This window comes from Hydractinia symbiolongicarpus, chromosome 14 (genome assembly GCF_029227915.1).
Source record: "Hydractinia symbiolongicarpus strain clone_291-10 chromosome 14, HSymV2.1, whole genome shotgun sequence".
NCBI lineage: Eukaryota > Metazoa > Cnidaria > Hydrozoa > Anthoathecata > Hydractiniidae > Hydractinia > Hydractinia symbiolongicarpus.
The window spans coordinates 5,410,528-5,553,970 of NC_079888.1; the positions used below are offsets into that span (position 1 = coordinate 5,410,528).

The window sequence follows — 143,443 nt, forward strand, 5'->3', positions numbered from 1 at the left end:
GATTGTTAATGTTGTTTAATTTTAATTGCTCTCGTTGGTTAATATCTTTCATTAATTGGAAGTTTTTAAATGTTTCTAAACGACGCTTCGTGTTATGTAATCCATAATATTCACATTGTAACGTCAGATAAAAAATATTGAATCATGAGAAACTACACCAGTTGAAGAACTTTTCTAATAACATAAAACAAGAAATATTTTTGGCTACTTCCAGAAGGTAGTGTTCGTGGAATCTCAGAGAGGTATTGTGTCGCAAAATATGGTACATTACTTTATTACTGATAGTATTGATAGTTAAGAAATCTTGTATGTAAAATAAAATAAAGTTGAAAATAAATAGAAAAAAACAAACAAACAAGCGAGCGAGCCAGCCACTCTAAAAATAATGCTTAAAACCTAAGATCTTCCCATTTGCTAATTATAACAAATAATAATAATAATTTTAATAAAAGACTTTAAATATAAAATTAGGTGTTAATATATTCGTGAAGAAATTTTCTGTTTTATTATAAACTGTACAGCAGGTGAAAACAAAGATATATTCTACGATATTCTTTATGAACTTCTTTTCTATCGTCTTGATGTTTATAACAGAAATATAAAGTTGATGAAAGGCGAACAAAATGCTTTCATATGAAAGACTGAGAATGTCAGAATCGATTGTGGTTGTTAAATATGTATGACCTATTGAAACACACTTCGACTCTACTTATTACATACATGTCATATAGATTTTATTTGATAAAAAAATTGTGATAAGTTATATATGCAAAACATACAACACCAAAAGCTGTAAAGATCAGCTTTTTCATAAGTTGTACATATATTTGTATGGAATCACGAAATGTTTGTGAAAGACCACTGTAAACAAATAAAAGTTATAATTTTATTATTATTATTATTGCACAGGATAGATAGCACACATGTAAAAACAAATAAAAAAATGTCTGGGATGCTTCTACTGTACATGTTATGCATTCTACTAAGTATTGACATCACGACAGCTGACGAAGGAGAACATAGAGTGAAAAGTGTTGATCGTTTTATTAGTAACTCTGAGACAGACATAGTTAATTTTGAGGGAAATTGTGCAGGAAGATTATGTGAAAACATTGGTGGGTTTATGTTGCAAGGGAAATGTCAATGTCGATGCAGTAGTGGTAAAGTGTTCATAATATCACGGAAAGTATGTGAAACAGAAAAGAACATTAGTAAGTTAATATAATTCTTTAACTTTTTTTCTGATTGTTGTCTGCGTGAGCAAGGTTTTTGTTAATTATCTGCATAATTGTATTTATTTATTTATTATTGTTTGTTTGTTTTGCTTGTCTTTATTTGTTTTGATATACTTTTGCTATGCCCTCTGAATTAAATTTTCTACCATGTATGTTGAAAGAAAAAGAAGCGCTAAAAGAGACAAGAATTAGAAAACTCTCCTATTTTTTAAATTACAACTTAAACAATATTCTTGTACTTTCCTTTGTGGTTTATGTACATCGCTTCTGTTACTCTACTGGGTCAGAGATGTTTAAAATTTGCTGATAAAATGGAGGCCCACTCCTTTTATATTTTTTTTATTAAAAAAATGTCTAGGATTTTTACAAACAAACAAAAGCAATCTTTTTATATAGTTTATCTTTTCAAGATTATATTCCTTCTTTTTCTTATTTATAATCATAACAAAAATATGTTTTCTTCCATTTCCTAGAATATTAAATTATTTATATTCTAAAAATTACAAAATTTCCTCAATACATGCGGTTTGTTTGGATCTATAATATGTCACGAGATTTTGTATCAGTTTTTGCTACTTTTTCATTAACAAAAACTGAAGGATGAGTCGCAATGAATTATCCAACTCTCTGCAGCTCAACACATGATTGTTAGAACATAAATTTAATGCAAACCTACTATCAACTTTTTTATTTCGACCAAATTTTGGACTAAATTAAACTTTTTTCTTTAAACGTTTTTGCGTATTTTAACTCGAAACGATCGCTTTTATCGTCACCACAGCACAAATGTACGTTTTAGCTATGAGGATAGAAATAGAAAAAGAAATATTTTTAATCTTCTAAGTGTTAAGTAAAAAAAATCATACGCAAATTTCAGACGCACAAACGTTCAAAAGCAAAGTCTGCTTTCAGAAATGTTCCAAATATTATTTTACGTATAGTTCCAAATAAATTTATTTATTTATTTATTTATTTATTTATTTAAATCCCTTTCTATATCAAATTAAAATTGTCAAAACCCTCTCCTCTTTTAGATGAAAACTATATAATTTCTAAAAACACAGACGCGGATGAATATCAAAAAATATCGAAAGCTAGCTCTTATCAACTTCAAAACGGACTGTATATAAAACATTGTACTGATAATAAATGTCAGCTCGTTTCGTCGTGTGAAATTGATCTGGAAAAATCAGTTTTCGATGGCAAAACCTGGCAAAGGTTATGGTTGCAGCAGAAAGATGTTACGTTAAAAGTTTATACCGTCAACAGTCACATTAAAATTAAGGTAATCATAAAGGACTTTTGGCTATTGTTGTTTTTGTTATTTTGTTTAATGTGTGTGAAAAAAAATGTCTTTAATGCAGCAAGATATCTGCGAAACCAAAAGTAAACCAACACATTACCTTTAGCTGTAATGTATGAATATTTATCAGATCGACATATAAAATCTAGACATTTTAAATTGGTTTTGTGCACAACCGCAACAATTTTTCTACATTAAACTGACTACTTCGCCAAAAAATCCATTTCCTGAGAATCATCAGAATGTTTATAAAGTCGTAACATGAAATTAATAAAATTTCGGGCAATACTGAGTCTACGTTTTCCACTTCAAAAATTTTTCATTTGAATTGAATTAATTTTGATCCATAACTATTTTTATTCTCGTATTAGTTCGTGAAAAACATTAAAAACACAAATATGTACAATGGTTTGCTACTAAAGATTGGATTAACATGTACAGTGATGGATGGAGAAAAAGTAGAGTCGTTTGTTGTCTTTGAAGTAACTGGAAGTTTTCTAGGTAAGATGTTTGCACAGTAGTTTGCAGTGAACACAGGAAATAAATTTCAATGAGGTGAGGTTGAATGTTACTGCTGGTTAAATAATGCAACTGTTTATCTGCATAAAAACAAAATCGAGTAGAATTCAGTATATCAATTTCAAAGTTGTTGTTGTTGTTGTTGTTCTTGTTGTTGAGGGCTGACATTTCAAATGAAATTAGCAACACGTTAATTCCAACGTCCTAAATATTTGTAAATTTAGAGTTTTATTTCATCTTCCAAGGAAACGCTTTTCATTAAGGCATTCTTGTATTGGATTCTTTTTTTGCCACATTGCCTGTATTTTGACAGCTTCGGAAGTTGAGACAAGACAACTTCAAAACACTTGTAACGAATAAAAATTTGGAAAACGCCACCATTTTTAGTGCAGTGGAGATGGAGCATGTTAAGTGTCGATCTCCAATGCTGAAAGCGCGGCCACAGGCAGTTTAGTGGAAATTACTTAAGTGTACTGATTTGCAGTAACGTTATCAAATATTCGTTGTAGAAGAGTTGCGGCGTAACATAATGTTTTTATTTTGCAACGAGAAAAATGGACATGCGCACGCATATGTAAAGGCAAAAATTATAACAGCAGACTGCGAAGTCTGCTCTTACACAGATAATAGTTAAGAAAAAAAAATCCAATGCATTTTCAAACTTTTATTCCTAAAAATCTATAAATTGGAGTAAAAAGTCAATTTGGCCTTTTTTGGTCCTTCTTTTCTTGCCTCTCAGGATGTGCGCGCATTATATGGAACTTTACAAACAATCGCCTATACATCAGGATTCCTGTGTATTTTTAGCGATTTAAACTTCCTAAATGTGAATTAGGTATAGTTAAAAATTGAGTTTTAAAATAGAAAAATATTCATATCGCCCAAGCATCTCTTCAGGAGGGCGTTACATCAGTGATGATTTGTAAATGTAAAAATTGATATTTCTGCCTTAACAGCTGCGACGAGAATAATGACCATTAGCTTCAAAACCATAACTTTCTTTTTGATTTAAAAAAATATTTTAGGTATTAAAAAAAATCTCAAGTTACAATTTCTCTTTTTCTTTCGTATTACATTACGTAACTGTATCTTTACTCAAAAATTCGAAGTATTAAAGGAAGAGGGTAAGGGAATATCTTTAGCTGAGTAGACGCGACAAGAATTATGTACATGGCCTGCCAATTCAGTGCTTCATACACGTGAAGAAAGATGGCTCTTTAAAACTTCTCATAGAGTTAGAAATTCTTCTATAGATTACCAGTTTCTTTTGTTTTGTCTTAAGTGTCTATCATCGGGAAAAATCCGACAGTCGTAGCTCCAACAAGAACAACTTTGACGTCGAAGCTGAAAACTGTACATGTTTTTACTTTGTCAGGTGTATTTCCAACGACATCACACGGAAACGTAACTACAGATCAACAGGTAATGTTTGTTTGTTTGTTTGTTTGCTTGTTTTTGTTATTTCTCATTTGCTTTTTTTGTTTATGTATGTTTTTGTTTGTTTGTTTGTTCGTTTTTTTTTTGTTTCTCGTTACTTTATTATCTTCTTATCTTTTTGTTTTTGTTTTTGTTGTTGTTGTTATTTTTTGTTTTGCATTGTTTGATAGTTTGATTGTTTTTCTTACGTGCTCACAAAAATTGACTCGGCACATTACCGTGCCAATGTGACAAATTTTTTGCTAATTAAAAGTTGTTCAATGATGCAATTTAACAACAAAACCACACAAATAAAAAAAATCGCTGAGATGGCACGCTTGTTTGAAAAGAAAATTGTCTTCTCTCTGCCGACCTGGCGTTTACTACTTCGAATACTATCACAAAATCGAAATGAGACATAAAATGATCGCTTGGATCAAATCATGATAACCAACCAAAAGTGCTTTATTTATTCTCGCGAAAAAAAATTTTCGTAGCTACAACCCCTATCTTAAACATCTTCAAACTTTTGGGATAAAGTTTTGTTGTCACTTATCGCATTGCCAATAATCCTTTTTTCCATCTTCCCTTCCTATCCAAACAAACATTGTGGACACACCTCTAAATAATTTGTTTAAGGTAAACGTAAACTTCATGTCTGAAATGAAAAAAAAATATGCATGTATTAGAAACCAAACCAACACTCATTAAATTGTCAACCAATCAATCTTTAAGTCGAGACAATAGTAGCTAGTTATAAAAAACCATTAAAAAAGAAATTGACACTAATGAGTTTTCACATCGCTAAGACTATTTCAAACAGAAAAAAAAACTTCTAAAGTGGTAACAAAAACATTGCAAAAAAAGTACGTGAAATGCCAGGTATGTCCTGTAATATGTCCTGTAAACTGTTCTGTAAATTGTCCTGCACTTTGCCCTATACCAAATTTACCTAATACGTGTGTTCTATTCTATTTTTTCTGATTCATTGCATTAAAAATACAACATTTTCAGCAAGTATTTCTCCAAATATTATAGAGCTGTTTAAATAAACCATTTTGACCTGTTTTTACCTGGAGGAATTCCTCCAATGTTATTAAAAGATACATTTTGTTTGAAAAAGATTACTTCGATGAGCAATTTCTCTTGTTTTCCTTTCTTTTAATGTTATTTTCGCTTGATGATTCTTAAAAAGTATGATATCAACAGAACAGTAAAAACTGGCCGAACAGATATATATTTCATCAATTAACAAAGTTGTTTCTTCAGTTTACATACAGTCCAACTCATAAATACATTTTAATCTAATTTTTGTCTTTAGGCGGATTCTAAGAAGAAAAGCATGGAGGTGTTAATCGTTGCCGTCGTTTTAGCCATATTTCTAATAATATCTTGCGTTTTGTTGGTCTGCATGTTTCGAAGATGGCGCGAGGCTAAACAGCAAACTAATAGACATAACTCAGAACCACAATTTTCATTTGAACCCACCACGCCAGTATTTTTAGTTCCAAATGATGGTAGTAAGAAACTACCCGCTGGAGAGGAGGACAAATTGAGAGAGCCAGCGATAAATGTCAGATCTCCACCGGAGGAGAAAAAAAAGGACAGTTCAATACGACAGTTATATGCAAGCATTGGTAAGTGCATGCTGAATTTGATGTTATATACTACTTGGATAAACAGGGTTGGAATAATGTAACATTAAAAGGTAGCCAATATCTCTAAGGAAGCAAGCAGTTGAATTATGAAATCATGTGCCGACAGCTTACGGTTTTTTTCTAACAAAACATGTAGGTTAGTTAACAGGTTAAAATATTAAACTTTTGCAAATTTTAAATGTCGTTGGTCTATGTGTTTTGCGTTTACATCTCTACGGCTTTCGCACGATGAGGCATGTTATCCGTGTGCTACAGGCTTTGCTCTTAAAATATGAGTTTGCGCTAGTTTTCTGACAACACGTGTACGCACTTCACACATCTTCTATAATCTTTGACAGTTTAACAAGAAAACCTTGACTGCCTGTGTAGTAATACTTTATAATATCAACATCAAAAATTAAATTACACCTTAACGAGGTAGAATGATATCCGTTGAAATGACACTTATGTATTAGTGGCAAACCAGAGGCCTCACATGTAGTGCATATAACTTTACGCCCACACATCGCCCACACACTTCCACGCTTGTTCCAGGCTGTAATTTTAGTCGTTCACACACCATGCTAAATTTACATCTGACAAATTAAACGTATTCTCACAGGAGCGCCCTTCTGTTTGTTGTCTTACATTGTTAAAGGCTTATTATTATTTCGACCTTGCTTATATAAACTATTTGTCACTAAAAAACCGGTGTCATTCTCGAACTATTGACGTTCAAGCATGACACACCTATCAACAAGCATGGTAGCTTAGGTTATAACGGATGTACTTAGAAAATTTATTGCGATGCAATCTAGGAGGTTGGGTTTTCTCCCGCACCAGATCTTTTTTGTTACAATCAACTAATCAGATGCTTTGATGAAGATGTAAAACCATGTTCTTTTCTTTTAGATAAATTCTTTAAACTTTCAAAGAAGCGGAAGTCAAACGGAAGTTTAGACGAAGGTTACACAACAGATGATAACTACGACTACCGACGATTTGCGGCGTTTCCAAAGGAATTGTACGACGAACCAGGTAGCGTTATATCAAGCAGTGATGAACCCGATTACAAGATTCCCGAGGATTTCGTTGCAAATGATACGGTCATCGTGAACGTTAACAACGAATACTTAGTTCCTAAAATCCCCGACAATGCGAACCAAGTGGTGTATTTAACACCAGAACCACATTACGACCAAGTTGGTCAGAGAATACCGAAAAACGAAAGTCCATATTATAATGTTACTAAAAACGAAAACAATTACTCGCAAGTAGTCGTACGCGACGAGTCAGTAAAAAAATTGGAATGCCCATTCGCAGCTCCCGGGGGTCAATTATTAACAAGGAATACAAAACTCCCTGACTATAGAAAGGACGAAGAGAATACAGTTCATCCTTATGATAAAGTTGGTAGAGTAATGTCAACCAGGAGTAAAGCGGAGAATGGTGCCGAAAATGATCCGAAAGTAAATCCGTATGACGAAATTGGGAGAGTGATGTCCACAAAAGCCAAACTAAATGATAACTTGGAGGTTCGCTCAGACGATGTTAAAACAGTGAATCCTTACGATCAAGTTGGACGTGTCATGTCTACTAAACCTAAACTATCTAAAAAAGAAAACTTAAAAACTGTATCCGAGGAGGAGACCGTTCATCCCTACGATGAAGTTGGTACTTTATTATGCGATAAAATAAAACTCCACCGTAAAAACGAAGTTGATGATAAGTACTTAACTATGACAGGAGATGTAAACCCCTACGATGAAGTGGGTGATGTAATTTCGGATAAAGACTGTGCCGAAAATGATCCCGAGTATGACGAACCAGCTGAAACTGAAAATCCGATAGAATACGATCAGCCTGAGAACATTATAGATCGAAAAAGTATAAAAGAAGAAAAATCGATTAAAAAACCGACTCGAAAACCACCAAAGCCACCAAGACCTGCTAGTTTTGAGGTCGTTGTAAACAGACATGTTGGTGATGACGAAGTAGACGTCTGACGCACGTACCTTGATATAATTACATCGGATCAAGCGTAATTAGATGTGGTATATGTGACCATAGCAAGATGGTAGATTACTTGTTGTTTACCATTTTTATCGACGATGCAAGATACACAGTTACTTGGGCTTGAAATGGAGAACAGATACCATATAAACTTGATTACCTCGAATTGTAGCTAGTTAAACAAACGTCATTCATAGCGCATCAAATTCTGTTCGTATATTTTTATGAAGAAACAATCAATTTCTTTTTCAGAAGAAAAAAGACTGAACCAAAATTGAACGACTAAAAAGTAAAAAAGTATATTTTTGCTTTGCTTCTTTGAAAATGATTCATCATTTTGAAGATGGTGGTGTTTGTTTTTTCATCAACTTATTTTTATAGACCTTTCAGAAATTATTTTCTCCTTCCGTAAAAAGAATTTTGTATTTCAATTTTTGTAATATTTTACAATTTATTCATCAGTCTGTATTTATTCAGAGGTCTGAAAAAGAGAGTATCTATAGTTTGTATTTATACGTTGAAAATAATTTTAAATCGGTCAATTCTTGATGTTCCTTTATGTTAATAAATGTTTATTGACAGTCCATACGCTGATAATTTCATTTCAGGAAACAAACAATGACGATTTTAATTAATCATTTATGTGTTTTTGCATCTCCTAAGGATTTCCATCCTTCGGAGCATTTTAACTATGTAGCTATATCCTTTCCACATTAAAAACCACACTTTAAGCTTTGAATTGTGGACACTGCAGTCATGGTCAAAATATAATGAAACGACGGCTAGTTTAAAATTTAGCCGCCATCACGTGATCACAATGGTTGTGTCTATATTAGAGTCGCGCATTTTGAACCTGTCACTGTTTTCATCAATGTTTTCTAGGTTACTTGGTAAAACCTATACTGATAATAGATGCTAGTTGTTGCTCACGCGACCATTTCTGAATTACGCGACATTCATGGGTCCCGACGTAGGTTTCGTTCTGCCGGCGCGCTATAGAATGCCTATAGCGGAATTTACACGCTCGCTACCTGGCCTACGTGTGCGCAAAAGTAACAATTTTTGCAACCTCGTGGCCTCAAAGTAGTGACCATTCCACCCTTTTTGTCCGTGTTTAAAAATAACGAAAAAGCTGCTTTTATTTCGTTCGATTTTGTCCTTGATTATGGTACAAAATACTTCCGTGAATCATAATAAGACGTATCACATACGACAACTATCTCGCTCAGTTAGAAATCTCTCCGCTGTTTTATTTATTAAATCAATTCATTTTCGCCAATCTTGTTCTTGTCTTATCCAACTATAAAATGGCTAAAAGAATGGTATGTAATTGGAACCAATATAGTTAATGAGAAACAAATTAGACATTTGTCAACTGGAAGAGTGGTCGTTGAACGCGGTAACAAGGGAGAAGAAGAAGAAGAAGAAAGAGGGTTAAGTTTTAGTGAAACTACCACAAGCGGCTCCATTTTTGAAATGCTGCTGTCCTGTATTCTATGAAGACATTCTACTGTTCTGTGATTCATTCATCTCTCATAGCTGCGTACCTTTTTTTCCATTTTTTTAAGGTACAGTACAAGGTAATATTATTAATTAGTCACTATTAACGCCAAAAGCCCCGCCTAAACAATGCTCCTAGCCAAGATTATACTAAAGGTGAAATAAGTTCAAGGAAAATCCGAACTTACTTATCCCTTCTAGCTCACCCCACTTACCAAAAACATACTCTATTGAAAAAAGAAGTTAATTTATTGCGGGTTTATATTAAATTCTTTTTACATCAAACTCCGTATTACTCGAATAGCCACGGAAATCAAAAATCATTCGAGTTAAGGACAGTCCAGGCAATAGAGAGTTTGGAAATTCAGCATGATTTTTCTCTTTTATGTAGGATGGCAACAAAGTCTTTCTTCGATAAAATCCCTACCTTACAGTTTAATAAAGGACTGAAGAACAAAATATTTTAGCATAACAATTTTTTTTAAAAAAAAGAAATCAGAAATCGCAGTTTGCTTTCTTCTACAAAGGAATTCTTTTTAAATATTGTGATTTAAGACCTTTAGTGACTTCATTATTTCTTCCCATAAATTTGAGAAAATGCTGAGATCTACAAGGACGCTACGAGTATTTGCTTTCAGCACTTCTTCAGTCGTTGGTTTGGTGATTACATCCTCGTCTGCTATGGCGTCACCTTTTTTGTCCTCCTCGTCATTTTTTTGGATTCCAATTACTTCAGCAATTTTACAGCGGTTGTTAGTTTACCATGCGACGTGGTTACTTCGATGTCAAAATCCACATAATCGTCACTTGAGATGTGGGTGTCGATTTGGTTAACAAACCTTTCTTTAAGAACTGAGATATCAGCATTCAGAGTTTGAATCGCGTCTTTTTCTACATATTTTTTATCCAGCCATTTGCAACGTCCTTCTGTGCGATTCCCGATTTTCTGAAGCAGTTGATGAAATTTTAGTTCGAAAAATCCTTTCAGGTTTTCTTGTACATTGCTGATAAAATAGAAAATTTCGGCATCGGCTCTCTTTATCTCTAAATTTGTAATCAGCTTACACACGGCCAGTGAACGATATTTTTGCTTTCAAGGTTCGGATGATACCTTGATCCATTGGTCGTGTGTGGGATGTTATGTTTGAAGGTAGGAAGTAAAGTTAGAAGACATTCTTTCTTGTGACGAAATTCCAATAGCTAGACTTATTTCGTATAAAACCAATGCTGTTGTCATGGGTTATCACGTTTATAAAAACACTTGGCCTTCTTCAGTCGAATGAATTTCAAGGTTTCATTGAGTCAATTCTTTTTTTAGATTTTTCCGATAGTGCCGATCCTTTCTCTTGATTATTTTCTTGAAGAAAAACTGTATTTTTTATAATAATTGCAAAATTGGATTAAAACCACTATGATTAAAACAACCACGAGGTACGGAATTTTCCTTCTCGTTTTGTATCATGTGAGCGAAATGAAGCAACAACTTCCTCATTCCATGATAATAAATGATGATGGGAGGAGAAGGAAGCATAAGGAACATAAATTTTATGTTTCAAATCTTCTTTCCCCTATGATTGGAAGCGTCTAATGGAAAATTTTAATGGCGATCGTTTTAATACTGCAACGAACACTTTCCTAGAATTTATATCGGAGGTGTGCTGCGGGTTTAAGTAAATAAAAAGTTCGTGAAATCACTTCCGACATCACTTCAACATCTAGATGTTACATGCATAATAATTTTATATTTGTATGCATTTATCGAGACTCCCCCCCCCCCTCTGCCCCAGGGACACGAAAAAAGGAGCGCGGACTACGTGCACGAGGGGCATGACTTGTGTTAGAAAATTATCTACTTTGTTTTATTTTTTGTTTTGGTCACGTGGATTATCCAAAAAAAAACAATCATTTATCAAGCGATTTCAGTACAAAAGTCAAGCAAGGTATATTTTATTTGTTGTTATTTCTTAGTTCGATTACTTTTGTTATAGAGCTAACTTTAGCATTCTTCAAATTTTTTTAGCTACAACTTGTATAGCTAGCTAGCTATAATTTCGTCTGCTAGTCTTCTCCTCAATCGTATTTTGGCAGTTTGTGCTAAAGCACTGTTAGCTAAAGAGCACAGAGAGAGATGTGCATATTTTACATGGTTAGTCTCACAAATATCCAGGGATATAGCTACCCTGTCTATTATCAATTACATTGAACAATGATTGTCTTTCTTTTGCAGTTGTTTTTTGTTCCTGTTCTCATTTGTTATTGAAGCAGAACATGATATGAAACTAGATAGATAGCTATGGGAACATCGATATTGAAGAAAAGTGTGAAAACTTAAACAAAATAGTTCTCTACAATATATATAATTAGCTGTATAATGTGGCTAAAGATACTGTAGATACCATATATTTATACTGTATTGGCTAACTATCCTGTTACAGACAAAACGGATATATAATATTACTGAGGGGCATTCAAAACGTTGAATGTTCATTCAACTATTCACCATTTTAACCCCCTTCCCCTATTGTTTTCTCAAGTTCCCTTTTGCCTTGATTAATTTCATCTTTATGGTCATACCACCTAAACTAAATCACAAAATCTTATTGCGTAAACCAAACCCTTGTATATACATACTTTGCTCTGCACTGAACTTGTTGAAATTAACCAAATCAAATAAAACAGAAGAAAAATAATTCATTTCAGAAAGCCAATTGTCATTGTTGTTATAGTAATGCTGAACTGATTCACGAATATTACACAATAAAAAATAAATTTAGACTTATGGCTGCCTGGAAAAAAAAATTAATTTCATATTATCTTATAGACAATTTATTTTGCTTTTATATCCAATAAATAATTCGGTAAAAAAACAACACTTTTACAGTATCCTTGTGTTTATTATCAGACAAACTTTATAAGGAGAAAAATTGACATAAAAACCTTGCCTAGCTATAGTCATTGACAAGAGAAAACCACATGTAAAACTAGAAGTGAGCAGTGAAGAAGAGCATATATAACTATCTAGCATGTAGAATATAAGTCCCACCCCAAAAACTACCACAATTGTGGTACTATAATTGGATATGAGAAAGGAATTAACTCTCTGAACTTTTTCCAAGCAGAACCAAGATTGCAAATATATAATACTTCTTACAACACACCTTTGCTATCCAACATATCATATGAGTAACAAATACTTCCTTGTTCAAAAATTCACTTTTGCAAAACTTATACACAATGTCAGACCTTAATCTTCCTTTAATACCACTACAAGTCTTTTTTCCTCAATGCAATGCTTACAAATGTTACAATAAATCTGAGTTACTACCAACCCCTTCCCGGGACAAGACCTCTTTTCCACTTCAAACAATTATAGATTAGATAATCGTGGCTTTAAACTGCATTCACTCTAAACCCCTTCTTTTTATGTCCTTTCTTCCACTTGTCAAACTTTTTAACTAATTTCTCTAATCGACTGAACTATGAGAACCAAATCATACGCATAAAATAATTGTCATGGACACACCTTTCTAAATTCCATCGACAGATCCATTTTACTCACAAGATTTTTCTGCAAGCAACGAAATTGTAGGGCTGGTTAATGAGATATTAGGAGGCCTCAAATCATGTCGTAAAATGGTGTGCGAAGTGTGGAGAAACAAAGCTATATAATTATCAACATAGAAATAGTACATACTGTCATAGTCACCAGTAATTTTTTTATTTTCTTCATCTGAGGATTATGTATAAAGGCTCAGCATTACTCTTACAGCCTTTGTAATTCGCATCTCCAATCAGAGTTTGCTGACGTTGTTGCTGACGTAATTTTTAAGGTTCGTTAGCTTAAGTCGGCATATATTTATCATTGCAAAACATTGTGTTCCTCTATGAAGTGTCATTTTTTTATTATGATCACATGTAAAGTTTCTTCAATTCAAAAAATTTTTACTCTTTGACTGTAATTAATCTTCAGCACAATTTTTTTATTTCGTTTGATTTCTTCACACATTTTTTTCCCAGTTCATTTATTCTCACATTTTTCTCTCTTCCTTGTGTTTGATTCAAAGAAATGGCGTAAACATATTCTCTTATATTCCTATCGCAAAGATAAAAATACAGTGACCCTTAGTATTTTTGCATTTCTTTCGTCGAGTTTGTCTTGAGAATAAATTAACTCTCTTTGAATTTTTTCCATCCTATTTTGAAGCGCTATTTAAAATACTTGATATTTTAACATCTTTGTATATAATAAACAATTTTAACGATCTTTGTATAAACAAGTTAAAAGAATTTTTCGAGTTGTTGTGTATACTTGAAGTCCCCAGGTGAGTTTTACCACATTGAGTATAATTAAAATAAATTTTGGCACAGTTATTTCCCTTCCCCATCAACCATTAGCATCCTTGTTGATTATCTGTCCAAGCATTTCGGTCCCTCAGGTTTACCTGTATTATCCGTCTATGTGATGGGGATATCACAGTTGCAACACTGCTCATCTGCTGGATTTGGAACAATGTAATTCAACAAATGAATTTAATTATGACTTGTTAGATTTTATAAACTCAATGTGCAATACCATACCTGTTGACAACTCTTTATATCATTGCTCTGCGTATACACGTGGTGCAAAGTAACCACAGCAACTACATTTTATAACATGTTATAACATCTCACATATGGTGGTCAACAAAGAGTGCAATGAGAAGATATGTATGGTTTAACAACACACCATATTCATAGTGGAAAGCTATAAACGGTAAACATATTGCTATAACCTCATCAGAATTTTGCCCACCTGAGTTATGAATCTACCGAAGTGTAATGTTAATTTCGAAGTCGGCAAATATTTGTGGACAATCAGAATGCTGAATTGCAAAGGCTGCCTTATCGCTGGACAGTTGAAATTTTGTTGCAGTCAAAACAAGTAGTCAACACTACTCACGAGAACCGCTGTCTAAAAATTATTCTACAATTTTAAACATGAATAAAGTTACGCTTAGGCAGCAGTAACTTTGTTATCATCATCATCATCATCATCATCATCATCATCATCATCATCATTCTCGGCTTAACGTCTGTTTTCCATGCTAGCATGGGTTGGCAGGGTCTATTAATGACCCTCTTCCAATCTGATCTAGACTGTGTTAGATCTAAACTCAACTTCCTCTGTATCAAGTCTGTCCTTATAACCTCCTGCCAAGTCTTTCTCGGTCTGCCTCTGGGCTTTGCCCCAGGAACTATCAAGTCTCTACACTTTCTTACCCAATTATCCTCCTCTATTCTTTCCAAGTGCCCCAGCCAATTCAATCTTCTTATCTGGATAACATCTTTAATTCTACGGAGACTTAGCCTGCTTCTTAGCTCATCTGAACTCTTTCTGTCTCTCAGACTGGCGTTACACATCCACCTAACCATTCTCATATCATTTCTTTCTAAACGGTCAAGATCTTCCTGCTTCACTGCTTATGTCTCACAACCGTACAACATAACACTTCTTACATAGGCCTCATACAACCTACCTTTTACCTCAATTGACAGGACTCTGCTAGTCAACAAAGGAAGTAACTCTCTGGATTGCTATATTGCGTGTAGTTGTATATGACTGTATTTTGACAGGTATACAACTTTTTTGACACTTTGTTGAAAACCTCAATGCAACATCAATATATAAACATATGGTTGTTAGGACTGCTACACTTCTTTGCAACATTGGCTGCCATTATCAGCATGCATTTTTTGGAGTGCCCTAGTTTATATTACCACCCAATTTTTTTCTTTTAATTTTTGCATGCAAAAATGTTAAATATTTTATACTGAGCCTGATCAATAATTTAAAAATACACTTAGGAATTGGATAATCAAGTAAGGACAAATTTCTAAAAAGGTTACAATTTAGATTAAAAAAATGTATTTTTTAATTTAATTTTATTTCATACACACATTAACAACATTGTTATTATCATGGTTGGATGATTCCATTGTTGTAAAATGTACGATCTTTCTTTTAAGTACTATACGCTTAAATTCCAGTTTAAATTCATCATGGTAATAGCAGTATAAAACAGGTGCACCTATTGCGTCAAAGAAGTTAATATACTTCATCAGAAATGATAAGCGTCTCTCTGTTTTTGAACCATAGTAACCTTCATGAAACATTCCAGGAAATATATGTTGACAAAGATAGTATATGATAGATGGTGCCCAGGTAATGCCATATGATAATATTATCAGAAATGTCAGTTTTGTTATTTTAGTATTATAAGAGGTTTTGCGTTGTTCTCTTTCTCTCTTTCTTTTTACACTTGGTATTTCATCCCCACCGTCTGTTATTGTAGTTTTAACAAAATATTCATGTAAGCTGGACAATTTGTTTTCAACTTGTTTGTAACATATTATAACAATAACATATGGAATTAAGGAATTCACTAGCAACATAAATATTGTCCATTCACCTGGATGGTTGTATGAGCATTTTGATTTTGCTAAGGCTGTTGATCTTTTGAATGGTATAAATGGTAGTATGCAAAGAAGAATTATGTAAATCCATGCAACAACAGTTACAACGGCTGCACGTTTTCGAGTAACAGTTTTATCATACCTATTTAATAACTTCACGGCAAGTAAACGGTCCACACTCAGTAACAAAACGCTTATGGTTGCAAGGTAGAATGTTAACATATATGTGAAACGAAAGCTGTCACATAGAAACTTCTCCACGCTCAGTCCTGCGTCAATATTTGCTTTTCTCAGGGCATATGTTGGAATCACAAATACGCCCTGTATCATGTGTGTGCCAATCAGATTTGTGATCAAAATAGTTGGTGGCTTCTTCAGTAACTTGTTTGAGTGGAAAATAACATATATGCATAACATGTTGATCAATGTTACGAGAACACTTGATATAGATAATAATACCACTATTGCAATTGTTTCATTATCCATCTAAAATAAAAAATTATATCAGTCGTTTAGGTTAGAAATTTGTTAAGATAACACGTTCTGAGTAATCTATCACATCTAAGTTATTTAGAGGCTACTTTTTTTGCACACAAGATTCGGTTCTGTGTTATTTCTTTTATCACTGGAGCATTTTGAATCTCAGGTATGAAAGAAATAACCCCTTACTATTGTGTTGACAGAAAAAGTTTTGTTTTATATTCTCTCACAATTGTTTTCAAGTTTTTCTTGTATTCTCAGCATCAGTAAGTTAAATTAGTTTCATTTTAAGCTTTAATAAATACACAAAGATAGATGTTTAGTTTTTCTAGCTCTGGTAATTTCTGTTACCCTGTGCATGTATCTTACTCAGCCTGTACATTCTAGATACTACAGCTAATCAAGCTGGTAAAGACACATTAGACAGTAAGGTTATTTCAGCTTTACACAGATAAATAGACTTCAGACATGTTTTTAGAACATCTTTATAAATAAAATATCACATGTCATGAAATATGAAGCAATTTCTAATGTATTAATTTACAATGACATCAATGTTACCATAGTAATGCTGTAAACAGTATGCTGATGCCTATATCCTGTCTGTTTTTATTCAAAATACCTGAAGGTATGATGCTTAAGTTTTTCGTGTAAGTTTAATTTCACCTAGGTTTACATATGCAAGAATCTTTATCTTTTAAAGTAAAGTCAACTTATAGTTAATTCAAGTATCAAAAATTAGGCTGTGGTAATAATTAGGGTTTTTTTACAGCCAAATGTTGTATTTTCACCTGATGGACAAAGAATCAAGCATTTGTGTGAAGGACTTTCTCAACATCATATACAGAAATTAGTTAAACAAGGAATGCATAAAAATTGAATGTATTTTAAATCTAAAGAAAAAGAAATTGTGTAGTTATTCTGCTTATTAACAGTAAATACTTCAACAATAATAAACATTTTGTTGGATTAAATATAATATATATATAACCTAAATGCTTTAGTTATAGCTTAACATGATTTCCTAGCAAGTAAACATAAACCTAAATATTTTCTACCTTGATTAAGATCAGTGGTGTAAAAACGTTTGTTATTCCTATAATTACTTGTCTAACTTTAAACCATTATGTATGTATTTTTTTATCTTCTCTTGTTGTAACTGACGCATCTCTGTTTCTATTTGTTACTAGGTAATATCATCAAGTTAAATTTATTTCATTTAACTTTTTTTTCAAGCAGCTTTTGAATCTTATCAGTTATGACACAAGAACTGTCTTGTTGTACTGTTAATATGCCCACTTCACCTTGTGTATGGGTGATGTTGCATTTTTTTAACCTTTGACTATACTTTCCTTACTTATGTTAATTATTTAACTGAAGGAAGGTTGCTCGTCATATTGATTTTTTCAATTGTTTTTTATTACTTCCTCTTTTTATGTCAAGTTTGTTTGTACTCAGTATTTCTTTCCATGTTTATGTTCTCTTTTAATTATTACTATATAATTTTATATAATTTATAGTTTAGAAATCCTTAAAATGAAACTTTCTATGGAGGTTTCTCTACCTTTTCCATTGTATATATTTATTTAAAAAATCAGAATAATAAAAAATAAAAAAGTGATTTTTTAATATAAATTTAACACTGGTTATATTTTAACAGATTTAAACCAATAAAATTGATTTGCTTATTCAAGTTGTCTTTTTTTAGTTGTTGATTTGAAGTTCTCTTATTCTCTCATTAGCATGATGTCCACAACGTTTTTGTCATTATTTTACATTTTAATCTTGTGTACATCTTCTTCATCTTATCTTTTCATCTTATACATCTTATTCATCTTTGTCATTGTTTCAGCATTCTCTTCTTCAACTGTTACTACTGGTTATTATATATTTGGAATTAAAAAAGCTGTTAATAAAATTTACATCATAAAAGTTTATCAAATGATATATTTTCAAATTGAAACATACTTGCCTTCCTACTCTTCAAAATTTTTAACATACAATGGCTGTGACAGTAGGATGTAACTTTCCGTCTCTGTTTCTGTTTGTTTTTTAAGTATCGTTACATTGTACACAAAGGTATAACAAGATTCACTTGAAACTTACTCTTCATAGTGTCATGTCTAATAATGTCCAATTACATTCTTTTTTGTTAGACTGGAAAAGCAATTAATTTTTCTCATGTTTTGCAGAGTTTACACACATGTTTTTAGCCTGACTACTACAAGCACCAGTTAAATGTAACCTTACATGTAGACAATTCACCATTGCACATGTCCAAACTTATTTTTTACCTATTGATAAATAAAAGTTTGTTTAGTTAGCTAAAATTCACTTGGTAAGAGAATTATAGCATGAACATTGGTGTACATCAGGGTTCTGTACTTAGCCCTTTTGTTTTGTTTTTTAATTTTCAAAAGCGCTGCTGGTAGAATTCAGAACAGGACGTTTTATATATAATATGTAATGATTTAGTTCTTAAAGCAGAATCAGTGAAAAAAAGACCAGAAGAAAAAGGGTTACGAGTGAATGCAGCAACATCTAAAGTCATGATTAATAGCATTGAAGCCAAGTGTCACTTGTGGTGGAAAAGTGGCTTTGTGGAGTTTGTGAACATTTAGTACATCAGTAGGGTGTTAGCTAGAAATTTACAAATAGGGCTGTTAGTAAGTCATTAGAAAATATAAATGCTTTTATGGGAAAATCTAGCTATAGCCTGATAAGAAGTGCAGTGGTGTTGACGCAAGGTTGGGCTGACATTCCTATGTATGCATCCCAGAGGTGATGTTATAGTCAGTGAAGTATTTTTAGTTTTAATAAAAATCTTGTGTATTGAGGTAAAAGGTTGGTTGTATGAGGACTGTGTTACAAGTGGTACTTTTGGCCAAGTGTTAAAATTGATATAAGATCAATGATGTCAAATTGCTCCAAAATAAAAGGGCTGTTAGAAAAAGCAGAGGGTGCAAGAGGGGCATTATCTGAACCCATTCCTCTAACTTTGGGAGCCTAAAAATAGTTTTGAAAGAAAGGCTATATGTAATAGCTTCATTAATTTTAGTATAAACATTGATCTAATGTGTCTTAAAGGTAAAATAATTGACCAGCCATAATGTATTAAAAAAAGCCATTGCCTGTCTGTCTCTCTGTTTGTTTGTCTACCATAACCTGGTTATGCTAAACAAGAAAAAAAATCTTTAAACTAAATATAGCAAACACAATAAATTTGTATTCTTGAGACAAACGCTTAAGATTGTCCGTGAGCTAGCAAAGTTAGAAAGTTAAAAATATTGTGTGAACCTATGTTAAAAACAAGGCTATTCGACCCTGTGAGAGATGTTTTTAATAAGCTTCAAGTACAATATATTAATAAACTGGCATTTTTGTTCTAACAAAATGCATAGAGAAGTATATGAACATGTGATATGTCACGTTTTTTTAAAATGTAAAAAGGTATTTTAGACATTTTAACTGTTTACTTTATAAAGAGTTTTGTGTGACTTGAACACAGTTTAAAAAATTATCAGGAGTGCAATATATATGTAAGAAAGTACAAAATATATGTTATAAAGTGTATACTAAAAAACTCACACCCTTAAACTCATCCTATGAAACTCAATACGAGATCTTGTGAAAAATATATTTACCAGATGTCACGTACTGTACTATTGTTAAAAAGTTTTTTTATGTGTTTGTTTTTACAAGATTATTTAAAAATAATGTGTATTAAGCTTTTGTAAGCTGTTGTTTACATAAGTGATAAGTGTTTGTTTGTTTTTGTTGTTTTAGTACATTTGCATCTGCTGCTTATGTGTTCAAAGTGTGGGTTTAACGCAAACGACAAGGTACGTTTGTCCATACAGAATTTTTTCTTTTTACTTTTTAGTTTAGAAGTAATAAACTAAAGTAATAAATTTTCAATTATAGGCTTATGTGAAAATTTTGTAGCCATTTTTTGTCATTTTTGAAAAATATTATATTATTAAGTGTTTATAATGTCTGTTCTTTCTTGTTAATTTATTTATTATTTTTCACTATTTATATTCATCCATTATCAACACTTTTATGTGCATTATGAACAAAATTTTTATTTAAAAAAGTGTTTGCAGAAAAATTTCAAACAGAATTCTGAATTTCAACGAATAAAATCTCGGACAGGATTTATGACGGGCATTTTCAACAATCTTCCAACTATAATTAAGGGCTGACATATATGCTAATAATTTTTGAAGATGAAGAAATGGGGAGAATATTGTAATTGACTGTTCTTGTGATGATACCTTTTTAATTGATTAACTGTTATTTTATTTAGTCATAAAGTTTGTAGTTGACTTAGGATGAGATAGGAAGCAAAAGAATTTATAAAAGTGATCAAAATTGGGCTGTGAGTTTGCCTTTAACAGTTCTTGGAATATTTTATGTTGATTGTTTATCTCTAAACTTACATACTTTATATTTAAGATTTCGGATAACATCCAAGATCTTATTAAAACTGGCAGTCTTTTTCTTTTCCTCCTTCTTCTTCTTCTTCGACCAATTTTTTAACCAATTGCCGTAATGTCACAACATTTAAAGTCCTACCTGACCCCGTGACCCAGCCCTACTCCGGCTGTGTGCGTATCTTAATATTCCGTAAATTGGGAAAAGAATGAAAACTGCGTTACGAATTTGATCACAAATGTTGTTATAGACTGTTATTTTAATATTATTTAGGAGCTATAGGATATTAGGAGCTATGCTGGATACTTGTTCAAATTTTCGTTTCCAGTTATGTTTTTAACGAGGCGGATTTACTTCAATTAAACCGAGCTCTAGGAGTTAAGTTACGAGTCGTTTCTTTGGAGGGACCGAGTTTGCTTGGCTTTTTCACCAAGCTGCGAATCAAAAATTTTTTGAAGAAAAGAAAGAGGAATATTTGGTTGGGTGGATATAATCATTTATCTGTCTAAATTTCAGTTCTATCAACGTTTAAGATATTCTCTTCATTGTGTCTATGTTTTCACATATTAAGATGAAAATATCATCACCTTTTCTAGCCATGTGTAAATCTGAAACAAACCAATTTCCAGATTTTAACTTAGATTTTAAGGCAGCATCCCGCTAAAGCCAGCTATCTGTAGCTAGCCTTATTTATTATTTATTTTTATGTAGGGTTGTAGCTCTCTTCTAGCTAGCTCTAGCTACTTCTGGCTGAAGAGTAAAAGTAGCCAAATGCAGTTTTTGGCTAGCTACAACAAAATTCTTAACCAATATTTCTTATGCAGTTAGTAGGTAGCGACACCTTTTGTTAGTGTCATGAAAACTTCTCCGCAAAATAGAATTGCTGAGTGATTTTTTTAGCTGGACAGGGTAACGACAGTCTGTTTTCCAGTGTTCTTAATTTAAACCGAAGTTGCAATAAAGTTTTCTTGAAAAGGGTATTACGCGAAAAGGCATTGATGACACAGTTTACCTGTACTAAGGCTTAGTCCAATGTTAACAATGCCTGTTTCCTGAGTTTCTGTTTAGCCGAAGTAAGCATAAAGTTTTTTTTCAAAAAAGGGTATATTATGTTTATATGGATATGTGACATTGTTTGCCTGTACTAATCCTCAGTCCAGAGTAATATTTATTTTTGAACTTTTAGCGGTAACGTTCTCTGAAAAATAAAAAAAGGTTGGCCAACGGTTTTTTCTATAACAGGGTATCAACGAGTTGTAAACTGTGTCTTTATTTCAGCTAAAGTTGTGAAAAGTTATGTTTTGAAAAATATATTACACTGGAAAAACCATAATGTTGTGCGCCTATGTTTTCAAAATACATTACACCGGAAACATCATAATGTTTTGCGCCTCACTCAATTTATGACATACTATACTAAAGCGCTTCACCTGAATGTGTGGCACAGTATACTGTTCTTATCAATCGCTCTTCCAGCCGTTCAACGGCAGGTAACACAGTTACTTGTTGTTTAAGCCGGCATTTCTCCGGGTCCCCTGGCTAGTCCAAATATTAATACCACGGAATCGCATTTTGGATTTAGTCTCTATTGTTAATTTTATGCCAATGAACGTAGTCCTAACCTTTGACTTGTAGGATCCAACTTTTTGGTCAAATCTTAGATATCTTTACCCTATTCGGTCCGGGGGGGGGGGGGGGGGGGGGGCGGATTCCGCCCCCCTGACGGTTTTTTTTTAATAACTCCTGATTGCTTTGTTATATGGCTATGATACTTACTGAGTTTCAACATTTATCTATTAGACACCTGCATGCTAATTTTTTAGGTCCCATACCTTTCAGAGGCTTTGATATTGGCCATTACTCGAAACTACCCCTAAAAATCTCTATGAAATCCTTATAATGGGAAAAATATAATAACTACTGTTAGGATTATCCTTAGAACTTGAAACTTGCAACACAACTTTGTTTCATCCAGAAGAATCATTTTGAATAATTTGAACACGTGACTAATCCGATTTCCCGATTTTGTCGGATTTTTTCCGAAAATCGGAAAAAAACAGATTTTCGGGCAATTTTTGGCAATTCTTTATCCGATCCATGTAAAAACCGGAAGATATGTTAAATAACTTTTATTTAGCTTTCACAAACTTCAAACAGAATGTAAAAATTCGCTCTAGAACAAAAGTAATTATATTTTAAGCAGATAGTGGCATTTTTAACAATTTTCAAGCTTCTGTTGACGTCACAGAAAATGTGCTGACGCAAGCAAATTTTTTTGGCGCCATTTTGTTCCTTTTATGACGTACTATAAGTGTGCCAAGTTATGAAAAGTTATTGAGGGGGGCGGAATCCGCCCCCCGGTCATAGTATGTTCGAAAAACCCCGGACCGAATAGGGTTAAACTTGATAAAGATTTTAGTCATGTTTAAATGTATTTCTTTCTTTCTTATGAATGTAAAGTGTAGTGCAGTATTGTTAAAGTATTAATTTTCACAAATTACTTTTTGTATGTACTACATAAAACATGTTGCAAGTTCAAGATAATACCATGGGATAATACCTATTTATTTCAAATAACAGAAAAACATTGTAGAAGGTCTGTACAAAACAGGCTACTGGCGACCTAGGTATAGGGAAAAAATTACACGCAAACAAGAATCCGAAATCTTTTAGCCTGCAAGGGTTATTCATTTATAGTTGTTATTTGGCTGACTGTGGTGTGCAATAAAAATGAAATTAATTGGAATATGTGCTTTAAGAAAAAGAAATATTTCATTAGTGATCATACTTCACTCTTTGCATAGTAAAAAGCAACTGTTACACTTGTGTTTCCAAATTTTAGTTGACTATCAATCTTCTTATAATAACCTGAAAACTAGTAGTCTATGTATAATTAATTCCCAGTACTAACAAACAGAAACAGATTTTAAATTTTAAACTGTTGTAAACTGTTGTAAACTGTTGTTTCTGTTTTCAAAAATATATATATTTTTATTATATTTAGGGAATAAAAATATTTGCAGTTAAATTTATTTAGAAGAATATTATTTCCCTAGAACAGTTTTATGCTTAGGCAACATTCAAATTTCGTTTATGTTCTTGTGATATTGCTCACAAGATATTGCATCACAAATTAAAGAAAGCTAGTTTACTGTTCTCTTTCTCCTTCTGCATTTATGTAGTAATTCATCTATCATAATCTAGTGTTGCGGTTTCTTGTAGTACGGTAAGATTTAGTAGTTTTCCTCTGCCTTTTACTAAAACTTAAATTTGTATGTACATGTCATTTAAGTTCCATCTTATTGGAAATCAACACATTTTCAGTAACGTAACATTTCTACCTTATAATATAGGAGTTTTCAACCCATTCAATAAATTCTTTGAGCCAAAAAGAATATATTTCTCTCTTTGATGTACAGAACTACTTTAAGTTGAAAAATAGATAAACCACCAATAGACTTTTCTTTTGTTCTTTTTATTTTATATTTCTCTGTATGAATTTTTTTATATCTATGCAGTGCTTTTTCATAAGACTTGTATCAACAGAGTTGACTTGCAGATCCATGAAAAAAACCTTAAAAACAAAAGCGTCTGAAATTTTATTCATTTCAGCAGAAACAAAACAGACAACAATAAAAATAACAATATTATTTTCTTTCATTTGTCCACGGATTTTTACATTTTTTGTAGTAAAAGGCCTGTGTCAATAAGTTTAAGGGATTATTGCTTACAATGATTTCCCTAAAGTATTTACTTTGAGTGAGTAGATAAAGCGATAAAAATTAAATCAAGCAGTCCGATTGTTAAAAGGGAATAAAAAAGAGAGTAACACTTGCTTGGTGTCGCCAGGTGTAATGATAATAGTAATAACATACAAATACGGTAAATCTTAAGACAATAAAATGCTTCATTTTTGTTGTATGACAAGTTTACGTTTCCATTTTCTTATTCTTATTTTCTTTAAGAATGTTTTTGCAGCTTTTCTAAAGTCATCATGATAATAACAGTAGAGCATCGGTGCTGCAATTGCGTCAAAAAATGTTATATATTTGATAAAAAATGTCAGAACTTCTTCCAGTACTGAGTCATAGTATTCTGCATTGAATATGTCAGCTTTTATTGTCACTAAAAGATAATAGGTTATTGATGGTGTCCAAGTTACACCGTAAATAAACATGATTTTAAATGTCAGCATTGTAACTTTTTCATTATATGCTTTGCGTGTATTTGACATATGATGTTTCATAACATTAGCTATACTACCCTTGCGAATACTTTCATTACTATGTTCTGTTTCTTTCTCAGTGTCATTCAAACTCTTTCGCATCACTTTAATGATGTAAAGATACATTGCTAGTATTAATGTATACGGTACCACTGTGTTCACTACTAGCATATATATAGTCCATTCTTTGGGCTGATTGTAATGACATTGTGAACTTTGCAAGGCCTTTGATCGTTCAAATGGAAAAAACGGTAAGCAGCATAGCATTAACTGATACATCCATGCTATTCCTATTGCTAGAAAGAAGTGTTTATGTCTAAACCGACTTCAATATGAAAAGATATAAACGGTTGCTAAAAGGCGATCGCTGCTGACCAACAACACATTGATGCATGTTCCATAGAATGTCATCATGTATGTGAATCGAAATATATCACAGATGTATGGGTACCAATATAATGGATAATTTTTCGATTTTATAATTGCGTACATAGGCATTACAATTACTCCCTGTATCAAATGTGTCATGATAAGGTTTATTATAAATAAAGCAGGTGGTTTGTTTCGTATTTTCTTGCAAGAGAAAATTATAATTAAACTCAGAACGTTTACAACAACTACAACTGGTGCCAGTGCAGCATACCACAAAACTTTCATCGAATCTGAAACAGTCATAGCTTGCAGCAGATCTCTTCAACTTTGCACTTTTTTAAAAAACAAACAACTGGCATGTTTTGCTGATTATTGTTGGAACACATTTAATTTAATAATAAATTTGGTTAAGATTATCCGGTTAACTGTCTCTGAACCTGTATATTCTCGGTTGTAACAATTTGTCTATCAAAACTGTTTTAACCCAATTTGAAATAAAAACAAAAAGAAAGTTATAAAAAGTTTTTAGAATATCAAAATAAATTTCATTTTTCTCTTTGTTTGTGTTCTTGTGTGCAAGAAAAACATCTGCTTATTATTGAATTAATTACTTTATTGTTTTTGTTTTTATTTATTGTATGTTCACCTTTCTTAAGACATAGGATTTATATGTAAAGTATAATTTATAAAGGGTTTCTGTTATTCAAAAGATTGTTAAAAATTCTAAGGATTCTTGCATGTTTTTTTTTTATTTTCATTAATTTGATTTGTAAAAATGAATTAATTTTTTAATAATTGTTCAGAATTTCTTTTATTATTTTGTTAGCTTTTTCTCCTAAACAATATTTAATGTTGAAATTGGCGATTATGCAATTTCCTCCCCCAGGAAAAATTTTCTAATGCTATTGCCGTGACTAATTCCTTCAACTTCAATATTTTTATCTATACATTGAATCCCTAAATTTAATATAATTTAATAAACTGTTTTCAATATGTTGTTACTTAGTTGAGTGTCCAGCAACTTCAAGAATCTTTGAGCAATACTTAGACTTTCTAGCGTGAGAATGTATTTACAACCTGTTCTTTTGGAATTGCAATTCATTACGTTGTTAGTTTGTTAAACTTTTATAATCTAACTTGGTGAATAGCTATCCAAAAGCGTTTTTTATTGTGACATTGGAAGTGTGTACGGCACACAAACCATGAAATAGGTCGGTATTAAATTTGGAAAAAAAATTGAATCAAACTCAGATTTTGTCTATTTTGTCTATTTTAGATTTTTTACTTTAGTCTGGTGAGTATTTTTTGTGTTCAAGTTTACTGTATTTCACAAACCATGAGAATGAGAAAATTAGAAACGAGTCATTCTATCTGTTTTTTGAAAATTTGATGCATTTTTTTAATGTTTATTAAAATTATACCTTGTGTTAAATTCAGTTACTTCTAATGCTTCCTCATTGTGAAAACTGCTTTGTGGTTACCTTGGCTTTTCTAAGCGCTGTTTAGACTTTTTTCGCGTAGTGATCTGTTATGTCTGAGTGTGTGGAAGACCAAACTTTTAAAAGAATTAACATCTGAAATGAATTATAAACCAACGTTGAGTGAATCATGATCACTGGTTACTTAGAGAATAATAGAATAATCATCATCTCAATCTCTTAGTCTATGAAGTTTTTTTAAAAAACTTAGTATTTGTTATTACGTATAAGGTTATGTACAGACAGTTGGAACCTATATCATGAAAATAAAGCTACTTGGGATTTAGTATCTACAGAAATGCAAATTAAATCTTCTCATTTCTCCTTCTAATAATGTAGAAAAATTTAAAACAATATTTTGGTATCAAACCTTCTACAAAAATGAACTCTCCTGCAGTTTTAATTGAAAAAAGAGTGGGAACCCATAAAAAATTATGTGAGAATTTTTCTTCATAAGATGTAAAAGGTTACTTTTTTCTTGTCATTTCGGGTTTTCCTTGGGCAAGTCAGTTCTAGATTTAAAGATGAGAATTGCATAAGAATGATAAATAAATAAATTACATTTTTTATAACTTTTTTATATATTTGTATTTATAGTTATGTAGCCATGTTGCTACTTCACGATTCAACTGTTGGTTCATTTACCTCAATGGATCTATGACTCTGGTTTATATCTGTTTTGCTAGACTCATGTCTTGTTGCCGACAGGTATCGGAATTCCTTTCGAAATCCGTCATGAAAATAGCAATATAGTATAGGAGTGGTCACCCCCTCTAAAAATTTAATGTATTTTGTAAAAAAAGAAATATAACTTGCAAGTGTTGATTTATAATAGTCGTCTGTGAACAACGATGTTGTTTGTTCCAGGATGTAATAAGTTGTAGATGGTGCCCATGCAATACCATACGTCATGACAATATAAAGTGTGAAACGCGTTAGTCTTTTATTCAACAGGGTGCTCTGTCTTTCTTTATTTCTATGTTTAGTTTTTGTTGACATTTTATTACGAAGATGTTCTGTGTGTTTTACTTTGAACAAAATAATGACATAGATCAAAACCACCAGCATGTAAGGAATGGCACAATTTGTGAACAACATAAACAGGGTCCAAGTTTTACGTGGATTGTAGGAACAATCCGAATTGTTGGTGGAAAACGGAATCATGCAAATGCTTATTATGTACAACCACGACAATGTGATAACGGTTATAGCTCGTTTTGTTGTAACCTTCACCTTGTATGACATCATCAAAATGGTAGCAAGTAGACGATCAATACTTATCAATAATACATTGAGACACGCACCATAAAATGTAATCATGTATGTCAGGCGAAATAAATCACAGAAAGCTTTTTTATCATAACTTTTTTTTAATGCATAAAAAGGCATGACGCATGCGCCTTGAATGAGATGCAGTGTCAGCAAACTAAGTATGAGTATGGAGGAAGGTTTTCGAGCCAGTTTTTTTGATTGAAGAATAATGTAAACACAAAATGAGTTTAACAGCACCACAAACACACTTGTTGTTGATAGTATTACTATGGCAACGGTGTTGTCCATGTTTGTCCTAAAACAGGAGAGTAAAGCATGTATACTAATATAAAACTTGTCAAAAAACATGTATCTTGTTATTTTAAAGAAGAAAAATTTTACAAGGAGGAACTTGCAGAAGCGTAATGCCCTGGAATTTATTTTTGTGCTTTTGGACCCTAATTGTAAAATGAAGTGGATTGGTCACAAATTTATCCACAATTTTTTTAACAATTTAAGAGTCACAAATTTATTTAAAATTCTTGAAGATGATAAAATGGTGAAGTGTAAAAAATGTATTTGATCTTAGATATTACGTTTGCTGTGACCTACTTCAAGTTGTGGAAATAACCACTTTTTATTTATCATTTTCCTCACATTAAGAAGCATTTTTATTTCAAGCATTAGTCTTCTTCATATAGTCTTCCAAATATAACATTTAGCCTTACAAATTCTTTTTTTCTGTATTACAAACACAAAAGTAAGTTTCTTTTTAAAGGTCTCCAAATAATGTCCACACAGTTCCATTAAATCCATATTATAATACCCGTATACCTCTGTCCGTCCGTCCGTCTGTTCGTGTGTCTGTCACGCAAAATGGTAGCTTAGCTGCACAGGTAGCGAGACACACGCAATGCGGTATAAAAACGACGGGCGAACCCGTGGATTTTTCCACGGGCTAACGACTAGTCCTTTCAAATTACACACAGTTTCATAAAATCGTTTCAAATTACTCACAGTTTTGTCTAAACTAAAGGTTATAATAAAACTAGTACATAACAAAATTTTTATTCATAATTTTTTGTGAAATTTAAATACCTTTTTTCTTTCTGTTTTCGCTTTCCTACTTGGTTTGTTTTGCTGATTCGAACACTTCTTCCTGATTGCAAATTAGATTTTAATCTTTCACTTATATGTTTCAGCTGTTTACCTTCTTAATATATCATGCAGATTTGAATTGTCAAAAATTCGGTCTTAACGCCTACAAACATCTTTGTACTTCTTCGACCAGCTTTTGATATTTAGATATTATGCTTATATAAAAATATCATTAAATAATAAATGATTTTTTTATCTTATTTTTGATTTATCATTTAACATAAAACTTTATAAATATAGCTTTGTTATATTTCTAAATTTTAATTAAAATAGATTTTTACAAAACTAAATCTTTTTGTTCTTCTTGATAGCACATTTTTACAGAAGCCTTGTTCTTTATGCTTGCCATCATATTTTGAAAAGTTCTGCTTTTGAGGTTGAACCTAAACTATCAAATTTGATATCTTTAAAAGATAATATTCGTTCGTCAGAATTCTACTTTCCATTATAAAAGCTGATATTACTCAAAAGGCAATCAATATAAACAAAAAATAGAAATTTCATTGTTAATTCCAGCCTTTTAAATTATATATGTTCCACTTTTTATGATAAAAATCAAAAGATTTTAACAAAAGTAAAATTTTAAATAAATAATCTTTTGTGTTTTATTTTAATGAAATCTTCGAAGTTCTTGTGACATTGCAACATCTTCTTCAACTTATTTTGATGTACAAATGATGTTTCCTGAAATTATTACAGACGACCAACATAACTTATAATAGGTTGTAAATTTAAATACAATGAAAAGTAGCGCTAATTATTACCTAAATAAAAACGTTATTATGAAAAAATCTAATGATTTGATTGGTACAGGACTTTGTATGGAGGGATTATTAAAATGGTACCATAAAATGTAAACAAGTAAACAGACTTCAACAGCATACACGAAAAGGTCGTTCACATTAACCAGATTTTCTGTGCAATTCACATCATAATTGATTTGAATTTGTTTTGGAATTGTTAAAATATTAATATTTTTTCTTTTTAGTCACTTGAAAAGGTTTCCAAATTCTAGTTTGCATAGGCAAATTTATTTTTCGGGGGAGGTACAGTGAGATGGTGAAGTTGATACTTAGCACAAGCTCGATCTGTGCTTTTGACCTTAGGCCTTGTATTTAACAGCACAAATTTCTAAACTGTTCAAAACTGATTTTCAATCCAAGAGATCTGACACAACAATGCCACAACTATTTTAAAATTGTAGTTTTTCAGACTTTTAGTTATGAAAAGAAAAGAATAGGAATTTATAAAAGGAATACGCTCTTTTTAATGACGTTTCTTCAAAATAGTTTTGGGATTTACAATTCTTTTTACCATTTTGTTCTTTTTATTCTTTGATGTCATTTTACACGTTTGACTGTATGAAAAAAAATTACATATCTCATTTTAACACCAAAAATGCATAAGATATTTTTTTCCACCAGTAAGCTTCAATAAGTGCATAACTAATCTAAAATATTATATAAATATGATATTTACACATCTGTGTGTTGTTATCCCATAAATTTTACAGAGAATGTTTTCGAAAAGCTATATCTGACTTTTCTTATGTGTTGATTATGTAGAGAATTATTAATTAATTCGTTTCATTGATCAGCGTGTAATACATTGTTTGTGTTGACACACCGACAATCTTATTGTAGCCACAGTTATTCTGTGTTTGGAGCACTTACGTTTGAACTCTTTTCGAAATCCTGCATGAAAATAGCAATACAATATTGGAGTGGTCACACCCTCTAAACATTTTATGTACTTCATGAAAAACGATATAAAATTTTCAGCTGTTGAACTGACATAGTCTTTTGGAAACGCGCTTGGTGCTAAATGCAGAAGGACATAGTAAAATATTGATGGTGTCCAAGCGATACCATATGTTAGCCCAACGTACAAAGTAAACTTTGTCAATTTGTTATTCAATGTATTGAATCTGTTACTAATGTTGTTGTGAAGTCGTCCTGGACCAAGTATTTGTAAGGAGCTCTTTATTCTACATACGATACAAATGTATATAAGAACAACAAAAAAATAAGGGAGAGCACAGTTTACAAACAACATGCATAGCACCCATTCTTTCTGTGGATTGTATAAACACTGTTGATTTTGGTTTAGAAACGGTATCAAAGATAATATAATTATGTAGATCATTGAGAAAAGGATGGTGACAGAAACTCGCTTGTTTGTCACTCTGATTCGATATGCTGTCATTAGTTTAGTAGCAAGAAGTCGATCGATACTTATGATGAGCACCAACATACAAGTTCCATAAAACGTTATCATATATGTAAATCGAAAGATGACGCAATAGAGTTTACTTTCGTATTTGCGTTTTAGTGCGTAAAATGGCATGACGAACACACCTTGAAGTAAATGCATTGAAAGCAAGCCACTTGTTATTATACTGATGGTTTTTGTACGAAGGTATTTTGAACAACCTATGACAAGTAGACACAAAGCATTGAGTGGTACAACAATGATTGATGTAATGGACAAAATGATGACAGCAGTTGATTCTTCCATGTTAGCCTAAAGAAATGAGATGAAACATCAGTTGGAGATGTTAGTTTGTTGTAACTTACAAAAAAAATTAATAGCTCATGAAAAATGAGGATTTATTTCTATTCTAAACTAATCTTGTTATTTAGTTTTCTATGTAACATTAATATAAAACTAGAAACAACACTAAAAAACACACAACTAGATGCATTTTTACCATTATTTTACTTAAAAGTTGTTGCACATTCGATTAATGAAAGTGACATTCTCAAAAAGAATATAAGCCATTACAACTTCTATTAAGAACCTGATGATTATGGTGTGATAAGATTTTAGTTTCAACTTATATTTTCGTACTATTCACAGCTACATGCAAAGCATTGAATTATTCAGCTCTTGAAGTCCTTTTGAAGCCACTATTACGTGGAGAGTTCCGTGCATATTAACTATTCCGTCTGTAATATTAACTTCCTGGTAATTTTCTTCACATGCTAAGTGACAACAAAACTATTAATTGGTGTGAGGTCTTTTCAAATACAAATAATGAGAAATGAACTTAAATAACAACAAAATAATAAAAACAAATATGTAAAAGGTCACGTACTTAAATGAGTCAAAACTCATTAAGTTATAAGGTAAAGATCTAAAATTTAGGTTGGAGGTCTGGATCCTAAATTATGCTGGCGTAAGATTCTACAAAGATGTGTCACCCTCAAGTTGCAAGTGCTTTATTTTCGTCTGAAAACATTTCGTTAGTTTCTTTTTTTTTTTATTTCCTCTAACCTAGCTATTCTTAGTTTTTATTTAATAAATAAAACTTCTCTCAAATTTGTTACCTACCTAAGTAGTTTGATAAATCTCGTAACGAACGCCCTCTTTAAAACAGTGTACTACTCCAACACTCTTCTGTCTAACAGACGCCCCAAAAAACGCACCGACTTATGTTCTATCAACTTCGCTTGAGCAACTGTTTTTCGCGTGCGCGAAATCTGCGAAACCACAGAACTAATTTTATTTTTTAATTTTTTTTTAAAAAAATGATATGAACAAAGAAGACCAGTTTTATATTAACTGTCTATAATTCTGTTTGAAATTTTATTGACATAAATATTGTTGCTTAGAGATGAAAAGCCAACTTTTTTTGTTGTGTATCTTTTAACACTTGCATGTTAAAAAAAAGAAAATGTAATACCTAAATAATGCTTTCTCTCGCAGCTGGGAGCTTGTGTCAGAAATCATCCATTCTTAAAGGTGTTAAAAGTTGTTTTTAAAAGCTATATGCTCTGCGAAAACTCAACTGAAAACTGATATTGTCGAGGGAAAATCTGTTTTAGCATTGTTTTTTTTTTGACACATTAAAATATGATTCCAATGCCTCATAACTCCTCAAATCTTCTCAATTTCAAAAGGTCTTCTCAATTCTCCTCAAATGTCCTCAAATTTAGGTTTTCTTCTCAAATCACCTCAAAAAAATTTCACATTTGGTTATTTTTCATATATGCTATATTTTAATTATTTTTTTTGATTTTTTGTTGTTGTTGTTGTTGTTGTTGTTTTGTGTGTATTTGAAGCAAAGTTTCTTAGTTATCTTTCGTATATATAATATTGATATAATATTGAGATGCCAGTCTGTGCGTTCCTTCATTTTTACAAGTGCAACTTTTTCTTCTCAAATCTCTTCAATTTTGTTAACAAAAGCTCCTCAAAAATCACAAAACCTTCTCAATTTTTTTTTAAAAAAAAGCAGTGGGAACCCTGTAATCAAACACTGAAAATAATAGTCCTAGTTACTGTTAACTTCGAAATCTTTTGTTTAGATTAGAACATAGACACAATGAATAATTCCTTTCTTGACTTTTCTCCTATTCCACAATATATCATAAAGAAACCACGATATGGTGTGTTGACAGATGCACAGGTACTTGATTTTCCACGTGTAATTTTACTGATTTGTTGCGATTATTTGCTATAAGTATGTATCTGTGCTGTCTGTCTGCCTGTTTGTCTACCTCTTTGTCTGTCTGTCTGTCTGTCTGTCTGTCTGTCTGTCTGTCTGTCTGTCTGTCTGTCTGTCTGTCTGTCTGTCTGTCTGTCTGTCTGTCTGTCTGTCTGTCTGTCTGTCTGTCTGTCTGTCTGTCTGTCTGTCTGTCTGTCTGTCTGTCTGTCTGTCTGTCTGTCTGTCTGTCTGTCTGTCTGTCTGTCTGTCTGTCTGTCTGTCTGTCTGTCTGTCTGTCTGTCTGTCTGTCTGTCTGTCTGTCTGTCTGTCTGTCTGTCTGTCTGTCTGTCTGTCTGTCTGTCTGTCTGTCTGTCTGTCTGTCTGTCTGTCTGCCTGCCTGCCTGCCTGCCTGCCTGCCTGCCTGCCTGCCTGCCTGCCTGCCTGCCTGCCTGCCTGCCTGCCTGCCTGCCTGCCTGCCTGTCTGTACCTTCCTTGTTCATTTTTAGCTTTGGACTATCAGTTTTATATTTCTTGTCACATCTTTGTTAAGGTATGTTACAATTGATAAAACATCTGCATTAATAAAACAGCCCTGCTCAAATATTCGAATTTTGAACTTGTCTATATTTGTGAGTTGGACTTCAGAACCACCAGTTCACTTTTTTTCTCTTTTGTAGTTTGTTTGGTACAGGATCCATAATTTACGTCGCCATCAAAAAGAAAAAAGTTTGTTCTAGCGGAGTAAGTTCCATTTTAATATTTCATATATTGCAGTGTTGAATGTCCTATCTGAGCGGATTAAATTTCCACATCTTATGAGAAGTAGTTGCATAAAAAGGTTACCACATAATTCAATGAAAGAACACTGTTTCCAATTCAAAGTTTTGTCATCTAATACTTTAACACATTCGTCGTTGTCTACTAAATTCATGCAACTACCCTGTTATGTGTACCTGCTTATTTTTCAGGTGCTACCGTTATTTCACTTGTGTCTAGCTGATTTTTTGGGTGGCTTTATCCTCATAATTGGAACTTCTGAACATTTCACTAATTCAGTAAGAAATCGAACATTCTGCTTAGTGCTCACCATGTTAGCCACGGTATGTTGATTTTGGTAATGTTAGATCTATGATAAACCTGGAAATATAATTTCGCATATCTAACGTTAGCAAATGAGATATTTCGAGGAAATATATTTTTTTAGTCGTTTTATATGACGACGTTCGTATTGACAGTCAACTACGCATGGAAAGTGTATCGACAAGTAAAAATTCGAGCAGATCCAATACCGTTGTTGGAAACATCTTCATCTATTGTAAGTAGATCCCAACGCGATACTGCGTGATTACTCTTTTAAAAGTAATAAATGAAGCGACCTACAAAGACTTAAAACTTTTTGTGCGAACAAAGATCGTACCATAAAGGATAAACTTTGTTAGACTAAAAATTAATCTACAGAAAATGCACTTAACTAAACGGCGCAAGCAATAGGTATTATGACACAGCGTTCCATTTCGGAGAATATTGTGTCAAGAAATTAGTTTTTCCAAGATTTTTTGTGTTCATTAAAAAAATTTTTTTAACAACGTGACAATTTTGTGCACAAGCTTAGAAATTTTTGAACCAAGCGCCACAGAAATCACTGTTTTTGTTGTCGTTGTTGTTGTTGTTGATAATAATGTTGTTGTTGTTGTTGTTGTTGTTGTTGTTGTTATAGGCGAATGTATCTCATCCTTGGTATCGTATCTCAACACCAGCTTTGGTGTATTTCTTGTGTTGGTAAGGACTATGTTTTTGTTTTCTACACACGGCAGGACTGTATCTATTTCAGGAACTTTCTTTTTTTTGTTTTTCGTGAACCAAACTTCATGTTTTACATCGAGCTAAATAAACTGAAAAAAAACCAGCCATTGATTTAGTAAAGTTGCAATCTGTTGTAGGTTTGTACCATTTGCATTCTCCATGTTTGTCATGTTTTCTGACAGCGAGTATGATGAGAACAAGGAGTTCATTCTCAATGATGATATCTGTTCATGGTATGTGCAATGTCTTTCTTGTATGTTGGCTCGGAAAATTACTCTGTTTTGGGTGTGCAGATTCTAAAATGATTGAATCAGCTTGCGAGGATGTAATTTTTTTTTACTTATAAATAAAATAAACTTATTTGTCCCACTGATGATCCAAGCATTTTCTAATGCTTGCATGCATTAAAGAGGGTAGACTATCAGGCTTTACGCAAATACTTTTGTGTGCAGTTCTTATTCTTATGTAAATTGGCTCTAGCGAATATTATAGGCGTGGTCATTCTAATTTACTTTATCTGAATGAATTTTTATTCGAGTTTCGTACTTAATTTTTAAGCCTTGTCCCATTAAAGATACAAGCGACTAGCTGAATTCCCTTCGACGTTGTGGTGGTTACTCACTTACCTCATTCACACATTTTCTTTTTAATATGCTGCTCTATATAGTAAAATACTCTCTTCCATTCTGTTCTTTTTTCAGACATTTATACCACAAAAAATTTCCTTCTTCTAATATTTTTTGTTGAAGATCTTTTTTTCATATTTAAAGTTGATAAAAATGTTTTTTAATAAATATTTTATCTTCCAAACAAATGAACCTTTTATTAATGAAAGTTTTCCAGATACTTGCAATATTAAAAATACAGATAAAGAGTGTTTTATCTTTTGTAACAGCCGCAAACCACACACGTTGGTGTCTGCATAGTATCGTACAAACGTTAGTTTTAAAGTTTGAAATACTCTGTAGCATTTGAAAGAAAGAGAAACTCTAATCATTCAAAGTTTCCTTGTTGATTTTCTGATATATTGTTGTTTTTAGTTGTTTTCCACTGTTCGTTTACGAAAGCTCGAGTTGTCAGGTAGGTTTGTTGTCTTTTTGCGTTTGTTTGTTTGTTTGTTTGTTTATTTAATTGTTTTTTGTATGTTTGTGTGTGTGTTTTGTTACTTGTTTGTTTTATTATATAGAGATCCGAAAATTTTGACCATCATTTCAATTGGTATTCCCATTACAAATTCGTGTTTCTTTTTCTTCTTCTTATATCGTCAATACTTATCACAGTATGTATGATTTTTTTATTTTTTGCTGTATGCGATATAATAAAACTGTTATCTGTCATCTTATTTTATTGTTCACAATATGCTTTGTACGTCTACTTAAAACTTAAAAGTTTTATAACAATAAATATATATAAATGAATATCATCAAAATAAATACCTTAGAAGAATTAGTTTTTGGCAAGAATTTTCGCGATGTTTCGTTTAGGTTCGTGAAAATTTCTTTTCGCGTAATATACTAAAGTCGATTAAATTCGCAAAAATTATTTTTCGCGAAAAAAAAATGAAATTGATGATTCGCGAAAATGTAATTATGATTGAAGAGTGTATTCTCTTTAATTATCATCAATTATAATCACACTGTATTATTAGTTATTTTTCTTTCTTTAATTTTCGCAAAAAAATTCTACTTCACGAAAATAAAAAAATAAAGAAAAAAAAATTGTGGAAATTACTTCCCTGAAGGTATGGTGGTACGCTTAAAGTAATATTTGCCCCTCCTTATCAAATTATTTAAATTTGTTTCAGATTTTATACGGTTTAATCTTTGCGATGTTCAAAGGTCTGTTATTAACTGGAGGTTGGTGTATATTTTGTTGTTATTGTTTTTGTTGTTGTTGTTTTTATTGTTGTTGTTGTTGTTATTGTGAATCGGTTGGTTTGTTGTGTTTTTCCCATACAAATTCTGTATTAAAAATCAAGTAAGACCAACTCCTTAATTAAAATTTTTGCTTGCTATATCATGACTCAGTTAAATTGAATGTAACAAAAAAGTAAGCAATAAGATATGTTTGCAAATACTAGAAAGTACTAATCTGACGTTGCAGTTGATGATTTTTTATTTCGTGGATTTTTAGGATTTACAAGCTCCTACAGATGTCATTTATTTTTAGGTGTTATTGGTCCATCACAATATAAACTTTTGTATAGCGCACGAAGAAGAGCTGGTCTCTTCGCTGCTGTGTTTCATTTTTCATGGCTCTCAAGTATGTCTACTACCACTTCACTGCTGTTTTCACTGTCCAGAAATATGCTATTGTCAGGGAGTTTTTAGGTGTGCCTATACATGATGGTTCAGAACGCTAATGTTGTTTACTTCAGAAAAAACTTCTTGTAATCTAAAACAAGACGTATGATATACGCAAACAACCTCGCGAATAAAATGTACAAAAAGCTGTCTATCAAATTGGGATCTTTGTTACGAAGTTAGACACGACATATTTTACTATTCAGATACGCAATAATATTTGTTACACACTTATTTTTCAAAATTGATTTGTGAGACCTTCCTGAACGGAAAATTCCTCGAACTTTTAATTTTCGATGGGTTCGTCTTGGGTGAACCGACTGACAGGAAGAAGAAAGACCACAAACCCACAAATCCCAAAATTTGCAAAATTCATTAATTCAGTTAATTCTGCCTACATTCACTTTTAAAAAGTTTGGTGGAAACACCTTTATTTACTAGTTAATTAAACAAGTGTTTTGAACACTTGTCTTATCTTTTTAAAAAAGAAAAAAGAAAAAAAAAGTAAAAATAGTTACCAAGATGAGATTCGAACACACGACTCCCGTGTCGGTGCTCAGAGAGGCAAAAATTTCCATTCTTGTAGGACACATTTGCGTTTTAATACAAGCTCACGAGCTTGTAAAAAGGTCATAAAATGCCTAAAAAAGATATCTACTTTACGATATTTTTAATGTAATTGTTTTCATCTAGTCATGTAAATACATAACGTAGCCTACTTATGTAAATTTACATCTGGTTACACATTATTTTACTGTTAAATGCTGCGTCTAAGACAATATCCTCCCTACCCATAATTTTATGATATTGCAGGTTGTTGTCTAAAATTACGTAAAATATTTTGGAATTTCGTCGAATGTCTTTAACAAAATCGTATGACAGCGGAAAATTTCACACAGAAAAAAATCGAAAAGCACATAATATGGATTAGGGTTAAAATCAAGGAACCTGGAGAGAGAGAAAATACGTTATTTTAAGATACTCTGATCTTTACTTTTGACCTCGGGCTGTGTATTTGATAGTGCAAATATAACACCGGTCATTGTCTGTTAAGTGCAATGTTGTCAGTTCCAACTTCACTTTCAGTGTAATACTACTTTTTATAAACAGCGCTGATACTTGGCTCAATCTCCTTTAAAGCAAAGTTCAGCATGACGGAATACTATCCGCTCTTTGTAATACAGGTGAGTGCAACCACATATGTTTTGTGCAACCTTTAAATATTTGCAAGGGTAAACATTCTGTCTTTGAGTGAGTCCTGTTTTCTGTGACATTGATAGTGGTGTTACATAGTGCTTTTAAAACGAAAGTCAAGGTATATAAGAGGAAAGTTGTGCAAACGCTTGATGTTCTTGTAGTAAAAGTGTCACAAAAAGTTTTAGAAATTAAATCTTTTGTATACCTAATACGTCGAGCCCCATCCTATTTACGAAACACTTCTGTGGAAGTGACATTTCTCACAGCGAAACTTTTTCTTTTTTTTCGCTCACTTTTGCGAATTTTTTTTTTTTTTTTTTTAGGCTTGCACGTCGCCTTTGCAAGGTTTCCTAAACTCGATGATATACGGATGGCAACGAAAAACATTTCGAGTTGCGTTGAACGAAGAAACTCCTTTACTCGATCCGGCGAGTGTTGCACCGGACTTCACCAGTGACGCCAATGTGAATTAATTAAACATGTTTACCTTTTTACTGCGTAGTCACTCATACTACGAATAAAATTATTAAAAGGGGAGAAATCATTTGCGAAAGAAAAGATTGCGGAATTGAAATTTGCGAATAAGACCTGCAGAATTGTTGAAAAGTTCTCGGGTACAAGGTGAATTCGCAAACATTAATTTCGGATTCTTTTCATTCCACTTTAGGCAATATACATTCTGGTGTGAAGATAAATAATTATGAATTTTCAAAAAACAGACCTTCCGAGTGTATTCTCTCCGAGGGAGGGTCTTGTAATAGAGGTATCAGGCTTTTATTAGGAGAGCTAACCGGGCAGGGGCGAGTGTTGGGGTAATGTTCAATTTATTGATTATTTATTTTGAATATTTGTGGGTCCTGTGTTTTGAATGTATACATTAGGTAAACACTTAGGTAAACATGTTAGGGATAACATGGAATGGGTTGACCCATAGCTGTGGATCTTGTGATTACAAAGCGAACTCCATAACCACAAGGCCACGCGCCATTAAGTCGTTACAAAGTAATTAATTGTTGTAACGCTTTTGTTAGTATTACATATTCTTAACATTTGTATCATTTTTCGATTGGATATCCTAAACTGAAATGTAAAAGCAAATATTGCATGTATTTTTTAATTGTAAAATGTAAAAATTGGCAGAAATTTGTTTTTCTTTCAAAGTTTGATGATTCCTAAAAATCAATTAAACTCTTCAAATGCAAGGTAAAAATAACTGTTGAATTGAAAAATATCTGTTCTCAATAAACCTTAAGCATTAAACATAGAGGTTTACAGACTCCGTACTAAATTATCAGTTTTCTGCCTTCAGTTTCTATCTTTTTCACAATTCATCTTTATATCATTGGCATGCACCTGAAAAGTTAATAACAAAATGCCTTTCACTGGCCTAATACTACTGATAGAATATATCTAAAATCTCCTTTATTGCCCTAAAAATTGCTTGCCTAAAATCGCTTAAATAACCTAAATTTGTGCCCAAAATATTGATCCCTCCTAGATTTATTTTTTGTGACATCATTTTTTTAGATATGTTTATCTTGCACAAGTACTGAACATATTGTCATAGGTACTGCAAAGCTTCTCTGGTATTCAAAAAAAGAGAGGAACACTGACAAAAGATGCATTGCTTGCAGTAAACTCTCCATTTTAAAGTCCTCAAAAGAACTGAGAATGAAAATATAACTCCAAATGTTTATTATTATTCTTTCTTTTTCTGATATAATTTATTAACACAAAATCCATGCTTCTCCACTTCACAAGAACGTGACAAAAGAGACTCAATTCCAACTTTGAAATGAATGTTATTAAAACAACAAATCTCCTCACACGACTTACGGAACTTCACAAATATGGAAAAAAAATGCAACTTAGTTCCCAACTTTCTAACAACACTGACATTACATGCAATAACTGGCCAGCCAGTTACATAATAATAGAGCCTGGATTCCACTAAGCATCCATAGAACACAAAAATATATTCTTAATTTTTAGGCAGTTTTTTTAAATGCAAAGAAGTAAAATTTAAGGTCTTGACCCACGCTGAAAAATAGAATTCCTAGCTACGCGTTTATAATAAGAAGTAAGTACAAAGTTGTGTGAATAAAGCAAAACGATCGAGATGATCTAAATTCGCTTCTATGCAAAGACGTGTGAACAGAGCTTTATATTTTTGCAGCATTTAACATTTAAATACGTAAATATATACAGATTATCCTCGACTAAAAATATAATTTTACATCACCAAAGAAAAATAAAATATACAAATCACCAAAGAAAGTAGATTATATTACTCCTTGTTCACACTTTCTTATATTTAGGCCAAATATAAATATCCAAATTTTCGAAACACAACGTAACCACATAAAAATAATAAATAACACCCCGGATACATTTACGCATCACCAAATTCGTTCGCGCTTTTTAATAAATGACGTATCGCCAAGTCTTCTGGCAAGAAGAAAGTCAAAGATGATAGCTTTTCGAGTAACGTTAAAACATCATCAAAGCCTAAAAAGAAAACACTATGGCAATAAAGCACTTGGAAGTAAGGATTTCTCTACGAACTTGGCCATTTTTTTAAAAAAAATTTATACGTAAAAAAACTGGACACAGGGCTGTTTGAAGTTTAATTAACTTCCCCAATTTTTTATCTTTATCAAAACAAGGTTTTAAGAGTTGATCAGGAAAATACCAAACTCACCTGTGCGAACTACGTATGACCATCTTTCATAATGATGCTCCATCAACTCTGGACAGCGGATCACCAAGCGGATCCACTGAGCTAGACGTCCACGGTTTAAGCCAGCAGACACGAGAGCTTTAAACATGGCGTCGAAGCTGCGTTTACGAGATTCATGCGTCTCTTTAATACGATGAAGAACCGTGAGCAAGGACTAAAACACATCAGGAAAATAATTAAATAATATATATTAGAATAATGTATATCAGAATAATATAAAATAATATACATCAGACGTACCTGTTTTGGCGTTTGTTGTGTGCAGCCAACATCCATCGCAAAAGCTTCAGACAACATCATACTTGGTTGATGATTGAACTGATCTCCATGCTAATTAAACATGAAAAGCATAGAAAAATCAAAGAAAATCGAAGTGGAAAGACGTTAACACCCTGATTCGTTTAAACATAACTGAATGTTCTGAATGTAAGCTTGCATTTTTTATTCAAACCTTTACAATTCTAATTTTGGTAAAGTAACTCTGCACAGTATGTTCCCAAGGGCTGCAAAGATGATGGATCGAGTGGGACTTAAACACGCGACCTCTCGCTTGCCAGGCGATTGCTCTACCGACTGCGGTTTCGATCCGATGCTATATCCCTAGCACATGCAGTAGACGTATGTCCTTTTTGCAACATACCTGTCTACTAACAAGTACCAACCGGAGCTCAAGTACAAATCAAATTTGTCGCCTAATCAAATTTGTCGCACTTGTTTACCAATATATCTGACATATGCACCGTTGTTGATAAAATATAGGCTGATGATGGACTTAGTTTCGAAACCAGGCTCCGTTGGGCAAGTGCCTCTCCAGGGTTTAAAAAGCTCAACAATAATGTGTAGGATTACTTTTACCACATATGCATTGTTGTTTCTATAATTCTAATAATACTTCTATTCTTTCCTATGTACAACAAATTCAGATCAAATTACATACAGAGGTCAAACGTATCTAAACATATATATGGTCAAACTTACTTAAATAGATACATGGTCAAACTTACTGCAGCAGATAGACGGTCAAACATACTCAAATAGATAGATGGCCAACTTACTTAAGCAGATGTTAAAACTTACACAGAAATGGATGGGTAAACGTACTGTCAACAGTGTGACCAAACGTACCTTCATGTTATAAAATTTACTGAAATAATCCCATATATGCATGCTGTATCCTTTGACAGAGTGAGAGCTCATACACCCCACCAATGCTTTCGTTGATAAACCTTCTGATTGAAAAGACTAAAAATAATTGCAATTTAGAATTTTTCTGAGACATGACTGACTCTCATTCATGCTGTCAGACTTGTTGCTCTCAAGGCTGGGTAGATTTCAAAAGATCTCTAACGAAAAATTCATTAATACTGATGGTTCTCTGCACTTCTTTTATAAAATTGATTAACTCTAATGCCTATATTATCAAGTCATTTTAGTTAACTCGCGGTAATAAAGTTGTTCTTTAAGTAGGATAAGTTACTAATATTAATACAAACTCAAAAAAGCAGAACTAACAGTGCAGAGTCCATGTTGTAACAGTTCTTTCAAAGCCACAACAAAATCTCCACGTACAACACGAATCAAATCTTCTTGAATAGCCACATCAATAGACTAAATGGAAAAAAAATAGGATTGCATACAACAACAGAATAAAGTATTGTGAACCACGATGTTGTAACACAATCCATTTTACCTTTCCAGCAATGGTCGCAACAGATGTGACAGAAGAAATAGAAGAATCACGACTACGTTCCCTTGACAATGTTTTTGATTTTCTCCAAGATGCTCTCCTATCAGCGGATGATATCGGCAGGTTCAATTCGTCCTCTGAGTCAGGATGTAAACCTCCAACATCCACTAACTTGGTATGTAAGACCATGATGTGATCAATGGACGAACGCAACTTTGCTAGAGGCTCGCTGGTAATGTAAAGAATAGATAATTCAGTCAGCATGACAGTATACGAATTTGTTTTTATGATGGACGGGTCAATAAAAAATAAGTAGGATAGTAGTGTGTGGTAAAAATCGCAGAATTTATTTTCGGCATAGTATGGAAGAGAACAGAAAGCTTTACAAAGTAGAACTATTTTACTTTCAATGCACTTATTTTTTTTATTGACTTTCCTGTTACACATTTCAAATCTAGAAAAATAAACTGAGATATTTGTGAAACAAGCATTGTGTTAATTTTAGCGCATTTTGGGCAACTTTTGCTAGCTATAGCGTAGATTTTTGGGCAAAGCCTAAATACCAGTGTACCAGTTAAGCATGCATTTTAAACTGGAGTCACTTCTAATGTTTCAAATAAACTCATGTTATGTCGAATTTGTTTAATAGATGGTTATCATGACAACATTTGGTTAGACAAAATTTTGATATTATAGCGTCTTAGCTGTGTTGTGGTATGATTACGTGCATCACTTACACGAAACCGGAAGAAGAAGCTGTCGCTGACTCTGATTTTCTCATCATGTGATCTTGAAAACGTCTAGCGCTACATCCGAATTGACTAATCACAAAGATAAAATAAGATGGTAAATAGATAAACAGGATAAAAAAATATTTGGATGGAATAATTCATGCAATAAGCTGTTAAAGTGTATCTAGTGAACCTTGGAGGAAAGAGTGAACGAAGTTTAGGTAAAAAAAACTTTATGTATCGATAGAAATAAATACAGGAGGATTGAAAACAATGTTCACTTTTATATGTACGTAATAAATATAGTATACCTTATGGCAAAGATTTGTAACACAGCTAGACTCTTTTTGATGACAGCAACACTTGCTTCGTGTAATCGCTAAAAAGAAAATAGGAAGAAATAAGACCAGCAATCAGATTGAATACTGTGCCGTACAGTATATCTCCGTTCTCTACGCTTTCTATCTTTTCACAACTAACAAAAATTAGCACACACATCAAAAGAAATCATACAAAAATCAACAAACAGTAACTTTTCTTTGACATAAAGCTAAACTGGAATTAAAGAATATCAAAGCAATCAAAATACATTTTTTGGAGAAACTTACCAATACACTGTGTACATAACTCAAATGTTATAAAGTAAAAAAATAGAATGGTTATGGAATTTTAGATTTTATCTTCAGTTCGAAACTTTTGAACACAATTACATAACTTTATGAATGTAACATCATGAGTCATGTAGAGATTTTTCATGGGATTTTTTTGTCTCGTGAACTGAGTCTCACAAAAAGATGTCGAGTGCCAAATATACATTTAACTTTCGTAGTGAACAAAGTAAAAAGAACATTTTATTTTGTAAGAATATATAGTTTAGAATAAAGGCTCAAAATTATCAAATTAAGTTATTCTTGCGTAGACATTTAAATATTTTTAGTTCATTTTGATTGTAAATCTTCAGATTTTGAACAAGTCTCTCACAAAGAAAGAACCTAACAATGCTAACATATTCTACCTTTCTCTTGTCTTCGCTTAGTTTCAACATGTTGGTGTGAGGTGCTGGGAGTCTCGTCTTCTCTTGTTTATTCATGTTTGTATTAATCGGAGCAGTGTTCTAAAATTGAAAAACAAATAGCTGTGCGTAAAAACAGTCAGTCGTTTGATGACTTTGGTTGAAAGTTTTAAATAAGGAACATTATAATATATGCTTCGACAAAATCCTGATGTGTTTTGATGGAAAAAAGAGCAATGTATCTTTTATGATAAAATCGTAGCTTCAAATTACAGATAATTTTACCATGTCACATAATAAGTTTCATTTGACAGAGTAATTTTCCATCTATTGGAATTTACAACGCAAATGTACTAAAAATGGTAAGAAAAAACACCTTTGGTTTTGCTTTGGCGTTGACAGGCTCAATGTCGGTTTCAGCTTCTGTTGTTGATTCATAACCTGATGAAGCAAAAAAGATATTTAATCCAAAAATCACCTTAGCTTCAGCAGAAAAACCTTTTTTGCAGTCAAAGGCGGGGGGTTCAAAGGTATTCTTTTCAAATTCACCAGTGGATTAAAAACTGAAGATCGGTTATACTAAAGGATTAACAGAAAAATAAGCATTATAATTCCAACCATAATTCTAATCATTATGGTTGGAAAAGCACTTACTTACCTTGTAAGAAAGTGACAAATTTTTCCATGTCAGTAATTTGTTTGGATACTTGCGTTATTATATTTTCTTTTGCTTTCTTCGGATTGATCAGCCTGGACATGGTCTTGTCTATGTATTTCTTGATATCTTCTATAAATAAGATAATTGAATCAATCATATTCAAGACACTCACCTATTGCCAATGTAGCTAGTGTTAGATAATGACATTCCGAGGATCTTTCGGCAAATTTTCCTAAAATTTCCCACACAAATTTTCAAGTTTTTAGATTTATCAGAAAACATTCAAAGATAGTTTAGCATCCAATCAAATCTAGAAAAACTGTGAAGTCAAGAATAGCGCGTCTCTTTCTTCATCCATTAAATGCTTTTATTTATTTTCGAAAAACAAGGGTATAATTTTAACTCACCATCAGAGCTCTATTCTGAATGTTTATCGCTGTCAAGATTAGCTTATAGCGATGATCAAAATTGAAATTTACCTTTTGGTATGCCATCAACTTCATCATCACTTATCTCCAATTTTTCTGCATCATCAAACGTATACTTTGAAGCATTCTTACTAGCTGCAATATATCCTCCTTTCTTTCTTGGTTTCTTCGTCACTTTATGATCAAGCTAATGCAAAACAAAAATATTGTTCAGTTGTTGAAACAAAATTTTCATACACCACAACCATATGTGTGGTGTATGAAAACAGATGAATTGTGTACCATGGTTATGTGTCATTTACATTAAGACTTGCGTTTACCAAATAAGGATAAGCCTGTTTTTTAAAGCAAAATTTCAGAAAAGTTTACTATAACTTCGGCTATATCGCTATACTTTTGGCACTGTCACTATTTGTGCCCACTGAAATTGATCAGACGTCATATAAAAATAAAGTACATTCTTAAATGCTTTTTAGCCGGTATTTATATAGGTTACTTTGATCATTGCGATATGGTATATTTTTAAAGCGATTAAAATTGAATTTTCTCATTTCTATCACTTAAAAATAGACCTACAATTTAAAAAAAAATGGAATTAAAAAAGCACTTAGCGATAAGCAATAATTTGTATTCATTAAAACGGGCTGTAAAATTACAGCGATAGAACGAAGCGACAAGCTCTTGCGATTCAATGGGAACAAGCATTCATTTCTTTAACATTAAAAAAAACCGGCATTTACTAACCTGCTTTTGACAATGTTCTAAGTCCGATATCATCTTTTTTAAATGTACAGCAAGTCGTTCCTCTCTTTCTTTTTCATCCATAATCCGTTGCTCGTAATGTTCAATGGCCTATGTGCAATAAGATAAAAAAGATGAAAAAATGCCATGCGTTATTTTAAAATAATAATAATCTAAATAATAAGGGATAAAATAAAACGAACAAAAGAAAAAAATGTGGCAATTCATTTCTGCATTCTTATTATATGACCATATCTCTAAAGCATAGCAGATGTGTAAGGACGACAAAACGTACACAGGCTCCCTTTTATGATTACAAACTTTAAATGCTCATCTTAGTCTTACCGTATGAGAGACACAGGAAGAGCATGCCACTCTCTTTTCGTTTGGTCCAACAACATTTGGGCATCCAGCAAATGCAAAATCCTCTAGTTCGTTTAACAGCTCCTATAACAAATATACAAACTATACACAAGCCTGCAAAGTTTGATTCTTCCAAAGTTTCTCTGATGTTTGGCTGAATTGAAATGGATTTACATCGTTTAGTCCTGTTTGTGCCTCCTGCTATACACCTGACTTAAATAAAACATCTCAACCAAATCTTTTCTTTGATAAGCAGATGGAATGGCAATCAAACAGAATGATCAATCGAACTATTTACAGAAGATTTTTTAATGGATTATTTGTTTAGATTTTTACATTTTTGTTTACTTTAACAAGAAGGCCTGGACTACCTTGATGCCTTTTACAGTCAAGATGGCTTCTCCAGCTTTGCAATTATTAAAAGGTTTTTTTATCTTTTAAGTACCAGTAGCAATAATAGCATGTAGAGTGAACTTTGCAAATAATTTTTGATGAACAGTTCAGAAAAGTGAAAATTATTTTTCAAAGCTGCACTGATTTTATTTTCAGGTGTGTATTTTTTTTCTTAGGTAAAAAATTACAACAAGAACAAGCAATTAAGATTTAGAGAATGCACTATGGCAACGCCAACTTTACATAATGAAGTGAAAAATTAATTCAACATCTTCTAACAGAGGTGATTTTTGCTTTCATGGTTATCTTCTTCTTATCCAAATCTTATTTGTGTTTTTGCGATCCACTCGCTTTGCAATTTTTTAACAACTCACAATTCATTATAATAGTAACTACAGTTAAAAAAATAAATAAATATTTATTCACCAGGGTCAACAATAATACAAAAGGGAGCAATAGGCATACCTCTTGATTTTCTTTTGGAGCATGAATAATTTGTTTCAGGCGAAATTGAACCTAGAAATGCAAAACATATAAGTTCATTATAAATATTACGTCATATGTCTTTGCTTGGGTACTTTGAAGTTTCAAAGAGTCAATTAAACACTTTTGAACAAAGTTAGGATTTAAAAACTATTCATCTTCTTGAAGTTGTAAGTATGATTTGGCTAATAGAAGTATAGGAGTTCTTTATACAAAGGACAACCGTACTAATGGAGCTCCAACAGTGATGCTGTTTGTGCCCAATATTCAACTGCACATTTACGTTATTAAGAGTTATGTGGAAATTGGATAAGAAATTAAAAGTGCTTAAAGTGAGTTGGTTGGAAGTAAATTCAAACAACAATCATGTTCCAGATGTCAAATACTTTGAGTTTTTTATATTCTTTGCTAACCCTTGCACATCCTTTTTTTAAAAAAAGATCCTTTGTTTTGGCCAAATGATCTTTCCAAAATTCTTTCTGATAATATTATTTATTAGAAAAAGACATTAGTTGACAGGCCCTGATTAGAAATTACTTTTAATAGCACAGGATAGTTTGGATTCTAGAAATTGCTCACTAAGGTCTTTTTTAAATTGTTAGGATACTCTTAAAACAAAATGAAAAAAACTAAAAAAAATTTACATCTTTATCAATAACCATTTTTCTTTTTTAATTTTTTAATAATTTATCCTATGTTATTAAATGTAATATTTGTCTTAATGCTTCTTTTTTCAGGTATTAATCCATACAGATAGCTAAGTCTTTTATACTGTTGTGCATATTAATTAATGTGGATTAGGTCTAATTTTTGTTAATAGGCAATTAAGGTTAAAGTTTTCATAAATGTAGTAAACCTACATTTGAGACACAATTTACAAATTGTGTCTCAAATGTTAGCATGATTTTATTTTTCCTCTTGAAAATGTATTAGAAAATAAAAAGGACAGCGCACATCGGAAAATTATCAAAACAACCATACAAACAAACTTAGAAACTATGCTGACACTAGAAATTTTCATTGGCTTTATTTACAGTTAATACTTTAATTTTAAGAGATATAAGCATCTTTAGTTTTTTCATTAGTTATGTCATTATGTTATTAGTTATAAATACATAAAATAAAATATAAGCCGTATAACACAAAAATTTGTAAAATGAAAAATTCTCATTAAAGTTTTGGTGGGATTGCGGAAAACAATAGTTAATATTAAGGGTGGTTAAAAGGGTGGTGTATATATACGTCTATCTACAAAGAGGTTTTAATTTACGACTAAAGGTAAATTCAAAATTCATAACAAAAGAAATTTAACATATCTTTATTAAAACAGTTTACAAGGACCTGATTTTGAAACCATGACAGCTGCTACTGGTAATAATGTTGTTGTACATAACCTAAAATATAACAAATCATACCTGTGCAAAATGTGATGTCAGAGCAAAGAGTGATGTGTTTAGTTGTTCGTGTTGTTCTTGAAGTTGCAAATATGATTGAATATCAAGACTACAAAAATAGAAGTTCTCTATACAAAGTGCTTCATTAGCACAATAATGTGACATGTACTATACCATGGACACAAAAAAATCATTTTCTTTTTGTTTAAATACTAATTTGTCTCTTAGATTTTAAAATCTTACCCTTCTTTAGTTGGTAAATCATCTTCGTTACTGCAAGCTCCAAGTGGGGGCAATCTCTGATCTTCTATTTCAGTATGGTATTTCTCATTTGTTTTTGTACTGTGTGTATGATCATCTTGAAACTCAAAGGCCTCGTCAAACATGAATTGTTGGTACGCCATGGTTGTGGTGAAATAGTGAAAATATATTAACTAGTTTTAAAAGGATTTGTACATTTTTCTAAGGTAAACAAACATAACTCATTATAATACTAATAACACAAACCAGTATCAAATATAAAAGAATTATCAACCTTTAAAAGACAAAAAAAGTGAGAGAAATACCTTTTTTTTTTTTGGGTGGGGGGGGGGGGGGGGTGAGGGGTGAGGAGGTGTTTGCTTGATACTTATCCACCCTACTATAATTATATTTTTAAGCAGTAGTACAGGCAGTAAATTTCATTAGTATCAGTATAAAATCAAACATAATCAACAGTCAGGGAAATCCTCTTAATTAAGCTGTATATATAGCTTAATTTGAAGATCTCCTAACAAGCTGTATCATACAGCTTAATACAGTGACATATATACATCTAAATTAAGAGGTAGAAAAAGTGTTTCCCCGATTTTTTAAAATTGTAAATTTTAGCAGAATCACGGCTACAGCTTTTTTATTGTCAGCTGGACCACTACATTATAAAAAAAGAATGGTATTTCCAGCACCCGGGTTAAAAGGATATGGAATGTTGAACGTATAGCAATAGTCTATTTAAGCTGTACTGCACCTAGGGCCACCCTCAAAATTTTAATTGGTTAGTGTCACCCGAGGGATTCACTTTGAAAGGCGAAAGTCGAGTCGGGGAGTCAGTAAATTTGCAAAAAATACAACAAAGTCCACCATTTACCTTTTCAGCGGTCCTCCGAATTATCGTTGTTAGGTCTGAATGTTATTTCGTTAGGGGACTGCGCTGCACTACTCAGTGCTTATTTTCCTGCTTCACATTTATACAACAATACAAACGAAAACCATGGAAACGACGTTGATTGACAAAAATGGAACTTGAAACGGAGGTTAAAAATATAGCTGGCGTACATTTAAAACGAATAACAAAATATTGCTGCGAAAAATAGTATTTTTTTAATATTTCAGGAAAAATTTTTATCCAACCGACCAACAGACTCACTTTTGTAATTAGAAATGAAGCTAACCAAACATATTTTTGATGGTGGCCTAGATAGGATGTCACGTCATGATACCGCCTATTTAAGCAGCCATTTTTAAAACTGTAAATTAAGCGGATCTCCGGGGGTGCTACGAAAAAACTAATGTATTAAAGATGTTTATATGCAAGTAAATATTGGATTCATTCAGTTAAATAGATGCTAAAATTTAGTTAAATGTGTGTTTTCAACGATCAAAATCTTGTACATCTTAGGTAAGCTGTAAAACACCTAATTAGAATGTATCATACATCCTAATTAAGCAGACATCCAAATTAGGCTGTATAGCTTAATTAAGAGGATTTTACTTTTGATTACTTCTTCTGAGAAATTTTCTTCTTTTAAACAATACACCTTTACAATAATTTGGGAAAACTAACACTCCATCGCAGGTTATTTAGGGATTGGAGGAGGTAAACATCACACTTATATAAGAGTTTATTAATGAGAAAACAAGTTTTTTTGTGATAACTTTTCTTGCCGCGTTTTGTGTTTAATGAAAAGTGCACATAAGTTGTATCTATTATTATTAACGTTTCTGAAAATTTGAAAGAAATTGATACAACGGAAGTTAAAAAACTGGGGAAAACACGCTTTCTCTCTAACAAACTCTCATAAAAACACGATTTTTACCTTCTTTTTTCGAATGTTGTAAAACGATGGAGAGCCGTAGGAACGCATGTACAATTAAATTATCGTAAAGGTGTATTGTCACTCTGAACAGACAATAAATCTTCACTCAGAGAGGAAAGATCAGATTCAACTAAATAGCCCTTATATTACTACTACATCCAGATTGTGCAGCTTCTCAAGGGTAGTTGTTTTTGTCTCTTGCCACAATTTTTCACCATTTTGTCTTTAACATTTAGTCAAAAGTGGAAATATGTGTCAAATCCAGAACATACAAGTCCCATGAATGCATAATATCAAGTCAGATCTTAAGGGGCTAACCAAATAACCTAAGATCCTATTACCTCCTCCCTAGCTAAAAGTTTAGTCCACTCAAGTGCACTTTTTGACAAGCTCCAAATGTGTGCATCTATAAGTGGTGAACTTCTGAAATTAGCTGCCTCATACTTTGACCAATATTGTAGCTAATAGCTAGCTGGCGCTAGCTAACTGCCTAGATAGCTAGCTAGCTTTATAAATTTACAGTCTAATCTAAAGAAGTGTTAGGCGTATAACTAGCTAGCTAGTATAGCTAGCTATAAGCTACACTAACTAGCGGATAAAAAGTTTACTAGCTATATATAGCTATACTATAAAAATTATAAAGTTTCAAGAAAAATAATTGCAATTGAAGTATATACTTGATATCAATCTTTCACAAGCAGGTGCCTGTATTCTGAAAGTTTTTGGGCTTTCTTTCATTTGATCAGGATTTGCCAGGATCAAATACTTCCGCCATTAAACCGATAAACCTTTAACTCGATTGTGTACCATTTTATAAATAAATTTCCTAAAAAAAACTGGGATCAGAGAGACGATCAAAACAAAAACATCCTGATGTGTTGACTTATTGATCGGACGACAATGTAAGTTGTGCAAATTGAAAGACTGCGCCCCTCTGTGGTGGTACAGTGACACGTTCAATATTTAAGATAGATGCAATATCTTTTACCATTTTGCAGAGTGAAGTGACAATATTAGGGCTGTATTATAGACTGAAATTGCACTCAGGGCCGTGTTTATGTGAAATCCTTCAAGCAAAACATCTTTTTGTCATTTTTGTCCCCCTTAAGACACCTCGTCCCCAGGGTTTTTCAACGCGTATCATATATTCTGACGGGACAGTTTACGAGGTTGTGCAACCTGATGCCTTGTAGATATTTAAAATATAACTTTCTTGTATATATTTAATCTTTCAAGTTCGGGTATTCTAAACTTGACATTTTAAGATTATCTAGTATCGGGTAAAAGGCGCGAAAGGAAAATACTAATATTCATACACTATTATTTATTTTCTGTCTAAATTTAATTTAGGGATTTTTGTCAGCAACCGTGTCAAAGTTTTCTTACTTCTTGTGTGGTGAAACAAAACTAATGTATTGGAATGGAAAGAGGATTATTAAATTGACTAATATTTGATTAAACTTTTGATGATATATTCAATCTTGGGAAGTTTGATTAGGTTTCAGCTTGTTCTTATAGGGCTTTCGTAAATCAAAAAAATTTTTTAGTTAACAAATGCCTTTGCGCAGTACTTATTTTTTTAAAAAAAAAGAGATTTAATTGTTCTACGGATTTAACCGGTAGAACATGGGCACCTTTTTTCGTCGTTGTTTTTACTACCGAGACTAGTGAAGCACGGTAGGATACCAGTCTAGTGTAGCAGTAGGGAAAATATTAGTTTTTGAGTGTTATAACAGACTACTCTCTTGCACAAGGTACAAACACTTATTATTTTTATAAATAAATAATTTTGCATTATTATATCATGTTCAGTTGGTTTCGCTACCAAGCTACAACGTTTATCTTTTAAGTGATCTGAAATTTTGCGAAGCTAGATTTCTATTTTTTACAACGAGTTTCACCAGGCTATAATTCGTTTTAAAAAACGAAATAAATCACAAATAGTTGGTTTTATTGATTTTACGTTTTATTAAGTTTTCATAAAAGTTTACAAACTGGAACTCATTTTTTTACTTTCATATTTTTCATTTACTTTATCTGTATTTAGCAGACCATTTTTTTTTCGTTTTTTTTTTAGAATGTACGACAACAATGGCAGTAGAGTAATATAAAACCACTTTTCCCCAATGTTAATAACTTTATTAGAAATTAGTTTGGAGTGTAATTTATTTCAGAAAGTAACTATAGATGATATTCTCATATGAGAATGTCTTATATACAATTAGGTGGCAAAGTACTTGTTCTTAATGTGGAGCTAAGACTTGTGTCAACCCATTAACATGAAATGGTAATGAATGAAATATATTAAAAATAGCTTGATAAAAATATGTATGGATAATACACAAACAGTATTGCAAATTAAAAGAACTTCACTCCCAGGGCATTCTGCCTTATTGATGAAGTTGATAGCGACTTCGTAATAACGGCTCCGGGGCCATAAGACCCTGGGGACGATGTTGGAATTAAAAAAAATCAGAAAATGTTTGCACGCTTACTTTATCAGCAAGATGGATACCTCCGGTTATAGTAACCGGTGGCGATATCATGTTTTGACGCAAATAATATTTTTGTTTGTATAGGCTTCCATAATTTGTCTGATTTAAACAGAATTTACATACATATTACCGGAGAAAACTAAAATGGTCCAATGTAATAATGACCGCGTATTAAGGCACTACCACAAAATTAAGTAGTAGCAGTAAAGCAGGTGTTACCTTTTGAATAACGGGTTATTATAATATGTTATAGACAGTTTAATTAGCTTCTATCCTAAACCTATGCAGTTCGGGGTGTTTTAAACATAATATGACCGCAGCTCCATAACTTAATAGGCTTTTCTAAATTATTTATTTATTTATTATTTCATTTATTTAAAGTTGGTTTTACATAGTAAATGGTAAATACTAATTTACACCAACTAAAGTAAAAAATAAATAAACAAAAAAACACAAAGATGTACCAAACATTAAAAATAAGAGACGAGAATAGCCGACTTATGTAGCCTACATGTGCAGAGATCTGAAAGATTAAGTGAGATAAGTTCCTTTTTAAAACTCTTGATGGAGAGAGAACTCTTCACTTTGTCAGGCAAAGAGTTCCATAACAAACAACTTCGAAACAAAAAAGATCTAGTACCAAAGCGTGTTGAACTTGTGGATGGTAAAAGTAGACTATTTTTTCTGCGCAAATTGTAACTTATACGTCTTATAGCGTAAAAAGACTGCATAAATGACGGATTTTCGTCTGTTAATGTTTTATAAATCTCTATGCAGATTATACGTAAATGCAGTTCGTGAATTTGCACACAGTTACAATTTACCAACAAGTCTTGATAACTGGAATGATAGTCTTTTGTTACAGCTCTCAATGCACGTTTGTGTGTTGAAATGATTAATTTATACTGCACAGCACTGCAATACATCCATATAATGGGACAATAGGTAAATATTGATAAAATATTAGAATTAAGCAATAACTTTGATTGTTCAAAACTAATAAATCGTCTTATTCTGTAAACACATCTGACATTGCTATTTCCTTTTTTACATAGATTAGAGATGTGCTCATTAAAAGTGAGACATCTATCAATAGTAATGCCTAATAATTTTACAGATTCCGATGAGACTAGGAAGTTATTGTTTATTCTTAGCGATAAAGTATTACTGTGTGGACAAGCTAAAAACATCATCTGAAACTTTGCTGGATTAGCAACCAATTGGTTGTTTTCAAACCAGGCTAATACGTTATTTAAGTCATGCTGAAGGTCAGCAATGACTTCATTTACTTGAGATCCACAAGTGTAGATTGTATTATCGTCAGCAAAGTTGCAAATATCAGTTTTTTCAATAAATAATAATAAGTCATTTATAAATATATTAAACAGAAGTGGACCGAGAATAGAACCTTGTGGAACGCCGAAAACAATTGAGAGCCACTCACTAAAAGAACTGCAGATTTTGGTTCTTTGAAAACGTCCAGAGAGATAACTTTTCATAAGGTAAAGACTTTTTCTATCAAAACCATAAGCAGCCAATTTTGAGATTAAAAGGCCATGATCTATGGAATCAAATGCTTTTGACAAGTCCATTAAGACAGTTCCCACCACCCCAGACTTATCTAAGCACTGATGCCATTTACCAATTAAGCGAAATAGAGCATTTTGGGTGTTATATTTACTTCTAAAACCACATAATAAAGATGAAAATATTGGTTGAAAATAGCTAGAAATCTGATTAAATAGAAGCCGTTCCAAAATTTTAGAAAAACTATTTAAAATACTAATTGGTCGGTAATTTTCTTTCCGAGAATTGTCACCCTTTTTGAAAACGGGAATAACTTCAGATAGTTTCAGTACTGATGGAAATATACCGTCAGTGAAGCAAGAATTTATGCAGTTTGTAAGTGGCAAGCAAATTTTGTCTGCAACTATCTGAATTATTCTCGTTGGAATTGGGCCACTGACTGCCTTTTTTGCATTTAGGATCAGCATAATGGAGAAGGATAGAATCAAGTTCATTTAGAGATACTGAAGAGGCCACTTTGGATTTCCAGGGTTTTAAATCAAGTTTCCTTATTAAATCTATGAAATATTTATTAAACATTGTCGCTACTTCACCTTCATCAGAGATGAATTCATTTTTAACATCATCTAACAAAGAAATCTTTTCACTATCGCGAGATTTGTTCGAAAAAAAAGGTTTACAAGAGCTCCAAAAGTCTTTGGAATTGGTCTCGTGGGAATGAAAATATGATCTCTTTGCTGCTCTGTTCATATTTACAATAATGTTTCTTTGTTTTTTATAAAGTTTTATATATTTAGAGTCACCTGATTTGTTAGCTTTATTTTTGTAGTAAGAGCGTTTCATAATGGCCTTCCTTATATTTCTAGTAATGTGAGGCTTTTGATTACCTCTTACTACTCGAATTGTTGCCGATGCATGTCTATTTAGAACGTCTGTGAAGACGTTGTGAAAAGCATTAAAATTAGATTGATCAATAGCTAATAACTCAGATGAAAGGTCATACTCAAAATTTGTGCGATGAAAATTTCTGAAAGTTCTATATCTTATATATTTAGGTGAACATTTTATAAGAGACGATTTAAAAAATGTGAAAATCAGATGATGATGATCACTGACTCCAGTTTCAAAAGAGCCGCTCTTTTGAAAGCATCTATTTTTATTTGTGAGAATGAGATCAATGCATCTTCCATCATCCGATTTAAAACACGTAGGTGTTTTTATTAAACTAGATAAATTTAAATGTTCCATAAATTTCGACATATCATTGTGTGTAAAGACTTCATTAAAATCTCCTAGAATTACAAAACTTTCGTAAAATGTTGAAAAATAATCCACTACGTTAATCTAAATCCAATTAAACTTGCCACACTTTTAGTACGTCATGACAGAAACAAAATGGTAGCAATATATTTGTTTTATGTCAGCCCTTTCTCTGTGACGTCATCAGAAACATATGGAATTTAGAACGATTTCTGAAAATCAAATATAGAGGATTTAACACATTTTACATCACCAAATACCAGAAATCGCCCTAAAAACTCATTTTCCCCCGTAGAAACAGGAAATAGGGTTAATCACGTGTTCAAATTTTACTACATGTTTCCCTCCATGAAATAAATTTGTAAGTTTTAAGAATAAGAATAATCCTAACCAAATTTATCATTTTCCCCGATTACAAGGATTGTATAGAAAATTAAGGGGTGATTTCCAATAATGGCCAATATCTAAATCTCTCAGAGGCACATAACCTAAGAAATTTGGTGTGTAGGTATCTAATAGATATATAAAAACTTATTAAGTATCATAGCGATGCAGCGAAGCAAGAAAAAGAGGTATTAAAAAAACCAACAGTGGGGCGGAATCCGATCTCTTCAGAACTGAATTAACGAACAGGAATAGCAGTATTAACAGCAAAAACTTTCACTGTAGTAATTATACTAGTTGTGTACTTTTCACTTTAACATCACTTTACACACTCGTGAATATACGTTGTTTTTAGAAAATGTTCTTTTCTTACATAGCTCATCCTTATGATTATTGAAATTTTTTACCCAGGATAGCTTCTTCAGTTTCTATTAAAAAGGGTTTCAGTGCAAGTAAAGCTCCCATTTGAACTACAAAAGTAGTGCAAGCACAGCAATCGCTCAGCTAGCCAATCGCCTGAGATATCAATCCTATTCCCATGCTTAGCGCTGAGTAGAAAAAACAGATTCACACTTTTATAGTGTCTGTTATGACTCAGCCGAGATTTGAACCCAAAACTTCCCGCGCTGGTAGCGAACGCTCTACCACAAGGCTACGTGTGCCATACAAGACACACTTTCTTCATACTATTTAACCGATACTGGTTTATCTAACAGTTTTCCCAGACTGGTTAAAGTTGCTGTGTTACATAGGTACGGTGAAGGAAAAAGCAGTGATTAAAGTTAAAATGTTACTGTATTTCATCTATTTAACATTACCGTAATGACTAATCAAATAAAATAAACCTTTACGCAATGAAGGTAACGTCGATCACGTTATGTTTATCTCTTGTCGGATGTCATGATACTACCTGCTTTCATCTTCCATGTAGTTCCATAGTTGCTTTCGAAGGCTTTTGAATTAGTAGTCAAAAGTCTTTTAGTAACTTTGCCAGTCGTTTTTATTTTTAGTAATGGATCTAAGTTACCTCCGATTGAACGATTTATGATGTCTTTGCCAGGACGTAAATTAGCCGTAGCGCTATTCATAAAACGCAATACATCTTTGATTTTTCCAGCCAAAACAGTATCAGACGATCCTATATTCGCCTGTACTTCATCTAAACTGTCTTTAACCTTATTTTCGTTGTCGTCGTTGGCGTCCTCAAATTTCTTAAATGCTGCCTTGTTTGCTTTCATCTTTGAGTACAAAAACCATTCTCTGTCAATTGTATGCAAATCCCGGTTAAGAGTGTCCATTTTGCGTCTCCATTTATTCACTTTTACTGGGCAAAGAGCAACAGTGGGAAAATCGTCACAAACCATCCTTTTAATCGTCTGAAAGGAGAGCGTGTGACATCGATCGTACCCCGCCTTACCTATTGGTAGCCCCAACGCTACACCAACTGCTGATATAGCTTGATTACTTGCTGTTGTAAATTTTGGCCTTTTGCCGCATGCTTTGTCTATCTCTGCCCTTAAGGCTACATGTGTTGTAGAAGCAAATGTACAGATAAGTACAACACAGAATGATATAACGAATTTCATGTTGGCCTGTAATGAAATCAATTTATTTATTAGTTTACACCGATCGTAAAAAACAGCATATAGTTAATTTTCTTATCGAGACTTTGACATTGATTGCAAAAATAGTTGCTAGCTATACTAGCTACAATAATACTGATACGTAATTGGAGAAATATAATAATAAAATAGGATTCTAAGATTGAAATCGTACCTTTTAATAACAATCTTCTTTGTCAGTTGCGTAGTTGGTCACCTAAGCTGGAATGAAGTCTATCTCAAACTAAATCTAGTCCTCATCTAAACTTTTTTTAATACTTGGAATTCCCAACATAAAAGAACATCTTAACAAACGGTGAATGTTTATTGCGTGCTCAATTACTATATCTTTGTTTACTCGTAAAGTCAAAACAACCATTTTAAAAACCATATTTTATGCGCAAAAAAGATTTTTAACCGATCAAGTCATCAATTTTGGTAGTTTTTTAACATGTATAGAAGCGACGTTTCTAGAATGTAAACTAAAGTTATCTTATGGCAGAAAAATTAATTTTAAGTTACGTGAGAAATAATATAAGTCGGAAAAGGTGGAGGAGAAAGTCGTCTTTTGCTGAAACTTGTGACTTCTTTCTAACTAAACTTGGTCAAAAGGATATTTATTAGAAAATGGATTATGGCTTTTCTCTATCTTAGGCTTAATAAAAAAAATTTATCTAGAATTTAATTTCTTCCGTAACACTCAAAAGTATCTTTAGCAGAGTCGCAATAAATTTGCCAATTGTTTTTAATAAAAACTAGGCATTATTTTAATTGTACTGTTTTGATATTTTTTCTAACGTCGCACGAATATGTTACATAAAGCTTGTGATATATATAATTACGAGGAATAGGATACGCTGACATCTGCATTTGTATATGCCACGAGCTTTACGCAAATTACTTGGAATAAAGAAGCTTTGAAGCATGCCAAAACATCAGTTAAAGAAATATGTAGTTGTGAATTCTTTCACAAATTAGATTTTTACTTTTAATTAGCAAAGAGAAAAAGGCATAATTGACACTAACAAAAAAAAACAGAAGTTTGTCACTGTTGCAATTAGTCAATAAAGGTAGTCACATTTTCCTGATTGTTTACGAAAACAGTAATGCGTTAATAAGGCAACCTATCTGATAAAAACAGACATTTGAAGTGATCACAACAACCAGTATCATAAGAAGAACAGCTAACAATCTGGACAAATTTTTCTGATAATCACAAATGCTGAAAATTAGAGCTAGTAGGAATCTTCCTAGGTTAGAGAATAACTGTTAAACACATTGCTATATTACTTCTTTCTAACTACTGGTAAAGTATAACAAAAACAATGAGGTTGTGAACATCAGAATTAGTATCGTTTTTTTTACATTGTTTAGCGTGTCCTAAGTAGATCGGCCTAAACTTTAATAACCATAAACCTACTTTTTATCCTTTTATTTTCCTCTCGGAGTATTAGACCTGGTTGCAGTTGATATTCCGGGTTTAAATCTGCCTGAGGAGAATCAAGGACTGGATGTAATCGATTCAAAATCATTTGGTTAAATGTTTTTAAGACGATAGATTATAAATGAATCCCTCAATAGTTTTTTATCGTAGTTGAGCAACCAGATTTGTGGTTTTTATTTCTGCTATCAGGTATGGAAGTCTACCTGTTGTAAGTAGTTTCCTTGCAAATGTAAGAATGGTATCATCAGGGAGGTATAACCCACGGTATCATTATTATTTAATCTTTTGAGTATATCAATTCCACAGGCTGCTTTACTTTTTTTAAGCTGTACTGTGTTGTACTTCATTGAGTTTTATAGCATTGTCATTAAATGTATTTTCGCGTGTTCATTCAATGTCATTTCACACAATCGAGTTTATATATCTATAACTAATAACACTAATGCAAATTAATCTTAAATATATAAATTCTATTACAGAAAACAGGAGTTGTTATAAGAGTTAGCAGAATTAAAACTAGCTACTTAAATTTTAAAGCCAGTGTACTTTTCTCTAAACATTGGCAGGAGTTTTATATTTTGGTAAAACTTTTATCTAACTCATGTCTGCATAATTCTTGATCACTGTTGCATAGAAATTATGAACAAGATGAACCTCAACGTATACAAAAATGAAAAGGGTAAACAACTAGTCTACGATACTCAACATAAGCTAAGAAAACTGAAGAAAAATAAAGTTGAACTTAATCGATATACTTGCAAAATTATGTAATTTCTGTGTTTGTCCAACTAGGGTTTTGATACCTTTAGCAAGAAGCCAAGGATTCTTCAATGAAAAGTAGAATTTCTACAATTTAATTTAAAAACACGTTATAGGATTTTGTCTCTGTTATTAATACTTGTATTCTATTCAATATGGCTACAAAACAGCTACTTGGTGCTGTAATACACGAAATAGGGTGGACGATTTCACGGGCTGGCGATTGGTATAAATTGTTGATACATAGAATAGCCCACTTAATTGATACATAGAATGGCCCACTAAATTAAATTTGGATTCGATATAAACTTTTTTTTGTTGAACGGTATTTTCAAACTGATCACGGGTATACGAATGTGATACGAATTGTGAAGGTCACTTGCCGGGAAAACTTCGTTTAACAATATCTATGACATTTAGAGCTTTGACAAAAAATTTATCAGTAAAAAAATTTTCAAAACTTTAAAATAGACTGACATTTTTGAGGAGCTTAATCAGGTTCGTTCAATATACAAGAGCCTTTCTTTGCGTTAAAACCTGTAACTTACTGAGAATGTGCAATCAGGGTAAACAAAGTTTAACGCTTAGGATGACCTTCCATTTTAGGACGTTATTAAAAGCAGAAAAAAAAATTATTGTTTAGTTTACTGCATCAACATTTCACATTTTATCAAAAAACGCGGTAAAAATTTCGGCCGTACTTGTTTCTTTTCACTTTAACCCTATTCGGTCCGGGGGTTTTCGAACAAATTATGACTGGGAGGGGGGTGGACCTTTTTAACATTCTGTTTGAATTTTATAAAAGCCAAATAAAAGTTCTTAAACATATTTTCCGACTTTTACATAGTTCGCATAAAAAGTTGCAAAACGTTTCTCGAAAATCGGGAAATCGGATTAATCACGTGTGGAAAACATACAGAAGGATTTTAGTTAACAAAACAAAGTTGTGTTGTAAGTTTCAAGTCCTAACACAAGTTATCATATTTCCCGATTATAAGAATTTCATAGAGATTTTTAAAGGGAAGTTTGACCCAATATCAAAACCTCTGAGAAGATGGGACCTAAAAATTTGGCATGCAGGTGTCTTGTAGATAAATATTGAAACTTGGCTAGGATTCTATTTTGTCTGATTTTTTTTTGTGCTGTGAGCTTTTTCAGCAAGAAATATTATAGCGAAACGTTTATTGTGGCCCCTTTGTTTCTCCATCCCTGAGGAAAAAATACAGAACAGAAATTTATAACAAGTGACCACTAGCGACAACAAGCGACAACGAGTGACAAACAAGTGACAACAAGTGACAACAATTGACAACAAGTTGCAACAAGCGAAAACAAGCGACAACAAGCGACAACAAGCGACAATCAGTGACAACAAGCGATAACAAGTGACCACAAATGACAACATGTGACAACCAGTGAAGATGCAAAGTATTTGTGTTCATTTTCCTCTGATATAGTCGAAAAAACTTACGTTTTATATGTGGAAGTCAATAACAATAATCTAACGTCAACATGCTAATTTAATTAATGAAATTACAATGTAGTTAAAACTCTGAGGCCAAATAACTTGGTAACGAGGTGGTGACTGACGGTCAATTTTTACTGTGGAGATAACTAGGGACAACCTGGGACCAAATTGGATACGTTTGCAAAACCTGGGTCCCCAAATCTTTTTCGAAATGAACCGGTTAATGACGTCATAAAAAACCTTTAAACCATAATACAACAACCGTTCGTTAATAGCACATGATCCTTTACATTTCCTTGATCAGCGTTTCAAGCTCTGCTCCAAAGCAAAAGGGTTTGAGAAATTTTTGAAAAAAAAATTTTGTTTATTGCTGACTTAACCCTTATTTATTAACGCTTATTCTCCTTAAACCATTTGTTGAAAGTAGATGATCTTATACATTATTTTGGTTAGCATTTCAGGTTTTATACATTACAAGCAACAAGCAGCAGTAACAGGCAAAGTAGAGGTGTTCATTTTCCTTTTATTATATGTGTCAAATGTTAAATTTTCTGACAATACCACGCGACGCCAACACGTTTAGATTGACATCAATTCATTAAAAAACATTGGTAAAGCCATTGCATTGCACTTTCACGTTTGAGGCAAAATAAATTGAAAACGGGTGGAAATAACTGACTTGATATTCTGCGTGGGTAACCAGGGATCACCTGGGACCAAAATGGGACTAATATTCTAAAGCTGGGTTAACCCACCTGTTTCGGAATAGACGGGTTAAATGAGGTCATCAATTTACTAAAACGTCCAATTGTTTAGTATTGAAAAGGGAAGTTTTCTAACAATAAAAAATAGTAAAATGAAAGCTCTTTGGGAGCCTTAAAATTCTTTACCTTGAGTTGCCTAGTGGTGGCCTTGTGGTAGAGTGTTCGCCTCCAGTGCTAAAGGTCTTGGGTTCAAACCTTGGCCGCTTCATGCCAGAGATTATAAAAGTGTGAATCGGTCCTTTCTGCTTAACGTTTAACATGAGAATAGGATTGATATCTTAGGCGAATGTCTAGTTGTGCGGTTGTTGTGCTCGCACACCTTTCGTACTTAAATGGAAGCTTTAAATTCACTAGAACCCCTTTTGCAAGGCCCCCATCGATAACTGTTTTATTAGGCACTAAAGAGGCTAACGTGGGCAAATAATAATAATTAAATCCACCATATTAAAAATATGCAAGTTTATGTATTTTATCTATTAGACATCCACACGAATAAAATAAAATTAACATTCATACAATGTTAGTCACATTGTGTTCACATATTGTCGGATGTCATGATGCTACCTGCTTTTACCTTCCATGTAGTTGGGTAGTTTCGTTCAAAAGCTATTGAATTGCTAGTCAAAATCAACTTCGCCTTCGTTGAAGGAATTTTGCTAGTTTTGACTTTTAATAACGGATCTAAGTGACCCCCAATTGCCCGATTTACACTAGCATGGCCAGGGCGCAAATTAGCCGTGGCACTATTCATATAAACCATCACCGCTTTGATTTTGCTCGCCAAAACCCCATCAGACGATCCTTGATGTTTAATTACATCATCTAAACTTGCAGTGACTTTATCTTTATTTTTTTTGTTCGTATTTTCAAATTCCCCATAAGCTATCCCATTTTTTTTTAAGTCTTTGTAATGAATCCATTCGGTGTCAATTGTATGCAAGGCGTCATTTAGTGTGTCCATTTTAACCCTCCAATTGTTCACTTTCGTCGCACACACCGGTGTTCCATCTGCGGGAAAAAGGTCACAAACCTCCTTTCTAATTATTTGAAAGGAGAGCGTGTGACACCGATCAAATCCTGAATTAATACGCAGATTCAACGCGTTACCAACTTTTGTTATAGCCTCATTTGTGTCCTTCGTAAAAGGAGGCCTCTGACCGCATTCCTTCGTTATCTTCGCCCTCAAGTTTCCATATACTGGAGAAGCAAATGTGCACATTAATACAGCAAAGAATGATACAACAAACCGCATGTTGACCTGTAATGAAATTAATTTATCCATATTATAATACCCGTATACGTCCGTCCGTCTGTCTGTCACGCAAAATAGTAGCTTAGCTGCGCAAGTAGCGAGACGTACGCAAATGCGGTATAAAAAGGACGGGCGAACCCGTGGATTATTCCATGGGCTAACGACTAGTTTGATAATATTTATCGAACGTGTAAATAGAACTTAGGTTAATTTTCCTATCGCGACTTCGGGGTTGATTGTGAGACAATAGGAGACCTTTCTATCAAGAAGAGCACTAGGTGTTAAATTTTTTCACTTTGACAGGGAAAACTGTTTCTAACTTTTGCCAGCCTAAATAATGATACAATTTATTTTTGGTTAATGTAAAAATGCTGATATAAATATAAGTTCTACCTTTTAGCAATAACTTGTCTTGTTAGTTCCGTAGTTGTTCGCTGAGTTAGAATAAAATTTATTCTCAAACCAAATATATAGACTATATGTTAAACTTGAGTATTTGGAAGTACCAGCAAATAAAAACGCTTCGGTGAACGTTTACAGAGTGCCTACTTACAAAAGCGTTGTTTATTTTAAACATCAGCCCAAAGAAATAACTATATTTTATGCACAAAAATCAAATCTTATTAACTTTTGGTAGTTAACATGTGAAGCAATATCTAAACAAAAGTTACTACACCGAAGAGAAACTAGTGTTTGAGTTACTTAGGGAAAACTGATAGTTACCCCGAGTGGATTAAGTCACCAGTTGTTCAAATTCGTCACTTTTTCCTAACTAAATTTGTACTTAGAGTGCTGTAATATTCAACATTGTTGGAAATAAACTCGAACTTTTTTGTACTGTACGCTTAATTAAGGAAGAATTATTTTTTTCAGAATGTGCAAATTTGTTGTCACCCCTCACTTGTTCCGTGAACACTCAAGTGCCATATTCAACCCAACCAGGTGATGAGAGATTAGGGGAAAGGATAAAGGCTTTAAAGAAGAGAACAGTTTTCTTTTTTTACCACTCTTTTAATCGTAAAAGAAAAATACTACACTTTGGCGTAAATAAATATCACACAGAAGACAACTAGAAATGTCAAAGCAAATAATATATTTAAAAGGTTTAATATACTACAGTAGAAAATTTAATTGAATAAAAATTGATTTGTTTTCTAACCTCTGTTATTCAGATATATAAAATTATTGTTAACAATTATTTGTGCAGACGAAAATAAATCGCACCCAACTCCCCTACAATGTGACAGACTTGATTACAGTATTGCTTTCTAAGGAAGCAAAGGAAGTTTAAAACGAGTTTGCATGTTGCCGAGAAAACATCAACTGACAATGAAATTTTGGAAAATTTGTCAGTTGTCAGTCCTAAGGCAAACTAATAGTCGAAGAACCAGCGTCTAAACTGAGAGAATATCAACACCCATCTAACATGAATACTCATCTATGCATACTACTTGATCACAGTTGTAAGCTAAACACATTATGCGCAAGATCAACTTTAAAATAAACAAGATGTGCGGAAAGTAAACAACTAGTTATTTCATCATGCTCAACATAAGCTAGAAATTCCCAAAAATAAAAGAATTGAGATTATTCGATATACATCGAATATGGCTATTTAATAGCTATTTAGTGCTGGGAATGGACGAAATATCGATGCGAGAACCATGTACAGTCCTGGCAGCTTTTTCTACGTACTAACGTTTAGTCTTCCTAAAAATAAAATATGTATTTTTTTATTCTCAATGTAAGAAAGTAAAATTTTCAAATAAGCGCCTGTTTGTCAAGGTAGTTTTTGATTAAGCACCTCCTTTACTTTTCAGAAAAAAAAAACAAAATTGAAAATTACCGTTGTCTTTTATTTGTACAAAATTAGGATGAATTTTTTAAGCGCCCCCCTCGATTAAGCGCCCATGCAGAAAATCCAAAAAGTTATAAGCGCCCAGGGCGCTTGTTCGGATCATTACGATATTTAGTTTTACCTCCTTCAAATTGACGCCTTATTTAAGTATTTAAGCACCAGTTTAATGATTGTGCTGAAATGGCATTCTTTTGTTTCTTTTTGAGAGTTTTTTCTTTCCAGATCAGCTGTGATCAGATTAGCTGTGCAAGAGAGTTAGTCGAAAACCGTACATGCTGAAACATTCAAAGGTATTATTTATTATTGAGGAACTAACGACATGTTGAACTACCTTTTCATTTATTTTGATTGCTGTTCAACATTAACATATTCTTACTTCTTATTAAACTTGTTTGGAAGTCATTTTTTGTGCAATTAATCAAATTCGCATAAAAGGTCTTGCATTAAGAATTTACAAAATTTTGTAGATTGTTTTTTTAAACCGTTTTTTCAGTTTGTTTTTTACAAAACTATATAAATATAAATGTAATTGTTACTTTACACTGTATGTAATTTAGCTATGGTTCAAAAATACATGTTCTATTACAGTACTAATTGTGAATTTAGTTTTAAATTTTCTTGATTTTTAAATTCCTCATGTTCTTTGATTTCAAGGTCTTCATCAAATAGTATACTGTATTTTTTTTTATATAGCTGTCTGTTTTGATTTTTTTTTTCCAATTGTTGTATAATTGGTGAGCATTAGCAGTTTGATCAATTTGACTGTGAGCTTTAGTTTATCCGTGACTACTTCTAAGATTTCTAGTTGTTAATTTCATCCCCAAAGTTTTAAAAAAGCATAAGCAGAAAAAGGTTGCTTGCTTATTAATATAAATCTCGATTTTAAAAAGTAGTATTTCGTTTTTATTGCTGGATTTTGAAGGTTTTAATCTAATTTGACGAAAACATCTACTGTTTTACAGAATTGTGGTAACTGATTTACTTAGAAAAACAGACCTATAAAGGTCCTCGCTAAGAAATTTTCAGTGCAAAAATAAGTAAATTGGCAATTGCGCCCCCTACATCCCCAGCTGTACGCGCATGTTTCGCTTCGCAAAACATGCTAGTATGTTTTGCTCCGCTTAACATTTCGCCTTAGGAGAAACAAATCCTGTATCCGCTCCTAATTAAACCCTTAACCCCACGGATTGTCAACTTCAAGAGTTCACATCAGTTAAATTAACGCGGTCGTTAATAAAAGTATGGAAACATAATAACAAAAGCACATCACAATAACATTCTTAATCTAAGTTCTTATGCGGATTTGCGAACCTGGTCGATGCAACAAAAAAAATTGAGAACAAAGTTTTTCGTAGAGTATAGTGTACACTGAATTACCGTCTAATTTATATAACACTTCAGCTTGCTATATTTAAAACTTGATTTGGTAAAATGTTTATTGCCTTTACAAGATAAACCGAAAAAACGCTAACATGGTAACAAGTTCAAGATACAATTGAGAACGCCTGCTCTAAATGATTTAAAAATCACTATTCCGAATATTTTTCCTTTTTGTTCTCAGCTATCTCACCAGCTATTCCCTATACTTATTCGAAATAAGAGACTGATAATACTGGTATAATACGGACAGGTCTGGCAAGAGAATAATAACTTGAAATAATAAGAAATTGTATTATTTTTTACGTTTTGCTTTGGATCAAACTTGCTTCCTCTGGAAAGCTAAAAAACATAAAAAAAATTGATTTTTGTAAACTTTAGGGTTGCTAAGTAACTAAGTACTATTCTGGTATGAACAAAGAAAAAAAGGACTACGGCCCTCTTTTAAAATGGACATTATATCTTTTATTTGAAGTAAAAAAGGTTTTAAAGAAATTTCTGGAGTTTGTGCCAGCCTTGTTCCCTGCACATGTTGTCTCTTTTTTATATCTGGACAGGCAGATAAACATTTTCGTATCGCCGTCCCGATGTCAGAAGAGACGCAAAATTCCCTGGGGACGACTAGCCCGTGGACAAAGGATCCACCGGTCCTCAGATTTTCGCCCGCCGTACATATTTTGCCAGGATGTCGTGTCCTCCTTTTAGCACAGTTAAATGCAACCATTTTGAAAAGACAGAATACGCTGATTACTTATATAAAAACTATATATCGCATTTTATGTATCCGTATTGCGATATTTTTCCTCGCACACAAACAGACAAAATACGGCTATTATTAACATAAAGACTAGTCGCTAGCCCGTTTAAAATCCACGGGAATTCGCCCGTCGCAGCAAAATTAATAAAACTATATTGTATTTTTTTCGGGGCATACACATGAGCTAGCGTCTTTTATCTCTGTTCTAATAGTCTCAATAAGCTATAGGAGCGAGTGTAAAAGACGTTTTCGCGAACCAGGTGTTTACAAAGATTTGCAAATTCACCAAATTTTTTTCCCGCCGAAATTACTCACATTTACGTATCTTTTGTGTTTTTGTCTGCATTGAGTTGTTTTATTTGTAGATAATGTATCTTTATTGCAAAGAGAGTCATATCTCTTATTATTCACTCACTCACTTAATATTGCTTCATAGTTTCCTGGTTTTTTACGTTATTTTGAATAAACATGGCCACACACAAAATTTAAATGTGCTGTTCTATCATTAGTAGCAAAACAACAATAAGACCAATGGACAAACTTTTCTTCTTCTAATATTTTCCATAGTTTACAAATAAATAAACATGCATACAAGAATAGATGGTTATTGTCTGTCAGATGTTTTAATTCCCCACTCATCCCTTTTCCAATTGGAGCCGTATTCATCACCCAAATGTTTCGAATGTGCGGTCAAATCCCCCTCACTTACTATTTGGCCGGAAATTTTTTTCTTGTTTAATAATGGATCTAAGTGACCCCCGATTGAACGATTAATGGAAGCGGCGCCAGGACGCAAATTAGCCGTGGCGCTATTCATATACTCTAATACTTTTCCAATTTTTCCAGCCAAAATTTCATCAGGCTGGCCTTGATTTTTGATGACTTCGTCTAAACTTTTTTGCACCTCGTTCTTGTTTAAATTGTTGGCATCCACAAACTTCTGATAAGCCGCCGTGTGTCCTGTTAATGCGCCATAAAGAAACCATTCATTGTCAATTGTATGCAAATCGTCGCTTAGTTTGTCAATGGATTTTCTCCAGGCACCTACCGAGGAGGATGTGCCGGTGGGATAATCGTCACACACGTGCTCTCGAATAACCTCGAAGGAAAGTGTGTGACAGCGATCATATAAACCCGTTTTTTGATTTTTTCTTTTTTTAACTACGGGCAGTCCAAGAGCGTCACCAACTGCTGTAATTGCGTCATTTGTATCTGGTGTAAAACTTCGCCTTCCACATGCGGTGTCTATCTCAGATCTCAAATCTCCATATATTGAAGAAGCAAATGTACAGATAAGTACAACAACGAATGATACAACGAATTGCATGTTGGCCTGTAATAAAAAAAATAATTTTTTTGTTAATCGCGTTAATAAAACATAGATAGATTTCTGATTTAGCATTGACTTTGCGAAATTAACAAGTTCTCGTATTGAATATGAGATATTCTCATCAACAACGCGAAACAATAGATTATAAGATTTGTTTGGACTACTGTAAAAATTCGAAATTTTTGAAACAATTTTACCAGTAATATCTGGAACAAAGCCATACACTTTATTTTTTGCAGATAGTGAATATATTTAGCAAATTGCGAACGTCAACAAAAATGTGAAGAGATACAATGAGAAAATATAATTGTAAAATAATATGTATATCAGCTCTACCTTTTAGCAAGGATCTTCCTTCCTAGTTGCGTAGACTAAAGTTTAATCTACAATAAAAATCTATGCTCTATTTCAACCTTAACTACTTGGAATTCCAAAATGTATATTCATGTAATCGCACGCCTCGGTAAATGTTTACGGCGTGCTCGATCACGAAAGCAATGTTTAGTTATAACAAAAGCGAAATAAATGCCTAAAAACCGTACTTCATGCTGAAAATACTATTTTTCGATTAAGTGATATCAATTCTTGGCAGTCTTTCATCATATAAGGTAATGTTTCAATACCGTAATGATAAAATCTGAATCTCACAGAAGAAAACAAAGAGGTACTGGCATCCTCGTCCCCAGGGTTTGTTGCTTATGCCTGGCCTCCATATCAAAAAGGCAAAAACCCTGGGGACGAGGTTGAGGTACTGGAATAAATTTATTTAAAATTCGCCTGAAATCGCTAATTTTTTAATCTAACAACGCTGAATTAGTAGGTATCACTTTGAATTTTTTAACAAGTGCACTTTTTTGGTAACGTGCACGTTGTGTATTTTTTTCAACTTTCAGAATACCAACCTTATCTAACATACTCATGTATGTATATTGCCAGTTGGTAAACAAGCTGTTGAAAACAAACAATGCGCAAAATAAACCATAAACAAAGGTTAATAGAAAAAAACAATTTACTAGTACACGATGCTCAAAGTGTTCACGGGGTCTTTACTCTTACGGATATTTTGCTTTTGTATAAATGACAGTTTAAGAGCTCAGTCCAGTTGGTTAACCATCACTTAAACAACTTTTGCCTCTAATTTTCTAAGCTACACTAGTTATTATCATAGTCAATAATTTTGGTTAGTCAAGCAAAAGGTCTAGTTACCAAGCTATCAAGAAATACAACAGTTCTCACCAGATTGGGTAAAAACTAGGCTATCGTCCACAAAATGGAATCGAGTTCTGTTAATTGGACACGAGTTCTTTTAAAGTGACAAAGTTTTGATCAAGAGATGGTGTGGCTACTGAAAAATACTTTATTCGTAGCAGGTTTCTATTTCTATTAGTTGGAAGTAAAAATAAGGCATTTTTATTGGTTTCCTTGAAACCATAATTTTTCAAGGCTCATGGTGAACGCCTTAGTCTAGATAACGCATCCAGGCTCTTGGCTGTCTCCTCTTCATCTTTCCATAACGCCGGCGCGTAAACCTTGTCTAAATATCTAACTAAAGTTAATTTAAAGATTCCGCATCACATAGTTAAAATCGGAAGCAGACTGCCTCGAAAAAAGAAAGCTTTTTGTGAGTTGCGTTTAAAGAAAAACAAGAAATACACCAAACCGACAACATGCTTATTTGAGACAGTAATTGCTAAAATAAATTTAAATTTTTATTTATTTTCGTTATATTGGTAAAAATATACTAAGTTTTTTTTGCCTTGCTCACTAGCTCAACGATTTAGTTTTCCAAATTCTTTGCTTAAAAGTATTTTAAAAATGAGCTTGGCACTTTTTGGTCATTAGGTTAACTCTTCTAATGTTATTAACAAAGGTATGCCTGGTTAGTATTTTCGATTCCCCCCCCCCCCCCCCATTTGGTTGGAGAAGTATGACTGAACGTCTGTCGGACTTTTAATATCGATAAAGTATGAAGGGTGCTAGTTATGTTGTACGTCGTGTGTCGGGACCACTTAGCCCGGTGCTAAATGAAGTCATTGCCCCTCCCTCTCCCTCCAATGATAGCGCAACGCGACCGAAAAAGCCCTTTACTATTCCGATTTACCGAACGCCGTTTCGGGTACCGATTTACATGGACACAAAATATGGGTAAGCAGCAGTGGGCAATGAGCTTGCAAATCCTTGCGAATAAAGAGTCTTGAATTTGACCATAATGTCACTAAAATATCTATAAATATGGCATTTGCATTGCTTGCACCCAGACCAAACTCCCATCCGTTTCAAGAAAGGCAACTTTCTTTAAAAGAACCCATAAAAATTGGTAGAGCAGTAGCCAAGGCTAAATCATCACAAACCAATGGAATATTCGATTGCAAGGTTCTGTCACGTAATCATGCTGTTATGTGGTATGAAAAAGGAAAGGTTGGATACTTACTCTTTGTTTTTGCTGTATTTTTTTGCTATATAGCTACTTACCTAACTGGCTAGCTAGCCAGTTGTAAGTGCTAGGCTGCTCTAGCATATCGACCTTTTTGAATGTTTACATTTTCTGTGGTAAGCTCTTCTAGCTCTAACAACTGCATGTCAGGCAGAAAGATGTGGATGCTCGCTGAAGAAAGGTCTTTTTCACCCAATTTCTTTCTACGGAAACATTTTTTAGGCTTTGAACTATTATTAAGTGTAGATGAATAACTTCTGATTGAGATAATATTAATATAAAATCTTAATGATACCTTTGTGCGAAAAAACATGCTAAAAAGGTCCTCATTTCACCTAGCACCTGCATGTTATTGCCTGCCACGCCAATTGCTAAGTCGAAAGTGCTTACCACGGAAAATGTAAACAATCAAAAGGTCTATATATATACTGTCTTCTGGTTTATTATGATTATCCAGTCATGTACAGCCTTTATTTCAGTATACAGTAATTATGGGAATCGAGATCCAATTTCCTTGATTATGGTATTGTCTTAGCATGCTTAGTTGTTCAAAACTATGAGATTAACAACTTGATTTCAACTTAAAACATTTCAAATTTTTCTGTAATGTAACCTGGAAAACCTGTAGTAGACAGCCAATACTAGATATGGATGCTATACAACAGCCATCTGCCTAAAAATTATTCTTTAAGGTAATTTTATTGTGCAAAAAAATCTCTTATAATAATACGGAGACTGTGTCAGTTTGTAACAGGTAAAGTGGATATCGTCATTTTCCTTTGATGTCACTGAAAAACTTATGTCTAATATGTTAAATTTTCTGACGTTACGGCGCGACGTCAATAACACTACTTTAACGTCTATATCCTATATTAAATTAATGAAGCCATTACAGTGCACCTAAAACTTAGAGGCCAAATAACTTGGAAATGAGGTGGTGATGTCAATGATTTTTCACTGCATAGGTAACTAGGGGAGCACCTAGGACCAATTTGGGTAATCTTCCAAAACCTGCTTCCCCAATCTGTTTTGGAACGGACAGGTTGATGACGTCATCAAAAAACCTTTAAACCCCAATATCTCTGTAACCGTTTGTCAAAAGTACATGATCCTATACATTTTCTTGATCATCGTTTCAAGGTCTATACGAAAATTTTTTCGTGTTTTAACGGGCCATTGCTGACGTCAGCAAAATTTTTAAACCCTTATATGTCCTTAGTCGTTCGTAGAAAAGATATGATCCTATACATTATTTTGATCAGTGTTTCAACTTCTACACGTTACAGGCAACGAATAAACTATTTTGTTTTGGATTTGCAATGTTGACGTCAGCAAAACGTCTTAAACAGCCAACTTTTTCAATGTCCTATTGCCTGAGTGGATTTTTCCACGGGTTTTTATCGACTAGTATTGAAATAAAAAAAATTTCTTAAACAGAAATACTGAGAATCCTTTACTGCTTTCATCCCAGTAACTTGTAAACACAAATGAAAGAACAAAATGTATATAAAAAATAATCAAATAATAGCAATAGATGACAAAAAATTTCTACAGCAATTTTATTTATTCAAATGTGTACATTCTATAAATAAATAACATAAGATTTTAATTTTTCAGAATGCCATTGTCTAAGTCCCACCTAAATAAATGATGCCACCTTAAATAAATGATCCCACCTATATTGTCAATGCCTTGACAAAACAGAATGCTTCAAAGATTTCTTAATGAATGTTACAGTTTAGCAGGGTTCGTATGGATTACAAAATGGTTTTAGGATTTTTAAAACTAAAAAAAACGTCTATCTCTTTTAAAACCAGTAATGTTTATATGGAAAGAAATTGTATTTTAAGATGTTAAATTCAAATCTTAATTTGTTGAATTTTTTAAAAAATTTATCTATATATTACATTTTTTCCATTGTGCACAATTTTTTAGTTGCAATTCAGATCAAAGACTCTTAAAATGAATAACATTAATTTTTTCTACTTTTAAACAGGCGTCCTTAGCTTAAAACATGTTTTGATCCTTAAAGCATTTAACGACTTAAGAAAACACAGTTTTTATGTGAACTAATTTGGTCACATGAAATAAATTTTCTGGTTTTAAGGTGACTAAAACATCTTAGTACCATTTAGACATTTTTTAGTGTGAACCAAGCTTTAAATGTTGATGATACATTTTTTCTTTTCTTTTTGCTCACTCAAAATATAAAAGACATATGACATCCTTCCCCTTGCCAGGCTTCGTCATTTAAGGTGTGCGATCACACACGCACACCTCCGCACACGCCTGGTTTACTTTAGACGTGCGGAATATCACACTTCTAAAGTGTTTATTTTTATCGTAGACGAGCGAAAGAAAGCAAGCCTGAGTTAATTATTTTATTTTCTCTTGAAATGTTCTGAGTTAAATATTATTTTTTTAAATTTTCTTTTTCGTAAATGATTAAAATTTTCTGTTCGTGAAGAAAGTGTATGATCAGTAACAAAACTGCGATTGTTTGAGGTTGCTTAGTAAAAAAATCAAGCATGGTGGAGCACAAAAATAGAGCTTATAGTTATTAGATTATTTGCGTTTAGAATTATGGTAGACCGACAGCAAATACATATTGCGAAAAATTTATATTTAAAAAATTGTTATAATAAAGTTGTGCAGCATGTGCTCTTACTTTCGGGATAACAAAAAGTAATAAAATGGATACATGCATCAACCTGTTAAACTAATAAATTTATTATAAGAGAAAAAACAGCTGTCGATTTCTTTCTTCTTTTGATAGATTCTGATGTTTAATGTTTTTTTGTAATTATCTTTTTATTACAAGTGTTAAATAAAAAAACTTTTGTTATGAAAAAAATAACTTTTAAAAAAAATTCTTGATTTTTTTGTTTGGTATTTCCCATTAATTTTGAAGAGGGCAAGGGAATTTCCCATTTTAATTTAATGCATTACCCTTTCTTTTGGGAAATAACAGAACGCATATTGGGAAATTACGGGACATGTCCCGTTTTTACCCCGAGCGTATTCCAAGTGCAACAAGGGTAATAACGGGACATATGTGTTTAACGTACAACGGATGTTGCCGATTGATTTCTTTTTACTTATTTACTTCTTGAATGTAACCTCATCCCCCGGGCTCGTCCTGGCACATATCATGTGCAACAAAAATATCTAAAGAAAGGGGGGGAGGGATAACAAAGCGTATTATAATGGATGATATCCTTTTTTTGTTTTTCGATAATATATATCTACACTGGAAGTCACAACTCATACAAGTGTCTGTAGGCCTTTTCCCTTTCCAGTTTAGACACAACGGCAGCAGTTTGAACAAACTTGGGGTAGTCCGGGATGTTTATTTTCACCAACGTCATTTTACGGATGTTGCTTGTCTGGTCGTCACGACGGCTGGCTTGTAGGGGACCACAGACTACGTCCCAAGCCGGAATCAAATCCAACACCAAATGTGTAGGAGTTTCTTCCAAAATTGTTGGAGTTCCAGCCGTGTATCGTAGGCATTGGAATTCCAAATTTTCCAGACAACCATCCTTGTCCGATCGGAAAGTGTTTATTACTTTTCCAACGAAAAGACGAAATTTTTTTCGTGCAGTGTCAGCGTAATATATTATACCGAAGTAGGAATTTACTACTTCGGCCCTGGTAACGGGAGGATTGAATTGGTCCCATACGGACCTAAGGTATATATAACCTTCATCTCCGCGAACGGTAGGAGGAAACACAACATCGCGCGTACCACGATTATCCCCATGTTCGCTCTCAGAAGAAGAGTACTCTTCTTCTGACGAGTCTTCTTCCAACACTCCGTCACTGTCGCTTGCCTCTGTGCTTTTCTTCGCCGTTGGTGGGGCCAAGAGTTTTGGCTTTTTCGATTTTGCTTCTTTTTCTAGCGCTTTTGCTTTAATTGACGTAAACACTTCGTCAGATGTAACAATTTCACCGTGAGGATTAGCTCTCTTCTGCGTTTCAGTGCTGACACCAGTTTTAGATGATGGAGGTGTCAGGGAGTCCAATTTCTTTAAAAACGCTGACTGGAATCAAGCGTTGATTGTTGTTGGCTTGTTTGGACATGAATCTGACAAAGCGGGCGTGGTTGGCATACGAATTAGATTGTCTGGTTCATCGTCTGGAATAAAATAGGAGACAATTCACCCTTTGCGACCATTATACATGAATGTGTTGCCATCACTGTTCTCAGTATTGGATGGTGTGACTGATTCCAGTGAAGGCGTATTGGTCGACTCGGCTGAAGCTTCTGTGTCGATAGCGTCGAGTTCCGCGGCGGAAAGTTCCGGCTTTCCATTTGCTATCCACACATCATATCTGAAAAAATCGTTTTTACATTTTAGGATTAATCCACTTACGTATAAATGGTCAACACTGAAAATAAGTAAGTAAATAAACACTATCGATGCTTACCTTTTTTTCAGGTTGGTGTCGAACCTGTATTCGGGATACATTGTTTTATCAAGCGGATGGATACCACATTTCCTGAACCCATGACGAATATTGTCTTTTGTTAATGCCTTTTCCCATACCTTGAATAAAAGAAGAAACGACATAATTGTAAAGATATAAAAAAGACAAAGTCGTTTTTAATTATTTATCGGCCGTTAGCTTTCGGGCGTTTCTGCGGCCATCATCTGTAATAAAACTTTTTTTTTAGAATGCGAGTTTATATAAACCAAATTAAAAATACCTCTTCACTGGCCAACAGAGCCGCAAATTCTCCCTTCGTTAATTTTGAACGTGTTAGGTGCAATCTCTGGAACAGAGCATCTTCCCAATGGTCCTTTACGACTTAAACACAGAAACATCCAAAGGTTGCAACAAATCCGTAGCATGTGGGGGCAATTTGATAATCGTAACTTTCATTTCTCGCGCAAGCTCTATCGTTTCGTACCAAACGTGGGACAAGTGTCCGTCATAAATTAGAATTCGCGGCTCTAGTACGCCTTCCGTTGTCTCAGTTGGTTCCTTAAAAAATAGTTATTTAGCGATAAGTACGAGCGATAAGTAAATATACAAACATATAAAAGGGAAGTTTTTATTACCTCTTTAAACACTCGTGTTTCCTTCTCCCACTTTTCAAACCATTTGTAGAATGTGTCGGAATCCATCCATCCTGACGGGTTGGCGTATATCCAGGGTTAATTCTTTGAACCGGAAGGAATGTTGGGCCTCCATGTTGTTTGTACGAATTTGCCCTGGAATACAAGCATGGGTGGTAAGGCTCTCCCATCGGCTGAGCATGCTGCCATGACTGTGGTATTTTCACGATCATTTCCTGGTGTAATCTGAAAAAAAATCAATGCAATATGGATAACGCAGGCCTTGTCGTAAAAGCGCACGATCGCATGCGCGTGCCTGTTGCTTTAATGCTTAATTAACCCTGATAATAAAAACGATAATTACCTGAGCAGTTTTTTGTCCTTTTTCCGAAACAATTTTGCATCGCTTGGGGTTGTGTGGCAAACTGGACTCGTCACAATTCCATATGAGGTGTGGTTTGTCCTCCAGTTCGAAGTCTTTCAATGCTTTCTCCAACAGATCGTAATAATGATATATTACGAACGGATTCTTCGTGGCGTTATACCTGTTTAATTGAAGGAGAGTTACTTTGTGAATTGCTAACATACTGCCTGGCAGTGAGCGAGATTCGATCCGCGGTCCACAGAACTGGGAGCAGCAGGCAAGCTCACTACATATGTTAACAACGCACGCATGGTGTATAATTTATTAATGTTTTTATTATAGTATTATATATGTTATACCTGTTCCTTGCAAGTTTTGTTGCTTCCTTTAAGGAAAGATTGTTGCGCTCCATGAATGACTTGAGCCAATCTGGACCAGGATATCCAATACGCCCTTTATAATGAAAAACCTTTTTTAGCGCGCTCGTGGTCGTATTGCGTAACGTAGGATTCGACCAGCTCTCCGACGTCTTTTAATCTTAGGCCAAACCCCATATCTGCCAAACTGGTGATGCAAGATTTGAGTTGATCTGTCTCCACAGTTGTGAATACAGATTTTCTTCCTTTTCTGCGTAGTGTGGTACCTTTCCGCATGCATTGGATGTGCCGCTCCAAACTAGACTTGGGGATGTTAAATTTTTTAGCCAAGGCGCGAATGGAAGTCCCACATTGGGTCCTTTCAGCCAAAGCATTTTCTAATGCCTTCTTCGTCCACATGACTCTTAACCTTGGTTTATAGTTGCGTGGCATTATGTACTAATATTTTTTTTATCATAGAAAAGAAACGTGTTATTAGTCTTACAAAATAATACCTAAAACATGTCAATCAACACAACACAGAATTATTTGTCATTTCCAATCTTTTTACAACACCTAAACAGAACTGCATATCTTCACAAGTCAGCTGTTTTGACATCGCGAAGTTTGGCGGGAAATAGAGGCAATTGTAACCTTCCCCTTAGGTGGTAAATCGTTAGTAAATATGTCCCATCATTACCCCGTTTAACATGCAACCCAACAGGGTAATTACGGGACACCATTTAATAGCGAAACGAAGGAGTTCATGAAAAATCGTTGCTGGCGACCGAAATAATAGCTTGTTTACGGTTTCGATGACCCAGACAACTTTTAATAGCTGTTCAACAAGGTGTAAATTTTAACGAGGCAAAACTTGGTTTTAGTCGGCCATTTTGCACGCGTTTGATGCGCCTTGTTTGTGGATACCTACTGATGACACTTATTAACATGTGGAAGTAATTTTTTGATATTATTATAAGGAAAGATGTATCTTCGTGTAGCTGTAAAGTATTTTACTCAAATCTTTGTTCTTCACAGTGTTTTTAAGTGTCCCTTATTTGCCCAACATTTCATGGTGTCCCTCAATTCCCCCATTTGACTACTGTTTGCGATTGTATGTAACCAAAAGGGGACTTGAAATTATTATATATTAATTTGTGATAAAATCTTTTGAAACATGATGTAAATACAATGCTCATATATATAGTTTTGTATTTACACCATTGGGAAAAGAAAATATTGGAAAAAGAAAATATAGATTTACGGATACACATTTATTCTGGCAATACATTTATATTTTGTGAATGGGTCCGTTGTCAGGTCAGGAAAAAAAATTCCTACATTTCTGCTTTGCAATAAACAAACAGAGGTTTTTAGTGTAAAACAATGTTTTATAGAGTTTTTTTTTTTTTTTAGTTTATGCTTCAAGATACTAAAAGCAGTAATGGAACATATGTAAACAGTGTTCGCTTGAGCAGAGGTTCTGAGGAAAGTGAACCATGTGAGATTAAATCTGGTGATATTCTACAGTTTGGAGTTGAAGTAGTTGAGAATTCCAAAAACGGTTAGTGTAAATTTATATTGAAATCGTTACATGACTATAGAAAATTTTGCGAATCTATTTCATAAATTTTGAACACTCACTCTCTAGTCTTCTTCTTCTTCTGAAAAAATTATATACATTTATTTCCCTCTAGCATGATACAGGATTTGTCATATTCAGTTTGTTTCACTGCAATGCCTATGTATTATTCTAACCAAGGCTTCTTCTATTCTTCTCAGAAAGAGCATGTGAACTATTTAGACAATTAAGGATTCAATTTTTACAGCTCTAATAGGAATGTTTTACGAAAGGTACAATTGCTGATTTTTTTTCTTCAAAGTGAGCTTTGTATGCCATTTGCACTCGTTCTTACTAAGTCTTTCAAGGCTCGCGTGAGAGTAATTGTTTTAACCCTTAACCAGCCAGTTTGGGATCAGTCTCCCATTAAAAAAACAGCCCTGTCCGGTCCGGGAATCCGTACAACACTACTTTGGATTTGATAACTCCAAAACGGGCTGTTCATTTAATAAAACTTTGACACCTTAAAGACCAATAGTTGGGTCACTTAAAACTTATTCCATAATGGAGGAAGAAAGCAACATGTTTTTCGCTAACGAAAAAAACAAAAATTTGAAATTTAAAGTAATTGTTTTAAGTTTTGAAAAAAAAAAATGTCAATCACTTCAAACAAAACATTGCATTTGAAGCAATGCTTCGCCTCACTGTTGCCTTACTTTTTGATTGCGTTTCTTTGTTCAAACAGTTTAGTTGTTTTCTTATAGAGAAATAAATTTATGTGCATTTTAGAATACTATGTTTTTGGATTTTTCTTTTTTGTATTTTGAATTTATTCATCTCTGTAGTTCTCCAACTGTCTTTAAGCATCACTTTGTGCACTCTCCCCCATTGATAGTTTAGTTGAAAATTATACAATAACTCTGGCTTTTATTTTTGATAAAAAGAGAAGGGTGTGTGGTAGTCATTAATAATCATAATTACTGGCGTCAAGGAAAGAGAATATACCTAAGTTTTTTGTTGTTTTGTTTTGCTCTAATTTATTGATTTCCATAAAAACATAAAAAAAGTCCCACCCATTGTTCTTAAAAGGCAAGGCTGTGTGTTTATTTACGACTAAATACGATGATATTGTGACAGCCTTCTTCTTAGCTTGAAATGAGCGATCAAGGAAATCGTTAAATGTGGCATCTGGAAAAAACAAAAAAAAACTTAATAAATTAAAATTGCTAAATTACTCTTGCTAATCTTGAGTTAAAAAAACAAGTTTACATCAAGTTTTTAACTTCAAGCGAATGATTTAATAGGCAGTAATAAAATCCTAAAGATGATAATTTTCTTTAATATTTAGTCACACATGGTTGCATAGTTGGACTTGTAACTCTTTTTCATGAAGATGGAAGTGAGGCTACTGGGTAAGATTCTTTTTTTGTCAGTGTTTAATGGGGGAATGTTTTCAATAAATTAAATTCTCAGTAATAACTTTAATTTAGTTCACATGATGAAAGTCAACAAGGTTTGCTGTCTCTACTCACAGTAAGTTAAAAATCTGACACATACCTTAAGAACCCGTTAAGCGCTCAGCATTTTTTAATTTCCCCCATCGAAAAAGTGCCCAGGTAAATTCCTCAAAGTTGGATAAATTTAAAAAGGGAACTCTTAATCAAAAAATACCATGAGAAGTTTCTTATTTGTGCTTATTTAAAGATTTTACTGGGTGCTTATTTAAAGATTTTACTTTCTTATATTGAGAACCCTAAAAAGACTAAAATTCATGTTGTTATACATCTTTTGTTCAGTTTTATTTTTCAGGAAGAAAAACAAAATTGAAAATTACCGTTGTCTTTAATTTGTACAAAATTAGGAGAAATTTATAAGCGCCCAGCATTTTTTAAGCGCCCCCTTGTTTAAGCGATCAAGCCCATACAAAAAAAAATCCAGAATTTTAATAAGCGCCTGGAGCACTTGTTCGGATTATAACAGTACACGGTTGGAGTATGTAATGTTTTGACAAAGTTATAGTATTGTGCTTAGGAACATAGAGAGTTTTTTTTGACTATTTTTTTCTGCTATGGGACATTCTATATACTTAATACACAGAAATCTTTAATTTAAAAAATATTATTAACCAAAATGTTTTTAAAATATTTTAAAGAACATGTGGCAGCTTGGGATAACCCAACAACTAATTGCTGCCATTTTGCAAGGCAATGGAAATAAACTTCTGAAACTTAAATGTTACTAAAACAGAAATAGTGATCACATGTTATTTATGAAATTGGAATTGCTACTTTTAATAAAATATACGGAACTTGTATTTTGAAAAATAGGAAATTAGAATGTCGTATTTTCAAAAATATGCTAATTTTAAAACACGTATATTTTAAAAATATGCGTTTTTTGAAAAATAAAATAATCTTCTTTCGTATTTAAAAAAAAAAAAAATTTTAGTGTTTCAAAAAATACAAATAATGAAGGGGAGGTTTTCCTCAAGAGCATCACAAATGAGTACTGCGATACAAAAAATTTTTCTGAGTTTTATTTAAACTGCAAGACACATTCAGAAATATACATACGGTGTAGTATTAATATACCACAGCCATTTTCAGGCATGGCAAATATTTTTGGACTTTCTTGGAAAACTACACTGACCTTTTGCCTAGATAACCATCAACATAAGTATGGTTTATTGTTATGTTGATGGTCAGTTTATTTCAAAGTAATGTTTAAAAATATTGTTGATTATATTTTAAAATGCTGCATAGTATGTGAGACTGTTGCTTGAAATCACGGTATAAAGATCATCCTCTTTTTAATAATGTTTTGTTGTATTTTTAGGCTGATAAAAACATCCAACCACATGAGCTGTGGCAACTTTCACAATTTTTACAGGTACGTTTTGTAGTCAGTGCAGCTGGCAAATACAAAACTGACACCTTTTTTTTTTGTCCATAAATACGATCAACTTTCTGGTTTTGTTAAATAAAATACATTAACCTAATGCTATTAGCATATATTTTATTACATATTAAACATTTGTTGAACACCCTACAGGATGCTTTGCACAGAGAGCAAATGCTAGAAAACAAGTTAGCTACTTTACAAAGAATGATATCAAATTCACATGCAGCATCTGAGGACACATTTCAGGTAATTTTTTTTTGGATCACTTATTTTGTTCCTGGAGTTCCCTTAAAGTAGTTTTTAAGTGAGTTCAATGCCTTCAGAAAAGACCATTTAAAATGTAATACTTTTTTATTTTTTAACTTATTTTGTGGGCCCTTGTTAATACATTGCCAGATTTAATATGTAAATTTTTTTTTAATAAGAAACCCACTACTAAAAAGCTCCTAATTTACTACCGTAGCTCATTTACTCCTAAAAGTTAGAAACTTTTTTGGAACTTAAAACTTTGCACCAGCTTAAATGCACACTAACTCAATGTTTTATTTTTTATAAACAACCACTTCATTCGATTAAGAAAACCACATCTGAAGCATTTGGTACTAAAATCATAATACAGTTAAGAAGCCAAAGTACTTACATGCGCTACAAAAAAAGGTTTTAGGTTTCTGTGCTTAAATACCTCTTTTTAACCATAGGGGTTTATTCAGGAAGATAAACTACTATCACGGCTTGAAACTCTGGAAAACCAGTTGGAACTTTTTTCCAAGGTGAGAATTATGCATGATTCATTCCTGTAATAAGTGTCTTGTTGTGGTTGTCCGTATAAAGTTTGAAAAATATGAATATAAATACAATATAAATCAGACTCCTAACATAAAAATGATCATACTAAACTCCTTCATTTGATGCACCTTGTTAAGTATTTTATTGTTAATATATTTTTTTTGTTCCTGGCATCATATAAATTTTCTTTTTAACCCACACATCAATCAATTTGTAGTTCAGTTATTTTCAACTTAGGTTATTTTTCAGCGTACAGTGTTTATTGATGTGTTTTTGTAAAGTGGTTTTTAAATGCGAAAAATTTTTTCACTTACTGTTACATCGCTCTCATAATTTTATATATTGCAACAGCTTCATTCAGCAATAAATTTCCATTGTGTAAGGCTGATTGTGATTAATTGTGTACACTTATTTAATCCGCAAATACCTGTTCCTTCCAGGAAATAACAGAAGAGGACTTGCAAGCTGAGCTAGTTTCTTATCAAGATGAACGACTGCATTATGAATCTGCAGCTAAGGTATGGTTTGCTTTCTTTTGTTACGATTTACAAGTCAGTTAGATTGCTGTATACTTGAATTCCAGCAAAAATATTTTTCTCTTTTTTTCAAGGAAACATTGCAGAATATATTAAAAGAAAAAGTTGAAGCACTTCAAAAATGCAGTGAGTTAGAAGTAAGTAAAGTGTGTCCAGTTTTTACTAAGGTCCTCAATCCTGTTTACAGTTACACCATGATTTTACGCAAGTTGTTCAGACTCTGCTGACTCCCCAAAATTAATTGGTCTAAAATACTTGTTTGTAATCAGCTGACGTCAGATTCCAAGCCCTGAGAGAACCTTAAGCTTTTAGTACCTAAAAAGTATTATGTAAAGCGTAGCAGTAAAATAATAAAAAAATTTTTTATAACAATATGTTTCCATTCGTCTTTATGCCCTCATACTTTTTTTGTCAAGGGGATTTTGAGTACAGTATAAAAAATTCAACTTTTAAAAAAGGTATTTCCAGTTGAAAGGATTTCAATTATATTCACACAACTTCTTTAAACCTCACAATTTTTTCGAACAGAACTTGCCAAAAATAATGTAGTTTTCACTATTTGAATAATTTTCATGTTGGTAAAGCTTTGAGGAAATGGTTCATATTTACCCGGACAGGAGTTAGTGCCAGTTATTTTCACCCTGAACCAAGTTGTTAGGCCTTGAACAGGACTTGCCAAAAGCTTTCGCTTTCCACTTTATTTTTTTACCAGTTGAATGGCCAGTGCAAAAAATCCACTTAATCAGGTAATAATAATTACAGAAATAAAATGACATTAGCAAGTTCTTGTACAACAGGATTTTTTTTTTTTTTTTGGGGGGGGGGGGATTATTAGCACATTGCCACCATTGTGTCAGCTTTAAATCAGCTTTTGATAAGCAGTGAAGGCAGATGAACATTCAAGTAGATATTTGATTTAAAATGTTTGATGGATGGGTTGACCCAGCTTTGATGCAAAGTTTTGCGAGTACAAAACAGTATGAGAGGTGATGTTTTCCAAACTTTGTTTAAAGAAAATTGTAAAAAACATAATCCACTTGGAAAATGCCACACACGGACAGGCAGAAAATATAAGTATAATAAGATTATAGAAAAGAAAAATGTACCTACACTTGATACGTGTTAGTAGTTTATTTTTGCATGGCTGAGCACATTTCCATTAAAAACATTCTTTTAATTTAAGCGTCTACTAAGCAACACAGAAGATGAATGCTCACACTTGCGTTCTGTGTATGAAAAATCTCAAGAAGAACTACACGACTTAATGGAAAATCACAGATTGGTAAGATTAATTTTGATGCAAGCTAGTGATGTATGTTTTTGTGCATATTGAAAGGGAAAAAATGTATAGACATTAGAATTTCACAGTTCGCAATTTGTGAGGAAATATTGTCTTAGAAAGAGTATTAGTATTCTTATGTTAAGTATTGGGTGTTGAGTTTACAAATACAATTTTTTTTTATTTTTATCTTGCTTTCAATGTTTCAATATGGGTGTGTAAATACACCCAATTGCAAATTTTTGTCCCTAATTAGAATCCTTTACCAATATTGGAGAGGGCAGAGAACAGTTATTGCAATGGTGCAATTTCTTTTATACATCATTTGATATATAATTAAACAATTTACTTTAGAGAATGGATGAAATGCAAAAATTAAAAGACGAAATGGAAGCGACAAATCACCGCCATGAGGCTGTTTGTGAAAAGGTAGTAGTATATACTTTTTTTCTTACCAGAGTTATGTACATAGTGACATCAACAATTTTTCCCAATTTCCTTCCAGCAGTTGTTTTTGCTGGTACTGGTCATAGCGGTTCTATCTATTTATTGCTCCTTCCAGGGTGTAATCCAGAAATGGAAAAAAAGGTCGCTAAATCCTAAATGGGAATTTTAGCAAGGTGGTGTTATTGAAATCTTATTTCTTCACAACTTTCATAAAATGACCTATAAGTCCTACTGTTGTAGTGAATATAATTAGCTCCTCTAATAATAAGGGAAATTTGTGGGAAATAACAGTATAACGACTACTGAGAATGCAGGAATTACACCATGTCCTCTGTAAATGGTGCAATTAATTTCGCGAAGACTAAAAGTACATTTTTTTGCAATCCCCCACTATCTGTGATTAAACATATATTTTCCATACGGGACTGTAGATATGATTTTCATTTGGAAGTGAGAGTAAGGTACAGGTGTGCTTACTGGTAGCATAATGTTTTGTGGGGTTTATCAAAATAAGAAAAAAGTTCAAACGGGATGTGACTATGGTGGCCATTGTACCAGCATACATGAACATATCTCCCTTTTTTAGAATAAAAGTGATTACGATGCAATAAAATCACAATTGGAAGATGCAGAGCAGCGAGGAAGTGCTATGGCTGTTGAGGTAAACAACTTTTATTGATAGTGCAATAGAATATCAGGAACCTTTATTCAAGCTTGTAGTTCGTAAGTTTTAATGCAGGAATTTGACTTGATGCTTGCTGCTTGTAAATAAAGTGTAAATCAATTTCAGTTAATTAAAATTACACTTCTTTGTTAAGATTTAATGTTAAATTAAGAAGAACACACCAATCATTTTTCACAAATTCTTGATAGCATGCAGTTTTGTTTTCTAGGTGGAATCCTTGCAAGCTGAATGTGACTTTACTAAGAAACAAATTGAAGCCATGAAAGGTATATTGTCCTGTAATACGCTAAACAATGTTTAGTTTTGCACATTTACACATTGTTATGTTTAGTTTTACAACATTGATATAATTATTTTATACAATTCCTATTTGTTTACCTACTTTTTCTAGAGCGACTTCAACAGCAACAGAAAGCTGTAGATGATGATAGTTTAGAGACAGAAGAAACAGAAGGTTTGTATTTTGCTTTTTCAATTTAAGTAATTCAAATAAAAGGGGTAAAAGAGTTGTAGCTGTTGCAGGGGCCCTTTTTTGTTAATACAACAATTGTGACCAGAAAGCATTTTAAACAAAATAAAACATTACATTATTATGCTTTTGAAGCCGGCACACAAAAGAGAGGATCGACTTTAATTGGGCAAGAATTGCATATTTTTTCAGGAAATGCTAATTTTTACAATAAGTTGGCCATTGCAGCATGCCCAAAACACTTATTACTAAAAACAGCTTGCTTTATAATTTTTATAGCATGCGAAAAGGTAAAAATTTGATTAGAAATTGCAGCATAACTTCCTTTAAAAAATCAACTTTATTTGTCATTATAATAAGCTTATCTCACCTACTTTAGATTCTGAACCATCAACACCTGATCTACCATTTGCTTCAGGTATTCTTGTTTTGTTGTGATAATTTTTTATTTGTTAAAATATTAATCCCAATCATAAATTAAATGCATCACACACTTCATACTTTTTTCCTGTTTTTTTTATTGTTTATTGTAGAGCATGCAACCCTGGAAAAGGATGTTAAAAACAAAACAGAATATATAAAAACTTTAAAACGTTAGTATGCTCTAAATATTTTAGGATATACACAATGCTTTCTCTTAATGCTCTTTTTACATGTTTATCGGAAAAATGTTCACGTTAAACTACATTTTGTCTTTTCCTATTTGCAACCAATTTTTAATCTTTGTTTTTGTTTTTTTGTTTTTATCAGCATTCCTGATCTGTTAAGATCTTTTGTGTTGTAGTACAACTTGCAGAAGTTCAATCGGAGTTACAAAGAGAAAGAAGAGAAACAAGAGCTTTAAAAGGTAGTAGTTTTAATCATTATCGTAATTTTATAATATAAAAGAATAATACAGCAATTCTTTTTCGGTGCAAATTATTCCCACAAAATTGATCATTTATAAGTTTTTTAAATTAACTTTCGGGTCGAATAGAGATATTTTTGCTCAGTAAGACTGCATGTTGTGTTCTATTTGGGATCTGGAATAAAGTATGTATCTCAACATCCTCCCTCTATTCTGTGTGATAACAGTGACACTAGGACAAGAACTCTCTAAGAAAAAACAGGTTCCTTTTAACCCTCAGTCCCAGCTATTTGTTGACTAGTGTCCTAGTGAAAAAAATTATGGTTTTCCTGAACATGTTTAATTGCAGATATCTTGGTAATGAAACTATCGACCCTTTTTAATTTATAATTCAAAGAGCAATTTAACACCAACAGAAAAGTTCTATGACATCTTCATCTTGTCATGTGATCAAAAAACTGCAAAAAAAAGTAAAAAGTAAGCCTTTTTGAAATCAAAAATGCACAAAGTTTCTAGTTGAAGAAATAACTGCAACATATGTTAAATAGGAATATATATATAAGACTAACCTGTAGGTTATCTTCGCAATAGTTCTTTCTGTGTATAACGCAACGCTAAATTAGTGTGATTGATTCAACTCAACACTATTGAACACCACTCTGACTAAACACAACGAATTACCAATGATACTGGTTCAACACAATTAAAACCCCACCACCAAGTGATTCTTATTAGTAATCGCCTAGATAGAAGATCAACATTATATTCTACATCATCAAGTTTACGATGAAATGATTATACAGGATTTTATTTCACGTTGACAGTCGGCTTAGGTTCATGTCTGCAATTAACTGCTGACGTAACAAGAAAATAATGTACGTATGCAAACACGATACACTTTTCCAATTGCCCCTCCTTATTTCATAGTATTTTTCAAAAAGATTATAATCATTATATTTTATTGTAAAATATTTTTACCACTTAGACAAAATGGAGTCTGTAGCATCACAAACGGAGTCCAAACCCATTGTGTCAGTGCATGGTGAGTAAAATGTTTGTTTGTGTTGGAGCTAGTGGAAAACTACATTTTTTATTTGTTTCTCCAGAGAAGTCGTATCAAAGTTACTCCGACTTTTTTTTTTTTTTTTTTATTACAGATTCTTCTAAAAAACTTAAAGACTTATCAAAAGAAATTGAAATTGCACAGGAGTTTCAGGGTAAGTTGTGAACTGGATATACTTTAGATAAATGAAGTAAAAGTTTGACTTACCACTTGAAAAATGTGTTCAAAATTCAAAACATGTAGGAGCAGTTCTACATTGTTGTTTTAGCCCTTTTATTGGAGACTAAAGAATATATTTTCAAAATTTGTAAGCCAGGTATGTAAACCTTTCATAGTTTTTTTTAGTTTCTTTTTTCAGATGAAGAATAAACTCTTCTCTACATATACATGCTATCCAGATCAGCTAACTGTGTGTGCTGCTAAGACATTGTCACATATAGTGGGTCCGTCTGCGGCTCTTATTTCTGGGGACCACAGGTCAATGCTCCCTTGCTGCCAGGCAGTATGTTAGTGATGCACAAAGTAGCTTCAATTTTTTTTCTTATTTTTCCTTTTGATTATTTTATATTCTATAGACAAGCAACAAAACCTTTTATCAACGTCATGGACGAAGCATACAGATTTCGATGCTATTCTTACGTCACCTGATAATGTTGGTAAGACAGATATGCTAGTATGGAAAGTTGACACAATAAAAAATCACCACGTTACGGTGGGGTTCAATTATTTAACAATGAAGACCTACTGTTTTCATTGTTAAATTGTCTGTTTACTAGTGTTAAATAAGTCTGTTTCTTTCATTTTTTCCAGTAATGACTTGTATTTTTGTTATATTTTTTGCCATGTTTTGCAACATTCCATGTTATGAATTAAGAGAGTGCTGTTTTTAAGTTTTAATTATTATTACCTAATTACAGGTAAAGTTAAACATGATATATCTTCTCTTAAATTGTTATCTTAAAAAGTCAAATGCAATTATTTTCCAGTAGATCGCCACCACAACCACAAAAACCTTTATCAGGGTTATGTTGTAGAGTCTGATTAGATTGCAAAAAATTGACCTTTTTTTCTATTGCGTGTTTATTTGATTTAGACCAGTACAACTCGTGTTTGGAATCGCTATATGCAAACAAAAACTTGTTAGAATTAATTAATGGTGAGTTATTTTGAAATTGTTTATCTACAACCCCAGACTTTGAGAATTTTCAAGAAAGTTTAAGTGAAATATTTTTTAAAAATTTGATTTTCAGGTGATCTTCAGGACATTTTGAATTATACAAGTAAGTTGTTTTTTCTTTTAATTAGTGTCGTCATAATTTTCTTCTTTGTCATAACAATGTGAGAGCTATCCTAATCGTCACAGACTTTACAGAAATTTACTCTCATACAATATGTTATGAATGTTGTGGCAAAGTTCGTAATTAAATGAAAGAAAATATACCAATTTTTCTCCTTTAGAAGAAGATGAAAATGAAAAGTTTAAACAAAGAACCCAAGAAGTAGAAGAAAGGAATATTACAGGTAAAATTTTGATGGTTTTCCATAATTATGTAACTAACATTTGCCTTAAATTTCTAAATTTTTTTTTCGAGAAGTTAATTTTAATCTACTCAGGCGTCATGTAAAAAAAGAGATTCAAAGATTACTTAATTTTGGAAACTTTGACCAGGGAACAATTCATAAATTCTTTGCAATTAATGATACTGTTAGGGAAAAAATCGTTTTTTATTAAATTTAAGGGTGAAATTTTTATTCTAAAATTTTATCTGAAAGTATGCTTTATGCTTATTTATAAATAATATTTACGTATTAACAACTTTGTGATCAAAACGTGATCTCTTCATTACACAAACTTTTTCCCATGTCCAGCCATTAGGTTGAAACCAGTGTTTATCAAGTTCATATCATTCTCAAAATAAGACCGTACACTTAAGTGATCATTGCTACGGTGATTATAGCAAAGTCATGCCACAAGTTGTTTAACTTTGAAAATTTGTAAAGATCTTTTTCTCTGTGTTTTATTTTTTCATGAAGTAATGCTTACATCTGAAGTTTCTTTTACATAACCAGGTTATGGATGTGAGAGTTGCTTAAAACACAAGCTGAATAATATATCCAGAGGGGTTTTTTGATTTTTTTTGTTTGTTTTAATAGCTCTGACAAAACTTACAGTGTAAGTTGTGGGAGATATAAGATTGAGAAAGTTCAATTTCAAAAAGAGGCGAATTTAAACAGCACTACTTAGAAAAAATTGAAAAATAATTTTAGATACATCCCTCCTGGATAGGATAACTGAAAAATTTAAGAAAAAAATTCAGTGGTTTTGTAAAACAAACCTCAAACGTGGAGAAGGGGCTCAAATTTTCTCAACCTTATAAATCCTATTATTTATTTCTATACAAAAAACTTATACCAACCTGTAGAAAAGGTTGAGATCTTTCAAATATTCATACATTTGAATATATAAAATTATTTTAAAGAAGATATCGTGATTTAAAAAATCATGCTCATGCCCCTTTAGCATCCTTAACCAATGACAAATATATAAAAAAATTTACCACTGACTATAAAGGTAAAACAATTTGTAAACTGCATGAGTATAAGTAAATAAACAAATAAATATAACTATAATAGAAAATTTAAAAATTTCATATGTGAGTGGAATTTAGTTTTAAAACATAGTGTATAATGATTTAATAAGTTTTGTGTTTACATTAGATGAACTGGCTGGTGCTTATTCTGAACTTGAAGAGGTAAAAAACCAAATCATGATCCTTGGTGAAAGACTAATGGAGGAACAAGAAACAAATAAACGAACAAAAGAACTAGCAGCTTCTTTAGAGTGTAAGTGCTCGAACCCAACCTTTATTTGTCTGCAAACAAATTTAAAACCTCCTGTTCTTTTAATACATAATTTAAAACATACGTATTTTTAGTACAGTTTTGACTGTACTAAAAAATGATTGAGATACGTAGTAATTGTTTAAAAAATCGTCAATAGTATAAATTATAATTACTGAATAGTAGTTTGTTTATCAAAAAAAAATTAACTAAAGGAAATACTTGTCCCTTTTAGATTACATTTAGTATAACCATTCGTGCTTTAATTATACATTTAAATCACTTTTTAATTTTATCACATCCAAAAAAATAAAGTCCAGTTGTTATTAGTCAGGAAGTTTCTAGGAGCTAGTTTAGTCTATTAAGTTACTGTTTCAGTAAAGTTATTACAACAAGATTGGAAGAACAGACTATTGATACAAAGTACTGAAGAGATGAAAGGTATTATCATTTTGCCTGCTGTATCAAATTTAACCACCTTTAAAAAACGAAATGCAGGAATTATTGCATAAAACTTAGTTTTTAATGCTCTTTCATTCCAATGTTTAGTGTTTTTGTCTTTTATTTAAATTTTCTGTTATATGGTCTTTTACTGTAAAATTGAATTTTAATATCTGAAAATTCCTTTTTGAGTTTTTGTTGTAAACACTGTGCTTCCTGATCGAAATTCTTTGCAACAAATTACCTTTTTTACTAAAAAATTCGGTGAAAATGGTAACAATGCAGCTAGGCTCTGTGTTTTTCTTCTTAGATCAACTGTACGAAGCTCACAAACACATGAATATCGAGAAGTTAGACAAATCAATGAGTTACGAGTCCCTTGAGTCTGCTAGGAAATTAGCAAATGAAATGCAGAAGCAAGCATCAGATTATGCCAAAGTGGCTGGACAGGAGAAAGGTTTGATATGATGTCAATTTACATTTAAATGGAGTTAAATAATTAAGTGTTTAAATTCTTTGCATTTTTAATTCTTTGTTTAACATGTATTAACATATTATTTTTTTTAGTCGAGATTGAAAATCTTGCAGAAGAAAATGAAACGCTCAAAATGAAAGTTTCACGTTTGGAAAGTGAATGTAAAAAGTAAGATAAAAAAGATTTTTTTCACAAGATGTTTTTTTGAAAGTTAAAGAAATCAGTTAAATTGCCTGAAAGTTTTTTTATCATGTGTTTTCTATAAACAATTTTAGTTTTTAATGTTACGTGCAATTTATTAGAAAAAAAGTTTTTAACGCATCTGATAACTCGAAAACCAATTTTTCTCCAAACGCCACCATAGAAAATTTACTTCTTGAAATTCCCAAACTTGTTAATTACATGCTTATGTTTTTGCTCAGGGGTGTGATAGCAGAAAGCTTGTGTTTCACCAGTTCGAATTTTTAGACAATACAAATTTTGTTTGATTTAAGATTTAAAATAAGCATAGTATTGCCAATTTGACCTAGTTCGATATTTTGCAATATATTAGATATCCATCTAGAATTTAACATTACCAAAACAGAAACTATTAAAGTGTTCAATTTTTTTTAACGTTCTAGACTCCAACAAGAAAATGCTTTGATAAATCATATGGAATCGACAGTTTCAAGACTGGTAGAAACATTTTTATATATTTCTATATGCAAAATTTTGAAATGTTTAGCAAAGCATAAGAAAAATGTTGTTAAGTAAACTGTGTGTTCCATTCTGTCTAAGCATATACAACCTTTGTTAAATTGTAAATGTGTGATATTGTTTTTCTATAATTTGCAATTTTTAAATTTCTTCAACAATTTTTTTTTGTTAAACTCTGCAATGCTTCGAATGACAAACTTTTATGATTTTCCAATTTTATTTTTCTAATGGAATTATGTTTTTTTACATAATATATACATGAATATCTTCCTTATCAATTATATTAATAGCTGGTGTAGCTTGGATCGTATTCGATGTTTGGAATTTTCTCTCAAAGGGTTCTCCTATAAAAGGGGCAATTATTCAAAAGTACTGTTGTGTGGTATGATCAAAAAAATCTAATGAAATCCTTTTTTATTATTTTTAGAGAAAGATTTCTCCCAAGAAACCTATTCGTGCTGTAAGTATATATATTTTTTAATTACTATTGCTTTTTTGAAAAAATTTTATTTAAACCTATTTTTCAGGCACAACAGAATTTACACAAAGAATTTGACGAAGTTTCAGATCAATACATGGTATGTCACTGTAATTGATATGCTGATAAGTTGACCTTTAAAAGTTTGGTATAGTTTGAATTACCACAGTTGTCATGTAGCGTTTGGTTAAACGAAAATTAACCAACCTGAAGCATCTTCTGTTACTACGCATTATGATCCCCATGAAAAAGCAATGATATTATTTAATTATCAACTTGTCCAGTGTTCATCACATTAAAATGTGCTGAACCTCCATTTTGGCAAGGTTTAATTGTGGTTTCTTTATCTACAAACGCAGTTGACAAGACCCTGTATTAATTGCTCATTAAAGTTAAAGTTTAAACCAGTTTTAAAAAGTAAAAATATTAAATTTTTATTTGCACCTGCACTTGTAGAGGAAGTCACTAATAGTGCAGTAACAACCACAATTAAACCTTATGCACCATAATGTGTAAAATAAATTAACATGTTTTTAATAGCAACATTGCTTATTTCTTAAGTCGTGCTTGTTGTGGATAAAATAATAACATTGTTAAACATATAAATAAGTAGTTACAGTTTGTAGTAAACTAATACTTTTAAAAGCCAATGTAATTCAATTGACAGAATATCAAGAAAACAAACACAGGTAAGCAATTAATGCAGGGTTGAATTCACTGCTTTGTATTTGTTTTGATAGCACACCCAAAACTTTCATTTACTTTTTTGTAGAGTTGTTGAACTTTCTGTGTAAATAGGTCTGATGTTTGTATAAAAGTTGCCATTATAGTACACATTTGCATAACTTGCCTACAGTCTTATTTTTATATTTTTCATATTCCACCTATTCCAAGAAATTATTAAGAAAGAGCCATCATTCTTCCCCAATTAAAGAAAAAATCCACAATTCTTCAATGCAAAACACACTAAAGATTTACTGCTATATTAGAATCAATAACTTCATGGTATGTTTGACCAATACACTTGTTTGTTTAGATTAACCATCATTGCAAAGTACTGCACAGATTGTATGACGTAGAATAACAGACCAAATAAAAAACTAGATGAGGAATGTTCACTGTCATAAGTTAGAAAATGTTCCATGAACAGTTCATATCTCAAAGTGGTTTCACTCAAATGTGTTATAATTAAATGTAATATTTTGCAGTCGCGTTGTCAATTTGTAATTTTTTTTAGTTTATCAAACCAATCAAGTTTTATAGAATCATTAATTTATGTATGTTTAATAAATTATTTTTTATACTTCAGGATGCATTATCTGTTTTTATATACATTTTGTATTTATATTTTGGTATTGTTCTTTTTCTTTGTCTGTTTTTAGTATCTCAATTTATTATATTGATAGTTCTCATATATTAGTATTTGCTACCTTATGCCTATATACAAGAATTAAGTTTATTGACAAAACTCGTTTCCTAATGTGACATTGATTCATGTGACTGTAAATAAGACCGTTTTCATATTTTGATCACACGTAAGTTTTTCGTGATCCTGTTCCTACTGATTACTCATTTAAAGCTTCACATTTTCCAAAGATTTTTTTATTCTGACTACTGTTACTCACATCTTTTATTTTCTGACAAAGCCTAATGAATGTCGACTGACCTTGACTCACTACCGCAATAATGATTAAAATAAATAAATATAATTATTGTCACTTGAATATAGGAATACGAAAATAAATGCATGTTTGTCTCTGTTTTTAACACATCTACAATAATATATTTGGTAAGATGAGTTAGCAAACTGATAGTCATAATTTTCTTAACTCCTGTATCAGGCAAATGTATATTTTTTTGTTTTTAATATTTTATGACCATTTTAGTTTCCTAAAAAAAAGCTTTTACATAACACAAAAATGAGATTTTTTATAAGTACCCTCTTTCGATTTCTGCCCCCTTCGAATTGGTGCCCAACTTGAAAGTAAAAAGTTTATATAAGCGCCTGGGGCGCTTAATTAAGCATTCACTTTCACTGCATAGAGATGTGAATTGATATAGCTAAAATTCGTTTTGTTTGTGTCTTTAAAAGTTTTACAATGATTTATTTTTTAATTTAGTTGACAAAAGTATTATGTTCGTATTGATAGAAATATACATCTGTAAGGGAAATAGTTGTCTTTGTTTTAGTAACTTTTTTAAAAAGAAAATAAGGGAAGAAATTTTTACTGGAAGAGAATTTTGCGAGTTTTTTTTTGATTGTCTGTGATACTGGAAAAAAATTATAGTCTACCCCCTTCTCTTTACTGTTATTCACATTCCTAAATTGCTTTACAAATTTTTTTACTTTTAAGATCCCGAAGATAAATTCCACAAAAAAAATTGGCTGTTAGCAATTTGCAAAATTAAATTCTTGCAAATTTTACCAAAATAGATTCTTAAAAAAAACTTGTTTTTATTTGCAAATTTAAATTTAAGCGAAAATTTCTTCTCTTAAAGTAAATGCAGGTTTTACTATATTTGGTTCTTAAGGGAGAACTAACGTAGATGACTACATATTTGTTTTATGGAATAAAAACACTCTTACGTATTGGGAAAACAATATTTCCTCTTTTTTATGTCCAAATTGTGGTTACAAAATGCGATAATTTCAACTGACGCCGCCATTATTTCGTAAATCGGTTTATAAATATTTTTTGATTTGTGACGTCACACGTGGCAAATTCTGGCAAATGAAATGAAAACATTTATTGTCCTAAAAGATGTTATTATACATAAAAATATAGAAAAAGTTTCACACACGTGACACTTGTAATTTTCATTCAGTTGATTAATTTGACACTGTATTTATTACAGCAAAACTAAACTAAACTAACCATAACATAAGTATATTAATTCCAAATTAGAGCACAGACTTTTAACATTGTACCAATGCTTCTCTAATATAAAAAAAAAATTACACAGTTCTTATTCACACCATGATGAATAAATCACGCCCAACTTGTTATCAATCGTAGTTCTGCTTTAAGAATGATCTTAGTGTAAGTATGTTAGTTATAAACTAGTTAAGGGGTCACTGGCATGATTTGCAGTTGAAATGTAAAGCCCACTATTTTAGCTGTGCCTTGCCAAACCAAACTCATAAACTTGTATTGAGTCAGCTTGGCACAACTTTTAAAACGATTCTGGTATCCTAAAAAAACTTACAATACGCCACTGGAAAAATTTAAGTTTTCAACAAGATATATGTTTATAAACTCAAAGACAGTGTTTCATATACAGCAAGTACTAATTGCTTTCTTCCATACTTTCCTTGACCACAAACATTTTTGTTTACTGTATAGCCTGCTATGTTATGAAACTTTTGCAAAACATTTCTCACATATTATTTTATTTCTCTAATTTTTTGGAATTCTGACTCTTTTTTTAGTTTGTTGATAGTTAACCTTTTTCTCATCCTCTGTTCATCTTTTTTTAATTTCACATTTTATTTAGTAATCTTTACCACTTTGAGATATGGGCACATAATTAAAAAAATTGCACACAGTCGTTTATGAATGTTTCACACTGCCTGGTACACAAATAAGATTTTCCTTGTGCTTATGTCAAAGATAAAACAACACTGATAATTTTAATCCAATTCAGATCATGAATCTCTATTCCCTTTCTGAAACAATCTGGAAGCAATCTTGTTAGCAGTGTGACCAGGTTTTATAGCACATATAGAAGAGAAAAAGCTTTTGTGTTTAGGATGACAATCTACAGGACCAATTAGATTCAGCCAATCAATCTATTGAAGAGTTGTTATATCAAAATCAAGAAGAGCAATATAAACATGTTCAGCAACAAGGAAAACTGGTTTGTTTGTTTGTTTGTTTGTTTGTTTGTGTGTTTGTTTGTTTGTTTGTTTGTTTGTGTGTTTGTTTGTTTGTTTGTTTGTTTGTTTGTTTGTTTGTTTGTTTGTTTGTTCTTCTTTCCATTCGTTCGTTCGCCAAAAAGTGAGAACACGCTAGTCTGATTAGTCTGGTTTGATTCAACAAATTTTAGGTTGTTTTCCTTAAATCCTGAAACAAACGCTTCTTTTAACACTTAATAAATTTATAAAAGGTCAATTTTTTTATAGACAAACTTTGTTAAAATCAGTAACACTATCTGTTAATGTGTTGTTGTAATAAAATATCTACTTGTTAAGTTCAAACAATTGAATTTAATTTTTGCTGTCGTTTTAGGTGAATGTTGTTTTAACATTGTTTATTTTGTTTGTTGCATTTGGTGCATTGGTGATGTTGGATATTATTAAAGTAACTCCAGGAAGCTTACCAGTACTAGATGAACACACTTGGACTGATATTTGGGAGTTTTTGTTTTGACAGCTCCCTTCTTCTCACAAGCTGCATGCTAATAGTACCTTATAAAACCTGTTGTTCAAGATTTGCAGATATCTTCATCTCCTTCAGATACTATTGTACCCATGAAAATCAATTTATAGACTATGAATATATAATATTGTTCTATGTGCCTTCCCTATTGATATTGTTGAATGTTATGAGTAATATATTATTGCCAATGTAAACATTATCATTGTGTCACCATCTCCTCATTGTGACAACTCGCTTTCACAGTCTAAAAAAAGTAAAAACTAATTTTTCCAGCAGCCAATTTTTTCTGATTACTCTCAAAAAATCTGACAAGCTTTATCTTGTTTTCTTTTTTTTTGGATTTACATCTTTTTTCCAGTTTTTGTTATCATTATAAAAACAGTTTGTACAATTAATAAAGTTATTCAAATATAATATTTCTTGTAAATGATTTTTATAGTAAAGTAAATTCGGAGAAGTTGTAAGTTATGTTGTAAGATGCTTTTTAAGAGTATTTATTTCTAGATTGAAGTCATTCACTTTTTAGTATTTCTTTCCCTTCCTCTTGATAATGCTGTTTTCTCTCCCAGCTATTTTGTTGAGAGATAAACCTCTCTAATTCATGTCAACACTTACCACTGGCAATATAATAAATACAATTCTTTATTTACATAGGTAAAGATTTGATTTGGATTTGCACGTAAATTGAACCTAGAGAAGTTTTCATCTTATTTTTTGGCTAAATTTAAACTGTAACGTGTGAAATAATATGAAATAAGAGCTAGTCAAAGTGGAAAAGTTGACATCTCTTGTTGCCGATATTCTCCCAATGTCAGATAAATTGAATCAGTAAGGTTGAGTAGACCTGTTTTGATTATTGTATTGAATACCTTACATCCATATAAATAGACAAATCTTGTATATGTCCATGGTATGGCATTGGAAATTTGTTTTGAACAGACAGACTTTTTACCACCATCAAAGGTGTATCTTCATCTATAATTCTAAAGATAATAGTATTAAATTATTATAGTTGTTTTTCAAACTTGGTATGACTTTTTAGTTATTTTTAGCACAAAAGGTTGACTGAACAATTATGTGGAATATATTTATAAAAAAATAAAAGAAAAAGAAAACAACATTTGAGGATCATGCCACAATCACGATCCTACAATGAAGAATTGGAGTTCATTGAAAAAATCAATGCAAACACGTATAAAATCAAAAAGGGATTTGTTCCCAATATGAATGTAAGAATATGTTGTTGTCACTCATTTATTTATTTCATTTGTGCAGTGACGTATTTTAGTATGATTGTTATAATCATGAAATTCTCTAAGAAGTCTATTTTTAATGAAAGTATAAAAATACCATTTTGGAAGTCAAATGTACTTTGTCATCCTATAAAAACATTTTTAGTGATTTTTTTTCATTTTAACACAAAGAAAAAAATCTAAATAATAAAGCAAGTTCAGTGACAAAAGTAATGGAAACTAAATTATGTCATCTTTTCCAGCAGAGCCTTGCCTAAAATATCCTATTATTTTTTTTTAAATATACATTGTTAGTGTGGGGAGCAATAACTTCAATAACAAGGCATAAAAATGTGAACGTATTTAAGCCCCAGGGGTAAAGAACATAATGTGGTAACTCTCTTCCTTATACCTTTATTACTTTTCACAAACAAACTTGATATTTCCATCAACTCCCTGTAAAAACAAGCCAGAGAATAACACTTTTAGAGATTTACCAACATTGACGCCTTGCATTTTGTTTAAAAAATAATATGCTAAAAATACTCATAGTGGGTATGTGAGAAAAATATTTTTCCCAATTTTGATGCGCTTGATATTGGAATTTCCCTGATTTTATCAAATTGCTCAGAATTTTTATCTTATTTGAATTTTTTGTAAACAAAACTTTACAGTGTCCCTAGTGCAGCATTATAAATCTGACAATAGAGTTGTTGATTTAGTTTTAGTATTATTGTGGCTTTTTTATTCTTGTTTTTGTTTATTTAAGATGCTTAGTTTTTTTACAATGTTTTGATTTTTCCCCCTTTTCGTTTAAGGTAGAAGGTTTGTTTTACGTGAATGATCACTTAGAAAAATTGATGTTTGATGAACTCAGAACTTTTTCAAATTCTGGAGGTTTGTCTTTCTCTTTTTTAATTATACTTTACCATGCACATACCTTAACAGGAATACAAAGTTACTGTTAGCTGGGTTACTTTGTGACTTAGTTGTTGAATAGGTTGTTGCACTTTGTGAGATTTTGTCAAAATGCAGCAGCTCATTTCCATTATGATTTAGGGTGTTTTAAAAAATAAATAAATGCATTTATAATTTTTGGCGTAACACCTGTTAAAACACAGATAAGGTTAAATATTAAAAAATTGTGTGTTTTTCAGTATCCAGTTATCTTTGATAAATCACACAAGAGATAAAATAGACACTGATTTATGGTTTAAGTTAAAACACAATTAAACCACATGTCTAAGGTTTAATTTCTCTATTGTAAGATATAAAAATTCTGAAGTTTTTCAGATTTTGTTTTGAATATCTCGTGAAGAGTTTTTTACAAATAGTTGCAGATACCGGGTTTTATACATTGATATGTTCCTGAACGTGTTCCCTTAATTTTTAAGGGATTGGTGGTTTCCTTCCTGGTATGAAACAAATTGGAAATGTTGCTTCTCTTCCTGGCATTGTTAAGGTAGGAAGATCATCATCATCATCATTATCATTCTCGGCTTAACGTCCGTTTTCCATGCTAGCATGGGTTGGACGGGGTATATTAATGACCCTCTTCCAATCTGATCTAGACTGTGTTAGATCTAAACTCACCTTCCTCTCTATCAAGTCTGTCCTTATAACCTCCTGCCAAGTCTTTCTCGGTCTGCCTCTGGGCTTTGCCCCAGGAACTATCAAGTCTCTACACTTTCTTACCCAATTATCCTCCTCCATTCTTTCCAAGAGTTAAAGAAATATTTCACAAGCTTTTCTTCCTAAGCATTAGAATATCCATCTATTTTAGAATAATAAAAAAGTATTATATTCCAAACAGATATCTCCCATGTTGTTGAATAATCAGGAAACATTCTAATGTAACTAATGTTGCAGAACTCTATGAATTTCTGTCTTAGAAATGTTATTTTTTGGTGTTTTTTAGCAATCCATTGGTCTACCAGACATTCATTCTGGTTATGGTTTTGCCATAGGTGAGCGAAAATTTCACACTGTTTGAATTATTCATAAGCCATTGAATTGTTTAAAGTAGATCTACATTCCCCAAGAATTTTGTTATTGTTTTAATAAATAAATAAACTGGTTTTTTTATATCCATCATCAGGTAGCCAGTAAAATTTTAAACTTTCAAAATGTTATATACAAAAAAAAGACCTCAATTCCTAATGTTATACCACAATTTCCTTACATAAACTCCTCACAAAAACTGATTGATATCGGAATTCTGAGTTTATACAATGTCAAGCAATTTTATCATAGTACATGCATTTTCTTTTATAAGAAGTGTTATGTTAATTTTTTGTTAGCCATGCATGAATAGGTTTTTTTTTATACAATTAAAACAGTGTAGGGGAAACCTGCAGAAAGTTACTTTGGAGCCATATATGTAATCTGTGCTGCTCAGCACAGCTCACAAAAAGAATAATATCTAGCCGTTCCGAACCCAGACGTTCTGCGCAACACGGCACCAAAATGATGAATATTTCATTAGTTTCGTTTGCACGCCTTTGGCTTTCCTTTAGAAGTAAATGCTGAGCTAAGCTGTGGGAAAGTATGCACGTTCACTGTCGAACTGCTTATTTAACGAAATATGTTTGTTAAGTACGATACCACCTTCAAAATTTTGTTTGGTCCAACTTAGCTCGGTTAGATTCAGCTTAACATGGCCCTTCGACTGGAGTTAATTTGGGTTTGCTCGGCTTGGCCCTGAACGAGGCGTGATCAATATTTCATGAGTTTGATTCAGCACGACACAGTTTATATCATGGGCTTATCTCAGTTAAAGTAAGTCACATTAGTATAGTACTATACATATATGTTTTTATTACAGGTAACATGGCTGCATTTGACATGGACGACCCTTTGTCTGTTGTATCACCAGGGGGTGTAGGTTTTGATATTAACTGTGGTGTACGTTTGCTAAGAACAAATCTAGATGTCAGTGACGTTGAACCGGTGAAAGAACAGTTAGCTCAAGTGAGATTGTTTTTTTAATTAATGAGATATTTTGTCTCGATTTCAAAAGCAATAAACTGAATACATCTACATTTTCCGCGTATTACAGACCAGACACTTATTATAGAGTGTTGAACAAGGTGCAAAAGACACGTGAAATTTGAAAGTGAATACTCTTCTAAACCGGCTTTAAACCCTAATCAAATTGCCTGCATGTTGTCATTCTGTACATACTACCAGAGAACTGGGATGGACTAATAAAATTATGCGTAAATTAAACATTTATCTGTTTTTCGTTGTTTTTAGTTGTTTTTGTTTTTTTTTAGAAGGAGAAGAAAGGAATTTTCTAATTATTAGTGTTAGAAGTAACTCGGCTAAAAGCAGACTTTTTAGGATAAACAAAATAACAGAAGTTTTTTTCAAAAAAAAAAAATTAACATTTGTTTTTATTACCCTGACTTCGAATAGCGCATTTATTTAGCAGAATTATCAATTACAACTACTAGAATCCACTGATATCTTAACGAATTAAGTGATTTTAGGCTAGCAAATGACTAAACTTCCCTGTACCAGTACAATGATTACAAACTCTATACTTTGCAAGTTGTCTAAACGTACCACAATTTTTAAGCAAAGGCTAATAGCGATCTATATATTTATTTTAGTCACTGTTCGATCATATACCAGTTGGTGTTGGTTCGAAAGGTGTTATACCAATGACTGCAAAGTAAGATGTCTTTGTGATAAAATGATGAAAAATTAATTAGGAGAATTCACAAATTACCTTGAAGCAAATCACTGTACTTATAAATACCATTATGCACTGTTTTTTAGGGATTTGGAAGAAGCATTAGAAATGGGAATGGATTGGTCATTGAGAGAGGGTATTTATCTTTTTGTTGTTTGCGTCATTGTTTTTGTTGTTGTTTTTCCAATTCCTCTAAGACATGATTGGTTGAATTTCTTATCATGGAGAAAGGGGTAGACTTTAGGATAGAATCTTCAATCATTAAGAACAAGAAACAGCGCACTCTTTGACTGTTTGAATCGCAACAGTATATAGCAATTGAATGTCGTTGAAATTGAATGTTTACTTTCTATTTATGATGCAAATAACAAAACCATTTGTTTTTGTTTACTTTACTGAAAAATAATTGCAAAATAGCCATGCTAAGATCAATATTTAATGTTTTAATAGAAAATGTTTTAATAGAAATTATGGTAACTGTCTTTGATTAAACCTCGCAGTTGTATGACCTGGATCGGTATATCATGTTCAATATCTAGACGTGCAATGTAGTATGGTTCAAATCATACACTGATAGGTGTGTGTCTTATGTTTTAGGTTATATATGGGCAGAGGATAAAGAACATTGTGAAGAGTATGGTCGCATGTTGCAAGCAGATCCAAGTAAAGTTAGTTTTAAAGCAAAGAAGAGAGGTTTACCTCAGGTGGGTAAACTTTTTATACTATTCAATACAACATGTTTTGTAACCTTAATTGGAATGCATGGGTGGGTGGTCATACAGTTAGAAACTCATAAAATCTAATCGATCTTCTAGAAACTCCTTCATCATTTATAAATTCCTATTTCTTATCATTCTTTACTACCATGTGGCAATTTGAAGCTGCAAATGTTCGCATGTGTTTTGTTGCTATTATTGATCAGGTTACGGCTTGTACAGGTCTGATTTCATGAAATGTTTTAAACATTTTTTTATATTTCTTTCTAAAAATTTTCAATCAGGATGTTTATTGGACCTTTGAAAATTTTTGAAGACCTTTATAAAGCCTTGAAATCTTCAGAATATGGACACAGTCTATCTATTCACATGGGCAATCGGCAATTGCCAAGTGGAATAAAAGTGCAGGTCGACTAATGTCAACATGAAAAGTTAACTAGGAAAGGCGGAGATATTTCTTAAAAAAATTTGTCTATTTATGATACATTGCCTGGTAGTATCTTATTGTGTTTGCTTTTTTTAAAATATTTTTCTACCATAACTTTGAATGTTGGAAAATATTTTTTTCGGGTCTTTCACATTCTCTTTGATTGCACCTACAACCCTAGACATAATATTTGTGGAAGTGACCAAACAGCATCATTTGGCCAGTACTCTACAACCAGTGGGCTTCAAAAGTTTTACTTCAGCAGGAGTACCGGCCAATAAAGTAACGTTGAAAATACACTAACTGCATGTTTCACAATCTCCGCATTACGAAAAAGTCCGTTCCACATCTTGAAAAGATCTGATTAATTACGAACATCAGCAAAAGATACTACCTTTCAAGGTTTTTGATTTAACTGAATAACCTAACTGCGTGTACCATCTTGTACTGTCTAGAGTTGTAGGTATTTTCCTTTTTTCTTTGTGATAAAGAACCTTAAAATTTAAAAAAATGAACTTTAAAATTTTTATATATTTAAAAAAAATTGGCAGACGCCCTGTTTTTTATGGATAACGCTGATTATTCAATACATTTCGACACTTTCGTTTTCAAGACGCATGTACAATTTTAGGTGTATAATATTTCTGCCTTTTCCGCAAATTTTCACAAAAAAACGGCTTAAATTTGGAGTATTGATTTGGCTGACTACCTTGATATAAATATGAGAACAATTGTTAAGAAAAACATTGATAAATAATGAATATTACGGCTTTTAAAAATATGAACATGTGTAGCGAACTCAAACAAGTCATCCTGTTTAACAAATAAATAAATAAATAAATCATATTTAATTATTTTATGCGAGTAATCGTCGAAACCACACATGGTGTATTTTTCTATAACCTAACTTCATGTTAAAAGAGAGGTTATTTTTTTAAAACAAAATCACGTGACTTGTGTAAACAAACACACCTGCAGTGATACTTTCAGGCGAGGTCATTTTAGAATTGGTGACGGAGCAATCTAATTGTTGATTTTTATACATAAAAATCCGTTATATTTTCTTTAGTATTAAAGGATAGATTGTTTTTGAGTGTTTCGACCTAAAAAAATTTAGTCATACACACGAATGTGTATCTCTATTTCGTGCATTTTTAACACATGGTAATTTCGGTTGCCATTTTGTCCATGAACAGACAAAATTGCCGGTAATAAAAATATACATACAGCTTTGTCCTGCATGGGTCGATAAATTTACAAGGATAATTTTATAACTGTGGTTGATCAAGAAAGTCGTTCGAATTATGAGAATGTCAATTTTTGCGAAATGGTTTTCTTAAAAATATGGTGATGTTAGCAACTATTATGCTAAAGATCCTAAAGAAATATAAAGAAAAGGAGTTGGAAGGATAGGCGAAACCTTGCTCTATAAATTTACTTTGTAAAGAGTTTGGTTTTGTGGGAGAAGTTGTAAGTGAGTCCGTATTATGTGGCACTCAATGAAACTATTTTTTTTTTCACACAGAAAGCAGAATTTTTGTCCACCTTTTGTCTCGATATATGTAAACAATTTCATAGTTCAGCCTTCCTATTTTTATAAAAAAGATGATGCCGACACATTGCTTTTAGATTTTTCTTGTTGTGTAACTTTCTCTACCATTTTGTTTTATTTTAGCTTGGTACACTAGGTGCGGGAAATCACTATGCTGAGATTCAAAAAGTAGAAGAAATCTATGATAAGCATGCTGCAAAAACAATGGGTATTGATAGAAAAGGACAGGTGAGAATTTTGACTCCTTTTTATATTAAAATATTTTGTAACATACCCTTCGTTACACGTCAAATACGTCTCTCTCACACATGAAACTGCGTTGCTTATGTCCTTTGATTCCAAGGGAGGGCATGCAAATCAAAAGTGGCTTATGTCAGTAAATTAATTTATGTGATACAAGGAGTAGGTGAAACAAACTAGTTGCGGATACTATAATTTATTTAACACCGTGATAACACACATAAAGATATGATATAAGTTTTTAATAAACATTACACAGTATGTCCAGATCATATGTGGCACAACTTTGCGTCAACTGGACAGTCCATTTGATAACACATTGTCTTATCCGTATCCATGCAAAAGAGACACTCTCCCGTCACGGATTTGCACTGACCGCCAATCGGTTCTCTTTTATCGTTTAAAGACAGTGCAGCGACCTGTTTCTTCTCTCCCCACCCATTCGTTGCTAATCGTTGCTTAGACAGAAGCAATACCCGCTTCATTGGTACCGACTCAGATTCATCAACCTGCAAACTGCATAATAGCACCACCAATGCAATCATTATTAAAGAGCTCTCCATTTTTAGGGCGTGTGCTGTGCTAACAACCTTCACCTTTCTTTCACGAATGTTGTCAACCTTATTAAAGTTTTCAAGAATTTTTTTTCATTTCCTCTTTATCCTTATCTGAAGAGTTATCAGAATATAATAGGTAGACAGACATAAGGTTAAATTCCCTTGTAGCATATGTTGATTTCTTGGTTGATAAAAATAGCTTAAAGAAGAGCTACTATAGCGTAATTGTTTACTTTTTTTGTTGTTTTTGTTGTTATTTTTTTAGTTTTGTCTTTTTCTGGACTACACAGTTTATGGAAAAGTTTATATCCGGTTAAATAATAATTTTATTTATAATATAATTTCCATATGTTATTAAAACAATATTTTCTGTAAATAGATTATAAATAGACTGCTTTCCAATATATTTCTTATTGAAACCAACTTCTTGCAAACAACAATGTGCAATTTAGATTTTGTTCTGTTCCTCCCACCTTATTCCGCTTTCTCAAAGGTGTTTTTAATCTAATTATGTTTTTACCATATGCATGGCCATGCTACAAGCCATATTGTTGTTTCTGTTGTTGTTGTTGTTGTTATTGTTGTCGGTACTCACTTTTTATTTACGTCAGTATTATGGATGATAAACTAAACCTAAAAATATATGAACATCGTAACTATAAAACTATGAGGAGAGAGAAATTTCTTAATTTTATATTTCGTTTAAATATAATTAATTTATTCTTGAAGTGTAAAACCTTAGTTGATTACGAAGTTAATTTTCACTACCGTAAATTCTCGAATTTAACGCGTGGCAAAAAATAAATATTTTTGACGCGTGGAAAATTAGACTAAAAAAAATTATAAAATTTCAGATATCAAATCACGCGTAAATAATTGGGCGTAAAAAAATTAAACGCGGTAAATTAGGATTCATTCGACCAGGAAATGTTTATCGTTATGGATTGGCTACGCGCTAATAATTAGACGAAAATAAATATTCTGAATTTTAGCTACGCGCTAATAATTGGACGAAAATAAATTATTCTGAATTTTAGCTACGCGCTAATAATTAGACGAAAATAAATTATTCTGAATTTTAGCTACGCGCTAATAATTGGACGAAAATAAATTATTCTGAATTTTAGCTACGCGCTAGTAATTGGACGAAAATAAATTATTCTGAATTTTAGCTACGCGCTAATAATTGGACGAAAATAAATTATTCTGAATTTTAGCTACGCGCTAATAATTGAAGAAAGTAAATATTCTGAATTTTAGCAACGCGCTAATAATTAGACGAAAGTAAATATTCTGAATTTTAGCTACGCGCTAATAATTAGACGAAAATAATTCTGCGCGCTAATAATTGGACGGAAATAAATTACGATTTTCCCTAAAAATTGGTGCTCCGCGTTAATTAGAGCACACGTGGTATGTAATTCCCGGCAACACCTACGGTAGACAACTCTGATTAGTTTTCACAGATTGTTATTATAGACCTTACACAATAACTCGTTTAAAATTCGTTACACAATAACTCGTTTAAAATTGTCCTAACATTTTTCTTACATAAAGAATCCAAATTTGAGTTAAACGTTTTCTACAACCTTCCTCAAATTTTCCTATGTCGCATGCATTCATCATTTTTTTCACTGTGACAAACGGTATTTGGTTTTTAATTGTTGTTACATTGGAACAGGCGAAGTGATTGTCTGGCGCGCTCAAAGTGTCCTGGTGTTAAAAAATGTGATCAATTACAATGTATTAGATTAGGATAATTTTTGCTGATCGTTTGATATATAGTAGTGGTTGTGTTGTGTCTTAAATTATCATGTCGTTTCCTGATTTAGGGTTACACCACTGTTTCTCTCAATCAGAAAAAAAAAATTCTAATATTTGCTGAAATTTATTAAAATTACGTTTATACATTCGAAGCACTACGATGTTGTTGCTGTTTTTTTTTTGTATTAAGGTGTGTGTGTGTCTAATTTTAGGTGTGTGTTATGATCCATTGTGGTAGCAGGGGGCTTGGTCACCAAGTTGCTACAGGTACCTTTTAACACATCTTCGCCTATCCAAGATAGATATTTGTTTTTAATTTTTATTTGGGTGATAACCCGTGTAAGAAACATTTTCCTCTCCTATTTTTGTTCTTTTAAAAAAATGGTTTTTAGATGCTCTTGTTATTATGGAGAAAGCGATGGCTCGTGATAAAATTGATGTGAACGATAGACAGGTTTGTAAGGAAGTTTATACTGCTCACGTTATCCTTTCGTCCTGTGTAACTCCTTTAGGAACAAACGTGATCAGTTAATCTTGGGACACAGAAATATTAATTTCCTTATACTTGACTAGCTCAAATGTAATGTTTGTTGGGCGTAAATTTTACGCATTGCTCTCTGGTGCAGCTACTAATCAACTGTAAGTCTCACATCCTGTGGTCGCAAGGGGTCGCAAAATGCTGTAGATGTGTGCGTTAGGTTACTTTTTTTTAATGATGTTTAACAAAGACATGGACATGTCTTGTTGTATTATAGCTAGCCTGTGCACGCATCAATTCAAAAGAGGGACAAAACTATTTAAAAGGTATGGCAGCGGCTGCTAATTATGCGTGGGTGAATCGTTCAAGTATGACATTCTTGACACGTCAGGTATGAAGTTGTTGTTTTTAAATTTGTTGGATGCCTTGTTAAAAAAGTCTGTAATCTTTCACAAAAAAACAAGAGTTTATTTGGCAAAGAGCTGCAGAAGTAAACGTTATACAAATGCGAAATTTAGGTCAACAACATTTAAATTTCGGTAGTCACACTTTCTAACATGTCGAATAAACAATCGGCGTCAGAAAACAAATAGCCCCTTTTGGAGTTCGGATTGAACTAATTAAAAGTGCAAGTAACTTTGATAAGTTCGAATTACATGGTTCTAATGTGTATATATTTACTCGATTAGTAAACGTCAAAATTTGCCGCCTTGGCTTTGTATTTTTCAAGAATTTTGGACACGAATTTTTCATTTCTTCTGAACAGGCTTTTGGTAAAGTGTTTAATTCCACACCAGATGATCTTGATATGCAGATGATATATGATGTTTCACACAACATAGCAAAGACAGAAGAACACGTATCGTTTCATGCACTAAATGCTAGTTAAATATCTATATTTATTCACCCAATTATGTTGCATTTTTATTTTCACAAAAACAGGAATCTAAATATCAAGATTTCTTACGTGCTGATCTCTGATCTATTTTTTTATTTCTATATATATATTGTGCAGGAATGATACCCGTTTGATTTGCATCAAATTATTTGGGCTTACAGCTATTATGTGATACTTTTCGTGATTCCTTACGCAAAAGCTAAGCCTTTTTTTATGTGCTGAGTGTAAAAAAATAGCAGTGTAGAAAGGTTGTTGTTGGTATTTATTTTCTTTTTTTTTACTTGGATGGTTTCTGTAGTTCTACTAGTTACGAAAAGTTTGTCGTGAATTTCTTAACTTCTGTTAGATAGTAGATGGCAAACTAAAGACGTTACTAGTACATCGTAAAGGTTCCACGAGGGCGTTTCCACCTCATCACCCTTTAATTCCTGTTGACTACCAGGTAAGACCGCAAGTTGAATTCTTTTTTTTTTTGATGGAGAAAAAAATAAAGAGTATATGATCGATTAGTGTAATTTTATACTGTATAAATAAGAGATCGTAATGAAGCACGCTATAAAGACACTATAGAACACTATAGAAACATCTGTCTGATGCCATTAAACCTGTCCTGGGCATATTGAAGACAAATTTCTCTCGGTCCTCCAATAGTAGGGGTGTGGAATGGGGAGAGGGGAAGGGGGTGGGTGAATTTCACAAATATTAGTACTAGTTAATTTTTTAATAGTAGGAAAGGCGGTGGATTTGAAACATTTTAAATATTTTTGAAGCAATAGCTAGTAAGTGTTAACACAAGATGATAATCGTTTATTATCAATTTGCCATTTTTTATGTCAGAAAAAGAAAATTAATGATTAGCTGAGATTGTTTTGGGTGGCAAAAATTTTAAATATTATTAGTGAGAGGATGTGGAACAAGAATGTCCTGGCTGAATTTTCCAAAAATTAATAGTGTAGGGGGGTGCACTATTGCAAACTTAAGAGTACGCAAATATATATTGAAATAATAAAGGATCCGAACAAAATAAAAAAGCCAAATTTTAAAAAATTATGACGTAGGAAAAGTAAAGAAGTCATCATTAAATTTTTGCTCTTAATTCAATTCTTTTATTTTGGTTAGTTATTGTGCTAAATTTCATAGCTATTTTTCGTTCCTAAATTTTAAATTGTTGTTGTTATCTGCATAAATTCTGTTCGAGATATTTATAAAAATTTGTTGTAATCTAGTTGACTGGTCAACCTGTTTTGATTGGTGGAAGTATGGGCACGTGTAGGTAAGTTGGGCTATCATTGTTTCACCTGACATTCGATTTCGTAGTTTCGTCTATAGTACCAACTTCTGTAAAGCGCATAAAAGCATAAACATTTCCTAAGTATTAACTTTCGCTTTCGTAAACAGGAAAAATATCCCAACCAGATTTTGCAAATAGTGGACTGGTGAAGTTTAAGTATATTCTAATTTGAACTCAGATGATGTTTTCTTTAAGGCGTATTTTCACGGAGCGATTCTAAAATGGTGAATAAGCTGCGAAATTTCTTTTTGGTCTTCACGAGAAACAAAAAAACATGTAGCCAATTTAAAATACTTAATGTGAACACTCTTATTATTACAACAGTTATTTCAAAAATAAACATGAATAGTAATCTTCTGATCGATTAAAAGTTTACGGGGAAATCCTTCGCCGCTAAAAAATAGGAACTGTTTCTACTTTTCGACAAAGCGGGATTTTTTCTAAGCAAAATCAAAACAAATAAAACTGTGCATGTCCAGATACATTTTGTTGTCCAATTCGCTTCAAAAAAATCTGATTTTTTAATTGATCGTTTCTGTAAGAATTTCCACAGGCTTACGACTAGTTTGTTATAATTTTAGAATTGTGTTTGTTTAACGGGTACGCAGCGTTTACGTTTTTTACTGCAGCTATAATGTTTTGACAAAAAAATAAAATCAAAACAACTTCGTTCGTAAATAAATTATACTTTAACAGATTTCTTGTTTATATTACGTCAGCATGGAGTTTAGCATGATTTGCTTGTACAGTATACCAAATTTCATTTTAATGTGAGCAGTCGATCATAAAAAACCTGGATATATTTGTACACGACGCATCTAGATTGTTTGTGAAATATTTCCCACACATCTAAGTTCTTTGTTCACTGGAAATCCCCTTTATAAAAATATAGACTTTTAATCAATTAAAATGTCTGCTCCACAAGCAGAAATAATGGGTAACATGACTAGTTTGTTATAATTTTAGAATTACGTTTGTTTAGTTACATTTTAACGGGTACGCAAAAAGGGATGATCGAAACATTTGGATCGACATGTCACGGAGCAGTAAGCAATACATTCTAATCTGCTTGCATATGCACATCCAGGAAGAATTGGAGAAGGTTTTATATCCCATAAAAAATGTTTCGTTTCGTTAATGATATTTTTATCTATTCCAGGGAAGAGCTTTATCGAGAGCAAAGTCAAGGTAACGCTATTAATATATATATATGTTATATTTACATATATATTTACAGCTCGTTTGAAATTTCTTCATCTACTTATTTGTTGCATTGAGCGTACCCACAACTTTTTTATTGAATGCCAGTTATTCTTTTATAATAGTTCAAAATTTTATGTACACTCGTAACTTGTGAGTTTGTCCTCCATACAAACAAAATTATAATTCAAGCTGAAATATGCTATGTTCCTTACACATTTTTGTATTTATGTTGTTCTGAAAATATACATTTCGAAGCTGGGTGTATGTTTAGAACACGCTTAATTTTCTCCCATTTAGAACTTTTATATTCTTATTAAAGACTAGTTAGCCCGTGGAAAATCCACGGGTTTGCCCGTTCTTTTTATACCGCATTTCGTGCTTCTCGCTATTGCGCAGCTAAGCTACCATTTTCCGTGAATGACAGACAGACAGACTTATATGGGCATTATAATATAGATAATTCATAAAATGCTGTCATTTTTAGGCGGAACATAAATTATTTAGAAGTTCTCGACAGATTAAAAGAAATGGGTATTGCTATCCGTGTTGCGTCTCCTAAACTGGTAATGGAAGAGGTGCGTATTGTGGTCAATTTTATTTCAAAAATGGCGGAATTTTTTAAAAAAACATTGACATTGGTGTGTGTTAAGGATACTGAAGTGATTCGAAGACATTCAGTATATTCATTATTTTTCAAAAGGTTTACAAAAATTAGATTTGGATATAAAAGCAAATTAAATTGTCTATAAGATAATATAAATATGAAATTTTTATTTTTTCAGCTAGCCATAAAATGTCTCTGAATCATTAAAGTATTCATAGGTGAAACAGAAATGTAATTCCCTACGAAATATTACTGTATTATAATTAAATTCCTTTGAGACCTGCACATGAGAGATAACTTCTAGCCCTATTCCTGACTGGATTTCAGTTAACAGAACAGGGAAAGAGGACACACACCTAGCATATTTTTTCTTGCGAATCTTTTGCTAATTTGCTATCATATTCAATAAGACAAATCGATCATAGCAGTCACTGTCCCTATAATAAAAAACAGCTACAATTTGGGACGAAGTCTACAGTACTGAGAATAAATGAGAAATTACAATTGAATGTTAGCGATGAACAAAGTCGCTTTCAATTTGATTACACCGGTTATACTCGTCCGTCTTGATCAGAGGTCTGGCCAGGGTTAACCACTCTCAGTGGAGAATGGACACGGATTTGCAATGATAAACGTTATGTCTTTCTACACACGCTAATCCGATAAGCTATCTTTATGCGTCGCTAATGTATTGCCGCACTACGTGTGGTGTGTTCGGCCACAGGCAGTATTTTAGCGAAGCACAGAATAGCTTTAATCAGTTACATACTGCTTAAGCCGGATTTCCACTTCCAAAAATGCTACATGTGTCGTATCGAAATCAATCGCTTTGATAAGACAAGCTTGATCTTTCGGTCGATATGTGTCAAAACGTAAAAAAGTTTAATTTAATTCAACTTTTTTTCGTAGTACGCGTATCAAAAATTCAACAAACAAAAGAATAATGAAGTATAGTTATCTTTTGAACCAATCATTAAAACTAAAATTATACGTTACGTACGATAATTGTATTTTTAAGTGGAAATCCGGTTTTAATGAGCGCCCTTATTGTACGAATAGGAATAAAGTATTTTAGCTAGTAAATATTGTCAGTACAACCCAACATTCTAACGCAGTATCCTTCATAATTTAAAAAAATTGGTTTAGAGATCAAATTAAAAATGTCAGTGTCTTTTTTGTTTACTGTTAGATAAAATAAAAATAAAATGGGGATATATCCTGTTTTATTTAGGCACCTGAATCGTACAAGAACGTGACAGACGTGGTGAATACATGTAAGTTGTGTTCTCCCTTTCTCGCTGGTGTTGCAGTGTAAACCAATCTTTAATATTCTATAAATCTAACCCCCTATTGGTCAAATACTTTCCTACCTCTCTGATTACCCCCCACCCCCCATAACATAACATGTACAGACTCAGGTTTCATAAAATAAACATAAGCTTAGGGTAGCATATCATCGAGCTTTTCCATAGTTGCACCAAATCACCATTGACAATCACTGTGATATTAAGGACTACTTTCACAAATTTCAAAGCAGCTTAATGATTGAGCACTTGAGAACAATCTTAATATTACTTTGGCTTACCTTTAGAAGCTAAAATAACCTAAAACAAAAAGTGTGGTGACCAAAATCTACCGGGTTTATTTTTTTTACATAAGCTTACTAATTAGGATGAAGCATACACGTCCCTGATTTCAAAAATTATGGATGCTTATAAAAAAAACATGTATTCCTCCCGCCTTCCTGATTACTCGAGCTGCAAAGAAAAAATGGAGACAAAAATCTCTAAAAATTGCTATTTTTCGTCCCCAGAAATTCACACATTCCGTTGAAAGTGATTGAGTAAATAATTTCTAAGTGGGTACAAGCCACTTGCAAATCTTCGCCATTTCCTAAATTTTATTTTTGTTGACGGTAAAAAAAACTTCACTCAGTAAAGGCGGATCTTCTGACATGTATTTCACGTTGGGAAGAACGTATTATTGTACATCCCAGTTGTGTTTGTAATATCTTGTTTTGTAGGCCACGATGTGGGGATCAGCAAGAAAGCAATTAAATTGAAGCCTATTGCTGTTATAAAGGGTTAATCATTTTGTATTTTTATAACAGAAAGAATATTTATATTTATTTCTTAAAGATGTCCAAGTTTATTACACATTTTATTTTGTTTTTGCGTGGCCGTCAGATAGCACCATCCTCTTTTAAAATAACATATGGGAGGGTGCTTGAATACTTGAAAGCTAATCGACGTGTGATTAAATTTCTGAAAAATCCGCCCTTTTGCTTCAAAATCACGTGATACATAGGTTATTACTGTAAGGCCTGTTCTACATTGAATATAAATTCTAATACTTTAAGCACTAACTTTGCCGATGAGCGGATGATTTACACTAATGGGAACTGGATATTTTTCAACTTAATTTTTTCAACCCAATGTGTGGAGTTCCAGACATAGTGTTAGTGCATCTCTTTTATTTTCATTTGACGCGAAAACGCTCTCGTTATAAAATACTAAGCCGTCCTACCTCGATCTCAAGATCTGTAGCGTTTTTTGATAAGAGGATGATTCGCGTGGGATCGAGGTTGCCTTACATGGCAAAGTATGATGTGAATACAATTTACAACCACGCATGTCGTTGTACAGGTGCAATTCTCTTTAATACCGGTGCAACTCTAACAGTTGCCTGTTTAGAAGGCGTTGGCACTTTTCTCGCTCTTTTTCTCGTTTTCTTCCTTTGCATACATTAACTTCGATAAACTTCAAAGTAAAAAAAAAACGTACTTTTAATTTTCAGGCATTATTTTTTGCACATTTTGAACGATTTTGGAGAGATTTATTTCAAATCAAAACAAAGCACCAATTTTTATCAAGAAGTAACATTTAAAAATACAAGATAAGAAGTGGAATTTTTTAAAAGGACTCAACGAATTGATAGTTGGAAATTATGATATTCTGAAGTCATAAATATGAAAAGAGAAAAGCAACAGATGGTATAGGGTTTAGAATCAAATTCTTATTGAGCTGTTTAGAAATATGTAGGAAACATTTTAGGCTCAAATGGATGAATTTTAAAAAATCATTAAGCCTGCCTTGCAAAACTTGTAACAGAAAGAGAGTGGACACGCAGTTGTATTCAACCTCGTCCTCATGGCTTTTTCTGACAATCTCGGACGGCGAGAAGCAATTCTCGCTGTTCGCCCGAGATTGTCAGAAAGAGGAAAAGAACCCTGGAGACGAGGCTAAGGTGTGTTATGACAAAAGACTCATCTATGGAAAAAAATGATAACTCTTAACTTAAAAAAGTTCATCTTATTCTGTTTGGACTATGTTTAGAATTAGGAATGTAACATTTATTAAGTAAAATTCAAAATAATAAGGCAAATATAAAGCCACATTTACTTAATGCTTACAACACGCTTCCTCGTCAAAAGTCGCCTTTGATAAAAAAAAATTCGAATTTAACTCAGTTTGACGTCATCTCCCGCACAATCCATTAAACGAAGCTCAGAGTAAAAGAAGAAGAATAAAATATACAACTAAGTTTAATTTTGTGGATAATTGAAAGATGTCTCCTTGTATTATACCTTTTTTCAATAAAAATTATTAAAGTGACGCTAGAAAGCATTCTTTTTTTCAGCTTACCAAACAGGTAAGAAACATATAGGTGAATACACACCATCCGGATAAACTATCTGAGTTCATCGCTAACATATTGCCGCACGTAGTGTAGTGGGTTTGTCTGCGGCTCCCAGTTCTGGGGACCGCGGATCGAATCCCGCTCACTGCTTGGCAGCATGTTAGTGATGAACACAGTAGTTCTTCTTCAATATGAGGTAAGAAACAGTTAACTGCGTTAGTACTGCCATGCTTTTCCAAAACGAGTTTTGATACAAAATGAACATTTTTACCATATGTTTTGATCAACGCTGCTTTTAAACATAGACCCTGCGTAAATTCCGGAATAGGTGTGCGCTCTTCTATTACGTTGCACTACCTAGGGTTTCACTTTAACGAGCTTTTTTTGAAGGATATAACAATTCTAACCAGGCTGGTCATTATTTTTATGTAACATAGTTACAGTCGAAGGGGAGGAAGAGCCAACCGTTAGGATTGAATCCCCAAGAACTTTAAAACTTCCCGTTTTTTACTTACTTACTTATTTGGTTATTATTCTCTATTTTGTTCTAAACAACAGACCTATTGTCTGAGTCCCAGCGTGATGTTCTTTATAAAAGAAAAAGCTTTGTATTGATACAAGGGATGAATTTGCGAGCTACTATTTTTCTCTGCGCGTTATTCCCTGCTGGCTTAAACCTCTGGGCGTTTACGTGAAGTTCAACCATGATCTCAGGGAATGTGGCGTTCTTTAAATATTTAGGATAAAACGCATCCTCGTCCCCAGGGTTTGTTATTGCCTATGTCAAAGCCTCAAGCGCTTAATTGACCGTCGGTCTCTATGTCAAAAAGGCGAAATCTCCCGGGGACGAGTTTTGATAAAATTGTTTTGTACTTGTTTTGTTGTTTTCTTTCTTTCTATATTACTTCATTTTTATTTGTTCTTCGTGTCATGTATGCGTTTCATCCTCATATCAAACAACGCCATGCCCCTCCTGGGACAAGTTTGCGTCAACTTTTAGTGCCGTAACCGCCGGAGAAGGGGGGAGGCACCACCCACCCCCTCCAATAATTTTCCTACTAAAAAAAGAAAGAAAAAAGAAAAAGAAAGAAAGGAAGAGGGAGAGACAGAAAGAGAGCCACAGAAACAGAGAGAAATGAAAAACATAAAACAGATGTTCTACTCATGGTCAAAACCACTGAATTTTTTTAAGAAGGGTGACAGCACATTTTAAAAGGTCCAAATGGGATGTGAATGTTCTAAGAAGTGCCAGCACTCTTAATATTTCTAGTGTTCTTATCATTTTTGAATTTCCGCGCCCGAAGGCGTTGGAAATTCTTTAAAACCTTCGTTTTTTTTCTTTTGGAGCATTTTTTGAGAAAAAATCGACCCTGGGATTTCACGTTCCTCTGGGAGGAGGATGGTATTGGTTTCCAACTGCTTACTGACTAACTAACTAACCCAAATGGTCAATTGCAACGTCACAGATTTAAACTTCGTACTCAAACTCCCTAAGTACCTGGAAGTCATCTAAATGACGTTTCAACTAAAAATGGTATTTGTTTTCGACAAAATTTAGCAAAGTTAATAAAAACGTATGCTGAACATGATGGTGACATCAAAATTTTGATTTTTGTTACCTAAATGCCATTTTAGGCCAAAATTGGTCCAAAAATTAAAACCACTGCATTTTCGGTTAAATTTGGCACAGTTAACAAATAAAGTATGCTGAAAATGTTAGTGATACAAAAGTTTGATTTTCGCCACCTAAATGTCATTTTAGGCCAAAATTTGTCCAAAAATTAAAGCTGCCTTATTTTCGACAAAAATTGGCACAGTTAATAAAAAAGTACGCTTAACATGATGGTGACATCATAATTTTGATTTTTTGTAAACTAAATACCGTTTAATACCATAAACGTTTCAATCGCAAGACTTTCAACCATAAATGATAGGCTGTATTTTCTGTTAGCAATTTCTTTTAAAATGTGAGTTATTATGACACGTTTCGTTTTGTTTGCGTTTGTTGTAAGATATTGTGTGCTTTATCTTCAGAGCTTCATGCACCAAACCTCTTCGAATGTTTGGCACAATAACACAACGAATTATCAGGCTGTCGTCAAACATTTTATTAGCGAGCGGAAATTCTTAGAGCCCCCTGGAGTTCTTTTTTATATTATTGTAGTCGTGTAATGTAAATATGTATCTCTTTCTACCTTTTGATTTCTAATGGAAAATTTTATCTAAATTTTAATGCCAAATAAACAATGCAGCTTTTCTAAATTACAAAAAACATATTATATTTATCGTGTTTTTTAACATTGAACCATGAGATCGTTGACGTCTGGAAGGGCATTTTTCGCCAATCTAGAGATGTAAATTTTAAAAATTTTCCTATCTCCCTATCACCACAAATTTTCCTATCACCACAATGTCGGCGTAGTCACGTCTCTTAAATAATTCAAGAAATTATTATAATTTGTTCGGGTGAGTAAGCAAAGGATTTCCCGATATAAACCACGTGAGCAAAGAAAAATAGAATTAGCCAATCAAAAAGTCATCATTTAAACTAAACCCATTTCCTAGTGTAAGAAAAGTTAGGCATATGAGAAAAGTGAGACCCGATACCCTATGTGACAACCCCGTTCCCAGGGGCAAATTTTCGCTTTTTTGATATCCGAGACGGTGCGAAGAAATGGCCCTGGGCCAGGCTGGTTAAAATCAGCACGATTCGTGCCGATTTTTAATTTATGCAAAATTTGGTCATTTTGTTAAGAATTGCATGCAAACCGCCGAGAACACGGTATTGCTATAATTTATGCAAAACAATCTTGGATCGAAATTAAGGATAGAGTGTTATTTTTAATCAGAAACAAGTTAGCTAAAGTGTTTTGAGTTTTTGCTTCAAGAAAACATGATTGCAGTGTTGCCTTCGCTTTTTTTGGCTACAAACAAATTTTAAATATATATTTATTTTAAAGTTTTCAGCCATCTATGCTAGCTAGCTAGCAAAGGCCCAAGACGTACTTTTGTAGCTACAAAGGTTGTGCAAACCAAGGTAGCTAGCTATACACGTTTTTAATTATGATTTTTAGCTATCTTTATTTCATATTATAGGTAAAGGTGAAAGTACTTTTAGCTAGCTATAGCCAGCTACCAAGCCACAGAATTCTCAGAGTGTTTTGTGATTAGAATTACTGAAGATGCCTATTATTATTGAAATTATTTACCCAGGATAGCCTCTTCAGTTCCCGTTGGTACTGCTATCAACAAGGGTCCTGCAAAGGAAGTCCTAGCACATTTAAAGCCATTTTTGTGCAAGCACAGCAATCCCTCAACTAGACAACCGCCTAAGATATCAATCCTATTGTCATGCTGAATGCTATAAGCAGAAAGGATAGATTCACACTTTTATGGTCTCTGACATGACTTGGTGGGGTTTGAACCCAAGACCTTCCGTACTGAAAGCGAACGCTTTACCACAAGGCTAGCTAGTTAAGTTTTTAGTATTTTTGTAGACACATGCAGTCTTTCTAATTCCATTTTTGTCTTGCAGGCGACTTATTGCTGACGTGAACTCTATAAACCTAAGTTAAGGCTTTATCACGCCGGCATTATAGTGGCGTGGTGTAGCTATATATTATAATAGTATTGAGTCATCAACGTAACCATGTGTCAGTCAGATACAGATCAGATATATACGTTTTGACGTATATAATAACTGGCTCCTTTTGTCTGTTATTGTCGTAACGTGCATATACACCTAAATAAAATCGTATTGTCTAAAACATTTTACAATTGTTAGGTCAAAACTTATAATTGTCTTTAAAAAAAATCTTATAAGTATAGCTATTACAGAATCATTTTTATGCTAATCCCATCAGACCAGCCTAAAAGCATCTCCTAACAAGTTTTAACTCAATATCTTTCTTTTTCATCCTTCTTTTTGCAGTTTCGGTTTTCACGAAACGTGTCCCTGGAAACTCATTTACGACTAAATGGCCACTATGGTCAAACCAATTGTCTTTTTTCAATAAACTGTGTTTGTTGCTTTACTAAGAGATTAAAGTCATAAAACATAGGATGTTGCATTTCATGCAGTCAGAGAAAATTGTTATTTAATCTGTAAAATCGATTGTTATTTAATCCGTAAACGATTTAATTAAGCGTATAACTATTTAGTTAATTAAATGGTATGAACTTCTTAATCCAGTTTTTTAATCTTTTTCAACCAAATCAACAGCATATGATTTTATTTTTTTGTTTATGTGTTCTGCACCGAAAGAATATTAGCTAAAGTGTAAAAGAAGGTCTGTTTGGGAGAAATAGGATTAGTTATGTATACCTGTATATTCGTTGTGTTGTATTTAAGCTAGCTAGATAGCTGCTAAACATGTCTTCAAGGAAACCTTCATTGAGACCGGGGTTCGATTCCTCTTGACGGCGATTCAACATGCGCGAGTGAATGTTACCATAGCCCCGGGTTAACCCAAGCCATGTGAGGGAAATTGGGAAGATGGCACACTGTGTGGGATAGATAGATAGATAGATAGATATTTTATTTATCAATAGCAGTTATATATATACAATTAAAATTAAAAGAAAATAAATATAAAGAAAAAGAAAATAAATATCATAATTAGTCAGGGTAACAAAATTAAAATATATAATGCTATTGAAGGGAGACCATACCTAATAGCATAAAGCTAAGGCAAAGGGTATGGCCACCCTTGGACAATTACAGTAAACGATACGAGACGCACAAAACAACACACACATAAAAGTGGGTCAAATGATAAACAACCATGCGGGAAACAAATGGCCAAGTCTGACAATTCAGGAAGGATTAGTAAGAGGAAACAAAGTACTTTTTCAGATCACTTCTAAGATTAAAATAATCAAGGGAGACAAATTTTCTAGTCATTAAAGACTGCAATTTATTCCAGGAATTAATGGCATTAAATCTAATTGAGTTTTTACCAAAAGAAATAGTATTAAAGGTAGGGAGATTGATCAAACCAATTTTCTCTGCCCGAGTGCCTTGAGCATGGGTGAAGTCAACCGCAAATGTATTAAGGATAGAAGCAGGCAATTTTTCATGAAATAGTTTATGTAAAAATAGAATATTGTGACATTTGACAATATCAGAGAATTTGAGGAGCTCAAGATTACCATACAGGTGACTGGATGATGCTCTTCGAGATTCAAAAGACATGAGTCTAATAGCAAAATTTTGCAAAACAGTAATACGATTAACATCAAGACTGTTTGGCTGACCCCAAATTTGATTACAATATTGCAAGTGTGAATGAAAAATGGCATAGTAAACTAGAATAAGAACATTTAAAGGCACAAAGTGACGAAGTTTAGCTAAAGCTCCATTGGCCCTCTTGAGCTTGGCAACAGTATCATTGATCTGAGACTTCCAGCTTAAATCAGAATCTAATAGAACACCAAGATATTTAATACAATTACTAGGTATAAGCCTTTTACCATTGATAAAAAGCCTAAAATCGTAATTAAGATGGATGTTGCCGGGAGTTGTCTAGTAGAGCGCGGGCCCTAATTGGGTCTGCGTCGCTCAAAATGAGCATTAAATACTCTAGGACTCTCCATCTAAGCCATGGCCCCTCCTGGAAATAATAGACAGGGTATATCCCTCGATATTTGTGAGGCTGGCCATGTAAAATATGCACATCCATCTATCTATCTGTGTTTTTTACTACTCCCTGTGCACAAAAGCTAGCATAGCTAGCTTTAGAGTCTAGTAGCTACCTTCTCAACTGCGCTGCAAAAAAAACAGAAGCTTACTTTAACAGCCTCTGGGTACAACTAAAAGCTATTTAATTTTGTTTGCACCTTAAGCTATACTAACAATGCCAAATATTTTATTTTTCACAAAAATAAATTCAGTCCAGCAGAACATAAACATTCCAGCGTCCCGTTCGCACATAAACTTAGCCGCCATTATTGTTTTTGTGTTATTATTCAATTTTTTACACATAAATTAATTTATTTTCATAATTAACGGAAATTTAAGAAACCAATCAGAACTCAGAACTGACCAGTGTGGCCCAGGGTCATTTCTTCTCGCCGTCGAGATCGTCAAAAAGAGAAAAATGGGCGTGGGGACGAGGTTGCCTATGTGATACCCGAGACCCAATACCCTGGTACCGAGACCCGATACCCTGATATTATTTTATTTTTTATATTATTTTTTTTATTTTTAATATGAACGATAATACAAACACATTTTGTTATGTATATTTCTTCGCTATATACGGAAATATTTGTTGCACGTAATATGCGAATTTGCTGCTGGCTTCAACTATGGTTTATATCACCAGGAAACTACAATGAAACTAGCATCAAAAAAATTTTTTTGTCTGCTCAAAAACATGAATGATTGAAGTGATAATAGACTTTTTTAAATTCATTAGAGTATGTTTGTTTTTCCTTGTAGGGTCGAAATAACTCCTTTTGGTTTTCGAAACCATGATTAAATTTTGTATATTGTTCAAAATTTTCTCCACAACCATAGCAAGTTAATACATTCTTGTGGGCGTAGTTGAAAAGGAACAAGACATAATCATTATCTGTTGGTACAGGTGGTACTGGTTTATTCACTGTTGTTGAAGGTGGAATAGGTAATAGGTTGAGTTGAGTTAGTAAGTATTGAATATGTTTGTATTGAAGGCGCAGATAATACATTGGTGAAGTTGAATATGAAGCATGTGTCTGTGAAGTAGCAGTAGGCTGCGATAACGGTAGTGTAGATGGTGTTTGTGCAGGAGCTGATGGATCGTTTAAATTTGTAATTGGAACGTTTTTGACGTTAGCTGGCTCTTTTCATTTCTGAGTTGCCTTCGTTTTCTTTCTGCCCGCGTTTTTCTCTTTAGTTTTAGCATTTTTCACATATGTATCGCCAAATCCTGTGATGAACGTACGCCTTGCTTTGAATAAACCAACATATCATCTTCCATATATTAGGTTGAAAAATAAGAAACTAATTAGAAAGAATTAGGATTTTTATTAAAATAAAACATCGCCTAAAAAAATTAATAAATAAAAAAAATCAGGGTATCGGGTCTCGGTATCAAGGTATTGGGTATTGGGTCTCGGGTATCACATAGGGTATCGGGTCCCACTTTTCTCATATGCCGAAAAATTATGCTGGGTCTCCTGTTGGCTACTGACCCTCTGAAATCAAAAGCACTTGCCTAGTCAAATTATAAACAACAAAAACTTTATGTATCTATGTGGATATTCTTGTAAATTTTCTACGCTTTTGCAGACTTTTTTACTAAAACTGAAATCTCACAACTTTTTGGCGAGGGAATTAGCGAAACAAGTCATTACTTGTCAGTACCAGTTTGTTAACAAGTTCATAAACAAGAAAAAAGAATAATATTTTCGTACTTAGTACAATACTTTGAGTTGATTTTTGATTACTTTTTTAAATAGGAGGTAAGCTTTAGAATTTAATTACCCATTCTGTTTCTTTCTGTAGTGAAACTTTTGCAATATTTAACTTCACTCTTGCCGCCCCTTCTCTCCGCCTTTATTTTTCTGAGAAAAAGACTCTCCATCCCTTGGTTAAACAAACGGAGAACTGGGTTCTAATGTTTTGAAAAGATAGATTTCTCAAAATGGCTGAAGCTATTTGGAAGAAACAGATTTGAGGACGAAACTGAAATTAGCAGAGAACAGGGTGAAAATACAATTTTCTTGTATAACCAGATATAATTTTTCATCGCTTTTGTTCAGCATATGGTATAGCTAACTCTAGTTCGAGTCTTCTACGAATTTTCTTAAGTTTATAGCAAGACATAGGATCTAGCTAGGGGTTAAGAAGTTGCACTGCATTACATATAGCTAGCTAGATGTCTATATTTTACATGGCTACCCTCAGAAATATCGAGGGATATACCTTATCTATTATTTCCAGGAGAGGCCATGGCTAGCCCTGGAGTATTTAATGCTCATTTTGAGCTACACCAACCAATAGAGGGTTTAGATAAACTTAATGCTAGCTAGTTAAACACGAAAACTAACTTATGTATTATTATGTATTATGTGTTATTATGCATAAAACTAGAGGTAGCTAGCTACTTCTAGTTTTATACATAAAAAATTTTACCGCCACTGTGAGACATTTAAACTCACTTTTATTGATGTACGTCTCATCTATGGTTATAGCTTCTAAATTAAATAAGGCTAATGGTATGTTGTCTATACTTCGACACTATCTACCTAAATATTCGCTAATTGATTGCTATCATGCACTTTTTGCGTTTCTTGCTACATTTTCTTGTCAAATCTGGGGTCAATCAATATCAAACACTCATCGTATTATCAAACTACAAAAAGCTGCCCTCCGTGTTATTACTTTTTTTGATTTTAGACAATCTTCTATACCCCTTTTATCTCAATGTAAAGTCTTTCGCATTTCTGATTTTATAACTTTATCTAACATTATATTAGTCTTCAATATCCTCAATTCTCCTAATGAAGTTTGTAACCTTTTTAATTTAAAAATTATTTAATCGATATATGAAACCAGAAACTCCTCCATTAAACTTCTTAACAGACCTGTGGTCAGAACTTCTAAATTTGGTGTCAACTCTATACTCTGTCAGTGTATTCTCTGCTGGAATAGGTTCCAACAACATTTTTCTAGACATGACTTGGCTTCTTTAAGCTCTGGTCAAATTAAATCAAAATGTAAATTCTTCTTTCTAGACAGCTACAAGAATGGCCCTGATTAGTCACTTTTATATAAAAAATCTTCTCAAACTTTAACTGAGCTCAATCTGAGTTAATATCTGCTATTTGTCATCATATATATATATATATATATATATTTATATCAGTTTTCATATGTAGGTTTTTTCTCACTGGTGGTCTCACCCGTTTAGCTAATACAGCTATTTGACGATCTCCATATTTAAAAACTGTATGTTATCTGTATATATATCACTGAAATAAAAAATTCAATTCGATTCATCTATCTATATTAAAATACAAGTGACATATGACATTTGTTTGGTGATGGTTGAAGAGTCTAAAACTCATTCATGCTATCTCCTTATTGCAATTGAGCAAATGTTATAGTTCAAAAAAAATTGACTTTGTCCAAATATTCAAAAAGGTAAATAATTTTTGTATTTTAAAAGAAGACCAACAACACTATATTTTAGTAAACTGGTTGCCATCCTAAGGTCTAAAATTAAAAGTTAGGGTCTCAAGTTAAAATAGTTAAGCAATACAACAGTGTTATGTTTCCTTTTTTTTGTAAAGTCTTAATGGTTCTTGAAATTTATCACGTAACAGGCTTTATGAAAACTTAACACATCATCATTTGGGCCCCTGTTATTGACAACAGCAAACGTTGGTATACCATTATAACTTAACATTGCAATGTAGCACCTTACTTTGGTCCTGTATATATCTGATACTGCATGTAATCAGCAAAACTTCAAAATCTAAGAAAATCGATGAATTTTAAAATATCATATTGATCCCTACACAACTTTTAAGCTGTTATGGAATTAACGTGTAAGCTTTGTCCTATAAAATGTAAAATATCATAAATGATTGACTGTGGGGTTTCTTTCTTTTTTTGGTGCAGGCTTTGTCAAAATACGCCAATTTTTAACATGTGACCATTAGGCAAGTAAAATCAACGCCAAATGTAATTTTTACCAAATTTTTATTTAACAAAGAAAATTATGATTGGTATTGGTATTGGTATTGGTATAAATATCGCATCTCTTTTTTTACCTTTTTTATTGTTAGAGTCAATTATTCTTATGTACTATCAGAATAAGTGAAAAAAAATAATTTATTTAACCTTTATCTGAAGTGCTAATTTTATAATTATTTAGTCGTTCCCTAAATAAAATTCATGCCAAAAATGCCATTTTAGGCAATCCCCAAAGTAAATTCACGCCAATGGTATTAAATATTTAATGGTAATTTTCTGTATTTTTATTTAGTGAAATATAATATGTAATTAAAAATAACAATACAAAATGAGCATCTTTATCCCATTTCTAAATGGTGACCTAAAGCCAGAAAAACGAAGTGGACATGTATCTGTTTATTATCAAGGATTACTTCTTGTGTTTGGAGGTTATGGAGAATTTGATCAGTTCTTATCATCAAGAAACATATGGTGTTACAACGTGGAAGCAACTCAGTGGACAAGATATACAACAAAAGGTATAAACTCTTGCTTTTGGCTGATTGTTATATTTCACGTTGTTTCTCTATAATACGTTGTCTGTCTGTGAGCCAAAGATGGTAGTTTATTTTCATCGGCTATAGTATGAATAGTTTGATTTTGCAAATTTGCATGACTTTGGCTAGTAGAAAGCTAAAGAAAACAGTTTTTTGTTATTTTTCTTGTCTGTTCTTTTGGGAAACCATAACCAGAAATATTAAATCTCTTCGCCATTTATAGTATTTTAAATAATAACCAGAAATGGATCTGCACTTTTGCAAATGAGATTTTGAAAACTGTTCACACAAGCATTAGCCGAATGATTGACAAAAGCTAATACCAAATATTGCTTGAAAAAAAATTATTTGTTATATCAGAACTTTATATATGCTGTAGCTCATTCGTAAAGTTTTAATATTTTAAAAGTTTGTTGATATATACACAGGATAAAAAAAATGTGAAAAAGCAGGCCGGTCTATGAAATTTAGAAACATTCTGAAATATTAGAAATAATTCGCAACTTGATCTTGACTACTCCTAAAACTTGATCTTGACAGTTAGAAATAACTTAGTTTCTATATTTTTGACTTATTGAAGTGTATCAACCAAGCTTTTCACGTGTGTGCAATAGGCTCTTTTTTTCCTATCTTTTTTTCGGTCAAAGAGAATTGGTTAAGAATGTCCGGAATTATAAGCTTTGTGACAGAGTGGACAAGCAATTGTCTAATATGTTTTATAATTGACGCTTGTTTACTGTACATGGTCACCACGAAACAACACGTGCTCAATTTTTTTGGTTTCACACAAAATATACAGACACAAAATGCTTAGTACCATACTAATATTTTTGTTATTTTGTTTTCTGAAATCACGTGTTCTTCCTTTGCTATGCTATGTGACTCGGCAAAAAAACTGTGTATTGTTGTGAATGGCTTTAAACTAAACTGCACAACTTTTTTATCGTTGACCCTACGAGAAGACTTGAAAAGTTTTTTTCCTGTTACTAAAGTGAAAGTGATTTTTTTTTGCATTTTGTCCAAGGCTGGTTGGAAAAGTGTTTTTTTTAAATAAATTTTTTTGTATCATGACACTTTTGATTTTGTCCAAGTGCGCAAGCACTAACAAAAATGCTCATGAGCTTTTTGCACTATTGCGAAAATGATCCCAAATGGAAACAGGTTTTTGTACTTGTCCTTGTTATGAAGGCAAATTAAAAAAATACAAATTGAAAAGATGAAAAATTCGTTTATTTAATGACGTCAGCAATAATAATGACGTCAATATTAATTTTTTTGATGTCATGATGCTTCCTATAATTTGATCAGTTATAATGCCAAATTTCATAGTCGTTATTATGCCAAATTTTATTTCATAACAGGTGGTAAAATTAGCACCCTAAAAACGGGGCCCAAAATTACCCCGCTGAAATAGGGTTAAAAGGTAAATTTCTGTTACCCATTATTGCAATAGCTGATTATTATTATTTATTTTTATTCAAGGTGACATTCCTGGCAATGCAACAGGTTCATGTGTGACCCTGGTCGGTGACAATATGTATTTATTTGGTGGATATTACCAGAATGAAGGACAAACAAATTACTTGTACAGCCTTGACTTGAAAACGTTTACATGGTACGATTTAACGGAAAGTACCAAAGGGCGAAGGCCATCTCCACGAGATAAATTTGGTTGTTGGACTATTGGTAATCAAATCGTTTACTTTGGTGGTTTTGGTTTTCCTCCTGACAACTTGCACAAAGTGAAAGGAGATTTTTGTTTTGAAGAGTTCCCACAAGGTTATTCACGTGGTTTTGGATGGAACAATCATCTATTTTCCCTGGAATGCTCTGAAAATCTAAAATGGAAACAACCAACATGCATAGGTAGACGACCACGCCCTCGGGCGGCATTCGCTGCTACACAAATTGGAACTAAAGGATATTTATTTGGTGGTCGATTCAAGGATGAGCGGCGAGACGATTTGTTTTGTTTGGATTTAGAAACATTTGAATGGCAAGAACTAATAACCTTGACCAATGCTATTCCTCCGGGTCGATCTTGGCATGTGATGGCAAAAGCTTCAGATCAGCATTTGTTTGTGTACGGTGGTTTCAGTACCGATGGTGACGCACTTAAAGACACGTGGCTGTATAATACAGAAAACAATGAATGGACTGAATTAGAAAACGCCTCCAACCATCTCGGTTGTTTTGCGCCACGTTTGTGGCACACAGCCTGTGCAACCGATACGCCAGGTGAAATTCTAATATTTGGTGGTTGCTCAAACTCTGTGTTGGGATCTGAAAGCACAATACACGCAAATAATGTTGCTGTTTTTAGATTCTCGCCAGTATCCTTACGAAGACTATGTATTGATTATATTGTGTCAAATGTTAGTCTGTATCACGAGTACGTGAAGTCCTTACCGAAATCTTTACAACGTAATATTTATCAACGTTGCCATGCATTGGGGTTGGATGCTACTATTGGTCATGGACAACTGGTCAGTAAATGTAGTTTGTTGTGAATCTGTCCCTCCTGAGCTTGTAGACTTACAGCAGGATGTATGAGGCGAAAAAAAGTGTACATTAACTCGCATGGCTTTTATGTGCTGTCATTTTTACGTACCTTAGTGCTACAGTAAGATTCTAAAGGTGTCTAATGTTGGCGAAAATACTGTTTATTATTTTTATTTTTATTTTTTTCATTGTTTATCTTAATGTAAACATACTTCGCTTGTAAACCCTTTTTTGTCTTTATCGTCACACACTCTTTTTTGTATGAGAAACATTTTTATAATTTACAGGAGGCTAAAATACCTCAACAACACTATGTTCAAATGAAATTCTGCGCTTGTTTTCACGACTAAAACTATAGTTCGTACTAGGAAATAATTTCAAAGGATGTTTATAGTTTGTAAAATATTTATACTGTTTCTTTATATCATTATATTAAATAAATTTTTATTAAAAATGTGTAAAAACAGCCCTATGCTACATGGAAGTAGTCAATATTCTTCGAATAAACGACACAAAAGATCCTTATCAGTGAAATTGAACATTTTGTTTTGAATCAAAGCGTTTACTAGAGGAAATAATCTACTTGAGGGCGTGTTTGTTATCAAAATATTAAAAATAGGGAGGGGCGTTTATTTAAGATTGTACAGTATATACATGATTTTGAAGAATTTTATGTTCCAATTCGTTATGCGTTGTATGTATTTGTTAAAAATGACGGCCATGTTAAACACCTTAAAGCTAGAAATTATTGGTGGAAGAAATTTTTGCGGGTTTTTTTTTTTTTTTTTTTTTTTTGCTGTTACAAAATTCTTCATTTCGCACAATATATATTATGCAGATGACTATTGATTTTCCCAAAATATAAGTAGATTTAGTTTCAGTGGAGAAAAAATCAATATTTTGTCTAACATCGCTATATAGATTCGACAGGAAAAAAAAGTATAAAGAAATGAAAAATTTGGCGGATTATTTAAGATTTTTAAGATTTCTAAAATCTGCCAAAAAGAAATCTATATTATCTATATTATATTAACCGTATACGTCTGTCTGTCAAGCAAAATGGTACTGCAAGTAGCAAGACCACGCAATGCGGTAAAAAAGCGGACGGGCGAACCCGTGGATTTTCGATTTACGGGCCACCGACTAGTGCATAATTCCGTAAAATCTTCTTCCGCCCGCAAATAATTTGTACCAATTAAGAAATATTTTACATGTACATTTTATACCTAAGATTTTAATAACTTTGTTAAATATGATTATGTTCTACGTTGCCAAAATATGGAGGTCTGGTACGTAGTATCACCTTGGGGACCTCCAAGGTGTCACAAACATTGTGTTCATGTAAAGATCACATAATTTTTCTATTTTTCATCCCGAAATAAAAAATAATTTATTCAAGCCCACGCTAATAATTAGAAATAATTCGTGAAGTACTTCGACTCTCACAACCAAGAACATCCAGCTAATCAGCACTAAGTTTAGATTTGCGCTACACATGCGCGTTGTCAACATAAATTGCCCAAGAATGAGAAAAATGTAGACAAGAATTGACTACAATATTTGTGTACAACATGCCGCCACTTGAAAAAACCTTTTTGTTTTGAAAACAGAGGACACCATCTTGCGTTTACTAACCACTTACACTGAAGTAAATTCGAAGAATTTTCTAGATTTATTGATCATATCTAAGTCATACACGAAAATTCGGTGCAAAAATAAAAGTTGTAATAATAGATGACGTGAACAAGATTAAGCAAGGACTTTTGTGTAAGTAACTTTTATCGCTGACATTGTTTTGCGCAACAAAGTTGTTACATAACTAGGAGATGGGGTGGAAAAGATTTGGCGAGAATTTAAATTTGTACATATTTGATTATTCGCTAAATTAAATCTACGGTAATAAAACAAACAAATTTCATAGATTCTTTTATAAATCCAAAACAACTCGGCTCATGTGGATTCTGAGTGTATTGCTTTTGAGAAAAAAGTTGATGATGAATGAACCCATGAATTTATTTTCATCTTTATTTCGTTGACTCAGTTTCCAAGGTACTCGTCAAATTAAAATCAGCGCAAAAATTTTAGCAAAAAAATTAGTTACGTTGTATTTAATCCACCCAAAAAAGAACTGTTCAAGCCAGGCCACCAAGAAAACTAGCGTTAAATTACTAGTTAGAAGACTTATAAGACTAGGAGGATAGGAAAGCTGAATCTACCTACAACCCTCTATACTTCTTCGGGTTTTAAGTGAGTGACAGACATGAGAAATTTTGGTGTTCAAAAAAACATTCCAAGAAAAATTGATAAGTCGAAAAAATATATTAAAAATAATGTTTAAGAAATTATACAATCACAGAAATAAATAAAAGAAATTCATTTAAGAGCTGAAGCTTGTGTTGAATCAATGGCTTTTCATTGACATTTTCATCATTGGTTTCATCGTGGAAGCGTTATCCATTCCTTCACCCATGTTGTTTTTTCGTTTTTGGTAGTAATAGCCTTTCATCATTCCTCCCATATTATTTTTCATTGATTTCCAGTTTGAAGCACCATTCATTCCTCGTGGAATGTTCGTCATTGGTTTCATCGTGGAAGCGTTATCCATTCCTTCACCCATGTTGTTTTTACGCTTTTGGTAGTAATAGCCTTTCATCATTCCTCCCATATTATTTTTCATTGATTTCCAGTTTGAAGCACTATTCATTTCTCGTGGCATGTTCGTCATTGGTTTCATCGTGGAAGCATTATCCATTTCTTTTCCCATGTTGTTTTTTCGTTTTTGGTAGTAATAGCCTTTCATCATTCCTCCCATATTGTTTTTCAATGATTTCCAGTTGGAGGCACCATTCATTTCTCTTGGCATGTTCGTCACTGGTTTCATCGTTGAAGCATTATCCATTCCTTCACCCATGTTGGTTTTTTGTTTTTGGTAGTAATAGCCTTTCATCATTCCTCCCATGTTGTTTTTCATGGATTTCCAGTTTAAAGCACCATTCATTCCTCGTGGCATGTTCGTCATTGGTTTCATCGTGGAAGCGTTATCCATTCCTTGTCCCATGTTGGTTTTTTGTTTTTGGTAGTAATAGCCTTTCATCATTCCTCCCATACTGTTTTTCATTGATTTCCAGTTGGAGGCACCATTCATTTCTCGTGGCATGTTCGTCACTGGTTTCATCGTTGAAGCATTATCCATTACTTGTCCCATGTTGTTTTTACGCTTTTGGTAGTAATAGCCTTTCATCATTCCTCCCATATTGTTTTCCATTGATTTCCAGTTTGAAGCACCATTCATTCCTCGTGGCATGTTCGTCATTGGTTTCATCGTGGAAGCGTTATCCATTCCTTGTCCCATGTTGGTTTTTTGTTTTTGGTAGTAATAGCCTTTCATCATTCCTCCCATATTGTTTTTCAATGATTTCCAGTTGGAGGCACCATTCATTTCTCGTGGCATGTTCGTCATTGGTTTCATCGTTGAAGCATTATCCATTCCTTCACCCATGTTGGTTTTTTGTTTTTGGTAGTAATAGCCTTTCATCATTCCTCCCATGTTGTTTTTCATGGATTTCCAGTTTGAAGCACCATTCATTCCTCGTGGAATGTTCGTCATTGGTTTCATCGTGGAAGCGTTATCCATTCCTTCACCCATGTTGTTTTTACGCTTTTGGTAGTAATAGCCTTTAATCATACCTCCCATATTGTTTTTCATTGATTTCCAGTTGGAGGCACCATTCATTCCTCGTGGCATGTTCGTCATTGGTTTCATCGTGGAAGCGCCATGTTCAATACTATGGACAACTAGATAGAAAAAGTAAATGTTAGTCTTTTTATTATTTATTATAAATGCTTAACTACAATTATTTTTAGTTTCTTAAAAACACTTACCAGAGATAAAACCCAACAACACGACAATTGTTAAAGAATGCATTTTGTGGTATTCTTCAGTTGATGCTTGCTTCAACACTCACTTTGTACTTCATACCTTTTTTCACTTATTTATACTGTTTTCTGAGCAAGCTTTCCTCCTGTACATCTTTGTTTCCAACATGTGTTTCCTGGTAACCTGCTACCTTTATAGGAAATGAATTCAATAAACTTTGGATACTTAGATAATAACCAAGGTAATAATTTAGCATTAATTATGTGTGCAAAAAACGAAAAGAGGAAGTAACATGAAGAATTTAGCCTCATGCACAAAAAATTTTTTTGCAGACACAAAGTGACACAGCATATAGGCCGGGTTCTTATCTGTCATTAGCAACACAGTAATAGTTTAATTGCATATAATTAAGCTGTGTTGCTAGGAAACTGATAACCAAAAGGATGTGACTAAAATTAAATAAGCATTGTTGTGGAAAGAAAACCACGAAGTCACAATAGCGTAGAAAAGCTTTCACACATGCGTTAGGTTGCTCGAAAGACATCGTTTATTTAATGTTTTGGACATTTGGGTCATATATACCCCTCCAAAGCCTATGAAGCCGGTACACTGTACTAGATCTTTAAAATTGCAAATATGGCTTGCAGATTCCAAATGGTGATAAACAAGAACCTTAAGCCAACTTTCTTTTTCTGTAAGTTAATTGGGAAGAAGGTGACCATCTTGTAAATACTTGGGGATAAGAAAGGGCATGTGTGTCACTGGTTTTCATTTGTAAAGCAAACTGTGCACGAACATACCAGTAAAAGAAAGATCATTTGCATTCCATGTATGCATTTTAAAAGTGATGATTATTGATAAGAACACGCTTTGAGAATGCATGTGGTGTGACTTAATATGAGAGTATTTTTGACACTGTCTTTAATATGAACCGAGAAATATGGTGAGGATTAAAGGGGAAGGGGTTGTACGTAATAATTGTGTCCTACTGGAGGCTGGTAAAGGGTGAGGGGGGGGGGGGGGCTACCAACTTCCCAATAAACTAAGTGTATAGTTACGTAGTTGACAATAACCTCATGCCGTTATGAAAGTAAGAGATTTCTGCAGGCATTCAAATATTATATTTTAACGCCGAAAGATTACTTTGGAAGTTGTTGGCGCTGCAGGTGCTTTTGTCATACGTGATTAGCATTGTGTTGCAACATGATTGGTTTGAATTTTCATACGTCGAAATGAAAATAACTAGGCGGCATATAAGTTCATACCAGCATAAATTTCACATCGATATATGTAATCGCACTTTCATTTTATGCCTATATCAACTTTTGTGTCAAAATAAAATAAATCTGCGAGGGGTTCTAAATCTAGACTTTATTGGTGGCCGTTATTTATGTATGACCCCGTCATCATACTACGACCGCCATCACTACACATCACGCAAACCAACAATGAGAAACCAGCTGTTTTAATTTGAATATCATGAAAAGCGTAACATGCAAATCAAGCAAAAAACACAAGAGAAAGATTTTTTCTCTCTTTACGTATGTGTTTTTTTCCTCAGACCCTACAATAATCAGCGGCTTATTTCTTGTATAAGAGGTCAAAGAAGATCATCGTAAAACGTGACATTACTATATCTAACAATATCCCCGCATTGAGAGACAAAAATCTCCTAACAACATGAATCGTTTTTGGACTCGCTTTACCGTATTTTGAAGCCCACAGAATGATTTCGGAAATGTCTTCTGGAAAATTTGCACTACTGGACAAAGCTTAGTCCTATTTAGTCCGGGGTTTTCCGAACATATTATGATCGGGGAGGGGGGAGGGGGATTCCGCCCTTCCTCAATAACTTTTCATAGGCTTATCCAAATTGAATGAAATTTGGCACACTTATAGTACATCAAAAAAGAACAAATGCCAGCAATAATTTTTTTCATGTAATCAGATTTCTTATGATGTCATCAAAAGCTTGAAATTTGTTCAAAATGCCACCATCTGCTTAAAATTTAATTACTTTAATTCTAGGGCGAATTTTTTCTTTGTGTTTGACTTTTCTGAAAGCCCAGTAAAATTTATTTAACATATACTCTGGTTTCTGCATATATCGCATAAAAAGTTGCAAAAAATTGCCCGAAAATCCGGTTTTTCCCAATTTCCGTGTAAAATCCAAAAAATCAGGAAATCGGATTACTCAAGTGTTAAAAACATGCAGAAGGATTTTAATTGATGAAAAAAAGTTGTGCTGTAAGTTTCAAGTTTAAAGGATAATTCTAACAAGAGTTATTACATTTTCCCTATTAAAAGATTTTATAGAGGTTTTTAGGTGTAGTTTTAAGTAATAGCCGATATTAAAGCCTCTGAAAGGTATAAGACCTAAAAATTTTGCATGCAGATATAGGTATCATAGCCATATCTGTCAACTTTTAGGCTTGGTGAAATGACCCTGGTAATAAATTAAAAATATATTATTGCAGTGATGTGTTATTGACATTGACATGCAAGATAGTTTATTCAGCCACTGCATCTTGTCTAATTTGTTAACGAATTGCGTAAAATTTGAATCGTTAGATGTTAAAACCTTTTTTAACAACATTGTTTGTAAAAATTAGTGCAATTAAATAACTAACAGTATCTCGGCTATAGAATAGTGCAAAGCCAGAAAAAACAACGTTGAGAATATCAAAAATAGTAGAATATGGACAATTGCACATTTTTCTACAAAGAAATGCCTTTAATGTTGATATCTGAAGCAGATGAAACAACTAATTCTTTTTGTTACGGGATGAAGATAAATTATGTTCTAACACACGGTCCTTATCTCATATTGCACACTGTCCCGTTTTCTTTCCTTTGTTCAATGTTAATTCTCTATTTCAACAATTTAACTCAATTCTTCAATTTAGTTTTACGATTACTTCGCTTTTACGTCTAGGTCTACTTAGCAAACTTTTAACATGAAAAAATTAAACGGGTTTTTACAAAAGCGACGTGACAAACACGTGACATATTTCCTTTGAAGTAAACAAGTTGCCACAGTTATTTAAATATAAAATCATCTATCAATAAATGGTATCAAAATTCTTCTAAAGAGATGAGCAGCACCATTTAGTAGCATTATGACACCTACAATTACGTCATTAACAATTACATTGACATCATCCGAGTGCTACATCATTTGTAATCTTTTCATTGAATGTGTCTTGCTAATTACATCCTCTTCGATTTATGGACACTCATCCTTTCTCGTTTTTTTTGTTCAGACTGAAGTAATTTAATAAATGATTCATGCTTTTGTTTTATCTATGAAACAATTTAGAATGTAGTTAAACTGAAATGGCAAAGTGATGGAAGTATTTTTTTGACAAATTGTAACAAACTAGTCGATGGCCCGTGGAAAAATCCAAGGGTTCGTTTGTTCCTTTTTATATCGCATTACGTACGTCTCGCTACTTGCGGTATCATTTTGCGCGACGGACAGATGTATACGGGTATGATAATGTAGATAAGAATAATAATATAGGTATTCGTATTTTTAAAAGTATAAAAGGAATAGTTAACCGTGAGGACGGAAAACCTAGAGGTAAAAAACCTAGAGGTAAAACCTAAGGCTTGCCCCACCCTGAAACGATTTTGTTTTCCACAAGGCTGATTAAATCTCAAAAATAATGCTATTTGATGTCTGGTCTTGAAAAAAGGTTACTCTGAATCTTGTAAACGAAGGGAAATTTCTATCAAATATCGTTACGTATGCAGGGTTTCGCCTATATATCAACAAAAATATTCTTTTCAGAGAGTGTGTGTTTTCCTTTTATTCTTCTAGTAAAAAAACGAACTTTTTTTCTATCTTGTTTGATCATTTTTAATGAGAAAATGAATACAAAGCAATAGGGAAAACAGGAAAGAGAAACAGTGTTTGCGTTCAAAATTATTAAAAAAAAAACAACCTCCAAGTTGTTGTGAGCTTCGTTGTTGCGTCAACAAGTAAATGAAATAAAGAAATGGCTAGCAAATTTCAAACGATTACAAGAAAACATTTTTGTTAGAATTGCACAAAAAAAATTACAAAAATTAAATGTTTGTAATTGTGTTTGATACTGTCGGCTAAAATGGAAACACAAAATATATTCCCTTCACATTCTAAACACCAATAACCTGCTTTCCATCATAATGAAGTTTTTTTTACTTAAAACACATGCAATACCGAATCACTTCTTGGATGTTTTCAGTTTCAAAAGGAATATATGTTGTGTTGTGAATCATATTCGCTCCAACTGATTTATCTAACATCCAAAAGTTAAATTGACAAGCTGTTGCAGTAATTATTAATAATTTAGTGCATTAATTTGTTGCAAATTTATAAATAATTATTTATTTTTTCCCTCCTCTCTTATAATTAGAGACAATTAATGAAAACTTGTAAAGCAATCGGAATCGCGCGAAGGGAAATCAGTTAATTCTTATTAGGAAGAATAACAATATCGTTGTAATAAAAATGATGATACGTTAATTTAGAGATTTAACAAGTTTCTTTTATACCTTCGATCTATAAATACATATTTGACTCCTTTTTCGGCATGTTACCTTGTCTCGATAGTGTCTTCTATAATGGTCTCATTGCAATTCTTTATGTACCAGTAAGCTTTATTATATGCTGGTAATGAAAATTATTTAATAAAAAATTCGTGATCTCTTTTAAAATAAATTGTTAATTAATCCTTCTGAATAAGTAACTTAAAAATTAGAGGAAATAGGAAAAATCAATATATATGTTTTTCAAGATATAATCGCTTTGATTGAATACTCACTCATTGTGGTCAAGCATTTTCATACTGCGCTAGTTGTAGCAAACAATTTTATCGACTAATATACAATGTATTATCGCTAGGAGAAGATTGGAAAGGTGATGTGACTGTACACAGAGCCAAGTATTATTTCTGTACTTAAAAGAAATCTCTGAAAGAAACTTGCATAATAAACCATGAAATGTGGTGATTCATTCATTTAAACTGTGGTTAATATTACTCTTCTTTGTTGTTGTTTTCAGGAGGAATCATCCTCAAACTCGCACTGTTACTTGGCCACACATTTTATTATTTAAAAATAACAATCAAATCTGCACGTGCGTTTGTAAATGAAGCTTCGTGACACCAACCATTCCTATGAAGAAGCAGGTCCTTTTCTCAAAGAAAAGTAAATAAAATAGGTAAGTCAGTAAATATGTAAAATGACAGAAAGTTTAACATCCTTGAGGATTCCATCCTAATGAGCGGTTTACCATAGAAGTCTGGAACAATGTTTTAAAACAATTGAACGACATATTTCGAAGCGGATAACCACAAGACCATTTAGCAGTCATGTCTTAGGTATGTGTTCATCATAGCCAACCTAAAACTCTCTTCATGCACAGAATTTTCATAATATTGAAAATCACGTCTTGTATTTATTATTTACGTTTTTACGACTTTACTTTTCAAACCGTTCAAACCGTTGAACAAGTCAGTTGTGCCAGATGCCAAATGATTTCTTGACATAAAATGTCGTGAATATAGCATGAGAAGTGTACCAAGAAGTCCATGGTTAAATTAAGTTTCAATTGTTATATTCAGCTTTTCAATTTAACCGAACAAATGAATTTCGTCTTCAAATTTCAGTATAAAGATAAAATTTTCTCACGACAGTCTAAAGTCGTTGCAGTTTAAACTGACGCCTAATAAACACTGGCTAGATAAAAAGTCGGTAAAGAGTGACCTAACTTTTGTTCAGTGACTAATATTTTTCACCGACCAAAATTTTTACTGAACATTCATTTTAACCGACTTTATTCTCTTCCGACTAAATTTTTTGCGGATTTGAAGTCTCTTTTTTATGGTGCCTTTTAAGCAAGATTGCTAAAGTCCTTTGCACACAAGTATGCATTTTATTGATAAAAATTTGTAGCTAATTTTTTATACGCAAAATTTTCCCATGATTTTGGTAAGTCCAACAGAGAAAAGAATGCGCTAAAAATGTCATAACAGCAGATGAAAAATTTCTTAATGTGTCATTTCTTAAAAGGTAGTGTCGGATACGCATGCCTTTTTTATAATTCTTTACATGAACGTAGTTGAAAGTAATTTTTAGTATAATCACAAATTTAGGATATCCTATCATATAATTACTTGACGTATCAACCAAAAAAGCATCTTGATATTTCCTGACGGATGAATACAGACTAAGGGCGTTGGAATTAATTTGCTTTGAAAAAAATATAAATAGCCGAAGTAAAAGAAAAATCTAACCAACATTTCTTATTTTCTGCAGTGGAACCAACATCAAGATATTAGGAAGAACTGTCAAGATGAATAACTTTTTGACATTTGTTGTGTTTGCATGCATGTACAGTAAGTGGATTCTTTTTATACAGTAACAAAGTTATGTTCAGGAATTGCAAAACTCATCACAATTTATTTCATTTTCAGTTTCTTTCGCTACCACTCACAGCCCTCAGGCAAACATGGGACGAGGAAATATGGGAAACCGGACCACCGACATGCCCAGGACAAACATGGGACGAGGAAATATGGGAAACCGAACTACCGACATGCCAAAAACAAATGTGGGACGAGGTAATATGGGAAACCGAACTACCGACATTCCCAGAACAAACATGGGACGAGGAATTATGAGAAACCGGACCACAGATATGCCCAGAACGAACATGGGACGAAGAAATATGAGAAACCGGACCACAGATATGCCCAGAACAAACATGGGACGAGGAAATATGGGAAATCGGACCACCGACATGCCCAGAACAAACATGGGACGAGGAAATATGGGAAACCGCACCACCGACATGCCCAGAACAAACATGGGACGAGGAATTATGAGAAACCGGACCACAGATATGCCCAGAACGAACATGGGACGAAGAAATATGAGAAACCGGACCACAGATATGCCCAGAACAAACATGGGACGAGGAAATATGGGAAACCGAACTACTGACATGCCCAAAACAAACATGGGACGAGGAAATATGAGAAACCGAACTACTGACATGCCCAGAACAAACATGGGACGAGGTAATATTAGAAACCGGACCACCGACATGCCCAGAACAAATATGGGACGAGGAAATATGGGAAACCGCACCACCGACATGCCCAGAACAAACATGGGACGAGGAAATATGGGAAACCGGACCACTGACATGCCCAGAACAAACATGGGACGAAGAAATACGAGAAACCGGACCACGGATATGCCCAGAACAAACATGGGAAGAGGAAATATGGGAAACCGAACTACTGACACGCCCAGACCAAATATGGGACGAGGAAATATGGGAAACCGCACCACCGACATGCCCAGAACAAACATGGGACGAGGAAATATGGGAAACCGGACCACCGACATGCCCAGAACAAACATGGGACGAGGAAATATGGAAAACCGAACTACTGATATACCCAGAACAAACATGGGACGAGGAAATATGAGAAACCGGACCGAAACAAATAGGGGAGGAAGTGACAATTAGACGGCTGATAAATCAGAAATGGAAGTGATAACATACATTTAACTAATTTATATTTTGTGGAAGGGTGCAAAAAACATACTTATTTTTGTTTCAACTTCCGAATTTTCATGTGCTTCGTGTTAGAGAAATAAATTAATTTTATTGATGTTTCATTCTCCAGTTTTATTGTCTAAATGCTCACTTCTTTCTCAGAATGATAGTTATCATCTTACGCAAAGCTGTAGGGGAAAGTTTTTTAGCATGACTTGCGGCTTTTACGAATAGAAAATAGAGAACGTTTACGCCCTAACCTAATTCTAACTAGTCTGAAACTAAGTGTCCTATGTTTAGATAACAAAGCTGGCTTACTGACTAAAAAGAGATACAGAATACAAAACCTGTGGTTATGACACGCGGTAGTTATGCTTGTGAAGATATCTCAAAAACTGCAAAAACACGAACTCCTTTTTCAAGGGCGTCAAAGTTAAAGTATCGAGAGTGCGCTATAGCAAAATATGAACAACACCAAATCCATTGCAAAACAAACAAACATTTAAAACAACCTTGTTCAGTTTTTAGCTGTATTTATGCATTATTTTTCAATTATTTCCACATACTTATCTTTTTTTAAAATGGCAGTTATTTTATTTTTAACCAACGAATAACTTTCTTTTGATCTGCCCAGCGATGACAAAATTGTTGCAAAAGGTTCTGAAAACACAAAAAGATTTCTATTAAATTTGAATTTTTATTTAGATCATGCCTCTTTAAAGAGAACACCTCTTTAATGTATTCGCGCAGAACAATTTATCCGTAGTTAAAATTGAAACTGAAAAAACTTGCCGCATTCAATTTTCAACCGCTCATAATTACAACATAGAATGCTGCCAAAACAAAGTTGGGTAAATGAGGGTGGGTAAACGAGGGTGGGTAAATCGGGGTGGATAAACGAGTGTGGGTAAACGAGGGTGGCCAAAAGAGGGTGGGTAAACGAGGGTGGTTAAACAAGGGTGGGTAACAAGGGTGTGTAAACGAGGGCGGATGTATGAGGTTGAGTAAACGAGGATGGGTAAACGAGGGTGGGTAAACGAGGGTGGGTAAACGAGGGTGGGTAAACGATGGTGGGTAAATGAGGGTGAGTTTTACAAACTGCGTTGCTGTACTTTGCTAGTCGTGCGATAAGTAATGCCGGTAAATAATGCCGATAAGTATACCACAGGACAGGGCCAGGCTGTACAGATAATAACAAACTTACGCGCAGTAAACCTTTCAACACTTATTTTCTTATTGTTTTTTCTATGCGATGTCTCTGGGTATGCAAGGACGGGTGTTCAAACTGTACGAGTTTTCGTGTTGTTTTTGCTTCTTTCCTCACCTACAATAACTACGCCAAAATACTAATATTGTCTCGATTGGTCATGAACAAAGTTTAAAACTTCAACAACCACAAAAACACTTAATTTTTTCTTATTAACATAATAACGTGATAAAAATTCACAAATAAGAAAACAATAAGGCTTCATTCTTACTATCAAGAACAAAATAATAATATTTTGTTGCAACTCTGTATAATTAACAATAAGGTGTGGTTTTCTTGTGGTGAAAATCAAAAGCCTGTTGCACTACATCATCTGCTAACGATTTCGGTATCCTGTCTAAGGGCAACAACCGGTATTTGTTATTAAAGAGAGTTCAGTTTCTAGTTGAATAACAACACCAGATCAGCTCCATTGTAATTAATCTGTAACTATGGTTACTGTTACACTTTGCATATTTAAGTCAAAATTTTGCATTATTAATTGCTTGAAAATGGGTGTGTGAACACCCGAAACATCGCAAACAATGTAGTTTTTTTCTCTATGAATTTGACACTGTTCATGTCTTGCTATAATATACTTTCAATTTGACTAAGAAATTCTTTGAGTTTTAAAACATTTCAGTGCTGTGAAACGATCTCATTAAACCAAACCACGCCTTCGCATAATGTCAAGTTTTCTATTTTTTGCCTCTTTTAAATCAATGAGCCAGGTCTGTCACCTTACAAACTAAGCCTGGGACACCCTGCTCCAAAACTGAATTAAATTAAGTTAGAGCGTCGAAAATTTCTTCTTTTTTTATTGTTGAACGTTTGACTGTAAACTCATCTTTATCTCGATGTTTCTAGGCAAACTTGTTTTAAATTATGTAAAATATGATTAAAGGCATTCGATTCAACGCAGCTTGTTTAAATGATCGTTAACTTAACTAATTTCTTAAAGCGACGCAGACAGAATCATCAGCAATGTCTTTGCGCAAAAGCTAAAACAATAATAACTATCATTCTGACAAACAAGTGAGTATTCAAACAATAAAAGTAGTGGAAAATCAAATAAATAAAAGTAATTTATGTCTAACACGAAGTATAAATAATATTTTACCTAATCTAGCCATCCTACATACAACGATGTAAGTCGAAAAGTTAAACCTCTAACCTGGACAAAATAAAAATAAAATATTTTTTGCACCCATCCACAAAATATAATAAGTTAAATGTTTGTTAGCATTTCCATATCTGCTTTTTCAGCCGTCTAATTGTCACTCCGTCCAATATTTGTTTTTGTCTGGTTTCGCATATTTCCTCGTCCCATATTTGTTCTGGGCATGTCGGTGGTCTGATTTCTCATATTACCTCGTCCCCTATTTATTTTCGATTTGTTGAACAGGTTTCCCATATTTCCTCGTCCCATATTTGTTCTGGGCATGTCGGT

The 143,443-nt window shown here is 32.8% G+C and overlaps 12 protein-coding genes across 21 annotated transcripts in view; 6 read left to right on the forward strand and 6 right to left on the reverse strand.

Annotated features, from left to right (window-relative positions):
• Positions 1-892: 892 nt before the first annotated feature.
• On the forward strand, positions 893-8,746 carry LOC130625761 (uncharacterized). Of its 2 annotated transcripts, none has more exons than XM_057440863.1 (6): positions 893-1,211; positions 2,270-2,520; positions 2,910-3,039; positions 4,433-4,479; positions 5,795-6,110; positions 7,023-8,746. In XM_057440863.1, exons 1-6 carry the CDS (start codon positions 944-946, stop codon positions 8,114-8,116), a joined length of 2,106 nt encoding a protein of 701 aa, XP_057296846.1. In that variant the 5' UTR covers positions 893-943; the 3' UTR covers positions 8,117-8,746. The 2 variants fall into 2 exon arrangements, with proteins under 2 accessions (XP_057296846.1, XP_057296845.1); XM_057440862.1 differs by having other exon boundaries at positions 4,340-4,479; positions 7,023-8,743.
• A 2,751-nt stretch (positions 8,747-11,497) lies between these two features.
• Positions 11,498-41,031, forward strand: LOC130626167 (transmembrane protein 116-like). 3 transcript variants are annotated; one of them, XM_057441269.1, is made up of 15 exons: positions 11,498-11,563; positions 20,343-20,398; positions 33,788-33,888; positions 34,413-34,456; positions 34,584-34,647; positions 34,875-35,006; positions 35,111-35,221; positions 35,624-35,685; positions 35,847-35,942; positions 36,750-36,789; positions 36,896-36,988; positions 37,514-37,565; positions 37,879-37,971; positions 39,123-39,196; positions 39,533-41,031. In XM_057441269.1, the coding sequence occupies exons 3-15, from the start codon at positions 33,805-33,807 to the stop codon at positions 39,680-39,682; spliced, it is 1,095 nt and encodes a 364-aa protein (XP_057297252.1). In that variant the 5' UTR covers positions 11,498-11,563; positions 20,343-20,398; positions 33,788-33,804; the 3' UTR covers positions 39,683-41,031. The 3 variants fall into 3 exon arrangements, with proteins under 3 accessions (XP_057297252.1, XP_057297253.1, XP_057297254.1); XM_057441270.1 differs by lacking the exon at positions 11,498-11,563 and adding an exon at positions 11,611-11,769; XM_057441271.1 differs by lacking the exons at positions 11,498-11,563; positions 20,343-20,398 and adding an exon at positions 31,907-32,033.
• On the reverse strand, positions 27,687-36,529 carry LOC130626168 (trace amine-associated receptor 7f-like). Of its 3 annotated transcripts, none has more exons than XM_057441272.1 (2): positions 36,336-36,516; positions 27,687-28,635 (listed from the first exon to the last, which is right to left on the reverse strand). In XM_057441272.1, exons 1-2 carry the CDS (start codon positions 36,338-36,340, stop codon positions 27,687-27,689), a joined length of 954 nt encoding a protein of 317 aa, XP_057297255.1. In that variant the 5' UTR covers positions 36,341-36,516. The 3 variants fall into 3 exon arrangements, with proteins under 3 accessions (XP_057297255.1, XP_057297257.1, XP_057297256.1); XM_057441274.1 differs by lacking the exon at positions 27,687-28,635 and adding an exon at positions 30,337-32,000 and having other exon boundaries at positions 36,336-36,529; XM_057441273.1 differs by lacking the exons at positions 27,687-28,635; positions 36,336-36,516 and adding exons at positions 30,337-32,000; positions 32,811-33,105.
• Positions 41,032-41,166: 135 nt separating the features above from the next.
• LOC130626166 (RUN domain-containing protein 1-like) lies at positions 41,167-50,301 on the reverse strand. The gene is made up of 17 exons (XM_057441268.1): positions 50,083-50,301; positions 49,861-49,948; positions 48,428-48,478; positions 47,552-47,653; positions 47,210-47,317; positions 46,517-46,652; positions 46,038-46,166; positions 45,756-45,820; positions 45,383-45,481; positions 44,679-44,746; positions 44,374-44,457; positions 43,640-43,865; positions 43,462-43,557; positions 43,075-43,191; positions 42,190-42,279; positions 41,911-42,103; positions 41,167-41,717 (listed from the first exon to the last, which is right to left on the reverse strand). The coding sequence occupies exons 1-17, from the start codon at positions 50,241-50,243 to the stop codon at positions 41,602-41,604; spliced, it is 1,929 nt and encodes a 642-aa protein (XP_057297251.1). The 5' UTR covers positions 50,244-50,301; the 3' UTR covers positions 41,167-41,601.
• Positions 50,302-52,797: 2,496 nt separating this feature from the next.
• LOC130625097 (uncharacterized) lies at positions 52,798-57,599 on the reverse strand. Its single transcript, XM_057440173.1, has 7 exons — positions 57,588-57,599; positions 56,341-57,280; positions 54,921-56,267; positions 54,827-54,831; positions 54,410-54,508; positions 53,549-53,604; positions 52,798-52,933 (listed from the first exon to the last, which is right to left on the reverse strand). The coding sequence occupies exons 1-7, from the start codon at positions 57,597-57,599 to the stop codon at positions 52,798-52,800; spliced, it is 2,595 nt and encodes an 864-aa protein (XP_057296156.1).
• A 6,120-nt stretch (positions 57,600-63,719) lies between these two features.
• LOC130626018 (uncharacterized) lies at positions 63,720-65,298 on the reverse strand. The gene is made up of 2 exons (XM_057441131.1): positions 65,262-65,298; positions 63,720-64,874 (listed from the first exon to the last, which is right to left on the reverse strand). Exon 2 carries the CDS (start codon positions 64,866-64,868, stop codon positions 64,152-64,154), a length of 717 nt encoding a protein of 238 aa, XP_057297114.1. The 5' UTR covers positions 64,869-64,874; positions 65,262-65,298; the 3' UTR covers positions 63,720-64,151.
• Positions 65,299-69,387: 4,089 nt separating this feature from the next.
• LOC130625859 (uncharacterized) lies at positions 69,388-70,598 on the reverse strand. Its single transcript, XM_057440973.1, has 2 exons — positions 70,527-70,598; positions 69,388-70,193 (listed from the first exon to the last, which is right to left on the reverse strand). The coding sequence occupies exon 2, from the start codon at positions 70,185-70,187 to the stop codon at positions 69,465-69,467; it is 723 nt and encodes a 240-aa protein (XP_057296956.1). The 5' UTR covers positions 70,188-70,193; positions 70,527-70,598; the 3' UTR covers positions 69,388-69,464.
• Positions 70,599-72,295: 1,697 nt separating this feature from the next.
• Positions 72,296-98,812, forward strand: LOC130626208 (sarcolemmal membrane-associated protein-like). 4 transcript variants are annotated; one of them, XM_057441317.1, is made up of 33 exons: positions 72,296-72,608; positions 79,824-79,971; positions 81,317-81,380; positions 81,459-81,501; positions 82,804-82,857; positions 83,020-83,115; positions 83,568-83,639; positions 84,096-84,173; positions 84,266-84,328; positions 85,375-85,473; positions 85,825-85,899; positions 86,504-86,578; positions 86,811-86,868; positions 86,994-87,056; positions 87,451-87,489; positions 87,605-87,664; positions 87,856-87,918; positions 88,904-88,960; positions 89,076-89,135; positions 89,250-89,297; positions 89,557-89,637; positions 90,075-90,137; positions 90,232-90,261; positions 90,440-90,502; positions 91,700-91,825; positions 92,201-92,263; positions 92,574-92,720; positions 92,831-92,906; positions 93,362-93,416; positions 93,865-93,897; positions 93,965-94,015; positions 97,666-97,773; positions 98,145-98,812. In XM_057441317.1, the coding sequence occupies exons 1-33, from the start codon at positions 72,423-72,425 to the stop codon at positions 98,283-98,285; spliced, it is 2,538 nt and encodes an 845-aa protein (XP_057297300.1). In that variant the 5' UTR covers positions 72,296-72,422; the 3' UTR covers positions 98,286-98,812. The 4 variants fall into 4 exon arrangements, with proteins under 4 accessions (XP_057297300.1, XP_057297301.1, XP_057297302.1 ...); XM_057441318.1 differs by having other exon boundaries at positions 90,443-90,502; XM_057441319.1 differs by lacking the exon at positions 92,201-92,263.
• A 344-nt stretch (positions 98,813-99,156) lies between these two features.
• LOC130626209 (RNA-splicing ligase RtcB homolog) lies at positions 99,157-115,109 on the forward strand. The gene is made up of 20 exons (XM_057441321.1): positions 99,157-99,523; positions 100,345-100,423; positions 100,921-100,988; positions 101,445-101,493; positions 102,351-102,496; positions 103,141-103,202; positions 103,310-103,359; positions 103,821-103,927; positions 106,042-106,146; positions 108,692-108,746; positions 108,872-108,933; positions 109,235-109,348; positions 109,724-109,816; positions 110,202-110,297; positions 111,082-111,128; positions 112,129-112,192; positions 112,306-112,334; positions 112,834-112,924; positions 114,185-114,227; positions 114,977-115,109. The coding sequence occupies exons 1-20, from the start codon at positions 99,425-99,427 to the stop codon at positions 115,039-115,041; spliced, it is 1,524 nt and encodes a 507-aa protein (XP_057297304.1). The 5' UTR covers positions 99,157-99,424; the 3' UTR covers positions 115,042-115,109.
• Positions 115,110-126,533: 11,424 nt separating this feature from the next.
• LOC130625810 (kelch domain-containing protein 2-like) lies at positions 126,534-130,739 on the forward strand. Of its 2 annotated transcripts, XM_057440925.1 has the most exons (3): positions 126,534-126,795; positions 128,296-129,051; positions 129,137-130,739. In XM_057440925.1, exons 1-3 carry the CDS (start codon positions 126,606-126,608, stop codon positions 129,211-129,213), a joined length of 1,023 nt encoding a protein of 340 aa, XP_057296908.1. In that variant the 5' UTR covers positions 126,534-126,605; the 3' UTR covers positions 129,214-130,739. The 2 variants fall into 2 exon arrangements, with proteins under 2 accessions (XP_057296908.1, XP_057296907.1); XM_057440924.1 differs by having other exon boundaries at positions 126,535-126,795; positions 128,296-130,739.
• A 9,000-nt stretch (positions 130,740-139,739) lies between these two features.
• Positions 139,740-140,717, forward strand: LOC130625098 (putative uncharacterized protein DDB_G0286901). Its single transcript, XM_057440174.1, has one exon. It carries the CDS (start codon positions 139,740-139,742, stop codon positions 140,715-140,717), a length of 978 nt encoding a protein of 325 aa, XP_057296157.1.
• Positions 140,718-142,352: 1,635 nt separating this feature from the next.
• LOC130625851 (N66 matrix protein-like) overlaps positions 142,353-143,443 on the reverse strand; it is a 1,452-nt gene continuing 361 nt past the window's right edge. The window contains exon 2 of the mRNA XM_057440965.1: positions 142,353-143,443. This exon is cut by the window's right edge and continues 215 nt beyond it. Coding sequence (XP_057296948.1) covers positions 143,264-143,443 — 180 coding nt within the window. The 3' untranslated portion in view covers positions 142,353-143,263.

What these genes read in the sequence shown, in the direction of transcription:
- LOC130625761 (XM_057440862.1), top strand. Translation starts at nt 944, where the DNA reads ATGTCTGGGATGCTTCTACTGTACATGTTATGCATTCTACTAAGTATT. An exon ending in ACAGTCACATTAAAATTAAG is followed by an intron (nt 2,521 to 2,909) that starts GTAATCATAAAG and finishes TTCTCGTATTAG; the next exon opens with TTCGTGAAAAACATTAAAAA. An exon ending in AGTAACTGGAAGTTTTCTAG is followed by an intron (nt 3,040 to 4,339) that starts GTAAGATGTTTG and finishes TTTTGTCTTAAG; the next exon opens with TGTCTATCATCGGGAAAAAT.
- LOC130626167 (XM_057441269.1), top strand. Translation starts at nt 33,805, where the DNA reads ATGAATAATTCCTTTCTTGACTTTTCTCCTATTCCACAATATATCATA. An exon ending in AATGATGATATCTGTTCATG is followed by an intron (nt 35,943 to 36,749) that starts GTATGTGCAATG and finishes TGTTGTTTTTAG; the next exon opens with TTGTTTTCCACTGTTCGTTT. An exon ending in AGGTCTGTTATTAACTGGAG is followed by an intron (nt 37,566 to 37,878) that starts GTTGGTGTATAT and finishes ATTTATTTTTAG; the next exon opens with GTGTTATTGGTCCATCACAA.
- LOC130626166 (XM_057441268.1), bottom strand. Translation starts at nt 50,243, where the DNA reads ATGGCGTACCAACAATTCATGTTTGACGAGGCCTTTGAGTTTCAAGAT. An exon ending in CTCCAAAAGAAAATCAAGAG is followed by an intron (nt 47,654 to 48,427) that starts GTATGCCTATTG and finishes TATTTGTTATAG; the next exon opens with GAGCTGTTAAACGAACTAGA. An exon ending in TAGAACATTGTCAAAAGCAG is followed by an intron (nt 46,653 to 47,209) that starts GTTAGTAAATGC and finishes GTTTTGCATTAG; the next exon opens with CTTGATCATAAAGTGACGAA.
- LOC130625097 (XM_057440173.1), bottom strand. An exon ending in CAACGAGAATAATTCAGATA is followed by an intron (nt 56,268 to 56,340) that starts GTTGCAGACAAA and finishes TATTTCCATCAG; the next exon opens with TACTGAAACTATCTGAAGTT. An exon ending in AAAAACAACGACGAAAAAAG is followed by an intron (nt 52,934 to 53,548) that starts GTGCCCATGTTC and finishes TCTATAATACAG; the next exon opens with CCCTAATATTGTCACTTCAC.
- LOC130626018 (XM_057441131.1), bottom strand. Translation starts at nt 64,868, where the DNA reads ATGCGGTTTGTTGTATCATTCTTTGCTGTATTAATGTGCACATTTGCT.
- LOC130625859 (XM_057440973.1), bottom strand. Translation starts at nt 70,187, where the DNA reads ATGCAATTCGTTGTATCATTCGTTGTTGTACTTATCTGTACATTTGCT.
- LOC130626208 (XM_057441317.1), top strand. Translation starts at nt 72,423, where the DNA reads ATGGCATTTGCATTGCTTGCACCCAGACCAAACTCCCATCCGTTTCAA. An exon ending in TGTGGTATGAAAAAGGAAAG is followed by an intron (nt 72,609 to 79,823) that starts GTTGGATACTTA and finishes TTTTTTTTTTAG; the next exon opens with TTTATGCTTCAAGATACTAA. An exon ending in AGTTGGAACTTTTTTCCAAG is followed by an intron (nt 83,640 to 84,095) that starts GTGAGAATTATG and finishes TGTTCCTTCCAG; the next exon opens with GAAATAACAGAAGAGGACTT.
- LOC130626209 (XM_057441321.1), top strand. Translation starts at nt 99,425, where the DNA reads ATGCCACAATCACGATCCTACAATGAAGAATTGGAGTTCATTGAAAAA. An exon ending in TAATTCCTGTTGACTACCAG is followed by an intron (nt 110,298 to 111,081) that starts GTAAGACCGCAA and finishes GTTGTAATCTAG; the next exon opens with TTGACTGGTCAACCTGTTTT. An exon ending in GACAGACGTGGTGAATACAT is followed by an intron (nt 114,228 to 114,976) that starts GTAAGTTGTGTT and finishes CTTGTTTTGTAG; the next exon opens with GCCACGATGTGGGGATCAGC.
- LOC130625810 (XM_057440924.1), top strand. Translation starts at nt 126,606, where the DNA reads ATGAGCATCTTTATCCCATTTCTAAATGGTGACCTAAAGCCAGAAAAA. An exon ending in GACAAGATATACAACAAAAG is followed by an intron (nt 126,796 to 128,295) that starts GTATAAACTCTT and finishes TTTTTATTCAAG; the next exon opens with GTGACATTCCTGGCAATGCA.
- LOC130625098 (XM_057440174.1), top strand. Translation starts at nt 139,740, where the DNA reads ATGGGACGAGGAAATATGGGAAACCGAACTACCGACATGCCAAAAACA.